Genomic DNA, 144,179 nt, shown 5'->3' with positions numbered 1-144,179 from the left:
TCAGTTGCGAACTTTTTGTTTGTTTTCCGTCCAGTGGCAAATATTTCATAAATGATCAGGATGAGAACTTATTGTTTGTTTTCGTCCAGTGGAAAACATTTCCTAAGTAGACAGGATGAGGACCAAATGTTTGCTTTTCGTCCAGTGGCAAAAAAAATCATAAATGTTCAGGAAGAAAACTAATTGTTTGCTTTTCGTCCAGTGGCAAATATTTCATAATGTTCAGGATAAGAAATCATTGTTTGCTTTTCGTCCAGTGGCAAATATTTCATAAATGTTTAGAATGATAACTAATTGTTTGCTTTTCGAAAAGTGGCAATTTTTTAAAAGTTAAGGATGAGAAATATTGTTTACTTTTTTGTCCAGTGGGAAATATTTCATGGATGTTCAGGATGAGAACTGATTAACAATTACAACAATAGATCATACCTTTATCATAGGGTGACTGGTATGTACTTGTGAAGGTTAGAAAATATTTAATGCCATTTGAAAATGAGAATATATTAGATCGAAAAAGAAATCTAGCATTACTACAGGTCACCCAATAACTCCTATTAGGTCAAGCTCAGATTATTAAATATTCTGAATAAAGACACAAAAGTATATTCATATTTGAACGTAATTAATATGCACAATGCCAAAAAAAATCGTGAAATTTCGAATTCAGGTCTGGACTGAAATTTAAAAAAACACGAAATCACTACGTTCAGAGAACACTGCCAGCTATTCTTACATGCTTAATATTTTATATGTATTTAACAAACGTATAATTATTATAGGTGATTTTCACTTCAAAACAATTCTGACGGCAAATGCTCTAATACGTTATCATTAGTTCTAACAATCCTGATAGTATTCACTTAAAATCCAAATGATCAGGATATCGTTTATACAACTTTAATATGGATATTTCGAATTTATTTTCTTTTTAAGTTTTCGATTTTTAAATTAAGAACAGTGCAGATACAGTCATAATACATTTTAAAAAAATGGATAAAAATAAGTTTCTTTCATTTTAGATAAAGTCTTTTCAGTGTTGACCGTTTCGGAGAGTATAATGCGGTCTGATTTTTTTTTACGACGATAGACTGCTTATCACCTGAAGGGTAATTTGGAGATAAAATTATGTACACGTTTGGTCTTTTTCGACAGTAAAACCCTTGCCAAAATGGGCGTCCGTTTTTTGTGTATGATGAATAAATACGTAGCCACGTCCGATGAGACGTTTAAGTCGCTACCTTTTGAAAAGAGGGTGTCACGATCCCAGTCTCTAAACGTTTAGAATTCTTGCTCTTTCTGTCCTCTCCAATAAACCCTCATTTGTCAGTGGCAGTCCATATTTTCCAACTTTCATCCCCTGGTCTATTTCGTTTGAAAGGACCTACCTATTGCAAACTTGTTAGTTGATTGTTTTTCCTAATATGAATGAAATATTGGTCACTGTACGTTAAACAATCTATCAATCATATTACTTTTTTAGCGGAGCGTTTTAAGGAAAAACAAGATCACACTTTAAAAATGTAAATCACAAAAATATTGTACTTTAAGGAAAATTCAAAACCTAATTAAATGGCAAAATCGAAAGCTCAAACACATAAAACGAATGGATATCAACTGTCATATCCTGGACTTTATACAGGCCCTTTCTCATTTAGAAAATTGTGGATTAAATGTATGAGCTAGTTTAACAACCTTATATCTAAAGTATCATGGCATTTCTTACACACGTCATAGCAGATGGGATGTGCTGTCTTCTCCTTTTCTTTAAACTAAGTAGACACTAGTTCAATAATTCAATATACCACGCTAATTTAATCTCTCAATCAGATTTTTAATTTCATCTTGTGTCGGACTTATGGGATGTCAGATTATTGGGCTGTCGGGCAAATAGGGTGTCGAACTATTGGGTTACGGACATATGCATGGGTTGTCGGACTATTGGGATATCGGACAAAATGGATGTCGAACCAATGGGGTGTTAGAATTATGTGGTGTCGGACTTACGGCATGTCGGACTGTTGGATTGTTGGACACATGGCTTCGCGAAACAATGGGGTTTCAAACTAAAGGGGTTTCAGAATATCGGGGCGACCCCACTTCTTTGGGACAGTATCCGAATAGCACAAAATAAAACTGCATGATTGCGGACGTGTGGGCTGTCATTCTATTAGGTTGTCAGAGTAATGGAATGTCAAACCAATTGGGTCTCGCACTAATAGGGTGTGGGACTAAAATGGTGTCAAAATAGCGGGGCGACTCAACTTCGACGAGGACAGTATCGAAACAATAAAAAATAAAACCATATAGTTATATAGATTATCCTAGTAATGTTTAAAATTGAGAATGGAAATGGGGAATGTGTCAAAGAGACAACAACCCAACCAAATAAAAAAACAACAGCAGAGGGTCACCAACAGGTCTTCAATGTAGCGAGAAATTCCCGCACCCGGAGGCGTCCTTCAGCTGGCCCCTAAACAAATATATACTAGTCCAGTGATAATGAACGCCATACTAATTTCCAAATTGTACACAAGAAACTAAAATTAAAATAATACAAGACTAACAAAGGCCAGAGGCTCCTGACTTGGGACAGGCATGTATCCGAATAGCACAAAATAAAACTGCATGATTGCGGACGTGTGGGCTGTCATTCTATTAGGTTGTTAGAGTAATGGAATGTCAAACCGGCGGGGTTAAACATGTTTGTGAGATCTCAACCCTCCCCCTATACCTCTAACCAATGTAGTAAAGTAAACGCATAACAATAGGCACATTAAAATTCAGTTCAAGAGAAATCCGAGTCTGGTGTCAGAAGATGTAACCAAAGAAAATAAACAAAATGACAATAATACATAAATAACAACAGACTACTAGCAGTTAACTGACATGCCATATGTATATATGAAGTTTTTTGACGTATGTATCTTCAGAAAGTTTGGTATTGATATTTAAAAGAACACTTTGAATTTTAAGGAAGACCATAACATTACCGTAGGGCAACTGCAGAACGGTAGCAAAAGTTAGCGTGCAACAACATATCATATTGCGCTACGGCAAATAAAGCTTTTAATTTATGACGTCATCAGGGACAGAACTATGATTAAATATATTATCATGCTTGGCAACAAACTGCAACCCCTGACAGAATAACCAAAGGACAACTAGAGCGAAAAACCCAGTCTTCATCTTCTGTTTCAACAATAGACAGTTGACCTTATAATTTACAAATCATTTCAAGTCTATAACAGTTTCAAAACAGTAAAAGAGATGCTACATGTATCAATACAGCATTCTCAAAATAAAGAAAAAAAAATATTAAACACGACTGCTACTGAATAGGTTCCTGATTAAGGATATAGTGTCCAAGTATACAATTCTTTTGCTAACTGACCATTTATAATTTTTGTTATATATTATTTAAGTGTTTGTAATTGTCGAGTCTCTAACTTCTATTCGTGATACCAGTCTTCGTTTGACAGTTGGAATATACCATATTTAAAGAAAGAAAGAAGCAGTCAATTTAAGTACATGTGCTGCGTTTATTTGGGTGGAAAGTATACACGAATTACGTTTTTGCGAACGTTATACATCCGGGTTGGTTTAGTGACCCTGTGCGTTTTGATAGTGATCTTTAATGATGAAATACTCATTTTAAGGTAAATAACCTACATTTATTTAATATATCTACAAATCAATGTCATGGCGAAAGACCTATATTGGGAAAACGCACAGGTAAGCAAAAGTACTTTCGAATTCATTGTTATGACCTTCTACATGTTTTATAGAAACACCAGGAAATACACATATCAATCTGCATTTCAGTTGTTCATAATTATGTTATAGAGACACAATTGAACGAGGAACCCGATGAGACATAAAAGGTAAATGTGACAATAAAAGGGTTCCAGCTACCAAAACTGTGTAATCATACATAGCAGACATACAAAACATCTTACAGTAAAAACAAACAAACACACACACACACACAATGTTACAAACAGAGACGCCTACGAAAGATTGTTGCAGTAGATAATAAATTTGACAAAGACGCCGACCGAAAAGGCTCCTGTAGTTGATATCAATTACCGCGCAAAGTACACACTTCCTTCGCAAAACACAAACCATGTAAATAAACTCATCATAGATATCAGGACTGAAACTTTATATTTAGGTCAGACGCGCGTTTCGTCTACAAATACCACACCTCAAAAATCTCTCGCGTCTTAATTGTACCCAGGACCCCCCCCCCCCCCCCCCCCACACACACACACATACACAAACACACACATACGCAAATACACAGAGACGTCCAACTTCATAGACCCGACATCGGGATGCACAAACACCATGTCATACCCAAAATCAGACATTCAAAACGCAACATAAATGCAGCAAAATAAATTAACTGCCAAGAAAATTAGTGTATAACACAACGTAACTCAAGACCATCTTGTACAATTTATGAAGCAGACACTGCATATTTATCAAGTGAAATTTGTTTTCAGATAAGAATGGCTTCAGCAAGTGAAACATGTTGTGGTGTTTGTGAAACCCAGCACGTGGTGACAGAGGCCACCTTCTGGTGCCCTGAATGCGATGAAGGGCTATGCGCATTATGCCAAAAACACCACCAAGCTTCCAGGGCCACAAGAAATCATGAAGTTACTTCAGTGGATAATTATAAACGAATACCATCCACAATAGCTAGTATAAATCATTTCTGCTCAGATCATGAGAAAAAGTATCAGCTCTACTGTTCCGAACATGAAAAACTCTGTTGCCCACTTTGCATTACGACAAATCATAAGAAATGCGACTTGTTAGCAGTGGATGAAATTGTCAAAACGTCGAAGACTTCCGCATTATTTGAAATGATGGAACGAAGTTTGAAAGATATGAAAAGCAACATGGAAAAAATCGTGAAAGACCGGAAGCAGAATTTGGAGATAATACAACAACAGCGACAGAAATTTAAGGCAGACATAAAAACGATTCGTACTAAAATCAACAAACATCTAGACAAACTTGAACAAGAAATACAACAGGATATTCAAGCTGCAGAACAGAAAATCAAATCACAAATAGAAAGACTACTTTCAAAACTCTCAGACCATGGGAAAACCATAGATAAGATACAAAATGATATATCTTCGACAAAAAGTTTTGCAACTGACATTCAGACATTTTTTGGTGGTAAAATGTTTGAGGCCGATATCCAAAAGGAAGAGAAGTTTATGCAGTCTTTAATAGAAGATGGAAGCATCCAACAAATAAATATAATATGCAGAATCGATAACAAGATGTCTGACATAATTTCTATGAAGAAAATTGGAGAGATATCAGTTAAAGTCGACCCGCCTACCATTACCATAACGACGGAAAGAGAAAAACAAGCTCAACAAATGGTACCGAAGATTTCAAACACAATCAATGACATAAATCTTACCCTATTAAAAAGATTTGAGATATCGAATAGGGGGGGTTATTCTGAAATCTCAGGCTGCACTATCATGCCTACTAGGGAAATTGTATTCGTAGATAAAACCAATGATCGTCTAACAATCCACAGCGAAAATGGACCATTTGTTTGTGAAATACCTGTATCACATAGTCCTGTAAATATTACATGTATTGATGAAAATTCGGTCGCTGTCACTCATTATCAAAAGCCTTTTCATATAGAAATTATCAACATCGCCAAAAGAAAGATTGTTAAAAGTATAAAAACATCTTACGAATGCTACGGCATTACACATCAAAGGGGAAGATTAATTTATTATGAAACAGGAAGGGGTATTCAAACAGCAGACATCGCTGATGAAAGTTCTACCACCACAGTAGTAACAATCGATGGTAAACAGTACTGGAACTATGTTACATCATCTAAAGATAAGATATATCATACATGTAATGAATCAAATACCGTTACATGCTACACAGTCACAGGACAGAAGATTTGGGAATTCAAAGATGACTCAATGTTGACATCGATTCGGGGAGTAACAGTTGACAACGATTCCAATGTGTATTTGGTATCAATAAACAATGACAATGTTGTCGTACTTTCACCAGATGGAAAGAACGCCCGCCGATTATTAGAAGGGAGTGGAATAAAAATGCCTTATGGTATCCATTTCGACCAGGTGAAAAACATTCTTCTCATTAATACCATAAATGGAACAGTCTTTTTGTATAACATTCAATGATTGTTTTTCAGTTTATATAAGCTAAAACTGCAGCTAATTGAAGAAGCTGAATTGCATAATCAAGTATCACTTATTTTATCATTTTTACAGCGAATGACCGTGAGGGCATTCCGATGTATTGATTTCGCCTAGATTTTCATTACGTAATATTCGTTTTGGGTTTTTAACCGATCTATTAACATGATGAACACATCAAGTGCAAAATAACATTCCTTATCGCTTGTTATAAATTAATTTCTACAATGAATACTTAAAGATGAATTAATAATTTTAAAATGTTTTGTTATATGAATATACATTTAAGTAAAAATATCATTAATATCTATTCACATGCATGCGCAAGAATATCTCAAGAACTTTTGCAATCCCAAAGAACGTTAACTATGCATGAATTATTGAAAAATGTTTTGCGGGAAAATACGACTGCCGACTCAAATCCATTTATTAGAAAAAATCGAATTATTACAGAAGGGTGACGTGTCCACCATGCACTTGCACTGCACTATAATTGATATAGTATAATAGAAAGATATAGAAATGCATGAAAATTAGATATACATGTAGCTGTAATATACAAGTAGTAATATAGTATATAACAATAAACTGATTGGTATCACTACGCTATAAGTCATTACTTTATCATCCATGCACGAAATTGTTCAAGAAACAAATTATATCGTACATTAACCTCCGTTTTAGGTATAGAGATGTGATTTTGTTCTGAAGTAAGTGCTTGTCGGACCATCTAAAATGTCTTGCCAATGTTCAGTACTTCAGTACTTTGATGAATTTAGTTATGAAATACAAGAATTATTCAGGAGTTATGCCTCTTTATCGATAATTATGAGTGTATTTGCAATTTTTATTGTACATTCAAGTTATAACCAAGAGAAAATATAAAATAGATATATTTGATATGGTTGCCAATGAACTATCCAAGTGGATGTCCAAATGAAGTGGATTTAAGCAGTTTTAGGTCACCGTACAGCATTTAACATTAAGCAAAACCCCTACCGCATAGTCAGTTATAAAAAGCTCCTGTATAAAACTGTGAAACAATTCTCATGAAAAAACCAAAAACGAGATGTATGACAGATTAATAAAAGAAAAACAAATATGACAGATTAATAAAAGAAAAACAAATATGACAGATTAATAAAAGAAAAACAAATATGACAGATTAATAAAAGAAAAACAAATATGACAGATTAATAAAAGAAAAACAAATATGACAGACAGCAAACCAACAATAACCGCTACATAACAGGTTAGTGGTATCTAATAAAGGCAAATATCGAATGTGACGAGGATAATTTTTTTGTGAAAACTCAACTTTCTCTTTGACCTGGGACAGTAGAGTTACAGCAAAACATAAAAACCATTGCAAAATGGCTTCGCTCATTTGATCAACAATAAGCACAACAAAATAACAATCAAACCGATTTTTGAAAGTTTGTACACTAATTCATCTCCTACAAGACCGTTAATTAATGTTTGTATAATAAATTCCTTAGCCCCGTTGAATTGTCACTCCTATCCAAAGTCAGGAATCTCTAGACTGTTAGTCTTGTGTGTTTTGGTGATCGTTTAGGTCTATTGTGTGTTTTGGAGTTAGCTCAGTCGCTGTGGCGTCCATTTCGATGAAACAGTATACATCATTGTTTAGGGGAGGCCCGATTGCAGATGCGTTATTTTCTCGCTCCGTTGAAGACCCATTGAAGGTCTTGGGCTGTTTTCTGCTCTTTGTTTGTTTTTTGTCTCTTTGACACATTCCACGTTTAAATGTTCTAATAATTTCGTTCTTAACAATTGGTCAGCTTCTTTAGCATTGCTATAGGGTCAAACGTGTATCTTAAAGACAATATTTGTTTTCACACCCATTCAGATCACTCAATCTCGCGATCATATTTAGGAGTATGATTATGTTAAAAAAAAGTATTATTTACCAATTTAGATGTCTGTAACCTTTATGTGTGTATAAAGTTATCCATATTTCATGTAACTCTATCCTTTTGATGGCTTTTAATTGTGCCTCTTTACATAACATATAAGTCATTATTATTTTAAGGAGTATATTTTAAATATACGACGTTATCGAGTTAACAAACTATGGAGGTTGATTAATTGATTGCTTCAAGTTCAGTGGCAGATAGTTCATGTATGTTCAGGACGAGATAAACGATTAACGATAAAAAGAAAAGAGTAAGACCAATTCTGTAATAGTGTTTCGTCCAATGGCAAATATTTCATAATGTTCATGATGAGAACCAATTGTTTGCTTTTCGTCCAGTGGCAAATATTTCCTAAGTAGACAGAATAAGAAATAATTGTTTGCATTTCGTCCAGTGGCAAATATTTTATAATGTTTAGAATGATAAATAATTGTTTGCTTTTCAAAAAGTGGCAATTTTTGCTTTTTGTCCATTAACAAATATTTCATGGATGTTCAGGATGAGAACTGATTAACAATAGCAACAATAGACCATTATACCTTTATCATAGGGTGACTAGTATGAACTTATAAAGGTTAGAAAATATTTAATGCCATTGGAAAATGAGAATATATTAGATCGAAAAAGAAATCTAGCATTACTACAGGTCACCCAATAACTTCTATTATACTTTTTGTTTACGTTTTAATGTGCAAAGAGTGTGGCACTATTTTAACACCATGCATCGGATTTTGACCGGACGTGCCTCGAATTTAAACATCAGTCACAGTCAAACGGATGCCTAACTTTGGTTAGGGTTATATACTATTGATCAGAGAATCTTAATTATATTGGGGTAAAAAAACTAATAAGATAATCAATTGAGGTCAAGCAAAGATTATTAAATATTCTGAATAAAGAAACAAAAGTATATTCATATTTCAACGTTATATTAATATGCACAATGCCAAAAAAATCGAAAATTTCGAATTCAGGTCTGGACTGACTTTCTTGCCACGTATATTAATAATTCTACAGAATGGCCCGATCACTTACTTGGCACAACATTAATGAAATTACACAATGTAAAAATCAAAGGTTATGCATTAGTAATAATCAAAAGACATACATTTCTTATGGCGATATACCCACATCTCAAATTATATAATTAACTATCAAAGGTACCAGGCTTATACTTTAATACGCCAGACGCGCGTTTCGTCTACATAAGACTCATCAGTGACGCTCAGATAAAAAAAAAGGTAAAAAGCCAAACAAGTACAAAGTTGAAGATCATCAAGGAACCAAAATTAGAAAAACAATTGTGCCAAAACAAATATACACCAAAAGATAAAAAAAAGGTTCTGAAAGCATACATCAAAACGTTTAATCACGCTGCAATTGTTTGCACCTGTACTAAGTTAGGAATCTGATGTTCAGTTGTTATTGATTGTTTATGTGGATCATAAGTGTTTCTCGTTTTTTATGTAGATTAGATCGTTGGTTTTCCCGTTGAAATGGTTTTACACTTTTTTTTTTTAGCCCTTTATATCTTGCTGTTCGATGTGAGCCTAGACTCCGTGTTGAAGACCGTACCTTGACCTATAATGGTTTACTTGGATAAGTTGTGACTTGGATGGAGAGTTGTCTCATTGGCACTCATACCACATCTCCCTATATCTATAACTTTCTCATCAATGAAAATACTTTTTTCTTTCATGTCTTTGCATCTTTGCAATGCAAACGACATTTAGAAGCAAGAGCAAAGATTTGTCGACTCGGAGAATAATGTGCCAGTTTTTAGCAGCAAAATGTATTAAAAGTACATGTATGGTGTTTATGACATTTCTGTACGCGTACCATTTCATTTTATTTCTGTTTTATTGTTCAGCATGTTCAGGTCGTGTGTTATAAGCTATAATCACACGTTGTGTTTGCTTATGTGTTCAATGACCGATACTCAATTATTTGCTAAGCTGGCGAGAACAAAATAACAATAAATTTTATTTTGTTTTTATTTCAATGAATATTTTTCTAAATTTAAAAAACACGAAATCACTACGTTCAGAGAACACTGCCAGCTATTCTTACATGCTTAATATTTTATATGTATTTAACAAACGTATAATTATTATAGGTGATTTTCACTTCAAAACAATTCTGACGGCAAATGCTCTAATACGTTATCATTAGTTCTAACAATCCTTTAAGTTTTCACTTAAAATCCAAATGATCAGGATATCGTTTATACAACTTTAATATGGATATTTCGAATTTATTTTCTTTTTAAGTTTTCGATTTTTAAATTAAGAACAGTGCAGATACAGTCATAATAAATTTACAAAAATGGATAAAAATAAGTTTCTTTCATTTTAGATATATAGGCTTTTCAGTGTTGACTGTTTCGGAGAGTATAATGCGGTCTGAATGTTTTTACGACGATAGACTGTTTATCACCTGAAGGGTAATTTAGAGATAAAATTATGTACACGTTTGGTCTTTTTCGACAGTAAAACCCTTGCCGAAATGGGCGTCCGTTTTAATGTGTATGATGAATAAATACGTAGCCACGTCCGATCAGACGTTTAAGTCGCTACTGTTTGAAAAGAGAGTGTCACGATCCCAGTCTCTGAACGTTTAGAATTCTTGCTCTTTCTGTCCTCTCCAATAAACCCTCATTTGTCAGTGGCAGTCCAGATTTTCCAACTTTCATCCCCTGGTCTATTTCGTTTGAAAGGACCTATCTATTGCATACTTGTTAGTTGATTGTTTTTCTCAATATGAATGAAATATTGGTCACTGTACGTTAAACAAACTATCAATCATATTACTTTTTTAGCGGAGTATTTTTATGAAAAACAAGATCACACTTTAAAAATGTAAATCACAAAAATATTGAACTCCAAGGAAAATTCAAAACCTAATTAAATGGCAAAATCGAAAGGTCAAGCACATAAAACGAATGGATAACAACTGTCATATTCCGGACTTTATACAGGCCTTTTCTCATGTAGAAAATTGGTGATTAAATGTATGAGCTAGTTTAACAACCTTATATCTAAAGTATCATGGCATTTCTTACACACGTCATAGCAGATGGGATGTGCTGTCTTCTCCTTTTCTTTAAACTAAGTAGACACTAGTTCAATAATTCGATATACCACGCTAATTTAATCTCTGAATCAGATTTTTAATTTCAAATTGTGTCGGATTTATGGGATGTCGGATTATTGGGTTGTCGGGCAAATAGGGTGTCGAACTATTGGGTTACGGACATATGCATGGGTTGTCAGACTATTGGGATATCGGACAAAATGGATGTCGAACCAATGGGGTGTTAGAATTATGTGGTGTCGGACTTATGGCATGTCGGACTATTGAATTGTTGGACACACGGCTTCCCGAAACAATGGGGTTTCAAACTAAAGGGGTTTCAGAATATCGGGGCGACCCCACTTCTTTGGGACAGTATCCAAATAGCACAAAATAAAACTGCATGAATGTCGGACGTGTGGGGTGTCATTCTATTAGGATGTCAGAGTAATGGAATGTCAAACCAATTGGGTCTCGGACTAATGGGGTGTGGGACTAAAATGGTGTCAAAATAGCGGGAAGACATAACTTCGACGAGTACAGTATCCAAACAATAAAAAATAAAACCATAGAGTGGAGGGCCAATATTCGCCGTGGACACTTTTCCGCCGTTTTACTATTTTTTCTGTAAAATATTTGTGCCGGTACCCAGTACTTGACTAATAGATGGTAAAGGCTGTTTGAAATTGTCGAACCTTTTGGATATTCCTCTTTACCCCATTTTAATGGTTATTCGCACATATAAAGAAATATGCAGGTATTTTCAAACAACTTTTGGCTTTGATGTTAGATGAAAATCATGCGCAGTCTAAATGTAAGTATTTGTGAGAAAAATCGTAAAGAAATGATCTCTCACGCTAATTCGTGTAATCACAAACATTCGTTTTTATAATATACCAAGATAATGTGGATGGTCATATCATACATTGCGGCGAAAATGTATTCCCCATGGTAAACGAACAACTTGATTTCCTCTTGAGTTTGCGTTCATTTTTAACATAATTATCCAATGTTTTGAAGTGAATTTCTCTATAAATTTTTTTTCCATATAGTCAAATTTCTGAAACCTATATAAAAAGTTCTAAATATTCGAATGTATGTCCGATGTAAGTGGAAATGAACTAATTATGCGGCGAATATGGGTCACTCACTCTATAGGTATAGATTATCCTTGTAACGTTTGTATATATGAAGTTTTTGACGTCAAAATCTTTGTATCTTCAGAAAGTTTGGAATTGATATTTAAAAGAACACTTTGAATTTTAAGGAAGACCATAACATTACCGTAGGGCAACAGCATATTTTCTGCAGAACGGTAGCAGAAGTTAGCGTACAACAAAATATCATATTTCGCTACGGCAAATAAAGATTTTAATTAATGACGTCATCAGGGACAGAACTATAATTAAATATATTATCATGCTTGGCAACAAACTGCAACCCCTGACAGAATAACCAAAGGACAACTAGAGCAAAAACCCCATTCTTCATCTTCTTTGTCAATAATAGACAGTTGTCCTTATAATTTACAAATCATTTCAAGTCTATAACAGTTTCAAAACAGTCAAATAGGTGCTACATGTATCAATACAGAATTCTGAAAATAAAGAAAAAAAATATTATTAAACACGACTGCGAAAAACCAGGTCTTCATCTTCTTTTTCAACAACAGAAAGTTGTCCTTATAATTTACAAATCATTTCAAGTCTATAACAGTTTCAAAACAGTCAAATTCTGAAAATAAAGAAAAAAATATAATATTAAACACGACTGCTACTGATTAAGGATACAATTCTTTTGCTAACTGACCATTTATAACTTTTGTTATATATTATTTAAGTGTTTGTAATTGTCGAGTCTCTTACTTTTATTTGTGATACCAGTCTTCGTTTGACAGCTGGAATATACCATATTTAGAGAAAGAAAGCAGCAGTCAAGTTTGGTACATGTGCTGCGTTTATTTTGATGGAAAGTATATTACATGCATTACGTATTTGTGGACTTGATACAGTTTTGTTGATTTAGTGACCCTGTACCTTATGATAGTGATTTGCTATGATGAAATACTCATTTGAAGGTAAAATTACTAATATTATTTGATGATTTGGCAAAAGATATGTTTTTGGGGAATCGCCAACCAAAAGTATTTTTCGAATTCATTGTTATGACCTTCTATGGAAACACCATGATACCCACTTATTAATCTGCTTGAGATTGGTTTGCATATTTAAAGGTATTATTCATGAATTATATTTGGGTATATGATTAGTTATATTTAGTTCAAGAAAATAAAAGGGGGACTTCCTCTATTGTTTATTATGGTTAATCATAAGACACGAATTTAATGTTAATAACAAACGTTTCGAAAATACTACTGTGCTGATGGTGTTTACTCCTATGAGCAGAAAAAAAACCTGTGATCCAGGGGAAAAAATTAAAGATGGAACTAGTAAATGTATAAAAGATATATATTCATTTTATTTCTCTTTCTATCCGCTCATTTAATTTCAAAGGCGGGTTTAGATGGGATCCATGGTGCCCGTGTCTCTTTCGTGGGAAAATGTGGTTGATTATATGTAATCATTAAGACATGACTTGAGCGGCCCCCCTCTTACATGTAAAGGTAGTCAGTGCCCACCCTATATGCAAACTTCTGGATCCGCAACTGAACTTACATTCTCACTTTTGCCATCACTTGGTGTCTGTCGTCGTCGTAAATATTTTTTGAGATGTGAGATATGAAATAAAAATATGTGCTTTGCAACATCACCATCCTTTGTTCATGGGCTTTACATTTTTTTTCCAATTTAAACTAGCTTAATTTAATCAGTAATATTCAGATAAGGTCTGTACATTTAAAATTTTACTCTATTGTTTCAAATAGAAAGCAATAAGAGTAAAACTCTTAGTTACAAGTTACCAAAAGGTTAAGAATATCTCTACTGAATTTTCAGAAAATTGGCCAACCAATCGTTTTATCCCTGAGAGGACTTATTGGCCTAGGATAAGGATTTTTACAGTATAACGAAAAGTTTTTGCAGCAGATAGTAAATTTGACAAGGACGCCGACAAAAAAGCTTCTGTAGTTAGAGGACATACAAATTTCTCCGCAAAACAGAAACCAATTGAAATATAATCACAAGGGCAACACCACACAAAAATCTCTCGCGTCTGAATAGTACACAGGACCCCCAACCCCAACATCGGATGCACAAACACCATGTCAATCCCAAAAGCACATAACAAAAAGCAACATGAAAGTACTAAGACAAATAAACTACTAAAAATGTATTTGTGAAGCAGACACTGTATATTTATCTATTGAAATTTGTTTTAGAATGGCTTCAACCAGTGGAACATGTTGTGGTGTATGTGAAACCCAGCACGTGGTGATAGAGGCCGCCTTTTGGTGTCCTGAATGCGATGAAGGGCTATGTGCATTATGTGAAAAACACCACCAAGCTTCAAAGGGCACAAGAAATCATAAAGTTACTTCAGTGAATGATTATAAACAAATACCGCCCTCAATAGCTAGTATAAACCAATACTGCTCAGACCATGAGAAAAAATATCACCATTACTGTGCTGAACATGAAAAACTTTGTTGTCCACTTTGCATTACTACAAATCATAAGAAATGTGACTTATTAGCGCTTGATGAAATTGTCAAAACGTCGAAGACTTCCGCGTTTTTTTACATTATGGAACAAAGTTTAATAGATATGAAGAGCAACATGGAAAAAATTATGGAAGACCGGAAGCAGAATCTGGAGATAATACAACATCAGCGACATCAATTTAAGGCAGACATAAAAACGATTCGTTCTAAATTCAACAAACATCTAGATAAACTTGAACAAGATATACAACAGGATATCCGAGCTGCGGAGCATAAAGTCAAATCACAAATAAAGAGACTTCTTTCAAAACTCTCAGACCATGGGAAAACAATAGATAGGATACAGAATGATATTTCTTCGACGAAAAGTTTTGGAACTGACCTTCAGACATTTTTCGGAGGTAAAATCTTTGAGGCCGAAATCCAAAAGGAAGAGAAGTTTATGCAGTCTTTAAAAGAAGATGGTGGCATACAACAAATAAACCTAATATGGAGAATTGACGACAAAATTTCTGGCATACTTTCCATGAAAACAATGGGAGAGATATCTGTTAAATTCGACCCGCCTACCATCAACATGACAACGGAAAGAGAAAAACAAGCTCAACAAATGGTACCAGAGATATCGAAAACAATCAATGACATCAGTCTTACCTTATCAAAACGATTTAAAATATAGAAAGGGGGGAAGTCATTCGCAATCACTGGCTGCACTATTATGCCAACTGGCAAAATGGTATTCGTAGATCAAGGCAGTGATCGTCTAATAATCCACAACGAAAATGGATTATTTGTTTATGAAATACCTGTATCACGTAGTCCTATAAATGTTACATGTATTGATGAAATATCGGTCGCTGCCACGTATAACATGTATAATGCAGAGCCTTATCATATAGAAATAGTCAACATTGAAATTAAAAAGATTATTAAAAGGATAAAAACATCTTATATGTGCTATGGTATTACACATAAAAAAGGAAGATTAATATATTATGAATTTGGAAGAGGTATTCAAACAGCAGACATTTCTGATGAAAGTACTGCCACCACAGTAGTTGCGATTGGTGGCACAAGTCACTTGATTTATGTTACAACACCAGAAGGCAAGGTATTTAAAGTCGACCGCAGGCATTACTTGCACTATGTTACAGCATCTAACGATAAGATATACCATACAAGCAATGCATCAAGTACCGTTACATGCTACACAATCACTGGACAGAAGGTTTGGGAATACAAAGACGAATCAATTTTGAAATCGATCATGGGAGTAACAATTGACAACGATTCCAATGTGTATTTGTTATCCCATGAGAATAACAATGTCGTTGTACTTTCACAAGATGGGAAGCACGTCCGTCAATTGTTAGAAGTAAATAGAGCTCGTAACCTCCGTGGTATATATTTTGACAAGGTGAAAAATTTACTACTCGTTAACAGCTTGAGTGGAAAAGCCTTTTTGTATAACATTAAATGAACTTTTTAAAGTTTAAATAGGCTAACTGTGCAGAGATCAAACTATTTGAAGTAGCTGAATTGCGTAATCAAATACCATATATTTAATCATTTATAATTTAACTTGAAATGCAAGAAATATGCAGGAGTTTAGCCTCTTTATCAATAATAATTTGGCGTATTTACAAAACACGGTGTATACACTAAATTTAGAATAAGTGATCACTCCCTCTTGATTGAAAAGGGGAGATATTTTAAAGTCCAAAGAGAGAAACGACTTTGCCATAATGTAAAATACTAGAGGATGAGAAACCTTTTTTTACTCTATTGTGAGTATAATAAAAGTCTAAGAACTGACTTTTTTCATCGCATATGTACTGAAAATAATAACTTTAATAATTTAAATGAAGAAGAAAAATGCATTATTTATTAAATCCATCATCGCCTTTACAAACAAATTAATTAGGATCTTTCTTGAAAAAGTCATCAGAACTGAGGGCAGGGGACTCTTAACAGCTTGTTTGTTGTTATAAATTTTGATGCTGTTGTTATTGTGTATGTTTGATATGTATGTATATATGTTTATTGTGTTTATTGTGTTAATATGTGTTGATCACAAACTGTAAAGTTTATATGACAATAAAATATTTGATTTGATTTGATATATTTTGGTCAAATTATAACCAAGAGAAAATATAAATCTTTATATTTATAGTTTATCGGCAACCATATCAAAGATATTTGGTATGTTTGCCGATAAACTATCCATATCCATGTGCAAAAAAAAAGTAAAATCACAAAAATATTGAACTCAGAGGAAAATCAAATTGGAAAGTCCATAATCCCATGACAAAAAACACATCAAAAACGAATGGACAACAACTGTCATATTCAAATGTCCAATTGAGCTGAATTCAAGCAGTTTTAGGTCATCGATCAGCCTTTAACAATAAGAAAACCCATACGGCATAGTCAACTATAAATGCCCAAATATGAAAATATAAAATATTTCAAATGAAAACGACCAGATGTGTAACAGGATTATAAAAGAAAAATAGTAATACATACAGCAAACCAACAATAACCGCCAAATTACAGGCTCGTGACCTAATAAAGGCAAATATCGAAAGTGGCGAGGATAAACATTATGCGAAAGCTAAACTTTCCTTTAACCTTGGACAATAGGGTTACGGCAAATCATAAGAACTGTTGCAAAATGGCTTTACTCATTAAATTAACAATAAGCACAACAACAACAACAACAAAAACAATTAAACTTATTTTGAAAGCTCGTACACCAATTCATCTCCTGCAAGACTGTTAATTAATGTTTGTATGATAAATTCCTTAACCCGACGAATTGTCACTCCTTTCCAAAGTCAGGAACCTCTAACCTTAGTTAGTCTTGTGTGTTTTGGGGATCGTTTATGTCATTTGAATGTTTGGAGATAAGTGTGGCGTCCATTTCGATGAAACAGTATACATCATTGTTTAGGGGAGGCATGATTGCGGATGCGGGATTTCCTCGTTCGATCCGTTGAAGACCCATTGAAGGCCTTTGGCTGTTTTATGGTTTTGTCTCTTTGACACATTCCCCATTTAAATTCTATATTAATTTCATCCTTAACAATATGTCAGCATTTTTAGCATTGCTGTATGGTCTTAAAAACTATATGTGTTTTCACGTCCATTAAGATCAATCAATTTCGCAATGATATTTAGGAGTTTGATTATGTTAAAAAAAGGTCTTATTTACCAATTTAGATTCTGTAATCCTGCTCGTGTGTATTTGTTTTGATCCATATTTTATGTAATTCTATACTTTTTATGGTTTTTAATTGTGTCACAGTTTTTCAAGGAGATTATTTCAAATATATACGACGTTATCGAGTTAACAAACTACAGATATTGATTGATTACTTCCTCAAGTGGCAAGTATTTCATGCATGTTCAGAACGAGAACAAATAAACAATAAATAGAAAGGGTAAGTCCTGTTATGGGCTTGACTCGGATGAAAGACGGGAATTTTGAACTGCCACTGGAAAATTATGGTCTATTAGCAGGTTCTATTAGCTAGAAACAGAAGTTGAGCCGAGTTCATCACATAACCTTTGAATCGCTCAAATAATTGGAGCAAGGGTTCTCAAAGTGCAGACAGTTTGACACTCTTAAAGAAACATCGGATTTAACGGTCTTCATTCTAACAAGTTGCAAATTATTACATGCCACTATGGCAACCGAACGTCTTAGTCAGAAGATGACTTAAAAATACCACATTTGTACACCTACATTTTATATATTTTATAGATACTGAAAAGTAGAATAACGTTCTAAGATTGTACATGTAATTCTCTAAAGTAAATATAACTAGACTAAGTGTTGTGTTGAATAATATAAACAAATTTTGCTCAATATTTTGTAATCTTTAATTATAAAATTCATATACATATAACATAATATACATATGATGCAACTGAACCAGCAGTTAAACATCTTTTAAATGTACCATTACAGAATCTAACGGACTAGGGGTCATTTCAATATATGTACATTCAAAAATGTATGCTTTGCTTTTTGAATTTTTGAAATACTAAGGCTTTTCTACCTCAGGAATAGATTACCTAAGCTGTATTTGGCAAAAATTTTAGGAATTTTTGGTCCTCAATGCTCTTAAACTTCGTACTTTATTTTTTGCCTTTTTAACATTTTTTTATTCGAGCGTCACTGATCGAGTCTTTTGAAGACGAAACGCGCGTCTGGCGTTAATATAAAATTTTAATACTGGTATTTATGATAAGTTTATTTACACAGGTCCAAAAAGAATTCCTGCCATGACTGCAAAAACATTTTTTTTATAATATAAATTTCCCTGAAAAGTATAAGTTAGTGAGATCTTTGAATGTTTATCATTTTCTATATAATTTTTGTTTTTTACAAGAATGCAAACAAAGTACATTTTAATATGTAAAACATGAACAAAGCGATCCTCAAAAATTCTGCAATGGCGAATTTCAAATCAAATTATTTATTTGTAAATAAATGTATTATTTATTATTTTGACTTAGTTTATTAAAAAGTCTTAGGCATGACAAATATACGTCTTCAAAGTCGTTTTTAATCTAATACACAATATGGACATCTTAAACAAAAATTGTCGAATGTCGTGCAGATTTTTACGACAACTATAATTTATTACAATATGTAGACTAGAATTATGCACTAGCCCAGTACACGGATAGCGCACTATCATTTTCTATGTTCAGTGGACCGTGAAATAGGGGTAAAAACTCTAATTTGTCATTAAAATAAGAAAGATCATATCATAGGGAGCATGTGTAATAAGTTTCATCATCATCAAAAACTACATTGACCAAAAACTTTAACCTGAAGTGGGACAGACGGACGAAGGGACACACAGACCAGAAAACATAATGTCCCTCTGCTATCGTAGATGGGGCATAATAATCATCTGATAATTTCAAAAATGAAATGATTCAAAAATCAATGATGTCTTACAGAGAATCAGAATTTTTTGGTTCTTTTACATAATAATATTCGTTACCAGAAAACCAACCCTTTGCAAAACAAAATACACATAAAGTTGCATGACCGACATTTCTTAAAAATTCCAAACATATACAAAAGCCCTGCTACGACATTTTTTTTCTAAAATACTAACATTTCTACCCAATACAAACTATCACTTCTCTTAATATATAATACCGATAATGATGATCTTGAAATAGAAATTATTAAGTTTACATTAATTTCAAAAGGGAATTTTATAAATTTACGTCTATGTTTGTAAATAAGTCTGTTGACATTCTGTTGAAAGGAACATGACATTTACAAAACATTCTTTTCTTTTCTTACATGCACAAATCGATTTTACAAATCTGTATATTGCATTTATTAGAACAGGTAGACAATGTTTGCTGTCGAATGAATGAACTAAACACGTTTAAATGATCAGATTTGAGGTCTAATCATTTTGTGATCTGAGAATGAAGAGGTTTAATTTTGTGTCTGTCATGATCAGATTGTGGGAAAGTTGAAAGTTTTGATAATATTGCGTGAAGTCATGTATTCTACAAAAAAACTTCGGGAATGCAACAGTGTTTTTTCTAATAATTTATTTATTAAATTCGTTGTTTTGCCGAATGTTCGATTTATATATCATGATAATACTTTAATAAATGAACAGTCCCTTGTCCATTCTTTACTCAGAAGTAATGGGATATTTTTACTATTTTATCTCAATTTCGAAATGACCGAAAATATCACATTTACAATAAATCAAACAAGAATGTGTCCTAAGTACACGGATGCCCCATCCGCACTATCATTTTCTATGTTCAGTGGACCGTGAAAATTGGCATTAAAATTAGAAAGATCATATCATAATAGGGAACATGTGTTCTAAGTTTCAAGTTGATTGGACTTCAACTTCATCGAAAACTACCTCGACCAAATATTTTTACCTGAAGCGGGACAGACGGACGGACGAACGAACGGACGGACGGACGCACAGACCAGAAAACATAATGCCCATAAATTGGGCATAAACAAAATTACAAATTCATATAAGTATTGTGTAGAACTTCATTGGTATTCTGGGATGTTGTAGCTATATGAACTCTCAGTCGACTCGTGTCCTGCACGGCCATTGCCAGTTGTTTGTGGAATATATTCTTTAACCAACGTTGATGCATCTTCTCTTTGAATACATGATAAAATATCCTATAAAAAGAAAAAAAAACATAAAAACAAAACCAGCATATACATGACTGTGCTAAGTTTCTTTTGTTACTTAATGTGACATCGGACTTGAACTTCTTTTAAACTGAGCTTTACTGTGCAGTGTCGGATCCAGAAATTTTCATTCATGACTGCCTAAGAGGGGGCCCACTCCGGTCATGCTTCAGTGATTCCCTATATAAGCAGCCAGAAAAGGGGGGTCCGGGCCCCCTGCCTCCCTCTAAATCCCCTCTGCTGTGTGTATACCATGGTTTTTTTTAAATTTTAGTTCATTTGTGTGTTTTGGAGTTTAGTATGACGTCCATGTTTACTGAATTAGTACATATTTTATTTAAGGGCTAGCTGAGGCCCAGTTTTCGGGGTTTGTTCGCTACAGTGAAGGCCAGTATGGGGCCTTCGGCTGTTATCTGCTCTTAGATCGGGTTGCTGTCCCTTTGACATATTCCCCATTTCCATTGTATTCAATTTTATAAAAGTGGTCAAAATACATGTTAAATAGTGCCAAACAATGCAAAAGGTAATCTTTTGTTTAAAAATCACACGTTCGAAATCCTGAAGTATTCTACTTGAAGAATAAAAATATACATACAAAAGAAAGCACACCACGAATTTACAAAAAAAAAAACAATCTGAAGTGTGTTATAAATTTTAGAATGAATTTATACATTTTTGTATTTGATGTCAGATTTGTCGAATTTAAAACAGGGTCCAGTAATGGTACATAACGATTGTTTGTTAGACTATGTTAAATTCGTTATCATAGGTTGATTTAGTGCGTAAGATCATAAACATGTGTAAGTGATTAAACTTGTCTCGATAACACATTCAAGTAAATTTGAAGTGCATTATTTAGGACAATAAATGCATTTTATAAAATACCACCTGCATTTTCAATAACATGTTTACAATATAGTGCATGTTCTACTTTTCGGATAAGTTTAAACAAAATTATTATCATGAAGCTCTTACCCAAACTTTGGACTATTATATGTTAAGGAAGTTTTAATATTCAGTTTAATAGCCTCAGATGAAAGCATGATTGTTCAAAAGTGTACCAAATTATTACCTTATTTTAAATATCATCATTTATAACCATCTTTTAGTAACTGTAACTGCAATCCCCCCTCCCCAGCCCCGCATTCCTTTCTTTCTCTTTTTATCAATAAAACATAAAAACAAATAGGATTGCGAATGAAAAATAATTGCAAGCAATACAATGTCTACACTAGGGATAATGTATGTAGAATACGAATATCACAGACCAATTATCATTTTTTTAAAGAGAGAGGTCAGGTGAAAAATATTAAAGGAGTATTCAAGCTCATAAATCGAAAACAAAGTTTAGGAAACGAGGGCATTAAATGTTACCGCTGCTTAAAGTTTGTCCGTCCCATTTTCGTTTCTACACTTTACTTTGATTTTAAGTTTGCCTTTCGATAATTTCATGAAACTCGTATACAATGCTACATGAACGAACTAACACTTGCAAACAGATATAGAATTTTAGAAGTGAATGACTTACTTTTATAGAGTTATGCCTCTTTAACACTTGGACAATTGCAATTTAGCAGATTGTATTATATGGGGACGGTCCCCATTTACGGTAGAAAAATCAATAAAAAAAAAAAAAAAAAAAAAAAATTTCGGGAAAAATTTCCCGAATTTTTCATTCTACTATGAACTCAAAATCGTTAACTTTTTTTTCAGATCTACTTCCGTTTCCGGTCTTCTTCCGTTTCCGGTCTTGTTTGCATGAGACTGAATAAAATGTATATTTATCAACATATCAACAAATATAGGAAGGAATTCAATACCCAATCATTTTTAATAATTGTTTGATGTGAAAAAAAACGTTACCTGGGTTGAGTTTAATATCGTAGAAGCTACGTAGTGGCTACGTAGCTGCTATCAATATCATTGTAACAACTAGTCTATAGCTACAGGTTCAATAGTCAAAATCTACGTAGCACTACGTAGCTGCTACGATATTGAACTCAACCCTGGATAACAGCGTTTCTTTGTTTACATTGATTATGACGTCATAACTTAAATAACGTCACAACTAAATCCCTAACAACAGAACCAATATCGGAAACGTTACGGTATTTCCATTTCTCTTATCAACATGTTTAAATTTAAAAAAATATAATACAGACTTCTTCCCCATTCACAGGTAATGCATGCCTCATATTATGGGGACGAAGTCCCCTATTACAGTAGAAAATTCAATAAAAAAAAAAAAAAAAAAAAATCGGGAAAATTTCCCGAATTTTCTTTGTACTAATGAACATGATGAACTCAAAATCGTTCAATTTTTTTTTTTTTTTTTGTCGCGATTTTTAATTTCCGGATCTGCGCAGAACACATAACTCTACTTCCTTCTTCCGGTCTTGTTGTCGTGAGACTTTGATTAGTCTAGTAAAATATAGGAACTCAAGGAACACAATACCAATATTTCATTTTTAATCACTCTTTGTCTTTGGTATGAATAAACGTTAGGCCTACCTGATGCATTGCGTTTCTTTGTTTACATTGAACATGACGTCATAACTTAAATAACGTCACAAGTAAAATCCCTAACAAAAGAACCAAAATCGGAAACGTTACGGTATTTCCGTATCTTTTTTTTAACAAATATTTAAATTACAAAAAAAATAATTTAACAAACTTCGTCCCCATTCACAGGTAATGCCTGCCTCATATTAGGGTTATTGCATGAATATTGGGGAGTATTGTTCCGAGTAGAATTTTATATTGCACGAGCTTGCGAGTGCAATATATGTTCTACAAGGGATAATATTCCCCAATATTCATGCACTAACCCTTTTATTGTATAGCAATATAATATTTGAAAGTAAAAATTGGTTAAAACTAAGATTTTGTCGTTGATGACGTCATAAATTTTGATGATTTATTGCACTAGTGCAATAAAGGAATTTATTGCACGATTACTTTTGGTTACTTTTTGTAGGAAATATTATATTGCTATTCAATAATATATCATTATTGCACACATTGTTTGCTTAGATAAACTCTTCATATTTGTAGGGGGGAATACTCGGTTCCCTATCTTACAGGCGAAATCCCAAATAATTGTTTTCTTGAAATATTAACATAATGTGAATTCAACTGAATTGGATCGAATGGTTAATAATTCCTCACTGGTTTATAATGGGACAAAGAAGTACCACTTGTTTTACAAATTCAAAGGAATAGGAGAATGCACCTACCGCTAAGGTTTCCAAAGACAACTTCATGGATTCAGCATAAGAAAGGAGGTTTTCGGTTGGACTATTCATTGTTTCTAAATATCGAATACATTTATCCTTTCCAAGCGCTGATGCAAGCGCTTTCCAGTTTCTATCAAATGCACTATTTGGATCTAAAAGAACTTTTAGCTTGACTTTGAGATCATGTGGATAGTAATCCTTTGTCGCCTGTTCAACTTTTTCAAGCCGAACGTCTGGTGTTGTAAAATGGAGGTGAACCTGCGGTTCGGAGTAAGGACGGTTTTCATCTTTGTCTTGTTTCAAATCATTACGCATACTCGGAAGTGTCACTACTATTTCCTGTTTCCCATTGTCTTTTCCACTTCCGGAATGAAGATCTCGTTTATTCTCTTCTGTAACGTGAGCTATAAAATTTCCACCTTCATTTTCAAGTGTATATTGATAGAGAAACAATTTAAATGTTAATTCTCGAGGTCGACAATTTTTTTTAAAACACATTGTAATATGCGGACATTTACCATGCCAAATGTTAATATAAGGAACATGTTCTTCCACTTCTTTGTCTACGTTATTCCAACCATCAGACAAGTATCTGTAAATATAACATAAGAAACTTCAATTTTTATTTAATATATATACAACCTAATATAAATATCCACGCAGACGTATTTTATTCATGTTTGTCTGAATAAAATATTTTTTTCGAAAAAACAACATGGAAGCCAGTGGCGGTGTCAGGAGTTCCTTAAAATCAGCAACCCGTATCTTCGAAGAGATAGAAACAATTTACATTATGTGTATTAAAACATTTCATTCGGTCACAAAACTAGCCGGGTACACACAGTCGAAAACAACATATTAAATCTATACCATTCAAACTTTAATCATGCTAACTTATAAATATGTACTTTCTAGTATCTGGATCAATATCCTACCTCAAAATGAAGAAATCAAAAGCTGTGCGTAGGCAAAATATAACTGTGTAGTGATATTGGACATCTTCTATTTCTTTTAAAAGTGACTGCGCTTAACCATTTGTGTTGATTTGGAAAGTAGAGGAACAAAGAATAAATGTATAAAGACTATGGAGCTATCAAATGTGTTCAAAGTTATTAACAAAAAATCAAATAACTTTTTTACCACAAGGAGCCGCATCACGAAAGGATTTTCAGGGTATGCTACATTGTAATTTACGGGAAAAGGTAATATCACTTCGTACCCTGAAAATTTAACCACGCATGTGAAAATGTCTCAGCTTCGAAACAAGCTATCATACATATCAAAGTTTACGATAAGCACCAAGCTACAGGAAAACACGTTACAAAAACCGCATATGGAAAATCACCTATATAATTAATTGTAATAGATACATTTGTATTTAAAAATAACGACAATGATCTTTTTGCAATGAAATTGTAATGCCCATGATAGAAACATGTGTTGTAGCAATAATGTATTATAGACAGATACTTGGATTTGTCCTTATATTACAGTTGCAACTAATACAGCTTTATCAGAACAAGATCATGTTGTGATATACATGTAGATATGAACCCTGCATTGTATGTTCCAAAGGAAGACATAGTATTTGCCTAACTGGACATTTATTCTGACCAGGAGGACTAGCTGACTTGCCGTTAATCTGTCTCGGAAATGCCGTATGCTTAAAACGCTTTTCTTTAATAAGTTTGTCCATAATAATTATTCTCTATTCTTTTATCATTTAACAGTAAAGAAATTCTCTATTCTGAATTTTCACCCCTTTACTCTGCACTTTCTGCCAATTATTCTCTTAGACTATTCTTTTTTTTCCTTAAGGATGTACTTGGGTGAGGTTTTGGAAATTGGTGTCAAATGTTCGGACTCCTTGGTATTTTTCCATCAGTACTGGGTTAAAAAAAATTTCCCCATAACACCCATTTTTCTTTTTATAAAATACTTCAATAGCTCATAGAAGGCCATTTTCCAAAATTTGAGCAATTTCTTAATTTTTTTTCTTTCAAATTAATTATACTAATGCAAATGTAAGGTAAAAGTACGAGTCAGCCTTTCTCACTATATTTTAAATCTCAAATATCTCGAAAACGAGGTCCATGACCTATCAATATTTTTAGCTAATTTTGTTCCTTAACCGGTGCTCTTTCAAAATGTAGTATCAATTTTAATTTCTTGATTTTTAAAATTTCACCTAAGTACATCCTTAACTCTGCACTTTTTGTCCATTATTTTCTATTCTTTTTTTCCTTAACTCTCCACTTTTTGTCCATCATTTTCTATTCTGTAAACCCTCCGGAATTGGCTGAGAGAAAGAATTATTTTTCTAATGTATTGTCATTAGATGATGTCTGACCTGTATTTTATGCACATGAATATTGGAGAAGCTAATGTTCTAGATGAAGAAGAGACGGCTATTTTTTTTTGCTTATTTAATAAATATTATTGACGACATGTACATTGTATAAACTGTAAGTTTTATTTTTAAAGTTGCACCTCGTGTACATAAAAAAATTGCCTCCATAAGAATGACATTTGAAATTAACTGTTTATTCTAATTTTGAAAGACACAATACGTATTGATTATAATAATATTGTTCAATTTTATTCTAATATTCTATTCAAATACGGAGTAAGTAAACAAACACACATCTGCTTTAAAAAAAATACCCTTTAAAAAAAATACCCTTAAGGTCTTCCCATTTTTGAGCGACACAAGATAATAGACAATAATCATTTGTATTTGCAAGTTCAACAGTCTAATATCTTGTTCAACAATGTTGTATGAAACTCCTTCAATCTTGTGCAATTTAACAAAAAATAATCAAACTTTAAACTAAAAAATACTTGACAATGTATCTGCATGTATTGCAAACAAAATAACGTTTACTTTAGAATATGCAGGGTCACATTTTAAACTGTTCAAATATTTAACTTAAACTTTATATATCCTCAAAAGAAATTTCAAGATAGTGTAATCATTAATATAACTGACTGACATTAAGTTGGACTAAAGGAAGAATATTATTACACAATATCTAAGCAACGGACCGGTAGGTGGTAGTCCGCGACCTCGTCTTTTGTTTGTCAATATGGGTCAACAGTCTAGTAATTCCCCTATTAAGTACTGCTCCGACAGGAAGAAAATGTCTATAGATTAAATTGAAGTGCTTATCAGAAAACTTGTGGATGATAACTGTTGATATGAAATGCATTAGAAAACTAACGTGGACTAATAGTCTATCCGACCGTGCGAGGGGTTTATAGCAGTTCAATGTTGTTGTAAAAACAACATAAGGACTAATTGAATATATGCACATAAAATCTAACATATCTATACAGCACCAAACTACAAATGAAATGCATTACGAGTTGTACATTGTACTACCACCCTTTAATATAAGCATGTGACTATTTTATTCATTTACATCCATAATTTAAAAGGCAACATGTGTGTATTTGAATATTTACTTACCTAAGAGCAATAAACATATCTTGAGCATTTCCATAAAACAGATAAACCTTCTCTGGTCCCATCAACTGTCCACCAAACTTAGCCTCGTTCTGGATTGCCCATTGTAATGCACATGGTGTCTTGTTTAGAAAATAAACACGCACCTAAATTAAAAAATAAACATTAAGATTACAAACACATCAAGAAGTCTTCACTCTTTCGGTTTTCGGCTTCTGATTCATCGGATTGCTGTCTCATTTACAATAACCCCACATCAGCTTGAAATATTTCCGACTGGACTTTTAGCAAACAAATTCTTCTATTTCTTTGGTACTTTTCACTGTGCGTTATGTATAAATTAATACACAGACACGTCAAATCGAAATGGTTATAAATTACTTTTATACAATGCCCGTGTACGAAGCATGCTACGGACATTGCACGTTTAAAAAATCGGTTGCAACAACTCAGTTGGTAGTTGTACTGTTGCAAGATAAAACGTTCTACCTTTTTCCAACATAGAGCATTTTAAAGAGCCATCCAACTTTTCCTACCTTTATTCTGGTCGATTAACCTAGAAAACCTAATTGTTTTGGTCCCGAGTATGTAAGAAATACTTGCCACTAGATTTTAGGAAAGCAAAATTCAATAAATGGTATTTTACATTCATGTATATGGTGTGTACATTTGAGAATATACTACGATTATAATATTTTCTTTAAAACAACAATCACATCATCATTTACAAGTAGAAGAAAACCATGTTACTTTGTGGTAATTGTTGTAAATATGTTTATTGAACTCTTTCGCAAAAAAAACCCAACAAGACTTAATAAAATATTATTTGGTCCGTAAAAAAAACTATATATACTATGCTGTATAATACCTGTTGGTGATTAATGCTGTTTTGTAAAGGACTTGAAAATGCAGCCACCTGCAGCCATTTTTTACAATCATCTGAACCTGTCGGCGATTGTAAACACGTGTATAAGGTAAACGAGTCAATTTGAAGCTGACATTCGTCTGGTGTCACCACACAAGCACCACTATTCTCAGTTAAAGAGCAATGTTCGACCCAATCTTTAGACTCGATCAATTCAGTCTCGCTCTTCATTACCTGGATATGTCTCGGATCAAAAGAACAATGTTTGAAACTAAGTGTACATGGTTTGTCTAATTTAAGGTCATGGGGACCAACATACACCACTGGTGATACTAATGCTTGTTTGTCTGACATATATGGGTTGTCACTTAAATCCCAATTTAAAACCAGGACGATTATTTTTGTTTCGTTCTTTTTAACAGCTTCAGGAGGAACAAACAATGATATACCCATGCCATCTAATACTAAGTTATCTCCCTTATCCGTCACTCTTCTTGAAATGAACACAACTTCTTTATTGTGTACATGTATTGTTTTACTTCGTTCGCACACTTGTAAAAGTTGAGGAGGAATATTAGTAAATAACTCTTGATTAGGAATTGAAATTGGGTGTGTTTCTTCTTCGTCGTCTTCGTTTTCGCTATTTGAATAATCAGCTACCGTTTCGCCAACTGAAGGGCTCGCGTGACTTTGTACAATTTGCTCACATTCATTTTGAATTGGACTTGGTGCTTGTCTTATAGTCCCTTGAAAACCTGATACTGCAGTATTTGTTCTTTCATCATAATGACTAGGTCTAAAGTTGGTATTTGGAATATTTTGGAATTGTCCATGATTATGGTTCGAAATGAATCCATTATGATTATTAATTGGATATCTGTTTTGCATACATTCCGCTAAACGGGGTTGCTGACAGGAACAGTTCTGTGATGAAACACCTTGTTCTAATTGAAAACCTCTGTTGAGAAAACAATGGCATCGGGTATGATTTGCATTACTTGACTCTTTTTGTCTACGGAAACGCCCTTTTCTGCACATTATGACAAGTATGACTACTGCAACTATTACTAAAATTATTAGCAAAAATATAACGATCAAGATTCCGTGTCCCTCTAATAAGTCTGAACTTTCGTGAAACTCTGCGTGTTTTTCATCATCTCGTTTGAATCTGTGGAACGTAGTTGTCTTAATGGTTTGAGTTACCGCCATTTAGATGTGTGTGAAATTGTACAAATCATGTCTCTTTGTTCAACCTGGAAGATATAAATATTTTGTATATTTGTTTTCGGATATCAGAAAATAAAAAGACAATATACAATTTAAAAAAAAACAGGGAAAAAGGGGGGTCAATATTCAAATCTACATGCAGCCGCAAATAAAAGAATATAGTTAACGATTGACTGAATATAGAGCGATTTACTTGGGTTGAATGATTCTCTATGGTTACTAAATTTGCAATTGTGTATAAAATAATGCTATATTTTAAATTGCTTGTATTTTAATATTATAGCACTGTGTTTATTCTTGCGACTTTAGTATATAAGGCGATCAGCAAAAGGGCACATTTTCTGTGCGGGAGGATTCTTATTAATACAACAGATTTCTTCTTTTCCATCAATTAACCTATACTAAGTCCGTCCGATGAACCAGTATGGATCTAAGGGAATTTCAATTATAATCAGCCAGGCTGAACCAAACGAATTTAAAGTAAACTACTTTAAAAAAAAAATAATATTGAAAACATACAAAATAGGACCTAGATAAGGAAAACAAAGAAAAGAGAAAACTGTGGGAAATAAAGAATAGAGATTAAAGAAAGGGGAGGGGGATGAATGATAATAAATAAAGGAATACATGAGTGTGTTAAATAAATAACGGATTTAGTAGATGTATGAAAATAAATTAATACAAAATGAATAAATGACCCCCGTCGTCTGACTCGCATGCATATATATTTTTTTGAAAAGACATAATTATTTGTATAAAGCATCAACTTTAATACACGAACGTGTTGAAAGTTGTTTTAGAATAGCTTATGAATATAGTTTTTCCGTACATCAATGTAAACTCACGTAAATCGGATTTAGATTTGCATATTAAACTTTACAACGTTATGATTATCTTCTTCTTATCAGTAAATACATTTTAAAAGGATACATATGTACACCGAAAACATGTATGTGCTACGACTCAACTTTTAATCAAATAAAAATCTACGCAACCGCTTGCATTGAAAGATTACGGAAATAAAAGTTTTCGTGACAGACGACACCATGCACGGAGAAAGTAAATGTTAACAACATCAATTTAATGAAAATGATATTATACTTAAGTTTACAGATATGTACAGGTCAGGATTTGGGACACAATATAATTCGAAGTATCTAGGGAACTCCCCTAGTTTCAAATAAGATTATAAGATATTTTGTATGAATTGAAAATAATTTTTAAAAAAATCACGATTGCAGATAATGCAACTTTAGACAGACATGCGCAATACAATCTTACAGTCACGGCTTATCCTCATCTCAATAAAATGACACATGTATATTTGTAAGATGTCTATCAAACATGACGAAAATTTTGTAATGTTGTATGCACGCACCAGAAGATAATGCAATTAAATTGGGAGAGGAGGTATGATTGAGGACTGACTCAGAGGCGGATTAGGGGTAGGGGAATTAAGTGGCCCCTTATTAAAAAGCCTGGATCTGAATCTAGACCAGGAAATAGCAAAATATTGAATTTCTTAAATCCTTTCAAATTTATATTCTTTCTGTTCCTTCTTCAGTGGGAGTGTATAATTAGGGGATATTAATTTAACTTAGTATCTTAGTGTAAGATTCTATTGGCTTATGGGTAAAATCATATCTATACCCGGAATCAGAAAAAGAATATTAAAGGTCAATTGCCTTTTGACACTGTTTAGGACTTTGTTACCCAATCACAACATTTTTGTGCAAATAACAACCTTTTCAATTGGTGTACGCTTTTGAAAATATTATCCAGAGTACGTTAGATTGAGAAACGTCGAATTAAGATAAAATGTCAGTTTTGTGACAAAAGTTTCTATGAATTATGCGACTTTTTTTTTTGCGTCATTGATTAATCATCAACATTTTCAAAAGTTTCATAAAAATTATAAATCAAAGGAGTACACATTTTGTTTTATCCGATTGCATTATGGGTAGACATCATACAAGGATTTAACCAGTTAACATTTAAATGAGGCGCATATGGACAGTGTAAAAAAAAACCTACTGAATTCGATTGATTTATACACAAGTGGGTTGACAAATACCCCCCTAAGAAAAACAAATGTATGAATTACATTTTTATCAATTTTAACATACTGTATAATACATTTACATGTATCGGTTTTCCCATCAATGGACTTTAACTTTAGAAAGGCGTTTAACAAAATGTGTAAGCAGGATATTAATCACCGTGGACATCTTCACCTATATTTTAATATTGACTGGTACGCACAAGTGGGTTGGCAAATACCTCCTTTAGAAACAAAAATGTATTAATTTACACTTTCTCCAATTTTAACCTACACTTTATGTACTTTTATGGGGTTTTCCATCCATGAGTGGACATTAGAAAGACCTGGTTTTTCAATCTTGAGTGGACACACTTAAATCTCTGATGGTTTTCTAATACTCTGTGTAAAATCTTCTGTATAGGTTGCATTTCTGTAAATATCTACAATGCAATTTCCCATAAGAAATCCTTTTACGGTTAAAACTGGACCACTTTTATTATGAAGCTTTGAAAAATATTTTATTATATTATTATTCTAGAATTGATCTCCCCAAAAGGGGCGTGGTCTGAGAAACAGCTGTATTTACATTGTGCAATGTAAATTGCACAATGTAAAAATGCAACCTATAAGTTTTTAGTTGTGCGTTATTCTTTTTTATATTCAATTCAATTCAAATATTTATTGTCATATAAACTCTAAACAATAAGCTTGTGACAAATAATATAAACATACACAAAATACATTTAACAAACAAAAACAAAAAAAATCAAGAAAGCAAAATAATCTATCTATATGATATATAAATATATTTTATAAATAAATCAAGACTCCCCTGTCCTTAATTAGTTCTAATGCCTGTTTAAAATAGGACCCTAAGCTTTCTACTTCTTTTGAGGTTGATGGACAAAGAAGATATTTATTTTTTTCATTTTCTTGCCAGGACATAAAATCTGACATATGTTTAATTACATTTCCTATAAAGTTATCTCTTAGTTTATACGTGCTATACATGTATATTGCCTGTGCGGCATTTTGTTGTCCAGTACGACCGATATTATACGCAAATCGCAATATTTGTTAAGCGCTCATTATTCTTTTATGCTGTATTGTGTATTTGTTTATTTTTTGTGGGTACGAATTTTCGTGGATTGAGGAATCTATTTTTCTAAATTGTATTTTCATGGATAGTTGATTTCGTAGTTTTGCAGGTGTGTAACACACAGGCAAATAGGGAATTGGCACTTTGTTTACATAAATTTGTAGTTTACCCATATGAAATTCTCGAAATTTGGTACTCCACGAATAATTATGAATTCATAGTATTTTTTCTTGTTTGCTCTTTCATCTAGCACCAATGTGTTTCTGATTAATATCGTTATAAATTATATATGCCATTTTGTCTGGAATGACGTGAGATGTGTACAGTAAAACCTCGTTTATCCAAAGTAAAAGGGACTCGACAAGACTGTTCGATTCATCCGAGATTCTAGCCATCCCTGGTAGCGAGTTACACCATGTTGTCTCATTTCAATAATTAAAGTGGGCTCATCAAACTGGTATGGTTCCACATTACTCTTTAACTGGGTAATTTATTGGCCTGTTTAACTGTTTGCAATCGAGCATCACATGTGAGTCTTTTGTAGTCTTAGAAGAAACGCACTTCTCGGTGTCTCAAACTCGATTGACTCGAAATTTCGGAAGAGTCGAATTTTTCTCGTGGTCCCGAACTTTGTTCCAAATAAATATATTGACTCCCGAAAACATTTTGATGGCTGGAATTAAATTGAGGGTCCCAATATTATTAAGGTGGTACCTAACACTACAGGGAGATAACTCTGTAAAATCAGCCAAACGTTTTAATAACGTTGTATTGTAAAGGGAGTATTAAGCTTCTCAATGATCAAAATTGGTGTTTGTCAATCTGCTATATAACCAGTGTAATTTTTCTGATAAAATGGTTGGTTCAAAATTTTTGATATTTATATATTTTGGTTAAAGGGTCAAAGTAAATACTTTGTCAAAATTTTATGAAAATTAAACGAGCCAAATTAATTTTAGTGAAAGTGTTGGGTACCACCTTAAAAGCATCTAAAATGCTTTCTTTATGTCGAACCCAAAACACAAGTGTCAAAACATGACCTCTGGGATTTAAATTGATTGCATTTTATCTACCTTTATGAAAGTGACAAGAAATTTACTCACCATTTATTTCGTTCATTTGTTGAAACCATTCTTCATAAAACTTAAATGCTACCTTTAATTTTATTCCTTCTGCAAGTATTAGAAAAGGTACGAACACAAAATGTGAACATTTCAAAATAAGGTCTCGGCGTCTATTGTTACCGTTGTAAATTCCCAAATCTACGAATATATAAGAGTTCGGTGTTATCTATATCGTTTGTCCAATGATAATCTGTAACAGTGAACCCGGAAGATTACGGTTATTCGTCACACTTTTACAGGTGGGAATATTGAAAATGTATAAATAAAACACATATATAAATAGAGAATGAAAACACGAGTTGTTATTCATTTTGACAGAGTCCAGCGTCTTACAGGTGGGAATATTTAAAACGCATAAATAAAATACATATTTATAGAGAGAATGAAAACTAGAGTGTAATTCATTTTAACTGGGTCCATCGTCTTGCAGGTGGAAATATCAAATACAATGCATAAATAAAATACATATTTATAGAGAGAGAATGAAAACTAGGGTGTAATTCATTTTAACTTGGTCCATCGTCTTGCAGGTGGAAATATCAAATAAAATGCATAAATAAAACACGTAAACATAGAGAGAAGAAAAACATGGTTTGAGGTATAATTTTGACAGAGTCCAGAGAGAGATACATACATAACCTATAGTCTGACGGTTACATTATGGATTTTCAACATAATATATATATATATATAAATAAACATTATTGCAAAATATATGTAATCAAATACTTGAACGTAATCAACGACGATATTCTTTTTAAGTGAAATTGAACTTTTAATTCTAAAAATATAATGAAATATTTATGAAAGTACGAGTTCGCCGACTCAAATCCTCCTAAACATGCATGAATTATTTGCCACTGGACGTAAAGAAACAAGCAATCGGTTAATAATGGATTAAGACCATTAGGTCAATTAATGATTTTTTTTTTTACAATATGTACAAAGTGTTTATCATAAAAATGACGTGTTTGTCAATTTAAATGACTTTTTGTCTGAACCAAAGTCGAGAACTTGAACAAGTCCAAGTCATTCAACACTTCTTTTTTTTTTTGTTAGCTATTAACGTTGTATATGAACAACATCAAATTGTGATAACATGTTTATCGTCATTCAAACTTAACAAAATATAAACCAATTTTTGACAAATACAAACAAAACAAAAATAATAGATACATGTATGCCACTTAGTAAATATGTAAAAGGGTTGGGATGAGGGGTCATTCATTTCTGCATTCTTTAATTTCAGGTATTTTTGTCTCTTTTTTATTTTCCCCCCATTATTCTCTATCTATTCTGTAAACTTTATCAAGACTCATATTTTAAACAAAGTCCAAGTTACTATACCAGCAGTACCCTAGGGTAATCAGTTTTTATCAGGATCTGAGATATTTCAAATTACATTAAATAGTTCAAGATGAAATATTTTCATTTTCACTTTATGAAACATACATCATGATACATGTACATTGTAAATGATAAATGGTAATTTGAAGTGTTAAGCATATAGCATTTTTCTATTATATTAAAAAATAACGCTTATTCTTTAAAATTCGAATGTACAAGATTCTTACCATACATTTTTCTTTAAATAAGATGATTTCTTTATTCTGTGCATCTTTCGATTCTGTAAACAGTATTCCATCACTAAAGTCATTTATATTCCACAACTATTCTTTATACTTTTGCACCCCATTATTCTCGTTTTTATGTTTTTTGCTCATTTCATTTTTATTATTTTTTGCCATTATTCTTTTTTCTGTAACCCTACCCAGACCCTATTCTGTAACCCCATTCAGACACTATTGTGTATCCCCATCCAGACTCATAATGCACAAAATAATTAAAAGGTAACTACGATTTAACTTAAAAGGAAGGTTATGTTTTTTTGAGAGAGAAAGGTATTCTGATTCCCAATTTTACCCTTACTTTATTGTTTAACAATTTGAAAAATAATTTAAGTTGTCACATTTGGGAATCAAACCCTATTTCTTATCTATATTTCTCGGCGGTGATGCGAATTTTGTTCAATTTAAAAAAAAAAAAAAGAACGATAAAGGTACAAAATAGATCACAATTTTTCAACAAAACAAAAACAAAAAAAACAAAGTTTAAGTTTTCAATAACACCTTCATGACTATTACCGATGACAGAAGGGGAACATGGTGGTTAATAACGATCAGACAACAACCTTTCAATCATATATTTGGATAAGCGGGTAATCACACAACATATTATATTTTACACTTCTACATATGTGCATACGTATATACCGTCATAACTTAACATTGATAATTACAGTCGGGGACATTTGATAACTTTGAACAATTCATAAACTATCAGTACGAATGAATCTCTGAAATAATGTCCAGTGGCAAATATTTCAGGCAAATCAATCGGATGCATTTGATAAATTTGAAGGTAATGTTTATGAAAAGTCTCAGCTATGTAGAAGAAATATTATTTCCAGTGGCACATATTACAGGTAAATCATGTCAGTAAAGTGAATAATGTAATGTCAAGTGACAAATATAACACAAGATAAACAGACCCAGATCTACATGTTACTCATTATTTAAACTCAACAAAATATAGACCAAAGTATGACAAATACACATAAAAAAATATGTCACTCAGTAAATTGATAAAAGCTTCAAAATGTGGGGTCGTTCATTTTCGTATTGTTTCCTTTTTTATGTCATTTTTCTCTTGTTGCATTATTCTTTATTCTCACAATTCAAATATTAGATTAGCATATTTCAGCATTAACATAGAAGATCATTTATTTGCTAATCTCACTGACAATGACAAAGTTATATACATTGTATATACTTAATCCATCAACACCAACACAAGTGAATATACTAGGACCTTTAATATTTACCTGAATTTGTATATATATATTGAGTTACTTAGTGAATGTCTTCGTTTGTTTTTGTAGTTGTTATATGTCACAAACTGTAAAGTTTATATGGCAATAAAACTTTAAATTGAATTGAATTAAATAGTAAACTCTGTATCACTTATACAGGTCGGGACCACTACCTTATATGGAAATGCATAAATTAGCATACTTATGTTATTGCACATGTTATTGTTTATTTACATGTGACGCAATTTATTTTTACCTAGGTTTTTGACCAATCCACTAAATGAGTCACAATGCATGATGGACTACTACGTGTTTACAATCAACCAAGAACACGTTTTATTTAATGAAATACAACACATTTTTTCGTGCAATGCGGGATTCACAATTTCGCTTAGTTTTTCATTTTGTGTATCCTCATTTATAGTTCGTGATATAAAGTATTACTTCCATGCTCAGATCAACGAAGAGTTGTTTCTATGTGAAGAAAAAAGGGTTTGAATTACCCGATATATAGCCATTAACATGTTTGATGATGGCACAGATATTTCATGTATTTTTCCACCACACAGCAACGAAACAACAGCGAAAAAACACAATTACCCATGAGACAAACTTACTGGTGTAAAGTAAGCCGTCGATAACAGCCGGTGCTGATATTCACGAGTACAGCAATTTTCGTATAGATAATGAAAGGCAAATGTGTGATCCTTGAATTTTGTGTTCGTAAAAAAGGCGACGAAATATTTACATACATAGCAGTGTTAATAAAATCTAAAAGTATTTATTTTTGTCTCATTTCAGTATATTGGACTTCCAAACTGTTCCCTTTGTATTGAACGTAGTGAAGTCAGCAACTGTAGTTTCATTTTGTTCGTTTTTTAACGGGCTCGGACATTTGCCAAACTGAATAAAATCATTACAGCTGATTTCTTATACCTGCAAAGTAAATTTTGGTTGGCTTGCTTGCTTTGTTTGTATAGTTGTTTATACATGTTATACAAGCCTTGAAAATAAGATTGACGTCTTTAAACAATATATATATATATGCATAGTTTAACTTGTATATTTTATATTTTGTACAATATAGAAACAAATCAAGCAAGCTAACCAAAGTTTTGCTCTACATGCATTAGGAAATAATCTGTAATGATGTTATCCATATGTATGTGCGACAAGGTGGAAAATTTTATATGTTTTGTGAAAATTGCAGCGTTGGATCTATAATAAAAAAGAAGATGTGATATGATTGCCAATGAGACAGCTGGACATCCACAAGAGACCAAAATGTCATAGAAATTAACATTTATAGATCACCGTGCGGCCTTCAACAATGAGCAAAGCCCATACCGCATAGTCAGCTATAAAAGGCGGGATACTACAATGTAAAACAATTCAAACGAGAAAACTAACGGCCTTAATTATATAAAACAATGAACAAAAAACAAATATGTAGCAAATAAACAAACGACAACCACTGAAATTTTATTGTTTTACACAAGTAATGTTTGGGTCATTTATTATAGCTTACTTTTCAGCATTGAACCTATGACTGCTTACTTTACTAAATTATGTCTTTGTAGAAAAGATTTCTCATTTGGCACTCATACCGCATCTTCTTATTTATATATACAAAGCACGTTTTAGAAGAAAAATAAAATAGGTAACATGGCACCCTCTATGATCCAGAGACTTTTAATATTGGAGATATTTAATAAATATCAACAGGACAGCAGCCGAACGATAAAAATCCTCTGAGGTATATTTTGTAATAAAATTAGCAACAAACGGATATTATCGATGGATGAAACTATAAAAAAAAATGTATTGAGCTATATACCGTACCCGCTCAGTGACGGATCCAGGAGGGGGCCGGGGTTCCGGGGGATGGACCCCTTTTTAAATTGGCTGGATCCGCCCCTTCCGCTTTCATAACACTTATTTTTAGCATACTGAATATTATGATGTACTTACTTTTAGTTCAGGTCCTGATAAAAAAATTTACACATTCAGTACAGAAGAGTTTCAATGAAAGTATTCGTGTTTTTCTAGGCAAAAATGATTTTGGAATGACATTATACCGGTTTAAAAGAGCTCAAATGATTTTCTTATTGGACAGTGGTCATTTTATTGGATATTTCACTGTTTCATGCCGTGAAATTAATGCAGGTTAACAATGCACAAAACCGGTTCAACTACTATTGCAAGGCAAAAAAAAAGTCAAATCGTGAAGCCAGTAAACAATATTTTTTTTAATCTGAGCATGCAAATTGAAGATTACGTTATATATTTTACATCAAATATATTTGCAGAATAAAAATTAGAGTCCCAGACAATATATTAGTTGACTGTTTTCCCACTAATTCCACGTGTTTTTAGTAGTTTACTCGTAGTAGCCCACAATGCATTGTAGTTCATTGAGTCGATTGGTCAGTTTTTCAAGGCCATATTGGCCTTGTGTTTTGGAAATTACTATGCAAATATATTCTGACGTCAGAAAATCTAGAGTTCTCGACCTGTTATAGATGTTGAACCAAAATAGATAAGAGTCAGTGGAATTCTTAAAGTAAAATGAATGATAAAAAATCCCTTAAAATGAGTTTTGCTTACTGTTGAAGGTCGTACAGTTTCCTATCATTTTAACATCCTCGACCTTCGTCATTGTTATTTCCAAAATATTAACTACTGCGCATGTTATTGAGGACGTGGTGGTAAAAACGATCAGACAGCAACCTTGCAATATTAGAAAGAAAACAAACTTTGAAATAAATACAGATTTTAATAGAAGTTCTGTCTGTCTTCGTTAATTTTTGCTTAACGTCCAGTGGCAAATACTTCATGTGAATTTAAATCGATAACAAAAATGGATTGAATAATGAAAGTTATTCCGAATCCCCAATTACATGAAATTTTCAAATAAGGCTGATATCAAGAGCAGTGGATATCACCCTGACCCGCAAACCATAACGGTTGGTAAGGATTCTAATGAAAAACACGAATAGATAATTTTTAATAAATTCATTGCACTTTTTCTAAACATATATAAATGTATTTAGACTTTTCCGGAAATCACACAGCATACATTCTACACGTCTACAGGTAGACAAAATGATTATATATGTATATAATGTACCTGTACTTCTAACGTAAATTGAAGATAGATAAATCTGTCTATATCAAATAATCGGTACACAGTCCACTATTATGTAAACAAATGTACACACATATACCCCATTACACTAACAATTAAAACTGAAAATGGACAGTTTCTTCTCATGGATAAGTCTAACCGAACATATTGTATTTACGTTAGTAGTTGTAATTCTTATAAACATTTATCTTAAAAATGGCAAAGAGGAATTTTTCCGTGTCCTTGTCGTGGGATTAAAAGCTCTTCCTGGAGTTAAATCATTAATTGGAAAGGTTTTACATAATGAAGTAGCAAGTTTTGTTAATACTACTGCTTTAGCTAAGAAAAATGGAGGAAAGGAATCTGTTCAGAGAGTGCAACTACCCAAAGAAGGTAATTAATCCAGTTTACAATAACAATTTCTTTCTTTCAATGTCCAGTTATTTCCCTTTCACTATAAACTTTTTAATATAATGCCCGCGAAATGCGGGCATTTAGAGCTTGGTTGAAAGTATGTAAACTATTGTAGGATGAATTTTTGTAAAAGATTATACATGCAGAGGAGGATTTAGAGGGGTTTTCAGGGGCTCGGACCCCCCAAATCCCTTTTTTTGGGAAAAATTTGTTGATTATATAGGGAATAAATGATGCATGACTGGAGCGGGCCCCTCTTAGGCAGTCAGTGCTCCCCCTTTTATGAAAATTTCTGGATCCGACACTGTTGTGTCGTGAGAATTAGAGAAAGGTATCAAAAGTCATAGGTACTTGAGTCAGGACAATAATTTTAAGCACTCTCTCTTTCCAAAGTTCGTTTTTTTTTCTGTTGAATTCAATTATTTTCACGTTTCTGTATACTATGGACATACGTATATTATAAAAAAAAGTGTATGTGCTGTAAACTATCAACTCCAAGTTTCCTCTCCATGGCGATCCCTGCTATAATTTATAGAAAGTCTCTATATATAATAGTAGGATAATCACAGTATATATGCAGATAAACGCCAGAATTATTGTCCTGTCCCCGAGGAATTCAATTATTTGTAAGTTTTAAACCGGAAATATTTTCTATGACATAAAAGTCGGTCTGATGACGAAAGCAATATCCGGACGTCTTTATTTTCGTTTTTCTCCCAAAATAACCCGAACTGAATAATCATAAGAATAGATGACAAATGCGACTATGCAAGGTACCTAAAGGACACAGCGGGATGATGATTTATATATTGTGGAAGGAAGAGAAGCGACACACAAAATGAGGACTTCTCGTTTAATAGTATACATATAGATAGGCTGTTATTTAATTTCGAGAAATATATTCATTAATTTCAGTATCTTCTGTAAAATGTACCTAACAATAGTTTTGTAGGCATAATTTTGTTTGATTTATTTTAGTTTATTTTATGTCCAGATGCAAGTATTACATGCATATTCAAGATTATGATAACTTGTCGGTAGTTTATAAAGGTGTCCCTTTTCCCTTTCACTGGGATGTGATGAATTTAGACTGAACGCTAGCAGGAGAGTGAAAGAATGATCAAGATTTCTTCCTATGCAACAGTCCAGCTATGAAGGACTCGTAAATGATTTACAAGGTTTCTTTAATGCACAGACTTCGTTATCATCTCCCACCACATGTCGTCAGAATGGACAACATATTCCGACCGGACATAACCCAAAACAAACTATAAATGCCATTATCAATTCATAGTACTGTTTGCATGACGGGAAGTCCGAGTAAACTTCTTTTTGTTTTTTATAATAGTCATCAAATGGACATTCGGGTGCCATGCATTTTAAGAATATTAAAACAACTTATAAAACATTTACATTTTTTTTCTTTTGGGAAGAGGAGAGTTGAGGAGGTTCGCTGTTCTTTCTGTCATTGTAACAAACATATTCTGTACATATTTTAGGAATTTCACCTGAAGAACTTCGAAATCAAATGAACATTTTACAGTCTGCTGAAGCCGAGTCAGCAAAAGAAGGGAAAATATTCGCATACGTATATACCGTCATAGATCAACATTGGAAATTACAGTCAGAGGCATTTGATAAATTTGAAGGTACTTTTTAAGAAAATGGCATGTATGTCTAATTTAAATCCAGTGGCAAATATTACATGTATTACAGTCTAAAAAGTTGTTTATTTGAAGGTAAATTTTATAAATAACGTCATTATTTGATCAAGATATTAAGATAATGGTTAGTGGATATAACATGCATATCAGTCTGGCGAATTTATTATAGTCCAGTCAATCTAGCATACATTTGACCCTAACCTGAAAAAAAGTTAAAACACAAAAATACTGAACTCCGAGGAAAATTCAAAAAGGAAAATCAAAAATCAAAAGGCAAAATCAAAAGTCCAAACACAGCAAACGAAAGTTATTGCAACAGAAGATTTTTAAGTTTTAATCTTTTAAATTAACATTATACCCCAAATATACACAGACAAAAGTCCCATAAAATCTTACTTGAGGAAGACTAAAAAATCACCATTTAAGATTTCTATGGAGATTTGCATTGAAAAGGGAGATAACTCTTGCAAAAAAGGCAGAAATATCAATAAGTATTGATACAAAATTATAACTCTTCCGCTTCTATTCATCAGAATGTATTGATTCTTGTTTTTTTTTCGGTCTTTAGAGTATAACAAACAACTATAATGGTGTTTTCATATCTTTTATCAAGCTATAAATTAAATCTAGATTTCGTAATTCATTTGTTGACCATTTATTGAATTTTTCAACATGTCAAGGTAAAAAATCTCAAATTTGATAAAAATAATTAAGCATGTATTCTTCTTTTTGTGGTTTAAAGTGTCTTTAGACAAGTAAGATGCTGAAAAAACATAATATACATATATAAACAATACCAAGTTTTAACATTGTTTTTTTTCTTCAAAATGGTCACAAAGCTTCAAATTTGCAATTTCTTTAATGAAAAAAGCACCAAAAAAATAAAACTACCCATAACACTTCGGTTTTGTACATTTCATGAGCAGAACATTATATAATTTTGTCAAATATCAACTTATAACCCCATCAAGAAAATCAACCAAAAAAAAGACCAAAAAAAGACTCATTTTTGCAGAGTTATCTCCCCTTCCAATGTTAATCTCCATAGGAAATTAAAAATGCTGATTTTGAGTTTTATTCATGTTAGATTTTATAAATATGATGTCAGTTATATGTGAAATACGTCCAGAGACAAATATTGCATGCATATCAGTTTGAGAATTTTTATAGATATTACAGTTAATATTTTAATAATGTCCGCTGCCAGTGTATAATATACGTCCAGTTGCAAATGTCGCATGCACAACATTCGGTGGAATTCGATTGATAAATTTCTAATTTAATTACAGAAAAGATCGGTCACTCTGTCGAACATGATACTATTGTTAGTGAATTCCTGCATGCGTTTCTACACGAGAATGCACTGAATCCTATGGTGTTTCCTAGTCTCAGGTAAGCAAGTATCGATGGCATAATTTTGTTCAGTAACTTAAGAGGAAACAACAAAAGTCAGATAAACTCAAATAGAGTCAAATTTGAAGATCCTACGACATCGCCATCACAAAACAGGATCATATTATTTACATCGAATAAGTGTTTCCATGTAATTATGTAATTGTACTCGAAATGACAGCAATATTCTCACAGGACACATATACTTGTGGTTTCGAGTCACAGTATATAAACGTTGTTTTTTTCAATCTGAAAGTGTCCAGAGCTTTCTCAATGAGTCACCTGTTGCAGGAACTTAGCTTGCATTGCTACTTTATATTAAAGCAAAAAATACATTTTTACATACTACATAAACGTATATACATGTAAAATTAAGTTATGTAATTAACAATCACATTAAAAGTTAAAGCTATAAGCTAAAATTGATAATTATGCATCGTACTAAACTGATGTAACAAAGTTATGTTTTCATTCTGTATGATAGAAAAATGGAAACAGAAATTGTGAGCATGACAGCAGCCATGTTAAATGGAGATCAGGATGTTGTTGGATTTGTTACTTCCGGCGGAACAGAAAGCAACTTAATGGCTGTTAAAACTTACCGCGACATGGCAAAAAAAAGCAGACCAAATATTAGAGTACCAGAAATAGTAAGTTATCCGTCACTTAAAAAGTATGTTCATTACTACATTTGTATCTATCTTTAACCACGCTTTGACAATGATCTACAAACATAGTTAGATACAGCTTTGTGAATTATTCGTCTCCCGCTCAACGTGTTGCAGGGGACATAGAGATATCGTCCGGTCTTGTAAGCGGTCTCACGTGTACAATTTTAGCCAGACTTTTATGTACAAGTATCTTAGGTTTATATCGGTAATGTCTTTGACGATTTCAAAATTCAGTGCCGATATTTTTTTTAAATGAGTTATACTACTTTAAAACATTAATCATATTACAAACAGTGGATTTTCGTAATTGGTCTTTGTACCTTTGATAGATAAGCTATGTGTAAGTGGGAGACATTAGTACTCTTTTTATGCTGTATTTTTTTCTCACATTGCCGGGTGGATTAATCATTTGGCAAAGGACAAAATATAAGTTCTAGATTGTTTTATCAGTCGTGAAAAAGTTAAATGTTGCGAAATATGAAGTAAGTAATTTTCCCACTAAGAATACACAAAAGTTGCAAGATGTCTTCGTGTCCTTAAACTGAGATCATTTGTCGACATCACCAACTTCAGTTCATGATAGCTTTGATTTCCTTTGTAGCTATCGGTAAGCTATACATGTGTTCCCTGTTCGTGTTTTATCGATATAAGATAAAGGGAGACTCATATAGAGCAATTTAACTCATATCGCGTGTGAACCTAAATAACTATTCTATTATACTAGATTGCTGTGGTTTCAATACACATACAATTTCCATTCTGGAGTTCAGATGGAATATTGGCTCAAAATTGTTCTTCGGAAATTATCTGAAACAATGAATTTGTCAAATCCATTTTGCATATAATAAAATGAAACATGATAGTATATAATTATAGATAGCACCAATAACCGTCCACCCGACGATTGATAAAGCAGCCCATTATTTTGGTTTGAAAGTAATCCATACACCAGTCGGAGAGGATTTCCGTGCTGATGTACAAGCCATGAAAGAGGTCAGGAATAAAAGTCAGATTTTTTTATTTAAAGAAAAAAATATTTGAGTTATCATAATTAAAATAATTTTCTATAAATACACAAATCAATCATTTATTGACACTTAGTGGATTTTAATGAATACATAAATACTAGTATTACTTTTACACAAAGATATAAGTATATCCCTTACACAATCTATTACATGAATTGCGTTTTATGATTGACAAATTAACCACACATATGGAATGTATAAAATTATCTGGTTAAATAGGTATCACTAGGTAAATTCGAGCATTGTAGCATTGAACCCTATGAACTTGTTGACAGTTTGTAAATTCACATGTACAAGCATAATTATGCTTACTTCCAAAGAGGAAAATAACGGTTGGTGTATGTGTGTTTTAGGGTGGGGTGGTGGTAATCTAAAACTTCTTATTGCATTTAATTCCTGTTTTTTATTAGGTCGCTAAATTGAATAAAAGACGTAACAATCATATGAAAAAAAATTATTTGCGTAATAACATTTGTAAAGTACGTCAGGGTTAGTATAAGATGATATGCAGTATGTAGAATAAAGATTTTTTTAAAAACATTTTGTTTGAATCCAATCTTAATTGACAAGAATTGCAAGGATTCCTGCTAACCAACCGTTAAACGGCTAGTTTTTCTTTCTGCAGAATCTGACTTCCTTGAACAATAAAAACCATGCAACCTTTATAAAGATAAAGCAACGGTCGTTAAAAGTGATACTACACAAGGTGGCACTAAACACCATCAAACAAACAAACTACACATAAACACTTATTGTGTAATAAGACTACAAACGAGAACAAGTGAGAATATGTTAATTTTATACCATTCCGATAAGTGAACACCATCAGTTGTCTAGGTTCCGACGATGGGGAGGGGGACGTATAGAAAGGGAAGAAAAATAAAATGTGGCGTTTAACACAAACAAACAATTGATGTTTTATCAGGCTATAAACGAGAATACAGTGATGTTAGTTGCTTCAGCACCCCAGTTCTGTCATGGTGTTATTGATCCTATCAAAGAGTTATCGGACTTAGCTGTAGCAAAAGGTCTGCCATTACATGTAGATGCTTGCTTTGGTGGATTCATGCTTCCATGGTGTGTATAAATTGTGGAAATATGTATTGAAAGCTATTTTCAAATTGTTTTAATATGCTGAAACAAGGTATATCCATAAAAAAAAACTTCACAAACAATATATTTACTACGAATCCGTTTTTATTCAAGGATTACCAATTTTCGTGGAATACGTGTGCCTATGTTCTAAAAGCTATTATGCATACTTTGGAAAAAAGACTCAAAATCCAAAATTTACGAAAAAACAATGTGTCTTTAATCCATGAAATTTTGTATGCATGAAATAATGCTCCCACAGAAACATAAATATCAAGTTATCAAGGGAATATATGAAATAGAAAACAACAATAACAGTTAAAAAATGGAAAACAAAGACAATGTTGTATTGTAATTTGGAAGGTATGAACAGGTGTTTATAGGTTTTTTTTGTCACGATTTAAAACCGCTTTTTTATAGCTAAAGTTTCACATTAATACGGTTTCAAAATTAATGTTCATTAGGTTTGCAAAGATTACGGTGCACTTTGTATCACCTCCGGTATTTTGTTGGGATTCATGTTGCTCATTTTTTATTTGGTACATTGTGTTTCTTAGACTTATTATCTTGTGGTCGTTTTTTGTTTGTTTTGGGGGTTTTTTTGCCATTGCGTTGTCAGGTTGACGTCTTTGAATAATGGGTCACCATTAGTCTGTTTCCCGGCCGTTATTGAAATTCTTGACAATATTTGTATATTCCGAAGGCATACTGAAAGTTTTACTGAGGGGACCAACCTAGGTCACCATATTCCCTAGGTATCTTAATTCCGCCTTTCTCTGACACGAAATACCACACTATTCTTGAATATGGCGTTAAATACCATTCAATCGATCATTTACGGAATGTAAAGCAATAAAGTAATTAAAGCTTGACATAAAGTAGATGTGGTACCGGAGCCTGTAATTCAGTGGTTGTCGTTTGTTTATGTGTTACATATTTGTTTTTCGTTCATTTTCTTTTATATAAATAAGGCCGTTAGTTTTCTCGTTTGAATTGTTTACATTGTCTTATCGGGGCCTTTTATAGCTGACTATGCGGTATGGGCTTTGCTCATTGTTGAAGGCCGTACGGTGACCTATAGTTGTTAATGTCTGTGTCATTTTGGTCTCTTGTGGACAGTTGTCTCATTGGCAATCATACCAGATCTTCTTTTTTATATTGCCAATGAGAATTTACCCAGAGTTTGGCTGACATAAGTTGCAACATATGACGCAGGATATGCTGATCCTTCCGGAGCACCTGATATATTTAGTTTTATATGTTGTGTTTTGAGTAGAGTTGTGTTGTTTGTTTGTTTTATATTTTTCTTTTTTAGTCATGGCGTTGTCATTTTCCCCTTATTAGATTGGATGTTCTTTTTGCTTCTCTTTTGGAACAATGGTGTTACAGCATAACATAAGAACAAACTGTAAAAACAGTTTGAAATGGCTTGAAAGTTCATTATTATAATAGATAAATATTAATATTCAGTATAGAATCATATTCAAAACAGTGTGGCTGTGGCCATTGATTGACGACCTAAATTATCCTATTGACTGGGACAGATTAGGTGAATGTTTGTCTGTAAAAACCACTGCTCACTACTTACTTTTTATAAAATTTAAAATGTGGGGTCACTAAAGGTTCTTAAAGCTTTTAATACTAAAATAATTAAAAAAATTAATCAGGAATAACCTTTATGTTTTGATTTATATTATTGATATAAATCAAAACATTGTGTTAATCCTGATTAGTTTTTCTAATTACTTTATTTATGCGTTGAGAACCTTTGGTGACACCACAGTTTAAGTGTCTTTAACAAGTACATAGTGAGCAGTGGTCGTTACAGACAAACGTTCACCTAATCTGTCCCAGTCAATAGGACACTGTTTTGAATATGATTCTATTATAAAGCAAAGTATCAAACTGTTGTATAGTAACGTTAACTGTGAACATAATGAGTTATTTCTTTATTTCAGTTGGTGAAATACTTGACGTGTTTATTGTATTTTAACAGGGTAGAGAAACTAGGATACAGAATACCACCATTTGACTTCCGGTTACCCGGGGTAACTTCAATATCAGCTGATGTTCATAAATACGGTTATTCAGTAAAGGTACTAGTATATAGACTAAATTTTATTCTAAATACTGTTATTGTCATGTATTTCATGCCTAGTGACATATATTCGTCCATTATTGTTCGACTGAAAACTAATTAACTAAACATCGACTATAGAAAACATCCCAAGCTCGTTATTCCAAAAATCTGCATTTTCTTTTCCCGCCAAGGGAGTAGAAGTTAAAAAATAAAATATATTCATTTTAATTTAACCGACGTTATTTGTTTTTTTAAACGCCGTATTTTGACAATGCACATCTTTTTTACCCCGGCAGTGAATGATCTCCTTTTGAAATAAATTCAGTAGAGAAACAATTCCATGGTAGTTGTTCCTATGGATTTTATTTCTGAAAAAAAAAAAACCAAAGGCATTAGTGGCCAGAAAGACTTACATACTTATACCGCAGAATATCTACACATCAGAATGAATAGGGGACATTTAGGGGTGTAGTAGGCGTTTGATCTTATAGTGTTTTGCTTTAATACGTACAACAATATACTCGTTTCATTTCGCTCGTCAGTAAGGGAGCTGCCATTTGATTTTTATGGGGGGGGGGCTAGGATGAAATTTGAAAAAAAAATAGGCAGGACAGGAGTTTTGAGTAAAAAAAAAAGGCAGGATGAGACTCTTGCAAAAAAAAAAGTCAGGACGACAATTTAGGTAAAAACAGTCAGGATAAACTAAAAAAAAAAAAGGCAGGACCGAACAGAGTAAAAAATAAAAAGGCAGGACAGAGATTACAGCTAAAAAAAAATGCAGGACAACATTTTTCATCCTAGCCCCCCCCCGTAAAAATCAAATGGTAGCTCCCTAAGTTTATATTTTTTAAATGTCTACATCTTTTTCTTGGACCTTGGATGTATCCATAGCTAGCAGTAGCAGTGCCATTATAAATAAATTAGATACTTGATTACACGTAGTTCTATCCTTAAAGAAATTTCAGAGCTAGTGCAACTTATGGTTGATTTTTCACTATGAAATAATCATTCGTTTTGCCTTCGATGAACCGTTTTTGTTTCAAATCAGACAAAATCATCTTCCAAAAATATTCAATTATGTAGTATTCATTTTTTATCGGCTATTTCGTCGTGATGATTATTTGTAAAATATTCACTTCGCAACACATACACTGTGATAGTTATTGTAAATATACCGATTATATGAATTTTAAAGGGATCAAGCGTTATAGTTTACCGAAATGCTGAGATTAGAAAACATCAGATTTATACGTACCCTGAATGGCCAGGCGGACTTTATGGTTCTCCTTCAATGGCGGGAACACGAGGAGGTATGTTTGCTAAATCAATAAAACAGACGTTTAATACCGGTACACAGATCTAAACAACGCGGGAATTAGAATTAAAAATGTGGATATTGAAATACTTCAGGTTGAGAAGTTGAATTAACTGTTTGTATGCTCGGAAATAAATTTCATGGTTATTTTTCTCTAACATATTGGGGATAATTGTCTGATGTTCTTTGTAACATATACGGGATTTGTAAACATAATTCCTTATCTTTGAAATAATTCTAGGATTTCCTATGTATTAAGGTAGTTAGTGAAAGTACTTTCACCATTAAAGTTACATAACATCGTTTTTTGACTGGTCGTATTTGTCAACTGCTATTATTGGCGCTGTCTGGCCTAACCATCCGCGAAAATCTGTGTAAAATAAATTTTGTTTTCAGAACGTTTTTTTAAACATAAATTTTCCATTGAGTTACGTATTATTTCAAACATTATTTTAAAATTGAAAAAGAGTTGCGTCTTTGCAGGTGGTACTATAGCATCAGCTTGGGTTTCCCTGAAAGCTTTAGGTGTGAATGGATTTATGGATAAAGCTAAGGAACTCATGGATACAACAGAAAAAATGATGAAAGGCGTTAATGAAATAGAGGTTTGTATGACATATTGAATTGTTTATAGTGTATAAACCAATAGAAATAAATGATTTACTAGAACACAAATTAAAATCAACAATATTTGATTTTTCATTTTGCATTTGGTCTATAGCAAAAATGTGATTTTGGTCTTTATCTTTTTTTTGCCTTTTTCTCTCCTTAAGTTCCTATGTCATGTATGTGTAATCTTGTAATTATTTATAAATATATTAGTCAAATATACGTCTTTAGTTTTTATATGTTTTGTTTTGTGTACTATTGTTTTAGACATAATGTTGTCAATTTATTTAACTAACAACGCCATGAAAAAATTGAAACATACAAAAAGACAAACAACAGTTCACAAATCACTTAGTCTACATCAAAAGATGAACACTGAGCATCACAAACCACATGTGTGTAAATCGACAAAATAAGTGCATGTTTGACAGATACATTTATGATATTATTTTCCTTAAATACACAATACATCAAAAACAGCACACACGTTGACCTTTCATAACTGTTTTAAATTTCTAAACTGCTTTCAGGGTTTAAAGATTATGGGTGAACCGCATATGACCGCTTTTGCTATAGGACCATGTGTTAAAGATTTGGATATATATGCAGTCGCTGATGCGATAGAGAAGAAAGGTTATATTTTTATCTGGTCCCTACATATTATGATTTTAAATTAAAACTAATGCAGTAAAACGTTGGACCAGTTCATATATTTTTGTGTATGTGGAAAGTTTAACAGCAAAAACATACAGATTGCAAAATAAATTAAAAAATCCGAAAAGCACTGACAGGATCATGACTAAAAACGAAGACTTCTTTTTTTTTCGGATGTGTGTACTGATTATTAAGTTCAAGTTATTAATAAATGTCCATCAAATGAATGCATTTCCTTATTCATAGAAAGTCAAATGTTTTATATTTTAATAATCATAAACAGCCTCGGAGGTAAGTGTTTGTTTTGATCGCGTGAAGTCGTGGTTTCAAACCGCGGTCGGGTCAAACTAAATTGTTGTTTGTTACTTTTTCGATTAGCTGTAGCTAGTGGATCTAAGGAATGGCAGCAAAACAGGTAGCTCAGAGTCAGAATAATGTGTCCGGGTATGGTGACAGGTCTTCCTGTTAACCTGCACGTTGAAAATACGAGCCAGCGCGTCGGTCTAGTACAATACAGGATCATTGTTCATATTACATTAACATATTCTCGTTTTGAATATGCATTTAATCTGACGCTGGATGTTAAGCAGCCTCAGTGTTAACAGACTAGGGATGTAGTAGTTAAACTACTGAGACAACTCGGTCACCGAAGCCGCGTGTTTTGCATGTATTAATCATTATCATAATAATTACGAAACACTAGTATGTTGTTTTATAAGTAAACATTTTTGTATATAGATATATCATTCCAGACCAATACAATTTAAAATGATCTATCATCTGTGACAAACTTCAATTTAAAAACAATCGTAAGGAACACCTCTGCAAAGCCATGCGATACATTCGTTAAAGAAACAATTCCTTTCACTGCATATATTATTATTTTTACTATTTTGTGTATTGCATAACACAAATAATCGTCTCCGTGTACCCAGGCTTCCTGCACCACAAAAAAACATACCGTCACGATATGGTAGCTTTGTAACAGTTCTGAAAATGGCATTTAACACCTACAATAAACCAATCATTTTACAATATCTTTTTATACAGGATGGACGATAGAAAGGAACCAGAAACCGAGTTGTATTCATTGTTCTATCTTGCCACGCCATACTGCTATAGCTGATGACTTCATCCGGGATCTAAAAGACAGCACTGCTGAAGTCAAGGTTTGTTACTTAACTTCTTGTAGATGTCATTGTAGATGTGGTAAAAGGTTTATCAATTCATATTGAAAAAAATCTCATCCATGTTTTATAATTTCGGACTGGAAAATGATATTGAATGATCTGATTTATGCATATCAAAAAGAAAGAAATTAATTATACACAAGAAAATGCTTCATCATCCATTCATTATCTTATACGTCAGTCAGGTTGTTCACCTCTGTCTGAGATGACAGTCATTATAACAAAGTTATAATGTCACACCAATATGATATTTATTGCTTTATAAGGCGTTATAATTATTGAATCTTTAATTTCATACAGATTTATATCTGACTAAATTAAATGCTAAAATTCAGGATTATTTAAAAATTGAATGCTTCTTTTTGTAACTTCATTGGGGTGTAAAAGCGTTGACCGAAGTACATTTTTTCCGCGCTTCATTCTAAACATGTGCGCACGGTCAACGCTTTTACAACCCTATGAAGTTACAAAAAGAAGCATTCAATACTTATAATTACATTTTTTTAGCTAGGATAATGAAAACACGAATTTTTTATTTTTTTAATTTAATTCTCCTGTGCTCTTTATTGTGGGACCTCGTGTTATCATGGATGAGAAGTTTTATTGAGTGATACAATTGCTTAAGGAATAACACGTGATGTGCAGTTAGCCAATCAGAATAACGTATTGTAATGAAACATACATCTAATGTAATTATTATTATATAACAATTTTTTTTAATTATTTCAAATGTTTTCTCGAAATAACTCTAGCAACCTGAGCTTTGTACTTAGATGAGTGTTTCATGTTCTATTTTCTTAATTTATTAAACGGTTGGCTCTGTTTTTTGAAATTATATAAACTAAGTGAAATGTAAAGGAATAAGTGACTATATTCACTTGATGTTATTTATACATTTACTGTGGCTATGCAAGCTGTTGGCAGAACTTAAATTTTGTTTTTAAACTTTCATTCTTAGACAAGTCCTGATTATGTTTACAAAATAAAAATAATAATAATTAAAAAAAAATGCAGAATTTGAGGCATGAAATTACGAATAAAAAAAAGCGAATATTGTGAAAACTAATTAAAAGAAAAACAACAAAAATACCGAGTTCCAAGGAAAATTCAATACAGAAAGTCCCTAATCAAATGGCTAAATCAAAAGATCAAAAACATCAAAGGTACGCAATGTAAAGGGGAAAATGGTTTAAAAGATAAAAGAATACGGACATTAATAACCCTTATTCAGACCCTCATATAAAAATCATTGCAAAATTGTGTATTATACCGAAATATTGTTATTATGTTTTGTAATGAAGTTAAAGAATAACCGTTTGTTTAAGGGAAGAGATGAATTTTTTTCTCCGTACGAATGAATGCTTAAACAAAATACGATTGGTCTAATAAATGCATTTTTCTTCGTACATATGAATGGTTATACAAAAAAATAAGTGTTCGAATAGATGTAATTTTCCGTCGTGCAATTGAATGGTTATATTTTAAATATTTGGTTGATCGTCACCATGTCTGGGATTCTCGGCTGACAAATGACACGTCATAATTTGTTCATTCCTATCAATTATTTGACGATCATAACAATGTCTCAGTTTCCCATCTGACACGACATAAATATCTTCGTCATAGGTCAACATGTCTTGTGATGTCAATCAGACAAATTGTTGTTAGTTTGTTCCTGGTACTGACATGTACTGTTGTAAATGCATCTGCAATTGTCGAACTGGTTATGCATTTACTTCAATGCTAGCTGTTTTAACTATGATATATTATTCATTTGAACGAATTTAAGTCTGAAACGGTAATTTTTATCGTAACATCACCTTAAAAGACTGCACAAAAAAATAATTAAGTCATGTTCTGTCTTTCAGTCACTTGTCAGATTAATTGACTGCAGTGAATTCAGTACTGTACAAATAATTCGCTTGCAGTCGATTAAGTACTGACAATTCTGATTCAGTACTGTGTAGGTCTGTACAATATTATATAGCCTCGTTCGTACGTCCAAAAATTAGTTTCCATTCTTAAAATTTAGTTTTCTACAACCAAATCATATTCAACGTATACACACTGCTTATAACCACAAAACACACATCATATCGAATTTATAACGCTCGTCTTGAGTCATGTCCATTTATAACGTAATGCACAAGCAGGGCCACCATCTGTGTCGTATGGACACATTCTCCATTTACATATCGACAATGTCCCACTCAGGCCGTTGTGTATATAAAGAGTAAACCACATATGAACTAAAACGGGATGTTTCAATGAACAGCCTTTTAAAGACTAGATAAACAATTACTAGGTCTTGAATTGTCTGGAAATATTTACACAGTACTTGAATGACTGTAAGATAATATTTGAAAAAAAATGACGTTGTTAGATTTAAACTTGTCAAATGATGTAAAGATTGAAATGGACGCGTCAGACTGAAATTATTTACTGTATGAATATAGCTACTATTCGATAGTAATGTCAATGTGAAATATGCAGTAAATAGGTCCATAGCTACTGGGAATTGGTTAAATGAAAAAAGGTAGTGAAATTAACTTCCCCTCGATGTAATTATAGGTTTCATAACGAGTGAGAATTAGATATCGATTGATATCAACTTGAGTTTTTTAATTTCAATAATAATAAACGAGCCTATGGCGAGTTTATTATTATTGAAATTAAATAACGAGAGTTGATATCAAGCGATATCTAATTCTCACAAGTTGTTAAACCTATTTCTCTTATGGCAAAAAGTTGTATGTGCGTGGCCTATTTGTTGTGAGTTGTGTTGATACGGCCGATTTTCTTTGCAACGCGTACTGATCTGTATACTTTTTGAACTAATATGGTTTTATTTTATTCGCTCAAGGCTGATTTTATATATTTAAAAATAAGATGACTCAGTTTAATTCAAACGATATTGAATTATCACAAGCTGTAAAACGTATGGTAAAAAACAAATGTTTTTATGATTATTTTCGTGGCGAGAGTTGTTGCTACGGGCGTCATCTGTGCAAAACCGGAAGTAAACAATCAGTTGTCAAGAAAAAAAGCAGTCCCGGCATGACCTTTTCCAGTGAATAATGACCTGATCAACGACCAATGAAAATATTGGAAATTTACGAGATAACCAATCAAATTACCGTAATTTTGATATCACTTTTTCATATCACACTCCGTACGGTGTGATACGAAAAATATCTATTCACGTGGGAGTTAGATAACAGGCCCCAACCATAAGAGAATACCTAATATTTACTTTTTATTTCTTGTAGGAGAACAAGACTCTTGCTAAAAAGGGTACTGCTGCAATGTATGGAATGATTGGGACGATCCCTGACAAAACAATTGTTTCGGATTTCCTTGTTGAGTTCTTTAGTGAAGTTTATAAATGAATTCAAACTAGTAGCTATAGATCAGAACAAGTATTTGAAGAAATGACTAAAAGTACTAAGAAAGTGATGCAGATTTGATTGAAGTTTTATTGTTTCATCTGTACCTAATATATGAACTAATGCATAAATTTGTTCTAATTACCCGTTTCAGAATCGAAAGGACTATGGGTAATTTCATTGTTCGTACCCCAAAATGAAAAAAACGTCACGTCATTGGTTGAATTTCCATTGTTAAGGACGATTTTAACCAATCACGACGTTTTGGTGTACACTTTTGAAAATATTACCCAGAATGCATTAGATTCTGAAACGTCGAATTGCGTATGAGTAATTATGAATATTTACAATATTTCAACATGTTCAATGTGTAGCTGTGTCATTCTTATTAAAAATAACATTACTAACGATGTCGATTTCATTTCACCAGATGCGCATGTTTCTTTAATATGCCTAAACTAAAAAAGAAACGTTGAATATGTCACTACTGAAAAACTCAAAAAGGACAAGAAATCGGATCAATGTATGATGGAGATACATCACTTAATATTAAAAGATGTCAAAATTACTGATACTGTCAAAATAGGCAAAAGATAACATAGGTACCATAAGTTGGACTTAAACTGACAACACCATTGTTAAAAAAGGGAAAAAAGACTGAGAAACATGATTCCCACATAAAAAGTTTGGGTGATCTCATCTGCTCGATTTAATCTTTTGCATCAACACGTATATAAATGTGTTTAAAAGAGGTTACATTTTGTATGTTTAAAAGTGTTAAAATAATTAAATAATTTGTCGTGATATATTAGAAGAACCAGTTCATGTATACTATGTCTCCTATATACGTGATATACGCGTTTGGTGTTTTTTTAAAACCAATAAGATTTCTTTATTCCCATCTAGAAATATTCTCTTGCGAAATTGCATTATTTTTATTTCTTTTTTGTTTTCAAGTTATAAACTGTATGTTGTATGTGTAAATTGATCTAGATACCAGTTGTGTGAATAAGATTCAAAGGGAGCGCTGGAATCTAATCCGTTGGAAGTCTCGTCTCTTAAATCAATTACGAAGTTGAGAAGCATTGCAAACCGAACATGCCAAATCTTGTTAAAACTCTTTATGCTGGGGTGGAAAAAACATACTGTGTATACATAGATAATGTCCCTTATAGTGCAACCGACAATTGCAATCACTAAATCAATTGCAAAGTTAACGAACCTCAAGCACCAAAAAGTACAAATTGGTATGCCAAGGACTAATATTCTTTGCGGTAGAAAAATCCTTAGTGTAATTTAGTCATTATAAAATATTTACATGATTTAACTCCCTTGTATTGTATTGCAAAAAAAAAAATACAAAACACTAGACTTTTTAATTACCCGAAAATGACAATGTCACTGAATAAATATTAATTATTATGAAAGCTTTTGTTCTAATGATGGTTTATTGTCCTCATGACATTTTTATATATAACAAAATGGCATACCATAAATTATTTGATTGACAAATTTGTGTATTAGTAAAATTGATTGCTATAATTTTTAAATAGAGATGACGTTTGGTTATAAGGGACCTTTCTTTAATGAATATATTTTTTTGGGTATAAATTATTTTGAACTGACGTTTAAAAAAAACCTGTGGAGGTGTGACATCTTTAATAGTTTATTGCAAGTGCATTATTCGTTTAACAACAACACCATTTAAACAAACATGTCTATTTCACTCAATCAACAAAGTTAACTTGAACGCAGAACGATTTTGTCCGAACACCCCTCTGTAACCTCACTCATGTCAGCTAGTCAATACACTTATCAATGATTCAGGAACAACAAATTATAAACTATTTTTAATTAATATTTAAAAATTACGGTTTTGTAAAAAACAACTTTGATATGCTAAGAAGTGGATATTTCATTGCTTGGAATTTTTGTAAGAGATGTTGCTTACAATATTACTTTGGAATATAGTTGTTTGTAATGCATATTTGGAAAATATTCGTATCACACCTAGAAAGTTATCTTGGTTGAATGCTCATAATGCTGCTGAAAGCATAGACCAACAAACAGCAGAATATCGAAGTAAAAAAGTAAGTTTATATTTTATAATATTTGTCAAAACCAGTATTATTTAGATTTTATGCAACCTACATACTTTCTATTGAGATTTTCATATTGTTTTGCATTAAACCAGTATGCTAGTTAGTCTATTTCATAACATTATGAAGATGTGGTATGATCGCCAATTTTTTTTTTATGTAAACTTAACAGACTTTTATACAAATGCAAGTTTGAAGAAATTTTCTTCTTTTTTATTTGATAATCATGTTTTATTGAATTATTTTTCATAAAGATGTATAACTCTATTTATTTTCATAAATAATAACAAACAACAAACATCTGGATTACAATCGATGTCTTGTGTTTAAAAAAATTTCATTACCTACCAAAAATCATCTAAGAAAAAGCCGTTTACTAATAATCAGTTAGTTTACTGTTGGAACGCAAATAGAGTATTTTCTCCTTTTCTTCTGATTTGTCTTAAAACCCGTTACAATTTTTCTGAAACAAATTTCTGTATATGGAGCCCTACAGAATATCGCCTGGTGTCAACGATGTGTTTGTTGAAAGAGTCAATTTTTCTTGTTATCAATTCATTAATAAAACATTCCCCTATTCAGGTTTTCGTCAATTCTGATTCTTAGATAGAAACAAAATTACTCAATATTCTAAATTACTGATTATTGTTATAGTCTTTAAAATGTTTATTCTTGAGAAAAACTGATTCCTTAACATAAAGCACTTTTCCTTCTATCCTGGGTATCCTACTTTGCAGCAACTACTTTAATTTTTGGTATATTTTGTTTATTGGTCCGCAAAGTTCGTAAATATTTGCCTCTGGAGGTCAAGTAAATATTAATCAATCTGTTTGCGTTTGCTCTTACATATTACCACCTAATTAAAAAGACTTATATAGACGTTCTATGAGTGTAAATCATAATTCTATTTCGACAAATTATAATAAAACATACTCCGTGTAGTTAAAACAATTGAACATTTTATGGACATACATTCCAAATCGTTGATAATTAAACATAGGATGAAAATGTGGCCATATCGTTCTATAATTATTCTTTAATGAATGTGTGCCATTATTGATTGCGCGATATTGCACAAATAAGGGAATACGTCAGAAGTTATGCGTAAACATAAAAATATATTTTAGCCATTCATATTAGACATACAAGAACCTTTTGAAAAACGAATATTATATTGATTCCGTTCCACAAGAATGCTGTGAAAACATCACTGAGTATGACCATTGCAAACGCATTACTGATTAAAAAATGTTATCTTCATTCCATCATATCTACTACATGTATCTGCCTTATATTTTACTTCCTTTCGACATGTTGTGTATCACACAATGCAAACATAAATACCCCAGAAGTATTACAAAAAATACTGAATTTAAAGACAAATTTAAATAGGTTCCCTTGTCATCATCTTACGGTGTTTATATATCTCAACTTGTACGATTCGCTCGTGTATGTAACAATGTTTTAGATTTTAACGAGAGAAATTTATGTATTACTGAAAAATTATTACACCAGGGTTTTCGATATCACAAACTAGTCAAAACATTTACTAAATTTTATCATCGGTATAAAGACATTATTCGTAAATATAGCTCAACATGCAGACTTTTAATACGTTCAGGTATTTCACATCCAATTTTTTATGGTAATATTCTTTATAAAGCACAAAGGTGTCAGTATTCACCTCAGAAACTTACAAAACCTTTGAATAGACTTATTAAGAAGGGATATAATTACGATACTGTTGTCAAGTCATTAAAGATTGCATATTTTGGCGTTAATATTGAGTCACTGATAAGGTCTTTGCATCGGAACTAAACACATTTATTCTAAAAACAGTTGTTGGCATGACACGGGTTATGTTCTTCTCATATATGTTATGATGGTATGATACTAAACCCCTAACGGGAAGGATTGTGCCTGATGTTCATATGATGAAATCATAATCTTTCAGTCAGTTTAGTTGAAGTCTGGAGCTGGCATGTCAGTTAACTGCTAGTAGTCTGTTGTTATTTATGTATTATTGTCATTTTGTTTATTTTCTTTGGTTACATCTTCTGACATCAGACTCGGATTTCTCTTGAACTGAATTTTAATGTGCGTATTGTTATGCGTTTACTTTACTACATTGGTTAGAGGTATAGGGGGAGGGTTGAGATCTCACAAACATGTTTAACCCAGCCGCATTTTTGCGCCTGTCCCAAGTCAGGAGCCTCTGGCCTTTGTTAGTCTTGTATTATTTGAATTTTAGTTTCTTGTGTACAATTTGGAAATTAGTATGGCGTTCATTATCACTGGACTAGTATATATTTGTTATGGGGCCAGCTGAAGGACGCCTCCGGGTGCGGGAATTTCTCGCTACATTGAAGACCTGTTGGTGACCCTCTGCTGTTGTTTTTTATTTGGGCGGGTTGTTGTCTCTTTGACACATTCCCCATTTCCATTCTCAATTTTATTCCATAAAAAAACTGACAAAATATAACGCTTGCAACAACAGAACACAGTGAAAAATAACCGCTTTATTCCTGACTTGGTACAAACATTTTTGCAAAAATTGACTCTTTACTAAAAAGCATAATTGTCATATATGAATGTCAGTAAAGGCATAATTTTGTTATACATATTATAATATCAGATTTTTCATGCTTTGTTACTATAATTTATATGCTTTAATGTATATAAATATGTCCACGATAATGGAATAAAGTATAACAAAATGTTATTTCACTTGCCTAAATATATTTTTAGTTTCTTTTGTCTTTATGATTCTTCATTTCTGAAAAATAAAATATATATTTGAAATTGAAACAATCTTATTTCTTGATAATTTAAACTGTGCTTTAAATCAAATTTATACATTGTATAATCTATGAAGAAGGTTTCAATTATTCTGTTACCATGGTTATCACAGTAAACGCAAATATCAGCAACACAAATCAGAATTATAAAGATGGAATTGAAAAGTAAATAATATGGAATACATTTTAAGGAGTAAAATTTACAGCATCCTCATTTTTATACTGATTCGTTTAAGTACATAATGCATGTCAATAAATATTTTTTTTTCTCGTCAAATAGTTATAAGAAGATGTGGTATGAATGCCAATAAGACAACTCTCAATCCAAGTCAGAATTTGTTAAAGTAAACCATTATAGGTCAAAGTATGAATAAAAGTCCATTGTTGGTGCACTGAGTGGTATCAGTTACAGAAAGAGACAGTTTTAAATAACTGACAGTGCATTTCAATTTATTAATTGCTTCCGCACCAATTATACTCTTTCAAAAACATATTAATAATGACTAAGTGGATATTATGAAAGAGTGCAATCGAATTTAAAATGGAGGACTTCTTGGTCTTGCTGCTGTGAGTCATATGTTTAACCACTATCCGAATTGAGTCTATAAAAACGAAAGACATAACGTGAGCATCTGTAGCTATTCATAAAGTCATTTGAAATGAAATTCTAAAGTCGTGATCAGTGGCGGCAAGTGTTAAGACCTGATCTGTCACCCTTAGCTCACACCGAACAAGCTATGCACATGATAAAGGGCCCTCAAAATGGCTAGTTCACATTTATTCAAACATGAAAACCAGCAGTATAATCTATATAGAAATGAGCCACGAGAAACACGCATGAACCACAACAATAAACGACAAAAACTGGACATTGGGGTATTTATTTATGCCAACTTTTCGGCAAAATCGTCGGTATATATATATATAGAGAGAGAGAAATTTCGTTCTCTGTGGTATTCTATCTGTCTTTAACATTTAAATCGTATAGTTCGTTCGATGGTAGATTATGATAATAAAGAATATATGTACATTTTTTTAAGATTTTTAAACAAACAGAACTTCAGAAGTACTACATTGTGTAAATGATACGGTCTTGTGTTAACACTGTCTCACCTCACCCAGATTCCCTTAATATTTTATATGAAACTCAATTTATTCAAACAAATTTGAAATCTGGTTTTGACAATTCAGAATTATATACAGTTTTTTATTGTTATTATGAAATACATTTGTTACTTGTAATTACTGCTAAAAAAAATTTGTATTCAGTAATCGATAAAAAATAGTTTTAATAAAACAGAAGGGAAATTCCGACACTTATGACTAGTAAATGTTGACAACAATATACTTCCTCAATATACTGTTAAGGATAACAGGACTTAAAAAACATTTAGCAAGTACAAGTAAAATAACAAAAATACCGAACCCCAAGAAAAAAACCCAGAAAGTCCTTAATCAAATGGCACATTCAAAAGCTAAAACAAATTATGCGAACGGATTACAACTGGCATATTCCTGACTTGGTACAGGTATTTTCTTTAGGTTTTTTAGCTAGCATAACCTGTCACTTGTATGACAGTCGCAAAAAAATCCATAATATTAACAACCAAGTGTGAACAAAACAAACAGACATAATGGGGTAAAAATGCCAAAAACACAAAAGAAGCAAACAGGCATATAGTTCATAGTATAATATCGATATAGCAATGACAGTATGAAAACCAATTGCCACCAGCCAACTTCTAGATAAATATGTATGTTAAATAACTATATATTGTCTGATATCAGTAACTATAATAATATCACTTCCTGTAAATCATATTTTAAAATGTGATTTTTTTTTTAATTTAGGTTTTTCAAAATATTTACAGTAAATGTAGATCTTGTCATTATACCGCACGAGGCGCCGACAATGGAGGAAAATACAACAGTTTGCAAGGTCTAGATAGAAGAGTTCTAAATACATTTCATAAACAGAGAAATGACGAATTTAGAAAACTACCATTGCCGTTATCAAAGTCCAGACAAAGGCCTGTTAACGAAAAGCATTCCCAAGGTGGTGACAGAAAATACACGCCAAAGGTTACGCAAAATCCTGTATACTTATCGATGAAATTAAAAACGCCAATGAGAAACCCTCTGGACGTACATCCCTCATATACTTACAATGCCTTATCAAATCATGAAGAGCAAGACGACGATGATAAATTTGATGTTTTAAAAAGGAGACTTTATTTATTAGATGACAAACGTCATAAATATATAGAGACTCCACTGTTAGGGGAAAGCAATGATGATTATATTAAAACAGCAAAGATTAATCGTGGTAATGATGACGATGAAATAAGACCCTTTAGACAGAAACAACTTCCACCTATCGTATTTAATAGTTTTGAATCAAGATGGTATCAGCAAAATAAGCAAACCCATGCAGATAGATTTGCCAAAAAGGCGAACTTAAAGAGAAATGATTATTTATCTGTTACACGACAGGCTTATCCAGATTATAACAAATTTCAGAATGATCGAACTACCAGTAAAAGAAATAAAACCGTCAATAATCAATCATTGCAGACAGAAATTGTTTATAGTCAAGGAACAAAACTAAAATTTCCTAATTCACAAGCGATTTCAAAAGATGAGAAATATTTGTTGAAAAATACGAATCACGTGACGGAAAGATCTACAAATATACCCGATAAAACAAATAAAGCATTGAACAATTACAAAATGAGGTCACATGACTCTGATAATGTCAATTCACAAACCACTGACAAACTGAACAGGCAGACAATGAAAAATAACATAGATTCCAGATATCCGATTAGGCTTGATTTAATTGGACACCATTTAATGTCTAATAAATTGTACACTGAGACATATGCGGATAAGATGCGAAATGAATTAATTGGAACCCTTGTTAATAGAAAGGCACCGAATTCTTTCAGTGGACTGATAAAACCAAATAATATGATCATCTCTTCTTTTAGATCGCCAGATTTCAAATCAGTGTTTAAGACATCTTCTACAACTCTTCCAAGTACAACATGGAAACCTGTTGTGCATTGGAAACTCTCAGTGAATGACAAAAGCAAAATAAAGGGTGCTAGAACGCCTATCAGATCTATGCCTTTCAGTTTTGTTGGTGATTCACAACAAACACACTTCGTTCCAATTAAACATGGGATTCCAGTTAATCCGTTAGAAAGAAAACATAATTCGTTTTGGTCACAACCATCAAAATCTCCGACAATAAACATTGCAAAAGGGATAGATGGCGAACTATTTTTTCAAAATGATAACAATTTGAATTATAAAATTCTGTCTTCTTTTCCTATTCATGATATTAAACAAAAGGATCAAAGAATGAAACAATTAAATACTATTACTGATCCTATCAATGGTCGTACATTAGGAAGTGCTGATATTGTGAAGAGCAATTTTATGAACGGGGAAACCCATGATAATGACAATATTTCTCGAATAAAATACACTGGAACTGATGGTAAACAGTCTGATGTAATCCAAAGTCGGATGTTTTCAAGATTCACAACACCGTCAACTTCCGCTGATAATATAGAACCCATTTCTATTTTTAACAAACATAGTGATGAGGAGGCTTATTTCTATGACTCAGGATCTCCCATCGAGAAAAAGATTTTTATGCCAAAAAATCAATATGATTCGAAGAAAGTAATTAATAAACATTCATCAAATAATCCCAAAATGAACAGTGGGTTGTTTGGCTTTTTATCTAAAGGTTTACCTGAAAGTTCATTGGATTTAAAGAAAGACAGAAATTTTCACGACGATCTCGATGAGCGTAAAAAGTTTTTAAAATCAACCAAAAAGAACGGACTACTTTCAACAGATTCAAAAAATGAAGGATCTTCTCATATACAAAAAGTCAATCGTTTTCAAGGAAATACAGCTCCGCTGGAAAAAACACCAAGCCTGAACACAAATATAAAGAACAACAATGGTTTAAACATATTTCAAGAGGTCAAAAAACAAACTAAGCATTTGAGACGGATATATGATGATGATGACAATGTGATTTTAAAACAAAATAATTTCTTTAACGATATAAGGATAAATGGTCGGACGAAATCGACTTTAGGGGCTTCTTCAAATCAAAACCGTCAAAGAATTCCAATCAAATTTCCGGTTATGTTAAGAAAAGGACGCGGACGTTTGAAGAAAGACAAGTTATCATTGTTATTAACAGATCAGCGACGAAGACTAACTGATTCTAAAAATAGACTTGAATTGATCAAATCAATGCGTAGAGCTGCAAAAATCCTGCATGAACATTTTTTACGGAGAAAAGTTTCAAACGTTGCAAAGAGGCGTCCAGAAAATACAAGGCACTTCAGTAAATCTTTGCAACAAAACAATTTTCCTTTGGTAGTTGACAGGTCACGCCTTTACCTTCACAGAAAACGATTTCCTTATCTGTTTATGGTAAATAAACGTTTGTTGGTAAATAAAAAATAACAATTTCAGTAAAATACTTTTTTTGTTAGGAGGTAGCAGTTTAGATCTGAACATAAAGATTGCAGTTAGATGTATGATGTAAATTCAAGTAACGAATAATTGGAAAGATCAAAATTTAAATTGAAACCATATAACTGAAACTTAAGTATTACTCGTGGGGTTCAAGTTTTCGTAGTTATCTTTGCTATAAACCATTTTTTTAAATGTTAAATGAAGTATACTTTTCTGGTAGCTCTATATGGCGACTTTTCTTGTCTTTTATTTTTGATAATACATTGTATATGTTTTGTCTATATCCCGTTTTGTGTTTTGTTTTATACATATTTTGTTTTTTTCATAGTGATTTAGATTATAAAATGAATAACACAATGCTTACTGCTGCACTGCTATATTTGACATTTGTATCTATTATGTATGTTGTTTTTTGTTCACACATCGTTATCAATGCAAGCTATAAAACTATGGTTAATCCACTACATATTAAGAAAATATCTTTACAAAAGTAAGGGAGATGACAGTTGTTATCCATTCGTTTGATGTGTTTGAGCTCATCATTTTGCAATGTAAGTAGGGACTTTCCGTTTTGAATTTTCCTCGTAGTTCGTTTTTTTAATTTATTTTTTGTGATTCTACTTTGTATTAACCTCGAAATCAGACACCCAAAACAATAACATTTGTCCTCAATTTACGAAATTTGATAACAACAACACTTAATGCACCAACGGTACTTCGAAAAATACTACATATATATATATATACATCGAAACAAATGAACTGTGACCACTGATGACCACTGGCGTGATTCCGATAAATGTATAGAGTCATTATCCGTATACATATATAAAACACTGAAGTTAATAAATTCAATCGAAGTACTAATTTATCGTGATATATGTAGAATTTGTCCGTTTGGAACAAATCTTAACTTAAGTAGTTTTATGCATACGGATCCTGGTTGTTAAATGAAGGTATTAAATGTCTGTAGTTGGATTGTTGTCTTATTGGTGTAATTTACACACATTTTCATTTGAATCAATTCCAGTACAGTTAGTTTGTCAAATTCTTGGTCACGATAAGGCTATAAAATAGTATATCACAATGATTGATTGATTGATCATTGCCATTGAAGCATTTTTCTTATGTAATGTGTTTAAACTTAGTCACGACATTAAGCGATTAAAAATACGTCAAATGCATTTTCAAAGAGACTTGACTTTCAACTTTCATATTTTGTTTAGGTATTCTTGTCTTAAAAGATTCTACAATATTCTTTGAAATGCATAACATCGAGGTGGCCTTTCTAAAAACAATGTATATTCAATAAAATCAAAGTTATGCAGAGAATAAATCAAGATTTTAAAAACATGAGACACATATAACCCTACTCGCAGCTTGTGATATGAACATATACTCAATTAGAAAACAACGGGAATAAGTATGATTACTTCTTATCTATTCTTGAATTTAAAAAAATGTATATGTTAATTGTATTATCCTTTGTTCACTATATAATACATGGAATTTATTCAATTAAGCAAATTGTGTTGTTTTGATTTATTTACCTTTAAATGATTGGTGGAAAAGCGAAATCCTTTACTGTTTAAACAAATGAGACATTGATAGTATGCAATAATTACCTTTACATATATAACATGTTATGAAAAGGATTGAAAATTTAAAGATAGTTAAACAGTTACAGGAAATCAGATATATACATTAGACTGAGAGGAACCATTGCGAAAAAAATTCTGTATGGCATATGCTCGACCAACTTTAGCTTTTAGCGTTCAACTGTACATTTGAAAATCTACATTTTGAAAACAGTTTACTATATTCTAATTTTTTTACAGTAATTGATTAAGCATCTTTGTCGTGTTCAATTTGACGGAACAACTCAACTGTGTTCTTTGTAATTCCATTCGTACTTTATATACATGTCATTTTCGATATGATAGTAAGGTTCAACCATTTCCCTTTGACACCAATACACTTAGTAAAGACATATGTTATAGTCTTTTACTACAATGTATTCATATGAGTCAACTCAACGAATGTTCTAGATTTTCAAGTGTACGGTCTTGAACTTTCAAAGTTATTTCACAATTTGTCTAGTGCGCTGCTCGGAAATTGTTTTCTCAATGTCTTCTCGTAGAGCTCATTTGTTTGATAGCTTTATCATAACTACTGTAGTTCTGATAATAAATATATTTGATTCTTTGTAACTGTTTGTTGACATCCAAGTTTTTCGTATCTTATTTTATGAGCTTTAAAACGTTTGCATTTAGCATGTTTAGTTTTGGGTTTCCAAGTGAGGTTCAGCAGTTGAATTGATTCCATAATAAAAGCGACTTTTTCTTCTTTTTTTTCTGAATCACGTAACTTGTACTGATCACCAATTTTGCCTTAATCTTGACAAGTTGAATATAAAATGCAGGTATAACATAAGACCGTGAGTTCATTGCATATAGAATTGTGTGTAAACATATTCACGACTGTTTTTATAAGTTTATCTGTTATTTGTACGTTATGGTGGTATCTGTCACTTATTGCATGTTTGTAAATATCAGTCTTTAGTACCATACTTCATAACTGCAACTAATCGGAGGTGTTTTTTTTTTGTTACGTTTTTCAAAATTCTTTTACGAATAATAAGATCATGGTTCCTTGGTTTTGATTTATTTAATATGTTGTTGATTAAAGAAAAGTTATGATACCTATTCATCCACGACCAAAAGCAGGTATACGGACAGAAAACAAAACACACACACATAAATGGAAAATTGTTAGGTATGCAATTATACTAGTTGTTATCTCCTTTAACAATTGAGCGCTGTTGTTGAAATAAAAGAAAAACGATGCAAAATCAAAGCGCCGTGCAGTGTTCAAATCATAGTAAAATTATTCATCTTTCAACAAACAAGGGATGCGACAAACGATTATCCCAAAACCATGCCTTTGTGTAGAAATGAAATCGAGACGTTCACATACTAGATAATCGCTTTAAAAACAGCTCCAGTAGGTAGAGATATAAGTATATCAATAAAATACTGGATAGTGTATACTATCTAGTCCACTTTTTATTGCTTGGTTAACCACAACAAGTTAGTATGACATGTAATATTGTGACACTCGACCTCATTACTGCACAACACATTTGCTGTCTCTAAAAACAAAAACAATTAATGAATAAGTTGCTTAGAAATCGTTACATGTCACATAGAGTCAGACCACATGTCAACATTGACGATTTTTCAACCATCAAATGATGTAGATTTTAAATGGGTCCTTTTCGTTTTTATTCATGCGCAGCAGTTTGATTCTTTTTTTTTTCTTTAAGTGTTGCCAACCAAATTTACTAATGACTCATATTGTTAACCAAAAAAAAATGACGACAAAAACCCTATTGACAGCGAACATCGTTGTCATATACCATGCTATCAAACATGCATCAACAGTTACATTTAAATTTTAAATGTAATTTTAACATTATCTGACATATTTGATATAGGTGAACATGAAAAAGTAATATTTATTAGTGTCAATTTGACCTGAATCATATATTGAATGTCAAATAGATATATAAATCAGCGAATCAATAAAATTTAATTGATGAACCATTGAGACATGCGAAGAAAAAGGACAGTATATGCGACAACAAGGAGCATCAGGTATGTTTTTTTAAATAATAGATCAATTTCGCAATATTGAAGATAATGATGTATAAATATGTTTAAAGATTATCATTGCTGATCTCAACGAGATTGATTTTTCTCGCTTGAGCCAGTACGGCGAAAGTGAGAATAACAATCGAGTTGAGATTACCAATGATAATCTGTTTCGTAAAATAGCGATATAATATGATAACAGTTTGGTTTTACACCATTTAGTATGTAAACTAGATGTACCTACTCTTAAAGGAAAACAAACATGATGAAGTTTTTTTCTGTATTCGAGTTTGTACATTTTGATGATATCGGAATTCGAATATCTTAATTTAGATAATACTTGTCAGGAATTATTTATAAAGTGATAATTTCAAATATCATGGGGGGGACACCTTGTCAAATGTGACACGAGTGTGCGATGCAACTAGTTTCAGTTGTCGGATAAAACAGTTGAAAAGTTGTCTTAACTGTGTCCTTTAATACTTAACTTATTTCGCCACTTTGATTTTTAAATCAACAAGTTATATGAATTCTGAAAATACTGAGGATCAAGAAGTGACACCTGGAAGTTGTTACGTTATCAATACAATGTTCCATCGTGAAGGAAAATCAATGGCCAAAGTGAATTGATAAATGAATAGAATAATTATAATAAAATATTTTTTAAAGCATAATTTTACGTAAAAGTGTTGACCTATTCCTTGCAATGGGATTTAAGATTTCTTCATTTTCACCATTGAAATCAAACTTGTTATCTTATTCTACACATTTTAAGCTTTTTTGTTTTAATGATTGTTAGTTATGATAACGTTTCAATAATCTGTATAGCTTTTGAGTGTAGATTTTTGTCTTCTAGAACGTAGTTTTTATCAATACACATCTCAAAAGGGACTGTGGAAAGATAATTCTTTTATATTGATGTTTTAGAGACCGACTTATTCATGGAGCAACTATCAAGTTTGAAATATTTAACACTACTTGAATTGTTCGATTTATTACTTCGCCCGGATACTTACTTTATACATTATACAAGATCGTGGCTTTTTTTTTTGGGGGGGGGGGGGGGGCTTTTTTTGTAAATAAATATGCTGTGAATCGTTTGTAGTGGTTATTTTAACGGACTGTATGTGTCTGTTCGATTAGCAAGTTTTTATTTTCATTTTTGCAAATTATCTTTTAATCTCTTATAGATAAAGACAAACTCTTTATGTCAAAATTGATCAAAACAAAATATACAAATAAGTCAGATTTGCCTATATCGTTCGACTACTCTTTGTTGGATTTATTGCCCTTTAACAAAGAATATACCAATGTTTGCGTTTAGGCGTTACAACCATAATAGATAGGTATATGATTTTGTCTGTCCCTCTAGTATCTATCGTCCCCTCTTTTAAATACAAGTTCTGCGCATAAAAGAGGGGACGATAGATACTAGAGGGACAGACAGACTCATAGATTGAAAATAAACTGACAACGGGAAAATCGTAAGTCGACTGCTTATTGGAGTAATTGCTCCTTAATGACGATTTATACCAATTTCTAGTGTTTTGCTCAATGCCTCGAAACAATAACATAAATAAATACCCACCTAATATATCAAAAAGTATAAACAACCAAGATGTACGAAAAAATTAACATGACCCAAATCATCAGTCGACTCATTATTGGAGTTATTGCTCTTTAACATGGTAATGTACCATCTCATTGTCTTCTTGTCTTTTATCATGAAAACTGCAAGAAACCAAAAACAAAGAAGACCCTTTGAATAGTAATATTGGTATTAAGACAAATATTTTACACTTCAATTTGAATGTGTCCAAATTCAAAAACATATTGAAATTTATTCACACGTCGTATGTATGGAATACACAAACTACGGTTATATGTTCTATTCATTTTTTTCCTGAAGATACAGTTTCAATTTAAAGTCACATATTTTTAATTGTTATCTTTGGTTGAAATATGTAATATTGTTAGTAAATCAATATCAATAAATACAAAAAATATAGAATACAACAGAATAAAGGTAAGTGTTTTATTAAAAAATGATTAATTGACTATAACCTAATATTTTCACACTATATCTATAAACAACATTGTAATTAACTACTTTCAAGTGTAGACAATAACTTTATTGTTATTGTTAGAATGTCAAACAAGTTAGTCGTAGTTTCATTATGATCGTCAAACTATTTATCAAAGGATATAATAATAATATTTAATTTTCATTTTACTTTTTATGTTAGAATGTTGATTTCTTTGTGACTCTTAATTGTCCTCTATTAACCCCCATAATATACTATTGAAATGTAAATAGCAATTAATACTTATAAAAAACTTTAACTGTTTGTAAGTCATGTAAACCAAGGATTTCAAATTATTATAACGGTAAATCTTAAAATTCATTTTATTCTATTTGATCTTAAGACTGACAGTGTTATAAAAATGTACTCATAAAATTTTGACAATCAATGTTTAACAAAGTATTTTTGACAGTATATAAATGTCAGTAACATTTTCGATGGTAAAACGTTTCCTTTGACTAACGGTTTCGTTGATGTGACTGTATAATTGAATAACGATTTTTCATGCATGTACATAAGGAATTGTGATATATATAATTAGCAAAGTGATAACTATCTACATGTATTATCGCTATTTTACGTAATTTTCCTTTTATCTTACTGACTTATAATTTCCTTTCTCAGCACAGTAGAGTGATAGGAAAAAAATCTAGGTGCGCACGTACCCGTAGTCAATGAAATTAACAACGTCGTCACAGGTAAATTAGCGGTAAAAATATTATCATGGGTCATCTCAACTCGATTGCTTTTCTCACTTTTGCCATTTTGGCTCAGGCCTGAAAATCATTTTTGTTGAGACGTATCAACGATAGTCTAGAACTATAGACAAACTGACCTAGATGATATGTCACCAAATACATTTTCTATCAATTTACATTTGTTCATTATAGTGGAATTTCTTTCATTTTGGAATGGTGAAGGAAAGCTGTATTTGTATCAACATTTAATAGTTCATGTGTTTCTTAACTTGTCACTAGTTTCGAATGTTATTGCTGATTATAGAAATGTTCATCATAAACATAACCGAACCCACAACAGTAACTAAGGATAGATTAGAAGGTTAAAATTCTCCTCTGTAATTTTCAGTGTGATTAGACTAATTATGTTTTTATTAAATTTTACCCCAGTTTCACGGTCCATTGAACATAGAAAATGATAATGGGACTGGGGCATCCGTGTACTTGGGACACATTCTTGTCTGTTCTAAATCTGAAAGTATGATATTGAGGAATACTTTTGTTCATTAATTGATTACATGAAAGTTTTTTCCGGGCACTTTTGATTTTCCAAATGCACAGATAGTGCTTCAAATTAAATTAAAGTTAGGTATCATGCAAATTTGGGTAATCTCTAGTTAAATATATTCACTAACTATTTTACTGATTGTTATTTTACGGTTTGTTTACTTTTATACAATGTGGTGAAAGTTAATGTTCTTGTTGTCTCTTTCTTGATCCATACGACGATTTATACAGCTTTATATGAAAAATACAGATTGCAGTTCAATGCCCAGATATAATCCATCATTTTATTATGCATAAGAAAATGCCTGTACAAAGTCTGGAATATGACACTTGTTATCCATTTAATGGATGTGTTTGAGCTTTTGATTTTGCCATTTGCTTAGTAAGTTTTTGTTTCCAATTTTCGTCAGTGTTCGGTATTTTTGTTATTTGACTTACTTTTTAAATTGAATGTTTCATTTTAGAATGGATGCCAAGGTGTGTGATTAGCAATGTAGGAACCAGGAAGAACCCAAATAGATGAACGTAAGGTTCCTTGTTCAATGTTCATAAAATCAAAATATCATCTTTGTCTTTGTTGATTGACAGTTCTCTTTCATACGTCACAAGGAAAGTATTTAAAATGTCGTAACGTTATACAAAGCCAAATTAAATGAAGTATAGATTTATTGCTACAAGAAAACAAGACATAATGGGCATCACTATTTAAGTTTTATTTATTTACAATTTTATGTATTCCAAATCTGTCTGGTTTTGTCTGGAAATTGTCTAGTACATGTATATAAATGCACGTGGAATTAATTAGGGAAACTACCAAGAAAGTAAAAAATACACAAATTGCAAATTCAATGCAGGGGAATATGTCTATTGCATAATATATTTCTCGTATATGTATATATATAGCACATGTATATATGTTAACTTCATTTTACACATACATTTCCTTATCAATAAAACGTGTGCTTGTTGTTTGTATATAGGTTTTGAAACTAAGGTACACTCAAGTCTTTTATAGATGAAAAAATTAAATCAATTTAATATTTTTATGTATGCAGACTTACAATTATAATAATTCAAATTATTATGTTATCTTTTATTTTAATTTTAAATTAAAGCGAATTTGTCAACCGAAGATATAAAATTAAGAACAATATCGGATTTGCTTTTCTCTTCATAAAGTATAACATTGACTTGAAACAATAAGGCTTGCATGGGAATATTTAGTCATGATTAAAATTAGACTTTGAAATATTATTGATAAATGAAAGGTGCATTATATTGCATTTCTAAAAATAACTATACATCGTTCGAGTATGGCATACTACGTGATTTCAAGTATTTGGTTATGCAAACTTATGCGTTTTAGTCGATTGTCATTTTATTTTGTTGAGCAACGAATAAAGACATCAATACTTGTTCACATATTGATTGACAACTTTCCATTTAATAAAAAATTGTTAATAGTAAAAATAAATATACAAAGATGACATAATGAGGTAATATCTCAGAGATATTAAAAGTATACTTGAATACACGGAAACGTAAGTTAAAGTAAAAAAGGGTACCAGGGTTTTTCATCGGGTTGTTAAATTTTTTTTTAAAGTTTGTATACGATGTGTTTATATATTTTCATACCTATATAGTGTGTAACCATTTTATCTTAGTCAATACAAGTATCGTATTAAATGTTTAATTCAATTGTAGGTAGTATGATTCAACAGAACCTACAATATATCAAACAAAATCTTGATTATCTCATAGAATTGAATTCTTGTTCATTTTAAAATTTTCATAACGCTGTATTAATGTAAATGGTACATATTTTACTGCACGAGATGCGCATTTGACCAGTAATGTATCTTCAAAAACTGTTAATCCAGGTCAAAATATTTGTAATCAAAAACCTGTAAAGATGGTAAAACAAAAAATAACCTAAAGTATGACAAGATCTAGATTGTATATTAATGTATATTATAGGTAGTATGATTCAACAGAACCTACAATATATCAAACAAAATCTAGATTGTATATTAATTGTATATTATAGGTAGTATGATTCAACAGAACCTACAATATATCAAACAAAATCTAGATTGTATATTTATTGTATATTATAGGTAGTATGATTCAACAGAACCTACAATATATCAAACAAAAACTAGATTGTATATTAATTGTATATTATAGGTAGCATGATTCAACAGAACCTACAATACATCAAACAAAATCTAGATTGTATATTAATTGTATATTATAGGTAGTATGATTCAACTGTTGCTATTGTTCAGTTCTCTAGTACCAACACTACAGCACGGATATTTACTGTGGCCTCCGAACAGGAGTTCCCTGTGGAGATATGGTTATAATACTACCATAAATTACAATGACAACGCCTTATACTGTGGTGGAAGAAATGTATGTACTTCTACCAAAATAGGTTCATTAATAAATAAAATGGTTCTTAAAACGATTTTCGGCAAAAATAGTGTATGCATCGATTATCCGATTTTCTGCATATAGATATTTTGATTGACAGTTGATACATATGATAGTCACAATATGAGGGTTTGTCGAATACTACTACAACATTAACAAAACAAATATCCAGATAATACAAAAAAAATCCTTCTATTTGCTTTTATTCCATTTCAAAAGCGATTTCATGCTTTGAAATACTACATGATATTACTATAGTGCCTAACAAGATTTTGTGAGGTAGACGAAATTGACTTTAAAACGATCGTATTGACTTTTGATGTGCAGAAATAGGCAGATCGGACATATTTTGACTTTAGTTACTTACTTCTTTAGTTTGGGATTAATTGTAATCAACATATTCCAATGAGACTGAAAAATGCTTTTTTTAATTATGATAAATAATAATTTTACCTGCCGTAGTCGTGCGTAAAATATATTTCGGTATTTCTCTTACGAAAATGACCTGTTTAATGGAACAAAACGTATTATTTGTAAACTTTCTCTTTACTCTTCACAATAGGCTTTTAAAAAATAACCTTTCAACTGTATATTACGAAAATTTTGTGAAAATCGAATAAGTGGCAATTTTTACCTTTCATACCTTAACTTTCATTGATAAAACATAATATTGACTCGTCCAGTGTCCAGTTTGAAGGTCATTTTAGTTACCGTACACATTCATGCACGTTCTAATTAATCAATAGTCATGTATGAAAAGCATAAACAAGTTTGAAGGTAAACAAATACCAACTTAATCCAATCAAATTGCCTACGATTCAATAACAATGACCAGTCCACATCATAAAAATGTATAGGGGTAAACTGGGTAGGGAGAAAATGTCAGATATATTAAGTTCATTATTTTGCAATAACGAGTAAAAATTTGTTAACCAAAAGATTTGTTATAATTTCATAAACATGTCGTTATGTATTGGTATAGTTTTTGGATCTTTCATTAGCGTATTTAAGGCTGTAGAAAGTTTGGCCTTCAAAAGTCAACATAATCATTGACTTTATAAAGAAAATTCGCCTTTTTAAAACATTGAATGTTTCACAAATAATACGCGACAACAAAGCAAAATCATTTCTTAAAACACTGCAAAAAAAATAATTCTGATTGATGCAGTGGTAGTGTCATAAATTGCACTGGAGTGAACAGTGGTACATCAAACGTTGAATTCCCTCACACAATGTTATCACACACTATAACTATTGTGGAGACTTTTGTTCAAAGTACAGGCAAAGGGAGGACCGAATTTGTTTTATCTAATTATAAAAATTATATCTTTTTTAATGAGATGGTAAAAAAAATATTGTTTGCATAATTTACTCCCAATGTTGTTTTTTTTACAGTTTCTTGAAGAATCAAACGGTAAATGTGGTGTTTGCGGTGACCCCTACGTAGGTCCAAGAAAACACGAAGCAGGTGGTATTTATGCTTCCGGTATTATAGCAGCAAAATATCCTGCGAACACCAAGACAGTAACAGTTACTGTATTAATAACAGTAAATCATCTAGGATACTTCGACTTCCGGTTATGCCCACACAATGATCCAACTGTTCCGGTCACTCAAAGATGTTTAGATAAGCATCTTCTGCCGATAGAGGAAGGGTCGATTAAACATCGAAAAATGAGGTTTTATCCCAAAGAAGAGTTGGGTCCTACGTACAACCTCTCACTGGAAATTCCTCTCGGAATGATATGTACTCAGTGTGTTTTGCAATGGCGATATCATACAGGTATGTTATATTATTTCTTATAATTTTCGTCCATAATTTCTATCGTAGTTAACTGTCATGTTTTGAGGTCTGACAGACGTTCCTATGTGATTTTATATACTATAAATAAGATGTTATGATATTGTTTGTCAATGATAAATTTAAAGAGTATGCAAAGTATATAACATGAATAAGGCACACGTCTACAAATTACGTAATACAAATAGTAGTAAACAGAAAAACTATAAACTAAACATATGTTATTAACAATCAACGCACACCTCACTTTATAATTCATATCAAATTCTAAAATATCTAAAAATAGAAGAACCTAGACTTTTGTCTTTCTTTTTTGCATAATTGATCAGATTCCTCTGTTTTTGCATTTTCTGAAAAAAAACATCGAAAGAGTATGAACTACAAATATTGTGTTTCACTGAATTTTTTCAATCTCCCATACAGACAGAGTTGTCGTCCTTTCCTCTTGAAGGAAAGGACAACAACTCTGCCTGTATGGGAGATTGGAAATTTGTATTAAAAAATTTTGAAATTATTTTTAATGATAAACGGTATCTCTCTCATGTTACTTTATGTTAGTACTTTCAGATTTTATCATGCAATTTTTTACATTTGAAGTCGATTTTTGTCATTAATATTATATGAAAGCATCGTTAATCACTGAAGATCGACTAAAATTCGACTGCGCATATGATACGTTTCAGTAAAATGATATCGTTAATGTGAACTCCACATCATTTGATTTACTCGAAAGAAACAAAACCACGGATGTCTTAAGCGAAGAAAGAAGTGTCATGATTCACCCAAGATCACCCCTTTTTCTTTTTTTTAACAACATTATATATTTATTCATCAAATATGCTTGTTACATTGTTACATCAAGAAACCAAGCTTTTCTTGATGCAACCTGTTATATTCCACTGATTACCCAGGTTAGCAATCAGCTGATGGTATATATGTATATATTATAATAATATGCATAAATTTCTTAAAATACAATTGTACAACATTTTAATACATTATGTTTTATTATCTCAATCGTCTAAACTTCTTTTTAGTGACTTTAGTAATGGATTAAGTTTCATTGTTCTGTTCTCAATAATTTGTAAAATACGCATCCATTTGCTAACACCAATTGATAGTTCAGTTTTATCTTTACAAATTCACTTAATATAGTTGTTGAAAAGCTTGAAGCCTCAATTTAATTACCTTTCCAGATTAGTTTCTGTCTAGGAATATTTACAATAATTTTTATAGAACTTTCAGACTGTAACATCTGAAACCAGTCTTTTGGGATGGCTTTTTTTTCAAATATTTAGTTCTGCAATCCAATTATTCTTGCAGTCTAATTTTTCCAGAATAAAATGTTAAAATAATAGTTTTATTTTCAAAATTAATCAGTTTGTTCCCCCAAATCACCTGTTTCCTTACTTCTGTGTTGGTAGTTTTTTTTTTTTGTCTTGCTAGCTTCGCGGTGTTTAATTATCAGACCTCTGTAAATGTAACATGTTTTCTGTAACTTCATTTTTCTTCCCGATTTTTTCACTTGGATCCATAGTATTTTTAATCCTTTTTTCTCGTCGCAACCTTAGTGTCATTAGTCCTTTGTAAAGTGTATAGTGTTTTCTAAAACTTTGTTTTTCTGCCAGATTTGTTCTCCTTAGTGACATAGTGTTATTAATCTTGTTTGCTCGCTGCAATCTTAGTGTCATTAGTTTGTTATACTCCTGTAACTTTAGTGACATTTGTCTGTCTTCCTCATTGTAACCTTAATGTGATTTATCTGTGTTCCTCTATGCATGTTAGTGTCATAAATCTGTGTTCCTCCCTACAACCTTAGTGTCATTTGTCTTTGTTCTTCTCTGCAACCTTAGTGTCGTTAATCTGTTTTCCTCGCTGCAAACTTATTGTTATGTATCTTAAGGTGGTACCCAACACTTTAACTAAAATTAATTTGGCTCGTTTAATTTTCTTAACATTTTGACAAAGTATTTACTTTGACCCTTTGACAAAGATATAAAAATTTCAAAAAATTTGAACCAACCGTTTTATCACAAAAATTACACTGGTTATATAGCAGGTTGACAAACACTTATTTTGATCATTGAGAAGCTTAATATTCCCTTAACAACACAACGTAATTAAAACGTTTAGCTGATTTTACAGAGTTATCTCCCTGTAGTGTTAGGTACCACCTTAATTTTTATATAATTTATATGCATAAGTTCTATATTGTAAATGTATTACGTTCTGTTTTTATTAGAAAATAGTTGGGGTATGAATCCGAATGGTACCAGCTGTAAAGGATGTGGTCTGCAAGAGGAGTTTTACAACTGTGCCGATTTAAGCATTGGTGGTGATGAACATGGTAGTATTAACAAATATAAAAGTCCACATACTACAGAGCCTACGCTAAAACATAATAGTATGGATATAACAAACCGTATAATCAAACAGACTACAACGGAATTGAAAGTAGAAAAACTTAATATTAGATACTTGGAGAGAAATCAATCTTCAAAAAATCACCTGCGCAATTATACTAGTCAGTTAACTGAGCCAGCACGAACTTTGATGAAAAAGATAAAAGACATGCTTCTGTCCTTTGGAAATGACGTGCACGGCCAATCATTAGTCTTAAAATCATTAGGAAAAATTGCACTGTCTCAAAATACAGACATATCTTCAAGTAATCCTGAAAGTACATTTATGTCTCCAATTAATCATGTATTGTCTAAAAATACCCTCATAGCTGCAAGAAACCCTGCAAATAAAGTCATATCTTCAAGTAACCCTGAAAGTACAGTCACGTCTACAATTAATCATGCATGGTCTGAAGGTACCGAAATGGCTGAAAGTAACTATGAAAATACAGTCCTATCTGCAAGTAACGTTGAAAATACAGCCATGTCTACAACTAATCAAGCACTGTCTGAAAATACAACTTTATCTTCAAGTAAACCTAAAAATACAGTCAGGTCTTCAATTAACCATGCAGTGTCTGAAAATACCGTCATATCTGCAAATAACATTAAAAATACAGTCATATCTTCAAGTAATCATGAGCTATCTGACAAAAGAGTCAAATCTTCTAGAAACCATCTCGCTGTTCCAAAATTAATCGTTAGTAATAACTCTGATAGAAATATGTTAGATAGAAGTCTGTTATCAAAACAACACGATCAGTCAACTTCATCAGATAAAAAAGAATTTTCTTCACCAGTTCAGTCACGTGTCGACACTATAGAAACACTGACTGCTCATTCAAAATTCAAAGCTGAAATCAGCAAAAGTAATAGAAACAGACCGAATAAACATACAATCAGTACTAATGGACAGACTGATACCTTGAGGGGTAGAATGCCTGTTCCTGTTGGTTTGAACAAACATTCTACAACAAGTTTGTCATTCTCCCGTTCTACGAAACCAGCAATACCGTCAAACTTAGCAATATCACGTGCCAGTGATCATTCAAAATATACAGTCACAGCGCCAACCACGCATCAAAAGTCCAGGCCGACGGTTACAAAGGTCAGACCGACGATTTCATTGATATCACGAACGCGTTCAGTGCAACGTGAAAGAATGGCATCACTTCCAGTATCTCAACCTACACAAACTTTGTTGTCACCGTCGGTTGCAATGCCGATACTAAATAGTCCCTCACATTTGACTGCTTCTTCGTTGATAAGGGCTAGAGCCAAATTGATTAGTTCCTTGGCTATACCTAAACCCAAACACATTTCGTCAAGTTCAACAAGGGTTGAAGAAATAACTCCCAAGCTGCAATCGCATGATTTTCAAACATTTATACCTTTGTCAAAAAATGTCTTACAAAGTCGAACATTTGTTGTCAAAAAAGGTACAGGAAATAAGATTAAAGGTAGAAAGGCACCTGTGCGACGGAAGTATATTATTGTGCGAAGAGTATCGAAAGGCGGAAGACTTCCGAAAGAAATTCAAGAACTATTAAATTCGTCGCAATATATGATAAGAAGAAGAAAAGTAAGCGTTCCGAAAAATTTGATTAGAAACTTAAAATCACAGGATTTGATGAAACAGTTACAAAAACAGTTACCAGGTTTGAAAAACGTCCACGAATTTATAAAGAAATAAATGAAAAATGCTGATATTAATTTTTTGCTGTCTAGCAAACTACAATGATTATGCTATTACTTCTATTTTCATCAGAGGCGAAATGTTCATTCTTTATCTCAAACATGTGGATATTTTATTACAATATTTCATTTATGTTGTACTAGTTGTAGTAAAAGATAACCTTAATTCTGGAGCATTACAAAATAGTACTAGTAATCTGCTTCGAGATACTCCCTTATTTCGCTTATCTAAAACAATCGATATTAAAGACTACATGTCACTGAACTCATTCACGTCTCTATGCAACAAAGACGGGTTTATCGAAACAATGTGTACGACACATGTGATCATATTTATTACACAGTCAGTGACAGTGTGACTGTTGAAACACCATGTTAAATGTAAACACGAAAGAAGAGGAGGTTTCCGAAGTAGAAGACTTATGAAGACTGAGAAAACGCCTTTGACAAAAGCGCAAACGAGCTAATGATAAATTTCATTTAATCCACTACTAAAAGGCTGTTGTCAAAGGCAAAGACATTAAAAGAACTCTTCACAATAAATTCAATGAAATATTCTGGTTTTACTTAATTGGTATAAAGATTTCGAAGGACAATTATCAGTAGAATGCGTATGAAGCACTTTCAAACTTTTACAATTATATATCTCTACAACAAAAATCCCAAATTCCTTTTAGACTTTCGTCAATTCGACTAAATTTTAGAGTTTACAACTTATCAATACACATGGTATTCAACCCGAAATAGAATATACCGACTGCTCAAAAAGAAAAGAGATATAATATCTCGTGAATTTCGTTTGGAGTTTGTATACGCTTATCTTTCGTTTTATGTTTTGCTTTGTGCATATATGTATATTTCGAAAGTGAAATGTTATATGATATATTTGCTTTAGAATTTCTCAGACCTAAAGTGCTTTCGGAACTTTGCATTTTGATTCAACTAAGCTCGTCAAATAAGCGACACATATCATTGATTGAACTATAGGCATTTAGGCTATATTTATTGGTGCGGGAAGTCGGAGTGCCCGGAGAAAACCACCGACCTTGGATAGGAAAACTGACAATTCTAGTCAATTAAGAATGTAGAAGAGTGCACCCGCACTAGCGGGGTTCCAACTAACAACATCAGTGTTGACTGGGTAGTGATTACAGAGGTAACTACTTAGACCACGTTGCCAACGAGGCACCTTCATCGTCAGAACTGACATATCGGTGTGTCATAGGTACAATTATCACACGACAGTACGACAGTAATGTTTCTGCAAGATAATTTCGCCACACAATGTATTACAATTATATTTATAGTGTAAATATCTCAATACTTTGATTTTCTAATATTATCATTTGCAGATATAGTTTTTCTGATTTATCTGTTCAACGGGAGATAACTCAATTTGATTCGTGCACAAAGTCATAGATCTTATCGATGAGAAATACAAAAAACCGGTCAAACACAGAACAAATCGACAATTTATTATTAGGGTAGCTTTATTATAAAATGCATATTCAAGACAAAAGGAGCAACATTAATCAAAGAACACTATTTCTCTTATTTATACTGAGTAGTTACATGCAGTTAGATAATTATATCAAAGTCAATTTAATGATAGAAGTTTATGATAACAAAAACATAAATATGATAAATTATTAAAATGGATATTAGCTCAGTTAGTAAACGTACGGATCATTAATGGCTTCAATGTATCATTTTTTGGCATGAGATACAATATCGCGAAGTAAAGAAGATTGTAAAAATGGAAATTTTATATGTATCTTTTAATAGTAGCCTGTTTTTCGGAGGTTGTTGTTTCATTATTTTGTTCATAAGTGTTCCTCGTTCCTCGTTCTCCACATATATATATAAGAGACCCTTGGTTATCCCGTTTTAACTGTTTTTCGGAGTTTTTTGTTTCATGGTTTTGTTCAGAAGTGTTCCTCGTTCCTCGTTCTCCACATATAAATTAGAGACCGTTGGTTATCCCGTTTAAACTGTTTTTCGGAGACTGTTGTTTCACGGTTTTGTTCAGAAGTGTTCCTCGTTCCTCGTTCTCCACATATATAAGACCGTTGCTTATCCGGTTTAAATTGTTTTAAACTAGTTTTGGACATTTTATATCTTGCTGTACTGTGTGGTGTGAGCCAATTTGAAAGCTACGTGTTGTAGGCTGTACTTTGACCTATCATATAATTGTTTACTTTTTATACATTGTGCCTTTGGTTGAGAGTTGTCTCATTGGAACTGATGCCATATCTTCTTATTTACATATCTATTTTTATAGTTATCTGTAAAAAATGTATATCGAAACTCTTTAAGTTACAATTTTACACAGAAGTCTTTCATCTCCAACTTCAGACATAGAGGGCATAATCGGTTCTCTAATCTATTTTGAAATGACTTAACTTTTCATTCATCAGGTTTATATTACTTCTTATTATTAAAATGTATTTTACACATGTGGAGCAAGATCTGCTAACCCTTCCGGAGCACCTGAGATCACCCCCAGTTTTTGGTCGGGTTCGTGTTGCGTATTATTTAGTTTTATACGTTGTGTCATGTGTACTATTGTTTGTCTGTTTGTCTTTTTCATATTAGCCATGGCGTTGTCAGTTTATTTTCGATTTATAAGTTTGACTGTCCCTCTGATACTTGCTTCAATATAAAAAATAGAAGATTTGATATGATTGCAAATGAGACACATCAGCTTTAGTTCAATTGGAGTAGTTAAGCTGGTTCAAAGCATATTACAACTAATAAATAAATCATATCTCCCGAACAAGGAATCAATCATCCAACCGTTATCTTAGCTCTCTTTCTTGTTATAATTTTATGGCTTATGACGGGTTCAGGTATTTATGCATCCAACGCAATGCATATCGTTTAATGTTTCTGGTTTGGAGAATTGCATGTGAAGGTAAATCCTGAAAAGCGTAGGTCACATCATATTTATCAAGTGATAAGCTCATTCATTTACCAGGAACTTATTGTATATTTTATACATGTTTTGACCTGCCAAATAATGTAAAAATAAAACTTTTAGTTCGGTGAAATGTAAACACATAGGTATAGGAAGATGTGGTATGAGTGCCAATGAGACAACTCTCCATCCAAATAACAGTTTATAAAAGTAAACAATTATAGGTCAAGGTACGGCCTTCAAGACGGAGTCTTGGCTCACATCGAACAACAAGCTATAAAGGGTCCCATAATTACAAGTGTAAAACCATTCAAACGGAAAATCTAAAGGTCTAATCTATATGAAAAAAACGAGAAACGAGAAACATGTATAATAAATAACATAAACAAACGATAACTACTGTACATCAGATTCCTGACTTAGGACAGGTGCAAACATTTGCAGCGGGATTAAACATTGTAATGGTACCAAACCTTCTCCCTTTTACTGAGACAATAGTATAACATCTCAATATAGAAAACACACGATAAAATATCAATTGGAAGGCTTAACTCAATTCAAAAACGTAGATTAACACACTATGAACGAATAAATTTGAGATGCGATACCCGAATGCATATTTTTTTATACATAGTTAATAAAGATATTAGGGGTAAATATTTAAGGTCAAAAGTAAATAAACAAGTTTAAACAAAGCTATGGTAAGATATCACAGTGGAATATTTTACAATTTATACAATATCTTCACTTTTGAAAAAAAAAACGGTTTTCAAATTCTACACACTCAGGTAAATAAAAATAATTTTGTCGTGAAGTATACTAAATCTTTCTATTATGAATACCAAGAAAGTTCTATAATACAAATCAACATGCATGTTTTATTGTTGCGTTCATTAAAACAATTTGATCTCTGGTGGATAGTTTTCTGTTTGACAAGTGGGCCATGTCTTCATAAGACATACAAAATAGAATGAAATTCAAAACAGTGTGGCTGTGGCCATTGATCGACACATTAAATTCATCCATTGACTGGGACAATTTAGATGAACGTTTGTATGTAACGACCACTGCTCACTATGTACTTTTTAAAGACACTTAAACTATGGGGTCACCAAAGGTTCTCAACACATTAATAATTAATTCGAAAAATTAATCAGAAATAACACGATGTTTTGATTTATATCAGTTATATAAATCACAACATAAAGGTTATTCCTGATTAATTTTTCGAATTATTTTATAATTAAAGGCGTTAAGAAACCTTTGGTGACCCCACAGTTATAATGTCTATCGTAGGTACGTCGTGAACAGTGGTCGTTACAGACAAACGTTCACGTAAATTGTCCCAGTCAATGGATGAATTTAGTGTGTCAATCAATGGCCACAGCCACACTGTTTTGAATTTCATTCTAGTTGTTGCATTTGGGTGTTCCGGTTGTTCCTTTGATTTTCTTTTATAATTGAATGACGTGTTTCCCTCTGTTTTTTAGTTTGTAACCCGGATTTATTTTTTCTCAATCAATTTTTGACTTTTGAACCGATAAACTATTGTTGCCTTTATTGTAAACATCACAATGCGTACATCATGTACTTCAAATTTAAATTGATTTCTTATCAAAGTATATCTTGCACCTGGTAAAATTATCTGTACAAAGCTTGAACTATAATCAAACTGGAAAGTTATAGTTGCCTCAGTTTAGAAAAGATTTAAATATTCGGAATGGTTATGATCAACTTTTTTGTATTATTCGGTTTCACACAAATTATTTCAGGAATTTTAAGTGCATCTATAGGAACTACTTATATAAATGAGGCATATACTGCAGTAAATACAAGTGTTGGGACTATAAACGGTTTTATTGAAATAACAAGATCTACCAATGGTCAACCGAGAGGTGCATTAAAGTTTTTAGGAATACCCTATGCAGTTCCTCCTGTTGGGGATTTACGTTTTAGGAAACCCAGACCAGCTACAAATTTTAAACAACCTTTTAATGCTACGAAGTTTGGACCTGGATGTTTACAAAATAAATTCCTTATGTCACTATGGTTACCGGGTAGAGATTTTCTTTCTGAGGATTGTTTGACCTTGAACATATTTGCTCCTATTCATTCGAATGGTCCTAGATTACCAGTAATGTTATGGATTCATGGAGGAGCCTACCAGATTGGACAATCTAGTATTTATTCTGCCGAAAATTTGGCTAGTGACGGTCAGGTTATTGTGGTAAGTAAATACATCATCGATTTGATTATAAATAGCTATATAATATAATTTTGAATGCAACGCGTCTTCTGATTGGCTGACAATGTTTTGTCTAACATAGGTTGGTTCCATCTGAGACTACTGTGTTATAGTAGTCTCAGGTTCCATCCGTAAAACATTCAGGTTGCCTTCGGAATATACAAATATTAACGGTATGAGCTGATGATGGCCTTGAACTTGAACGTGTCGGTTCCCGGTTTGTCGAACGTCCTCATACGGTACCAGTTAAAAATTGTCAAGAATTTCAATAACGGCCGGAAAACAGACTGTCTACATGTAGTAGCTCTTAGACATAATTTTATCATGTGACCATTACGTGTTCAACGTTTTGTCATGATTTACTCCGGCTTTAATTGGAATTTATGATTAAATTATAAGGAATGACTGTAATATGATTTTTCTGTCTATTCGAAATGTGTTGTTTCTTCATAGACAGAAAAAAAACATTACAGACATTCTTTAAATTTTATATCTTCGACTAAAAAATGTTATTTTATGTAGCACACAGCAGTAAACTTGTACCTGATATTGACTGCCAGGATATGAAATTTTGTTAGCGTGACATCCTTTTCTTGTGAAGCAATTGCAAATTTCAACAAAATCGCAAACATATACTAGTCTATTATATCAAAGCCACTAGATTTGTTTTTTGTTTTTGTTTTTTTAATGTCGTTTGTTTTCTGTTTCGTCGAATTAAAGCCCCCATCCTCAATACAAAAAAAAGAGATGTGGTATGATTGACATTGAGACAACTATCTGCAAGCGTTCAAATGAAATTGATGTAAGCAATTATAGGCCTTCAACAATGAGAAAAACCAACACCACATACTTGACTATGAAAGGCTTGTCATGAGCATTACGAGACATTCAATTGAGAAAACTATCGGCCTAATTTATAACAAAACAATTTATGAAAATCTAAATAACAGACATGAACAAACAACAACCTATGAACTACCGGTTCCTGATTTTTTGGACAGACACAAACAGTATGTTGAGGGGTTAACATGTTTGAAGGCTCAATCCCTCCACTAACCTTTGACAGTGGTATAACGGCACAATTCAAGAACTAACTAATATTAACGACTTAGTCACTTTTATATGCCACTAGTTTAAATTCCACATATCAAGATAGTCGGTAAGATAACTTCATTACACATTGTGTTAGTGAATTGTACTACTAATTAGTCAGGAATATGACAGTTCTTGTCCATTCGTGTTTGATGCGTTTTGTTGTTTGATTTTGCCATGTGATTATGGACTTTCCGAATTGATTTTCCTCTAAGTTCAGTATTTTTTGTGATTTTACTTTTTTTTTATATGGCGAGTATCATACATGTACTCGAAAACATTTTGAAGTGCGTTATAAAACCATTCATTCTTTACTTGAAAACAGTATTTCTAATAATTTGTTTCAGGTAACGATTAACTATCGACTTGGTCCATTTGGATTTTTAGCCACAAAGGACCCTGACTCGCTGGGAAACTTAGGTTTATGGGATCAACAACTTGCCATTAAGTGGATACACGAAAATATTGAATATTTCCATGGTGATTCGAGTAGAATAACACTGTTTGGCGAATCTGCTGGAGGCGGAAGTACCGTTTATCAAGCAATGTATTCTGGTAACAAGGGTCTATTTGCACGAACAATTTCCGAGAGTGGAGTAGCCATGTCTGCATGGGGTTATAATACACGCGACAAGATGCTTGATTTCACGAAAAGAATGGCACAGAACTTAAAATGTCCTACGGCTAACGATCGTGACATGTTAACCTGCATGCGAAACGTTCCAGCTCAGGACATTGTTGATAAATCCAGAGTAGGGACGGAATCCGAAAATCTATTTCGACCTGAGTTTGTTCCTGCCCCTGATGGTGAATTTATTAAACAATACGCTCCTGATATTTTTACGAAGTCTTGTTTGATCAGTGACCAAACCGGAAGTGTTTTCGACAATATTGACATGGCATTCGTTGCATTGACCGGTGATGGGACTGCAGTGACTGGTTCAACGATGTTGCCATTTGTTAAAAAGCGCATGTCAAAGACTAATATGTCTTCCGATGACATCATCGAGAAATCGGTTATTCCGAATATTCTATCGGATAGATTTAATATTACTTCCCCGGAACTTGCTAAAATAATGAATTTCTTGTACAGTGACTGGAACAAAACATTAGGAAATAATTCATATCAAACAAAACTTTTAAATTTGGATACAGATTACAGCTTTTACATCCCAATAATAAATACCGCTACTGCGCATGCACAAAGAGAAAAGAAGAAGAAGAAGACATATTTGTTAGGGTTTGAAAAACACTCTTCATTCACTCTTCCATTAGAGTATAAACCACCTAACCTTCATGCAGATGAAATTCCGTACTTCTTTGGTTTTCCTGATAGTATGATGAAGCCATTCGCAATGTCAAGGACAAATATAACAGCTGAAGAAATTCAACTGTCTGAAAAACTCATGTTATATATTTCGAATTTTGCTTATTCTGGGTGAGTATTTCTGATTTAAGTCTACAGACCTGTATATTTCCGATTTAAGCCAACAGAACTGTATATTTCTGTTTTAAACCTTCATGCCGAATTGTATATTTCTTATTTTAAGCATACATAACTGTATACTGTTGATTTAAGCATACATAACTGTATATTTTTGATTTAAGCCTACAGAACTTTATATTTCTTATTTAAGCCTGCATAACTGTATATTTCTGATTTAAGCTTACAGAAATGTATATTTCTGATTTAAGCCTACATAACTGTATATTTCTGATTTAAGCCTACATAACTGTATATTTAATTCTTATTTAGGCCTACAGAACTGTATATTTCTGATTTAAGCATACAGAACTTTATATTTCTGATTTAAGCCTACATAACTTTATATTTATTGTTTAAGCCTACAGAACTGTATATTTCTTATTTAAGCCTACAGAACTGTATATTTCTGAGTTAAGTCTACAAAACTGTATACTTGATTCTAACTGTAATGACTCCATCGGCGTATTTTTATTTGTCAGAGTATCGTGTGTATTTAAACTTTTTTATTTATTAATGCTCTTTTTTCCAATTTTCAGCTTTAAAATTCCCAATCGTATACAGACATTGTCACGACATTTTGTTAGTGTTGTATCGTTGTCTGTTTGTTTACAAATCTCTTGAATCAGCAGTTCATGCAATTATTCCTTCTCAGAATGCCGAATTTTTTTTACCTAATTTTCTCAAAATTTTCCGGGGGGAAGGCATGTCCCCAAACCCCCTAGTAAGTTTCGAACGACTTATGCTGTGTGGCCTCCGTATAAAAAGACTAATATATTTTCACCAAAGCCAACATTTCACGAACATTTATTCCCAATAACATGGGCCCTTGGTCCATTCCCCAAATCACTAACATATTTTTTTTCAAAGCAAAGGATTAAAAGATAAATATAAATGACATGCCATTGTATGATAAATTATTTATGATGAAGATATAATTGAAAGTATAAGTCTTGACTTTATATTTCAGTGATCCTAATCTACCAGTTTCACCAGATGTGAAGTGGTTACCCTACAACGTCGACAATGAACACTATCTACGTGTCGGTGAAACGATTGAAACCGATTCACACATGCTTCCTACACGGACTGCTTTCTGGACAAAATACATACCGGACTATCTAAACATGACAAAAACTTGTACTTTTAGCCAAGGTGTATTACCCAACTTTGGACCGTCAAACGTAATTGGTTAACAAACATTCAAGAATAGTAGACGTATAGTTTTATTAATCAATACCGTTTTGGCTTGACAAAACATTAATGTTTAACATAGATGTGTTACTTTCTTACTGGAATAAAATGTGAAATATTTATTTAAAATGATTTCAGTTAAATCATTTGAAGGTTCGTGTAAATGTAGCCGTGTCAATTTGAAAACATCATCAGTTGTTGTTGATGGTTAATTTTGAATTAATCGACATCATTCTGTACCTTAGTAACCTAAAGCTTTTTGTATGTTTTACTGTATGTCCTGGAAACCCAAAGAAACAAATAGACAAACAACAGTCCACAAAACAGAAACAACACCTTAAAATTTAAAACAAATATATCGAAAACGATTAACAATCAAAGGTTTAGGGGTAATTTCAGTTGCTTCGGAACATGGGCAAATTTTGGTCCGTATTGAAACCCGTCGTGTTGCTCCTGGTAAGTACACATTCAGCGTTTAGGCTCATTCTGTGATGTCATCGTCCAAGAAAAGCGAAGAATACGACAATTGTAACATATTAGTGGTCATTTGTGACACGGATATTTCATAACGATCAACTACCACATATTGAGGTATGTGCTGTTAAACGTTCAGTTGTAAATATTACAATAGTATCAATATTAGGTAGACAGCATGACAATGTCATACATATAAACCCTGCTTTGTTTAGACGTGTCCGAAATTGCTATGACATCTGCTGGTTGTTTTGGGGGATTATCTGCGTCCATGACAGAGAACTCCATATAAAAACCATGCCAATCCAAGCCCTCTCTTGTGCTAAAGTGCATACATACTTCGTATAAAACATACAATTCTTGCCACAAGTCTGGGCGGGTGATTTCCTTGTTATCTTTATGGAGTGCGCTCTGACGACCTCAAGTCTTTTAAAAAATGCGGTCAGGCGTCAGAGTAATCGTGGAAAACACAAGACTTACACCCTGGCTTGTAATTGTAAAATCATAGCTTCATAGGACAGTTCATTATATCTAACAAATAACCCATACCCCAATCAGATATACGCCCGAGTTGAACTCTTTAGTACAAGCTACAATAAAATGCAAACTCTTTCAAAATAACGGATTTATTTATGAGTAAAAATAAAATATTCTAAAAAGATACATAAAACAAGTATTGCAGATATCAATAGTTCATATACAATGATATAATTTGATAATATCTGTTATCACAGTTGCATATTTTGCACATTTATCACATCATCGCTTTTAACAAAATTTTCAAAAAGACTTAATAACGTCAATGGAACTTTGTTGAAAAATAACATAATACATAACCGTTGCCCTATCAACATATTTACAACAATGAAGAAGAAGAAGCAGCATGTACGATTCTATATGGTATAAATGCATGGGTTCTTTTTCACATAAAGGATTTGATGTATAATTACACCTTATGTAAGAATCCGGGGTTTTGATTGGTTAATAGCCAGTGTATTTTTCCCCAATTTACTGTTATCAAATGAATATCGTTCATTTTTAACGCCGCCGGGGTATTTGCTAAAAGGATATGCCTTTTTTACCCTCTCTGCCGTGGTATTTGCCAAAAAATACTCTATCCGACTGGACGCTTGTAACGTCACGATCATCAATGCGTTTTAGTACATTAACATTCGGTGTAATTAAACAGATATATCATGTTATTGAGGGGTATTTGCGAAAAATACCAGTCTTGAGAATGAATTTCCCTCGCCTTACGGCTCGTGAAATTTAACATTCTCTCGACTGGTATTTTTCGCAAATACCCCTCCTTAACATGATATATCTGTTCAAAATGTCATGAGGTAAAAAGCGAATCATCGTAAAAGAGAATAATATCAATCAGTGTCAATAGCATCGAAAGTTTTAACTATGTTTTTAAACTCAAAAAGTCCGCAATGGTAAATGAATCAGCCATCAAAATATTATAAAACCGTCTATAAAAGTTATTTGGTATAAAACACATTGCCTTGATCCACACAAGTGTTTTAACTGATAGAATTTAACTGTGTACATCTTTATTAAACGACTGAATGCTGTTTCTGGTAATGAGGACGAAAATGAACATATTTTGAACGTCAATGGCTCGATTACTTTGCTTTCTCCGTTTCGGTCCAAATTTTTACAAATTCTGAAAAAATGAAAAATATATCGTATAACCTGCAATGACATTAATATAAGGAAACTACTGACTGTTTTGACCAAACTGCCACAATCTACATTTATCATTGAAAATATTGCTCCTTTTGAAAAAAACGAATATGATTGTATGCTGCTAAATAATGTGGGCTACAAATAAACATTGCCAATACTTTTGCAAAATCCTAGCTATAGTTACTATCAAATCCCAAGAGTGTACTGATAAAGTTATATTATCTTTAAAAAAAAATCTTAAACAAAGGTAACACGAACCGGTTAACACGACGGGTGAAAATAGTGAGACAGGAACTGACGGCACGTCAACCAGGAATACTTGAGTTTATACTGATGGCACGTCAACCAGGAATACCTGAGTTCACATGTATGCGGTTTATTTGGGGATGGGGGCATATTTTTTTGTTTTTTTTATCGATTGTGTTTTAATTGAACCCCCCTCCCCCTTTTCCCCTTTGGCAGCCGCATCTTGTTTCTTTTGCCAAAAGTATATAAATTAATACTAACCGTTATAATCTATTTTACCATCTCCGTTAGCATCAGCATCTCGCATCATTTCTCCAAGCTCTTTGTCTGTTAAGGCTTCTCCTAATTTTGTCATGGCTACTTTTAATTCTTTACCATCTATATATCCATTCCCGTCTCTGTCAAAGACTTTAAATGCTGCTCTTATCGATTCCTCCTGAGTCAAGACTTCCGGGTTTTCCTTTAAATAGTTTTTCAAAAATTTGCGGAATTCGTCCTTTTGTATTTTGTTATCGTCTGCAAAGGAAAATTGAATTAGATTGCAATCAATTTCTGTAAGTTATCTGCTCATACATATATTATCCCGCTAAGTGTGTGTTTTTTTTTAGATATGAACTTTACTTTAGAAGTTGGTTAAATTATATCTCAGTTTAAAATGTTAACATTTCTTTGAATCGTTCATATTCTTTTTTGTCTTTTTAATGAGATATACTGTTTTCCTTTTTTAAAATTATGCTTCCCAGTAGAGGCGCCCAAATAAAAAAAACACTGTGGTTGGAGAGGCATTCTAGCTAGGATATGAATGTGAGAGTCATATATAAATCAGCCGTTAGTTTTCTCATTTCACTTTTTGTTCTTTGTCATTTTGAAGCCTTGTATTACTGACTATGAATATGATTTTAACTCATTATCGAAGGCAATGAATGAACTATAGTCATTTGGTCTCTGGTGGACAGTTGTATATGGTGTGTGTCATGTAATTTTTGGTGTAGACGTGTAGTTGAAAATTTTGTTTGTGTCATTTTTTTTTATATAGTTTATCAGATAATTGTATTTTCTGTACATATAATGTAATTGCGCACAGTTGCATTTTGTATGTGTCATGTTTTTGTTGTTGCTATAACTTACACTTGTGTTTTTGTTGTTTACTATCTTTGGAACCTTAGTGTGTCATGTTTTGTTGGTGTTTACGCACAGGTGTATTTTTTTGTTGGTTATAATATAATTGTCAGTGTTGACGCACAGATGTTATGTTTTAATGTGTGTAATCTTATTTGTTGCATTGAAGTACAGTAGTATGGTTTTTGTATGTCATCTTTTTTGTTGCGTTTGTTAACACGCGAACTATAAACTTACTATTGACATCAAGTAACTTCATAGTGTCTGCAATTTCTTTTTTAGTTGGATTTAAATTTAAAAATCTCATAGCAGCTCCTAATTCTGAAGCTGTTATACTTTTGTCACCATTTTTATCAAATACTTTAAAAAGCTCGTCAATTTCTGAAATAAAAAAAAAAAAAACAATATAGAAAAACATTCACAAAATAATTTGTGATGGCCATACAAAGCTCTAGAATTTTTTTTTCTTCATTTAATTGTTTTTCCCTTTCTTCCGTACTGTTCACCAATAATTCTTTTTTCTGTAAACCCCATCCAGACCTTCACAATTGGTCGTATAGGCTTTGCTCATTGTTGAAGGCCGTATGGTGACCTATAGTTGTTAATTTCTGTTTCATTTGGTCTCTTGTGGAGAGTTGTCTCATTGGCAATCATACCACGTCTTCTTCTTTTTTTATATACCGAAAAACTGAGAAATGAACATACCTTTGTCTAAATCAGTTGTTTTCCGACTCTGAAAGAGAAAAAAATATATTTAATGTTGTGCTAAAATTCTACGAAAAATACACTTTCATGTTTAAACAAGGTTCAAAGAATAATTTTGATTGTCCCAAATTTGTTAGTCGAGTTGGTCTTAGGTTTTATTTGTCTTTTCGTCTTTTTTTATGTTATTGTGAGTGTTCCTTTGACTTGTGGTTTAAAATGTATACAGTCCTTCGGTTTCTCCTTGCCATACTCATGAAGGATAAAAGACAGAAGTTAAAAATAATCGGGTGGCAAAATAAAGAAAAACAACGAGCAAAAAAAACATCAGTCTACAAAACACTATAGACTGTGCAATACGAACCCCATAACAAATTGAGGTGATATCAGATGTTCCGGAAGGGTAATCGAATCTTGCTCCACATGTAGCATGCGTCGTATCGTTCAAGTAAGTACAAATCATATGGTGACAAACTCGAGGAAATGAGGATGGGACAATTTAGACGTATTTGCGGTCATCTGTATCAGATATGTTTTTAATTAAGTTGAGGTATAAATGATCGTCATTGTCAATTTCTAGGTGTGCGCTTATAGATATGAGGCAGACTTGATAGATACGTATTGTGGTATCTTTCATTTCACGTTCGATTTGATATATGCGCTCACCATAGCCACCAAACTCGTAATTTAATTATTTATAGTGAAGACAACATTTAAACAGCGGAAATTGCTTCTGTTCATTCTTCCGAATTAAGAAGCTACACTATAAAATCTGTCTTTTACAAACAAAATATACAAGGTAGCAAGAGGAATACCATATGTAAATTTTAACAAATACGCACGTTTTATGTTTTAAGGTGGTATGGGAGTCTAAATTAAAAATGATAGAATTTGTTCATACTTTGCCAAAACGTTGTATCTATTGATACATGTTGAAAAATATAATAAAAATGATAGGTCACCGCGCATTTTCTCAAGCTACAGGACGGGACAAAATGACACATTTTGTATGGATTATACAGGAAAAAACACCATTTTGTGATTAGAAACTAAACAAAATGATAGAATTGTTAAATACTTCAGGAAAAGATAGCTTTCAGACACTGCTTTGAGAATATCAAAAGAAAAGATAGGGTCACCGTACGTTTTTTCCGGCTAAAATACAAAATAGGAAAATTCCATACAGAATCCTTCAGAAAATGCACTTTTTTAGAGTTACCTCCCCTTAAAATGCCAATTTAAAAAAACAAAAAAAAACAACCATAAATAATAAACATTTGCAAAAATATCAATATTTAGAAGTTTATTTATACACTGTGCTCATTGTTGAAGGTGACATAAAATTGTGTGGTGTCAATATAAATGTTTTAATCCCAGTTGACTCATATTTCTCTTTCACGTTTTGAATACTTCAGATGATTAAATTTAAGACCATTTAAGGATAATTTTAGCATGTCCTACGATTGACATAAAAGGTAAGGACTTTCGCTGATGATTTACAAAATAATTCTCAAATTAGATAACATAAATAACTATTATCCAATTATTATGTCAGATGAAATAAAAAAAAAAAAAAGGATCATAACAAGAAAGGTGTCAAAATTCACAATTATTCTAATGAATCCAAACACTTCAAAACAAATCATAAGCACTGTATATAACTATGATCAACTATTACATGTATCATAATTCGATCTTATATCATATGAATAAAGATTATCACAATTCTTAAGTAAATTGAAATTTTAAAATAAGATTATGACAAGTAAGGTGTCAAATTTGATACTTATACTAATGAGTGCAAACACTTCAAATACTGATTATAATTAGCAATTGTAAACCTTTTTACTTATACTTGTCATAATACGTAATTAAACATGTCCTGAAAATGAAATTGAGTGGTCAGATGATTTTATGGACATTTTATTTACAAGATGGGGTTTTTTCAAGTTATTATTTTAATCTTATAAATATATAACATCAGATGATGTACAAGATACACAAAGTAAGAAGATACATATGTATAGGAGGCCTAGAAGCAGTGGCGGATCCAGGGGGGGGGGGGGGTTCCGGGGGTTGGAACCCCCTTTTTTTGACCGATCAATGCATTTGAATGGGAGCATATAGTTGGAACCCCCCCTTTACTCAGGGTTGGGAACCCCCCCTTTTTAAAATGACTGGATCCGCCACTGGGTCTACAGAATAAAGAATAAGTTCAAAGAGAACAGAAATACATTTGTGGGGGCAAACAATAAAGAACAGAGTAAAATAGGTCAACAAAATAAATAACGGAGAACATTTTAGTTACAATACAATCAAAAACAGCAGAGTATAAATGAGATATAAAAAGTAAGGGAAAGAGAATTAAAGGCAAAATAGATGTAAAAACATTAAAAAAAATGAAGCTTACAAAAATGGTAAGAATACAGAAGAAATGAAGACATCCCCTTCACACAGACCCTCATGTAGCAATAGGCACCCAAATAAACAAATGTCTGTGTTGGGTTGGGTTTTTTTTTTTTGTGTCTCTGCAAAAAGTAATTTCACGTGGTTGAAAATTAAACAACTATTGTGTAGCAAGAGACAGTTGATTGTGCAATATATTATATGCAACCGAGCTCTTGACCAGAGCAATGAAAACACGTCTAATTAACATACGTGTAGATTGGTTTTGAATAACCGCTTACACGTCACAGCATACTTTTTATTTTTGTTTATATTTATTTTAAATTTATTAGTTGGGTTTGAACTTGTAATTAAGAACGATAATCCAGTTTCGTAACCGTTATCTTTTCCTTTTATAGTTTTAAGTCTTTTACTTCTCTGTAGATACTCGTCTGTCCTTATTCTATATGAATTGGCTTTTTCATATTTTAATTGATTTTAACAATGCGTTTTGTACTTATTTTTAAAAGGTGAGGCGGTAATAAAAAACTGTATTGTATTTGTAAATAATCTTTAAACAAACAGTATCAATAACCAAAAATATGAGCTTTTTTTGTATGAACAGCTTACATTACGAAACGTGTCAATCAAATTACTTTGTTACATCATAATTCCCGTAACATATCATATCAAAAACGATTTTCACGCAATTGACTGTAAAAACCGACAACTATTAAATAAATCGGATCAGCGATGAGTATTGTCAATTGCAATTAGGATTATTACATCATATTACATAAATAGCCATAAAGAAAGGTATTCTGAATGCCATATTATCTGAGGACATTTGTAAGTCTATAAAATAAAAACACTGCGAAAAATACCAATCTTGACTTTCTCGGTACTAGAACAAAGCTTTATTTGCAATTTAAATGAGTTGTTTAAATATTCTAAGTATGATTTTTATTGACATATATTGAACAATAACTAATATTCACAATGACTTGACGAGACACATGAGGTTCCTTAACTCTTTACATTTAGTATATATAGACATAAATTGTCTGTCCTTGCTTTATTCATTTTGTTTGCTATTCAAGTGTAACATTGAAGTAAACCTATCTCCCGCTCTATTTTTACTTTCAAATGTTTCATCGAATGCCACACTCGGGCTTTCCATAATTTGGAAGACACTACCAATTATTTGAGCATTCTATTAACAAACTTCTTTGACTAACCTTTGGAAACTATTTCATTGTAATGTTTTATTATCCATGGACGCATTTAGATTTTATCCAAACCATTTTATGGATACAAAACAGTTATCAACCTAGCTGTATTGACTTTTAAAATATCAAAGGCAACTGTGTTGCAGAATTATGATGGTCTGAGTTGGCCTCTTCATTTCTGTATTATTTTTATATTTTTGTGTCATTTTTCACCATGATAATTCTTTATTTTTTAGTCCATTCATCTCTATTAATTTTTAGGGCCTTTTCTTCTATTCTTTAATTAATCTAATAAAAAAATTAGATTTGACACTGATTCTCAATTACGTTTACCCATCCAGACCCGCAATTATATGAATCCAATATTTGTATTTTACTTTTGTATTTTACTTTTGATATCGCTAAAATGAATGAGTTTTGGCTGAATACACAAAATGTTTAATCTAGCAAATAGCCTTTTATTTTAATCGAAGGATTAGTAATAAGGCCTTCCAGTCTATTTCATTTTTGCAGCATTAAAGAACGCAGCACTGGAAATCAATTACGGAAAACTAAAAAAAAGTTTAGTATATAATACAATCAATCATGGATAAATTTAAAGAATAGAATAGCAACCTTATTTTGATTCGGCATAGCGTAAATAATCAAACATGAGATCAAGTGAGCTTTTTACCAAATGTAAACAGCATTTAGATATTCTTAACTTATAAAGTTATAAAGTAAATACGAATAACCTTGAGCTGAAATATTGACCCATGAACGTTCAAGAGCTTGAGCTGTTGTTAAAAATATCATAAGAGTAAAAATACTCGTAAGTCACACACATTTAGCAAAATGACCAGTTTATATCGTAAAAGTCTTTGTAAAAAGATTCGCTGAAGCTTAATATAACTATTGAAATATCTTAATTGGATGTTCATGTAAAACAACATTATACAAAATTTCTATCCGTTTGAAAGTAAGATTTTCGAACAAAAAAATTTCCTTACAGTTTCCGACGTAAAGGATGACGGCTTGTTTCACAAATATGCAAGAGGAATTCTTAAAAAAAAGTAAAATAAAGTAAAAGTAAAGTAATCTTTATTTAAAGTCAGCGGAAATAGCCGGTTTTATGAAGAAATTTTTACTTGAATTCTAGGGTGAGTTCTAAAATGTTAAATAGGAGAATTGGTATATTGGCCCCCTTTCCTACACGTAAATACGTATTTATGGTATAAAAGGTAGGTAAATGTATATTGCATAACTTCTTCCTGTTTGATACTAACCCCCGGGTAGAAATAATGACAAAGAGAGATCAATGAATGTTCATTTTCCCCTACTGTTTTTAATCATTTCCTACATGAAATTGATTTGCAGTTTTCAATAATTCATGCTATTTCAATTTAAACTTCATTGTTTTCTTAATGCATCTGCATGGCTCGTTACATTTTCACCAAAGCACCCATGAATAAACCCAGAAAAATCAATCAATGTATGTTTGAACAATTTTGTAGGCATTTTACATTATTTTCCTGTCCATTTGTAAGTAATTGTTTCCTTATATTATGTTATACTTCAGATAGAATTCCAAAATATTGAATTTCGATATATTTTAACAAATACATATAAGCATTTAAATACAAAGTTTTTCATACGTAGTGAACATTTAAAGTGTGTAAGTGATGCTAGTTAAACAAAAACTGAGGTTGAAATCCACTCAAGTCAAATTCAATATTATTCGATACAAAATTATGATGTGGTATGATTTTCAATGAGACGACCCTCCCTAACAATGTTGCAATGTTAAAACATAAGAAGAATCAGCAGAAAAGTACTTATTACACTCATCAAATAGATACAGAAATACATTTAAAAAAAAACAGACCGGACGTGGCAGGGTACTTGTACATGTACATCCCGAAACCAACAAAAAGACAACTAAACACAGGTCTGAGAGTTCTAGCAGTTACTGGTAGCTAGTTCAATTATAGATTTTAACATGAGAAAAAATTTTCTCTAGAATAACCTACAGAAAAGCCACCATGCATAATGTACATGCATGCACATGGGTGGAAGTTTAAGCACTATACATGTTAAAGTATTATACTGCACTTTTTGACACCAATCATTTGAGATAAAAAAAAAAATCTTCTAATGGGCGATATCTTCTAATCAGATCTTATTAAAATATTTTAATATTGACATTAGGGAGCTACCATTTGATTTTTAGGGGGGGGGGGGGGGGGGGGCTAGGATGAAAAATTGTGTCCTGCCTTTTTTTTTTAGTTGTAATCTCTGTCCTGCCTTTTTATTTTTCACTCTATTCGGTCCTGCCTTTTTTTTTATTAATTTATCCTGACTTTTTTTACCTAAATTGCAAAGTGTCTCATCCTGCCTTTTTTTTTATTCAAAACTCCTGTCCTGCCTATTTTTTCAAATTTCATCCTAGCAAACAAATAAAATGGTAGCTCCCTTAGAAAATTGTATCGGGTATATACGGATTGACGACCCGAATGTTAAATTGTTTACATTTAGTAACCTAGTAACCTAAATACACATAAATGTTTAGAAAAATCCTGAGAATTAATACACAAAATAACGTATTATAAATTCTTTATTAACAGTGGCTTTCAAATCGAAATTGAAAATGTCTTTTTAATTTATCACGGCATATATTTACACATTCAACTCAAAAGGTCAAAAAAGAAATTGATACTTTGAGATTGATTCAATCATGTTATTTGAATGAAATTTACTTTTCATGTAGCCTAAACATGAAAAGTTTACTTATACTTTAAATTCAAATATAGTGATGTTAGAAAATGTCACGGGGTCGATTGGTAGAAAAAAGTCAAGTGCACTTTTTAACAATTTTGTTCCATTTTAAAAGTAAAGGAATAAGCCTGTTTATTGCAAGAATTTTAATAACCCATACAGAACAAAAATAATTTTATGATATATATTTTTATCATATACTTAGACTAAATAACATATAAATTTTACCGTATGATAATAGCATTAAATTGACGTAAATTCCATATTTTTCGAATTGGTGCTTAGCGGGCTGATATGAAAAGTTTATCACATGCTTCGATTGTTATCACATGCCTTTCCGTAACGTTATCACATGGCATTCCGGTAATACTCGGCCAATTCCGGAAAATACACCTTAATGTTACGTTTTCAGTGAAAAACATTACAAAGTAGTGTACAAAACAATTTCTTGAATACTGGAAAGTATATTATTTAAAATGATAAAAAAAAAAACAAAAAAAAAACAAAAAAATTAATAAATGCATTGTTTAAGTTTTTCTGAAACATAATTTAGAAAGTTTCTTTAAAAAGTTGACTTTTCCAAACAATGATCATTATGTATATTGTTGACTTTTTTTTTGTCGATTCGTCCATATTAATATGTTTTTTTTTTCTTTCTCTCTTTCTGTTGAGGCATATGCTAGAAAGATTTCAGATTGAATGTATCAAATTTGGGGTCCGACGGCCGTGAACTTTTTTACTCTTTAAACTTCGGGAACCACGTAAAAGGATAAATATATGAATTTGCTTGGGCTGATATTGAACCTAGGGCTGATAATACATGCGATATGAAAAATGTCATGTAATAATATCAGATTATTACATGGCATTTTTCATATCGCATGTATTATCAGCCCTAGGTTCAATATCAGCCCAAGAGCCCCTTGGCTCGAGGGCTGATATTGACCGAGGGCTGATAATACATGCGATATGAAATATGACATGTTATGATCTTTTTATCATATGCTTCAACAATGGAGAAAAATAACAGATTCATATATTGATCCTTTTACGTGGTTCCCAAATAGAAGTTCAAAGAGTGAAAAGTTCACGGACATCGGACCCCAAATTTAGTACATTTGAAATGAAATTTTTCTATCATATGCCTCAACAGAGAAGAAACACATTTTAATATGGACGAATCGACAAAAATATACATAATGATCATTGTTTGGAAAAGTCAACTTTTTAAAGTAACTTTCTAAATTATGTTTGAAACTTTTTGAAATACATTTATTTAATAATTTGTTTGTTAGTTTGTTTTCTTTTTTTTTTTTCTTTTTTTTTTTTTTTTTTTTTTTTTATTATTTTACATAATCTACTTTCCAGTATCCAAATAATTGTTTTGTACACACAGAAAACGTAGCATTGAGGCGTGTTTTCCGAAATTTTCCGAGTATCACCGGAATGCCATGCGATAACGTTACGGAAAGGCATGTGATAACAATCGAAGCATGTGATAAACTTTTCATATCAGCCCGCTAAGCACCATTTCGGAAAAATATGGAAATTACGTTAATTTAATGCTATTATCATACAGTAAAAATCATATGTTATTTAGTCTAAGTATATGATAATCTGATAATAATACATGGTAGGATTGCTAAAAAGACTAGTTATAACACAGTGCATAATGTACGTATTGGCATGAAGATGGAATTGATTGCAGATTAGCTTAATTGTTTATCGTTACATAAGGGTAATAACTTTATAATACTAATATCAGCATAACCATGTGAAATCTGTTAAACCCTCACCGAGATTCGAACACATACAATTGAGATATCGAGACAACCTCGCTGCAATGTATCCAGGTTCTTTATGCATTACCGTGAAGAAGCAGATTATAAGATTTATAAATTTCCCAATTCCATCATTCTCTTGGAAATCAGTTTGCATTTTTGTTTCATTAATACATAAAAGGTTGAGTGGGTTATAAATGTATGGTCATCTCCTATTCGATAATAAAGCCAAAGTTATAAAGAGCTCCCAAAAATTCAAAGGTGGATTTAAGGGGGGGGTGGGGGGGCAAAGTTCCCCTTTTGTGGGAAAAATTTAGTTGATTATATAGAGAATCACTGAGGCATGACTGGAGCGGGTTCCCTCTTAGGCAGTCAGCGGGTCCTTCTTTAGAACATTTCTGAAGATAAGCCTCTTTTTGAATGTCTGGAATGTATAAGTACATGTACGTAGACACGTCAAATTGGTAGTCAATGTCGATATAAACCACCGCCGTCATGGTCTCGATTAGTGAGCATCCTACTCTCTCCTAACGTGTAGGAACCCTTACAAGTACGCATGTGTGGTCCATGATTGGTTTTCTGCAAGGCATAACATATGCACAATCTAACAAAGTACTCAGGGTCTTTCTACCAAAATACTTTTTTAAGTTTACTTTTGTTCATATCCTTTAATTTTTACCTTAAATCAAATAATTAATCTGGTTAATCCTATAACTTATACATTTAATTACTTTTGACTTTTAGAATGAGAGTTTTTATTGACCCGAATTGTACGCTATATGAGGTCTTTAAGTGCAAAGTTCATTTTTGTAAATTCCGAATCTTTGATACCAAATATTAAAGCCATCCTTAATTCATTTATAACTTTGCATTATCTATAGATAATTTATTATATACATATTTTTTGTCTTTTCGTGTTTGCGGTGTATCTCATATTATTTCTGTTCCTTAATCCTTCATGTTTTTAACTATTTTTCTTAAAATGTATAAAACAGGATTAAGTCCCATTAAATTTCAAGGTCACGAAACGTGTTTAAATCCCGATCATTCAATCATGTTTACTTTAAAAATTGATTCAATAACGTTGATAAAAATCTTTACTATATACACCTTTCTAACCAAAAGAAACACCTTTCTATCCAAAAGAAAAATAAAGTAAAATTCTCCCGGCCTCCCTCCCCCTTTATTTTGGTTTTTATAGAAGAATGATATGACATGCAGCGACTGGATACGTTTTCCGCTCGGCAGACAAAATTTACATTACATGAATGAAAATATTAATAAAAAAAAAACGGTTGCTTGTAATTTCTCATAATCAGTTGAACATGGGGTAAACGAATTACATCTGATGCACTGACTATTCATTTATTTTGTGAGGCTGTGTGTCAGAAAAGGGGGGGGGGTAATAACAATGATTACAACTTCTTTAAAATATAGCTGGTTGTAGATTGAAAATGAAAATGATAGATTGTTTTCATTAAAATTTAGACCCCCCCCCCCTCCCAAGAAAAATACAACATTGAGTTTAAACAAAGTTTTTCCAGGTTATTGAGAAAAAGCCCTCTCTTGCTACTTGAAACGATGTAACGGTGTTCCAAGTATCCATTGGCGGATCCGGGGGGGGTCGGGGTTTGGACCCCCCTTTTTTTGGACGATCAATGCATTTGAATGGGAGCATATAGTTGAAACCCCCCTTTACTCTGGGTTGGGACCCCCCCCCTTTTTTTAAATGCTGGATCCGCCCCTGGTATCTATGACTGGATACATAGTCAAAATTTTACAGCATTGAAACTATACTTAAATCTTCTAGTGTCTTAGTGGCATAGAAATCAATTTAAAGCTATATTTTGAAACTCGATAAATGTAAGAAATACGACAACTTAATGAATTCTTACCATTATAATGATTGATAGTAATTCCGTTCTCTTATTATTGATAGCTTAAATCTTAATGTATAGTATATAGTAAATATTATAGATCGGGTTCGTCACCGATCGGCGGATTTACTAATTGATCGGTAAAGCCTATTGCAAATATTTTTGTTGTTGTAATAAAGTAATTTAAAAGTTAACCGGTTCATGACTACCGGCCGAATCGTAGAATATCTATATAAAGATGTAGTTTTATAAAACTTTTTTGAAATTTCGAAAAATAGCGTCTTAAGCAAAATGAATTACACAACCTTGCACATGGATATGTTTTCAATCGAACATAAAGGATTTTTTTTTATATTAATCAAATTGTCAATATAAAAATTTTAATATGGTTCTTTTTCTTTTTTATTATTATAAAGGTCCTAAAGAGCAACGAAACACCGAATACAAATGAAAGAAAAAAGTGAATTCATGACCTTTTGTCGAACCATTTTATTACATTACTACCGATAAGACACAAAACAAGTCTCTCAATCGGTTTGTCCTTATCGAATTTAAATAGCCCTTTAAGTTAGCTCGAAAGGAAACGTATATAAATACGCTAATAACAACATTTAAATTTTTTCACAAATCAAATATATTGTTCTATACTTCTCTATTGTGTTTGTTTTCTTATCCCTTTCTAAATTCTTTTAAGTTTTATTCTTTGTTGTCCTCAAAATAGGAAACTTACTTACATTAAGATAAATAAAATCCAAATAGCTTAACTTTTGAGTTAATATATAGGTTAAAAAAGATGAAATACTGCATGAATGATGAATATTGTTGTTAGCTTTCCGTCCAGTGACAAATAGTTCATGCACACAATTCTGTTGTCGTAAACTTTTGTATAGCTAAGAGTTTCGGAAATGACCTCAATCAGACATGCATGTCACTTAATGACCTTGACCCCTTAAATATCAAAATGCATGATGGGAATCCAAAGCAAGAACATAGTAATAGGAATGTTACAATTAAAACAGTCAGCTTATGTTTTGTTATAACAGTATTGTCCCGGAAGGTAAGTGTGACAATATGATGGCTTAAAATGTATATATAAATATATATTATATATATTTATATTTATATTTAGGATTATATATTCTCAAAAATGTTTATTAAATTAAATAAAATTCAGGGGAATATCTATTAAGAAAAACATGACCTTGTAAAAGGTTGTTCAATTGACCTCTAGGTTATATATATATATATAACATGTTTACATTCAGACCAAGTAGGGACATGTAGCAATTAGTTAAAACAATGGACATACGTGCATTCTTTGACCATCAATCTCCAGGTTGGTCAAAGCATGTCAAAACATGTCAATTAGAGACAACTTAATAGATATTCATCCCTGTATCTTTTGATTTAAGACTATAATGGTCAAATTAATAGAAACATTGACACCGTTCTTTTCTGTATATATACTTGTGTATTTTACTGTATAGAGGAGACCGTCCGTTATGGACACTGGTCCAGACGGGCTTGAATAAACTACTATTCCAAATGACCATGTGTTGTGTTACATGTGGTTATTTTTGGTTAACCGTGACCAAAGGATATTAAGGTAAAGTGACTTTTTATTTGATACTCTTTATTTTAATTTCTCAAAATGGCTGATAAAGAATTTAATTTTAGGTCTGTTTTTCAAAATTTAGAAACACAAGTTCAAAGTTTCACTCAAAAGGTATTTTAAAAAGGCATTAATTCGATTGAAAGCTTTCATGGTTCAAAATCAGACAAATTAGGAATAGGTGTATCAGATGTGAGCACAATTGTTCATGTTCAAGATAATGACGTGGATTAGTTCATTAAAAAAAAAACACGTTTTATTAAATAAGGTTTTTTCTAAGCGAAAATGTAGATATTTATTTTTTTTATGAATCAATGGTGAAGGTTTAATTTTTGTATTGATATTTTTTTTATGTAATCATTATCATAAGGGTGAAGGTACTTATAATAGGTATTTGATTGTTTTAGTCAATATAAAAGACTGGCAACTTTGTCAGGTATTTATTTGATAGTATAAGTCAATATATAAGATTTGCGTACATATTGTAATGATATAATGAGAAGTTTTTATATGCTGTTTTTTAAAAGACAAAATAGATATTTAAATAAGAAAAAAACAACACTTGAATATTAATATTTAAGAATTAAATAACAATAGAAATATTTTAAAGATGTTGGTTATATTTTAAAGTATTTAACTGCGTGAATAATGATAATATTAAAACATTTAAGATATTTTGATTTCGAATATAATAATTTCATTTTTGATTCTTATTTTGAGCTGTTTTCTGGAGAGACAATCTGTAATTCTAGAATATACGCGCCTATATACATTGGTATAAGAAAGTTTCATAAGAACACTTTTGGCGACGGATTTAAGGGTATTTCTGCGATGTTATAATCATATAGTTGTTTAAATATGGTTGATGCAGTTGGGTAAGTGCGTAAGCACATTTGTTTAGAGAAACAAAATATTCTATGGTATTTAGAATCCAAACCTTTATTTTCGCACAGTTATTGTGGTAATTTTAAAGAATGGCAGACCTATCTTCAGAAGATAGCACACGAATGATAAAAAAAAATGATTTAATTGTTCAAGTCCACTCTTAGGGAAATGTAGGATTTAATTTATAAGTTTTAAAAGTATTGACAGTATTTAGCGATAGATGAAATATAGGATTATTTATAGAGTACATAAATCTGTACTAAGGGTTAAAAATGAAAATGTTTTCATAAGAAAACAATTTAGGATTTAAAATATGGAAATAAGTATCATATGATTAATCGTTGTAAACAATGCGCGATACATCTTCCGCAAATATTTTAATGTGATGCTGATTGAATTAAAAGCAAATTAGCAAACCAAGAAAAAAACGAGATAAAGGGTCATAAGGTCATCTCTAACTTCCGGTTAAAATGAGATGACAAATGATTTTAGTTCTGATAGATAAAGTGTAGAAAGTAGTCAAAATATATATGTTGATGAAATTATAACACCAAAGAAATCATAAGTCTGAAAGAAAGACAAATTAATGTTAAATTTGCTCTCAAACATTTCTTGTTATCTTAATAAAATGAACGACTAACATGTCGTAAAAGTAGGCTTCGTGATGATTGTTTTTAAATGAATATATGTGTATATAAAATAATTTTGTTTTGATTAATCATTCTTATTCTCGCTTCAGATTGATCGCTGAAAAATTGTTGATTGTTTAGAAATCCTATAAATATCAGTAATCTCTGAATCACAGCTTTGTTTATGAAAAAGGAAGGAAAGTGTTGGTTGAATGTCAAACCTTATTTAAATAATTTTTCAATCCTAATACTAGAGACAAGTTTATTATATCAGTTTATTTTTTATTTGGGTTTAATTTTTTTTGTTCTTATTTTTAATAGATAACATATCGATAATTTATTTTTTTAAATTTAATGCGTTAGAATTGAGTATGACTTTGAACTGTCGAATTTAGTAAATGCTTTAATTCATTTTGTTGCTATATTTATAGGTATTTTGTTATTAATCTATTCTTAAGTTTAATAAAAGGTGTTTAGCCAAGAGAATTTAGTAAAAGAGAGATTCAAATAGTCACACGATACCTTGGTGGCGATCAAATGGTGTCAACTAATGTTGAGGGCGATGGTACTGCCTCCAGAGATGTTAAAATAGCTTCTGCACCATTACAAGAACCAGCCACTAAGAACCATTATCCAGTATTGGATATTGGCTTTGATCATTGGACACAACGCAGACGATTAGATGTACATAAAACTATACGATCACATAACTTATATTGGTAGAGGGAATTGTTCTACAGCATCACAGGTAGATTTGCCTGTAATGTTTCAGCCGGTGATAACTGAGCAACCTAGTCAGGGACTCTGAATTAACAGAGTAGGTAAGCTAGGTCAGTTAGGAGTAAATCAACGACAGATGGTGGATCATATGCAGGTTGGATTTTCGCCGATGGATGGTGGATCACATGCAGGTTGGATTTTCGCCGATGGATGGTGGATCACATGCTGGTTGGATTTTCGCCGATGGATGGTGGATCACATGCAAGTTGGATCTTCGACGATGAATGGTGGATCATATGCAGGTTGGATTTTCGCCGATGGATGGTGGATCACATGCAGGTTGGATTTTCGCCGATGGATGGTGGATCACATGCAAGTTGGATCTTCGACGATGAATGGTGGATCACATGCAAGTTGGATTTTCGACGATGGATGGTGGATCACATGCAGGTCGGAGTAATTGCAGTACTTCTAAATGATGGGAATTGGCGTTGCAGATAAACAAAGGGATTGTTGGAGTTGACAACGACGATCAGAGGAGCAGTTCACTGGAGTCGGGGTTATGAAGACGGTCCGCAGTTAATGGTTGCGCCTTTTTCTGGAAATAAGAAGTTCCGATATTTGATGTTACGAACTTAGTTATTCACACAAGAATTGTATGAACTATACATTGCTGAACATTTAGATGTTGTTGAACTTTTGAAATGATTTTGTTTATGAATACTTTTTGTTGTTTTTAGGGAAATTGCGAGCATTCATATTGTCACCGATTTTAACTAAAATATAAAATTATATTTCTTAAGAAAGGGAGGAATGTGACAATATGATGGCTTAAAATGTATATATAAATATATATTATATATATTTATATTTATATTTAGGATTATATATTCTCAAAAATGTTTATTAAATTAAATAAAATTCAGGGGAATATCTATTAAGAAAAACATGACCTTGTAAAAGGTTGTTCAATTGACCTCTAGGTTATATATATATATATAACATGTTTACATTCAGACCAAGTAGGGACATGTAGCAATTAGTTAAAACAATGGACATACGTGCATTCTTTGACCATCAATCTCCAGGTTGGTCAAAGCATGTCAAAACATGTCAATTAGAGACAACTTAATAGATATTCATCCCTGTATCTTTTGATTTAAGACTATAATGGTCAAATTAATAGAAACATTGACACCGTTCTTTTCTGTATATATACTTGTGTATTTTATTGTATGATTAGATCGGCTGAGACCGTCCGTTATGGACACTGGTCCAGACCGGCTTTAATAAATGCTATTCCAAATAACCATGTGTTGTGTTACATAAGAAGAGGGTAAGCGATCCCGCATACATGTTTCAGTGGAGGATCCAGGGGGGGGGGGGGGGGGTTCCGGGGGTGCGCACCCCCCCTTTATTTTTGCCGATCAATGCATTTGTATCGGGACATATGTTTTGCACCCCCTGCACCCCCCCCCCCTTTGCCCTGGGTAAGCACCCCCCCTTTCGAAAATTCCTGCATCCGCCCCTGTGTTTAACCTTGCCACATTCTATGTGTGCCTGTCCCAAGTAGGGAGTCTGTTATTCAATGTCAGGCCGTAAGTGTATTCGTTTAAATTGTTTTTACATTAATTTTCTCATTTCAGGGCCTTATATTATAACTTACGCTGCAAACGATATGAGGTTTGCTAATTGTTGATGCTGTAAGGTACTTGCTAACATCTAGTCTTTGGAGGATAGTTGTCTTATTGGTTATTCTTCCACAACTTCTAATTTTAAATTAAATTATGACCTGTTGAGGCAATTGCAACCTATATTTTGTATCTGGAAGATTGAAAGTCTTAATTTAATGAATCAGGTGAAGACAAATATACATGGCCTACCGTTGCATATTTCACCAAAACTGAGTATGGAAACAGGGAATGTGTTTAAAAGTCAACAACCCTAACACATAGCATAAAGCAGTCCAAGGCCACCAATTTATCTTTAACACACCGAAAAAAATCCTGCATCAGTTTGCGGGCTTTAGCTGACCCTAAAAATGTGTTCTAGATCAGCGAAACTATGTAGACGTCACACTAAACCCCGAAATATATAAATGAATCAAGATTTAAAAAAAACACGGGATAAAACGTGTCTTGTGATATGTCAGCCCCACGCTATGCCTCAAGCCAATGTAGAAGCAAGTTTATTTCTGATAGGAATTCAAATTTGCATCTGTAAAGTTGCGTAAGATGATGAAATATTACGACGATAAAAGTACTCTACGCTCTATTTTTACGAAAAGTTTTAATTTTAACGTGCGTTTTGTATTGTGTAATATAACACTGATATATTGACTAAAATAATATAGAATGATAAACAAAAAGAAATGGGGGATTTGCCAAGCATTTATATTCTAATTGACCTGAGAACAAATGCAATTTATGTTTTGTGACTTTGCATGATTGTTTTATTTATACGACAACCTTTACAATTGTTTTAAAAAAAATGATTTGAGTTAATTCAGAATCATGCAACACTAATGAATGTTTGTATCAGATGACGTAAAATTCCAAGAACCTGTATGCTTTTCATGGGTACATACACATGAAATAATAAATAAAAGATATTCGCGATTTCGCCTTTTCACCTATAGAATATGAAAGTCGAAAACGCGATTGGCCTTTTGTGGACAGTTGTCTCATTGGCAATCATACCACATCTTCTTTTTTTATATTAACTGGCCACCACATGTATTATTTCCAATGAGACAACTCTTCACAAGATACCTGATGACACAGAAATTAACAAGTATAAGTAACCGTACGGCTTTCATAAATTGGCAAAGCCCATACCTTAATTAGTTAGCTACAAAGGGTATCGAAATGAGCCTTTATAAGACTAGCCATTGTATAAAACCAAATTGTATATTCTCAATGCATTGTTACAGCGTGTAAAACACAGTTGCATAATAAATTAGCGATACATGTATCATTGTGTGTTTAATATCATAAAATTTCTGTAAAAGAATTTAGAAATATCTTAATTCAATTGGTTTTTAAATCATCAATTATTTGAAGTTCATGGTTGAAAATAATAGTCTACCCTCTCGTGTAATTCAGAATAGGGTTATTAGATTTAAGTATTTTGAAGTGTTTTGTGCCATTTGTATAAAACCTTTCTAAAACACTTAAACATGAAATATGACTTAAATAATATATTTTATATTCATAGATATAAAAAAAATCTGTTTGTTTGCACACTTTAACAGTTAAATATAAGAGGCTCCCACAGGGTACCCCCCTCAGGTCGCAAGGTCGCTTTTAAATTCGTCGAGAGGTCGTTATCAAGGTAAATGTACAGGTCGCAGGTCGTTATTCCCAACACAGAGGACGGAAGTCGGTCAGAGGTCGTTTTTTCCAAATTTTACAGGTCGCAGGTCGTTTTTAGAAGGCCCTCAGGTCGGAAGTCGCCTCTAAAAAGCCCAGAGGTCGCAGGTCGCTTTTGACCCTGCGGGAGCCTCATATATCAAAACAAACATTTCGTTTATTTTAGTCATCAATTAATTTTCAAATTTTAGTTGTCCGTCCTGTCTGTGAAGGAGCACAGAAATTAGTAGAATATACCCCATCAGAAAAGATAATTAACATAAAGTTTTAAACAATGAAGGCATTTTCCAAGAACATGTTACTTCGTCCATTAATTATTTGTTGAAAATTATTTTTCCAGTATTTCAGTGAAGAAGCACATATATTGTTCGAAGGTTTCCCATGAAATTGGTAGAGAAAATAAATGTACGTGGATAAAAGAAAATAAAGGTATTTTCGGATCCATCTAGCCTTTCCATTTACAGTAATCCAAAAATCAAATATCTATTAAGAAAGACCCATAGTATTATACAGATAATGGGTTCTTGATTTAAATCAATTTATCGAAATGATACGGTTATAGTGTATAAAACAAATATTGTTCTTTGAGATTTAAATACCAATTTAGTTTTAAATATCAAAATAAAATGATGGACCTCGTCATAAAATTTTGATCCAAAATTTGGACGGTGATTGTCTTATGTATTCTATTTTGTTTAAATAAATGTTGGGAATTTCCGAATGCAGCGCGGTGCATGTAAAAAAAAACGGAGAGAAAACAACCAGCGGCTATCAAGTCGAAGAAGTGGGAAATGCAAACACTTCACAAAACACATTAAGATTGAGCAACATACAAGCCAGCGACATTCCAGGAGGTTACTCCACATATTCAATGATTTTGGGGTTTTTTTTTCAGCAAATACATGTAGTGTATTGAAGGATCTCTGAGAGTATATAAATCATTTTACAGACCAAATGAAGAAAAACACATTTTTAGATTAGATTTTTCTATGTAAACCAATATTTTCGTGTAAGTCTTTTATTGTTATAACTACTTGGTAGCAAGTTAAATGTAATAAGCAAAAAAATGTTACAAGACTTCCTTTTGAATTCCTATCTATTGACGAACTAAGCATAAACATATACATGTATGTTGGGTTTTCAAAAATAAATCGTGCCTTAAAATAATTTATATGAAATATTCTTTTACTTATTCCTATTTTCATTATCATTTTTTTTTTTATATTTATCCATTTTTTCAAAATGCAATTTCATTTTTGATGCCTACAACTCGGTATTAAGTATAATATGTCACAATATAAACAATTGATTGGCTGTTTACGCTCTGCCATAACTATCTTTAACTTTTCCTGGCTCTAAATTTATTTCAAGTCAAACGGAAATAAAAGTAAAAACAGTTTACGTTTCATGTGTCCTTATTATTTTATATCTTATCTTTATTTATGTAATTTTTGCCTTACCTGTTTGGTTTTGGTTGATTTTGTTGTTTTTGAACTCATTGTGTTTTCCTATGTAAACTTTAATGATATCACATATATAATATTTCACAATAACTGTGAACCTGGTCCCCTTTATATGTGACTGGTTCCCCGTCGCTAACGACGCTAAAGAGCTTTAAACAATTTATTGACACTTTAATCAATTTTGTACATGTTTTTCACAAATTCAATATGTTTGAACAATCAACAATTATATAATAATTATAACTATAGTTGAAAGGCCATGTTATTAAACAAAGTGACGAATAATAATGTTAAATGCAAAATTTCAAAGCCAGTTGTTACAAATGTATTTATTTAATTATTTGTTTTTGTTATAAGACAATGGAAATGTATTCTATACTTCGATGATAATTTGAACGCTGCAAAGTCATTTGACAAATGAATAAAATAAACATTTGTGTTTTTAAATGAAATTATGGTGCCAGGAAAGATTTATCTCGGTGAAATTTAAAAAATCCTAAATGCATGTGCATTTTTAATTAAATTTGTTTAATTGAACTTTCAATGCCGATCATTATTTAAACGATTGTTATATATTGTTATACTTCATGGCAACTTGATGGAAAAACTGATAACGAATTTCAACAATAGAGAAAAAAATATGTATTGAGATTAAAAAACACAATAACGAAAATCGGGCATTGCATTGTTTCACAATTTTATGTCGAACCTGTTTATAGCAGGCTATACAATATGAGTTTTTTCATTACTGAAGGCCATATGTTTGCCTATAATTGACTTACATCCCCTTCATTTAATCTTTGGTGGATGTTTTTTAATTTAAAAATCAAACCACATTTCCTTATTTTATATAATATCGCAACAATCTAAATATCGTTCTCCAATGTTGAACAGAATATATAACAAAATCTTTTTTTATATACGATTGATCAAGTGTTGAGCAACCAGTAAATATACAGTCAGATACGTGATCATGATATTAACAACACGAGGTTGACAAAGTCTGGAACAGATAAGACTCAATGGTAGACCGTGTATGCTATACAACGCCAAGACAGTTTATAGCTATCTCAATTTACAGTAATATATATACATAAGGCATTTAATGTCATGCAGAACGAAAAGCCAACACCGTCTTTTCTATGAAAGATCAAACAAGAAGATATTCATAAACGTCTTCTTTCTAAGAAAAGTCAGAGACTTGAATCTGCTTCCAGCCAGGAGAGTTGCTCCAGCCACAAGGGAGGAGTGTGGGTTAATCTTGGAGCCGAACCTGTTACTAGACAGGAATCCCATGTATACGGTTTTAATTGTTTGACCAACATAATGTTTAGACGGCAAAAGGCAGGAGTGGGACCAACAGAAATTAAAGTCGACAATGACTCTTGTTTTTTTTACTCTAAAGAAGAAGAAAAAGAAGAGTTGAACGCTAATTCTTTTTTATAAGGTTTGTGCACATTGAATATTTTGTGTATTATACTGATTTATCCTGTAACTTAGGTAAGAATACGAGGATTTTTAAACTATAAAGCATAAAATCGCGAGAACCAAGATATTTTTGTTTGGCGATCAAATAATGTTGAGGCGTACGCCCTCAAAGCTATAGCAAGCGAAACCAGAGGTTTTTTTTATGTTTTCGTTGATCAAAAAGGGGGCATACGCCCTCTACGCTCAATTCTGAATATACCATTTTCTATGACCAAAACCCACCTAGACCACAGGACTACCGAAATTCCAGTGAGTGCAATTTTCGGTCGATTTACGTGTTTCTAGAAAGTCAACATTTCAGTTGTCTTTTTTGTATGTATTAAGAATTAGCCGAGGCGAAACATACCGAGGGGATATCCAAACTGATGAGTCGGAAACTACTTTGTAAGGCGCGTTGTCAATTTAAAGACAAAAAATGATAGAAGGCAAACAACAGTGCACAACACACTACATAAAAAACTTAAAACTGAGCAACTAGAATCCAAATACAAAAGCAATGTCGAAAATTTTCGTGTAGTATGTTTCAAAATTGAAATACGAAGGAGATTTTAAACATTTTCTACCAACCGGTAAAATTGAGATTATATGTCTTTACACTACCAAGGAGTTTATATGAGTCGTTTTACACATCCTTCTTGATACAACCAAGTATCTTGAAATCTATACCCTATCGTATCTATAGGATACCTTGACACATATCGTATTAGATATTATGTTTTAAAAAGCATTTTATTTTAATATTTTATTTTATTTCTAAAAATATGTTTTCGAGGCCAGAAAAATTAAAACTCGGATCATCAATCACGTGGTTGAGAACCTGCAAAATGATTGCCTGATGTAATATATTTTACACGCAACTCCCCCAGGCTTATGGAAGTATCATGACAACAGACTTTTTCTTTCAATGTGAACACTACATGATAGCACAATCTTATAAATGGACTTAGTCTTAAATAAAAAATACATAAAAAAAATGTAAAACAAAAACTAAAATATTCTTTTATATTTTTATTTAGATTAACCAATAACACTGCTCCGTCGTAGCAAAATCCACTTTTTCGTCAAACCTGCAAAAGACAGAAACAAATCATTTACACAAACATTTAATTATACATGAAATTCAAAAATTTATTTTCTAAATTCGTTTTTCCTTTCACTTTTATGCATGGAACGAAAACATATAGTCAGCCTTATTGTTTGAAGTTATCCCGCTCCCGTTAAATTTCAGAATTCCTTACTAGTTTCTGTCATATTTTCTGTACAATTGCAAAGAAAAAATTATAATAACAAATGTAAACTGGTCAAAATACTACTACAGAGATATTTAACGACATTGACTGGCTATGGCCAAAATATTATGACCAAATACAATGTAAAAAATTTCTTCCTCCTACGTTGATTATACCTTGAACATCGTTGTCATTAATTTTTAAAATATATTTACAAAACTATCACATACACAATTGCTTAACTTACATATTATCCGACTCTGTTTCCTGTGGCATTGGTGAACTGGAGAAGAAGCAAGAATCCGAACACTGAAATGAGAAATATATGCATAAATAGATATAATGAGATGTGATTTGAGTGTTAATGAGACAACTCTCCATGTTGAAGTAAACCAATATAGGTCAAAGTACGGTCTTCAACACGGAACCTTGGCTCACATTGAACAGCAAGCAATAAAGGGCACAGTGAATGACTAGTGTAAACCCCTTCAAATTTTTTATTTTCTAGTGTATCAAACTAGTGGTAAACCAATTAATATTTAGCCTTAGAAACATATACAAATCAATAAGGTTATTAATAGAGGAAGAGAATTCTTTATAGATATCGAAACTCGGATCGAAGAGTTTATAAAAACGGGAACGGTTCAAATTTTAATGAACCCGAAACGAATTTTGGACAATAAAGGCTCCAGGTCTAAATATTTAAATATCAAAACATAATGCAAACTGTTATTGTTTTACAAGTTATTTTTTCAGTTGTTGTTCTATAAAAAAAAAGCAGCAAAGAAATGATATGTTTGTTGGTTTTCCTCATCTTTAATTAAGCCTTCGTCATGGAAGAAAAGCATATTTATAACATAAATGAGGGGGAGGACAGGGGTAAGGGAGACAGGGAGAAAGGGGGTAGGAGAAAGGAGAAAGGGGGTAGGAGAAAGGAGAAAGGGGGTGGGAGAAAGGAGAAAGGGGGTAGGAGAAAGGAGAGGAAGGCTGGGAGAAAGGAGAAAAAGTTGGAGAAAGGAGAAAAAATAAAATATCTCTCCTTTTAAAAAATGATCTAATATTTCAAGAAAAAATATCTCAAAAGGAGATTTTTATTCTAATGGGAGAAAGGAGAACGGGGGTAGGAGAAAGGAGAAGAGGGGTGGGAGAAGGGAGAAGGGTACCCCCCTGTCCTCCCCCTCATAAATGCAAATTCAAGATTTTCCTTTAGATTCTAACACCGGTCACCGGGTTTCAACAGAATTCTTTTCTAAATGAACGTGAAGATAACACTACCTATGTACATTGATAAACACATGTGTAACACGGTTATATCAAAACTATTCAAACTAAACAAAATATGCAGAAATTAATACTTACAGTAGTTAAGAAGTTTTGCATTCTGGGCCTGTGCTGTGAGAGCATTTCCGGTGTTGTATAACCCGGTCTGTTGCTGGTATGCACCCAGTTGGTTTGCGTAGTAATATGGGTAAGCACCTGTCATCTGGTATCCTTGTTGCATCTGGGATTGAACCACAACAAAGGCGACGAGACAGGGAATGAGTACCAACAAAATTGACTTATTCATCTTGATTTTTTTTGGACTCAACCTATAAAATAAATAAATGTTAATTATTTGTGTATTTATTGATTTATTTATTTACATTATGAATACCAATAAAAATTAACACATTTACACATATATAAATATACAATTATTCAATGTAGCTCTATAATTCCTATGACTCTTATTACTTATCATATTCAATTAAAAAGAAGCTTTAAAAAGAAAAAGAAAAAAATAGTTATTTTATATCAAATATCTTATGCCGTAATATTTTCACTTTTTACTAAGAATATTCTTGGACCTTTTCTAATCTTTTATAGATAGACTTACTCACCTACTAAGTTAGCAGAACTGTGATAGATCCTCTCACTCGTTTCAGTTTTATATCTTGCGCCAGCCGTTGTTGACTTCCGCCGAGCGGAAATGCCACACGTAGCTGGTTACTTCCTTTTATTACGTTATAGCACACATTTTACAGACTTGTACCTTGTTTTCATGTAATGGACATGTAAATTGAATTATATTATGTCACTTGTATTCATTTTGAGGTTTATTTCCAAAACAGAATACAAGTGTGCATGTACAAATTATCGATAATTAGGACCACTGCATGTTGCAAATGTATTTAAAACATCAAACCTTTAGTTTGTATTAAATCTTTTAGACTGGGGTATGATTATAGAAATTACATACATTTTATTCATGCAAAGTGTTCTTAATGCCCTAAAAAAGCATTGTAAAATCTTAGAAACTGATTATTTAAGAGTCTATCTAATATACTTGAAAAGCGGGTTTTTTTTAAATCTCACACAATTATATACATGTAATATTGTATTTACTTTCCATTCAGCATTATATACAATATTCATCAGAAAAAAATTTGATAAAAATATTGCAAATTTTCAAAATGTTTTTTTAAAAATAAATTTAGCATTTAAAGAACATCCAAAAACCATAATATATATTTTCAAGTTCACATACTAGTATAACATTGTACTCTAATTGAAATGTCCTTATTGTGTTTTGAATGAATACTGAAAAATGTCAAAATAAAAAAATCAGATTTGATATTTCGTCTTGTATTATAGTAAATTATATCTTTACAGATATCTTAAATATCCGGAATATGTTTTGAGACCAAAGCTGTCACACCTTGATATTTTCGTAAGATTTGAAGACCTTTCGAAAACAGTTCCTGTGACAAATAAAAAATGTATGTACATTCAAGGAAACGTTAATCGTACAAATACAATGTATAAAAATAACATTTTGCTTTCTCCTGTTACTCGGCTTCCATCTTGAGCAAACGGTAATGTGAATATTTTTTTTATAGCAGTTCATTCTGGGGTAGCATCTCGTCGCAGTCCGCCATGTCAAACTTTGTCAATTTCTTTGAAAATCAGACAGATATTTAAGAGCATTTTATTTTTTATTTATTCATATTCATTTTTTTTTAAATTTGTATTTGATATATGCATTTGTTTTTTATTGATTGTTGGTTGCTTAACGTCCAGGGGTAGCTGTACTGTTCTGGTAAAGCAAATCCCTCATTCAAAGGAGCACCTCGCACAATGACGAATAAAAATGTTTATAAACCTATAAAGACATACTAGGTACGCCTCGTGGGATGAGTGTTGGTTACTATCAAAGACCCTTACGCTATAGGCGTAATTTCACAGTAGTACATACATGATATGATCATGAATTTTTTCTATGTAGCATTTTTTATTTTTTTTATTTTCTTAGATCAGCTGTTTTGCATGTAAGCCTATGGAGCAGTCAATTACAAGACTGCAACCTCTATGTACTGACGCCAGGTTACATTTAAATCAATCAAAGTTTTTACAGAAATTCAAACTAGAAAGCCTACCCTTTCAAATGAATCTACATTCAGTTACAGAACTAGTGTAATAATGGGATAACGTCGATAGTCCGACACTCATTGGTCCGACATTCATAAGTCCGACATTCAATGGTCCGACACTCAATAGTCCGACACTCATTAGTCCGACACTCAATAGTCCGACACACAATAGTCCGACACTCAATAGTCCGACACTCATTTGTCCGACACTCGATCATTTTCCTTGTTCAATGAACCATAAAATAAGGTCAGAACACTATAATTTTGCATACAATTCAGAAAGATCACATCGATTTTAATAAACATGTGAACAGAGTTTCAAGTTGGTCTTCAATATCATTATACCTTGAAAAACAAGAGTGGACACACTGAAATGTCTTGTCTGTAAAACGTTAAATTCAAATTTAAATAATCAATGTCAGGGGCGGATCCAGCCATTTACAAAAGGGGGTGTGGTGTTCCCAACCCAGGATAAAAAGTGGGTGGTCCAAATACAAATCCCGATACAAATGCATTGATCGGCCATAAAAGGGGGTTCCAACCACAACCCCCAACCCCACCCCCTGGACCCGCCACTGTATGTACATGAGGTCAAGTTGAGATAAACCCTTTCAGACAAACGTACACTCATCGTTAGTCCGACACTGACGATTTCCAACTATCGTTTTTCGAGTGAAACTGTGAATATAGAACATCGGGATTTTAATTGAACATTCAATTTGCCTCTACAAACTTCTTAGCTTATATTCTTATACATTTCACCAATAAAAATATCAGAATTTGTATGAAATGAAAACCTACATGTACTGTAAATATAACCAAATATGTTGGATCGAAATAAAAAAACTAAAATACCGCGTTATAACTCAAAGATAGCAAGTCTTATGCACACACAATCAAGACATGGACAATATCACGATTTTCATACGGTGTGATAATTTCTTACATTATTTTCTCAAGTTGTAGATAGAATTGTTCATGGACGTAAGAAGAGCATTACACATTCTTATAGACTTACGCATGTTATTCCGTTTTTGGACGAACTTACACCGTTTTTTAAACACATATTTTTTGCGGGTCATTTAATGCGTCCCTATTTAATCATTTCACTAATGAATCTTTGAAAAATAGGATATTAAAAAACTGGAATTTATATAGAAATATATAGTAAATGAAGAACTAAGAATCAGTAAAATGTCATTGTAGCAAAATTGACATCGTTTTTAGTTTTATATTAATATGCACACGCCTTCAACCCATGTTTTCTGATCTGTTAATTTAATTAAAAGCTAACTGATTTTACTCCGGTTTTTTTTTTAAATGGCATGATGTAGATAAACTCGACGTCGTGCAAAACGTCTAAAACAACGTAATTAGCGCAACGGTGTATACTTTGGTGACTATAACGCATACAAACTACTAAATATGATATTTAATTTGTGTGAGTGCAGTTTTAGTATGCTTTAATGACACTCCGTTACGGTATGTATCCCCAATCTATGTAGTATTAATAATTTGATTTATCAGTATTAATGGCCCCAATAAAAAAAAATGGAAAGCTATTCTGTCGCTTATGATCAGCCGTTGTTTTTCATAAAAGCTTCCGTGTAACAATCATACCCGAAATTCAGAAAGCAAAAATGCTTAAATTCAGTATCTCATGATTATAAGAGTTTTACTTTTGTATTTCACTGAATATAAAAATGAAATGTGTTATTTAATCAACTTGAAACTTAGTACACATGTTCCTTTGATGAGATTTTCATTAATTGTATGATAAATTGGGTTTTATCTCAGTCTTATTGTTCACTTAACATAGAATTGGCATAATTTTTAAAAAGTACATTGCAAGTTTAAGTTAGTTAAGGCCTTAAGGTTGCCTATAGTTGTTAATTACTGTGTTATTTGGTCTCCTGTGAAGAGTTGTCTCATTGGAAATTACATCACATCTTTTTGTATTTAGTGTCTCGCTTGCGACTTCTGTAACAGAAAGAGAGACTGGGATAGTTCAGATTTTTTCAATGTTAATTTCACTTTTATTATAAGTAATATGTTAACTATATTTAGAGTATGGAATGATTGTATATCTGGCCTTTGTCTTTCATTTATTTGTACATTAATTTGGCCGTTAGTTTTCTCGTTTGAATTTTTTTACATTTGTTATTTCGGGGCCTTTTATAGCTGACTATGCTTCATAGGCTTTGCTCATTGTTGAAGGCCGTACGGTGACCTATAGTGTTTTAATTTCTGTGTCATTTGGTCTCTTGTTTAGAGTTGTCTCATTGGCAAGTACACCAAATCTCCTTTTTTATATATACACGTTTGTCTGAAAGGGTATATCTCACCTCGACCTCATGTGTGTGTGTGTGGGGGGGGGGGGGTCGTGGGTTGGACCCCCTTTTTTGGCCGGTCAATGTATTTGTATCGGGACATGTACCTTGGGTTGGGAACACAGACACCCCCCTTTTTTAAAATGGCTGGATCCGCCCCTGACATTGATCATTTAAATTTAACGTCATACAGGCAAGACATTTCAGTGTGTCTACACTTGTTTTTCAAGGTAGTGGAAAATGATCGAGTGTCGGACTATCGAGTGTCGGACCAATGAGTGTCGGACTATCGGGACGACCCCGTAATAATAACACTGCACAATTTTAAACGTTGTATATTTTTTTAAGCACTACATTCGTACTGGTTGCCCTAACTAGGATCCTATTCCAGATGCAGAACGTACAGATAAGGTAATAGGTAACAGGTGAATATACTATTGGTATCGGTATCGTATTCGCACCGGAACTTGTTTATTATTTGCAAAATTAATGACGTGGAAAACAAAAGGGATTTGTTTCCAATGATCTATTACAAAGCCTTCTTTCTATTCACCAACTTGTAGTTTGACAAAAGAACGGGGAGCAATACTTTTTATTATATCAAAAAAGCATGGTAAAATCTACATTTTGAGAAAGGATTCATTTCCCTATAATTGGATGAAATTAGTACATGCATTTAGAAATTTATAAAATTTTTGTATACACAAATTTATTGTTGAAGGTTTGATTTCCGTTTCTATTCAGTAACTAGAAACAACAATTTTTACATACATTTTGTACATTAAGTGAAAATAAAATAATCTTGTGTGCTTTTGTTTATTCTGTTAACCGTTTTTACTTGAATTTACGACGACATCGTGAGTGCTCATAAAAAAGTGAGTAAAATTATATAGTATACAAATATCGAGCAACAAATTGCATGAACACCGCCAATTGTCAAATCTCGGGGTGAATCCGCAACTCTCCAGTGAAGGTACGGAATCGCCCGAGTTGTGACGAATGGAACACATTCATTAAATATAAGTAAATTCGTGTTGTGATTACTAAAACATATTTAATTGGTGTAAATATATATCATTTGTTAAGGGCATACGATACAGTTACAGGGGAGGTAATGACGTTGCTAACGTAAATTGTTATTTCGCGACGTCAAACTATGACTTATCGGGAAACAATTATGTTTTCGACTGACTATTATGATCTATTATCATTCAAACGTATTTAACTTGAAAACGAGTTCATGGACCCCTCTTTTTTTAAAATGCCATTTGATTTGCACTTATATTCAGTGGCAGATCCAGCCATCTTAAAAAAGGGGGTTCCCAACCCAGGACAAAGGGGGGTTCCAACTATATGTCCCCATTCAAATGCATTGATCGACCAACAAAAAAGGGGGGTTCCAACCCCCGGAACCCCCCCTCCCCCCTTTGGATCCGCCAATGATTTGATTACGCAAGTGATTGTGCCAATTCAAATCTGCTTCATGTTTAGACCTTCTTCTCGAAATACCAAAATTTATGACAAACGCGAAGATTTTAATTTTCCTATAATCAACTTTCCATTTCTGTGTAGCAACATCCCAGCAGCACCACCATATGAAGTATATGTGTCTCAACTGATACGTTACTCTAGAGCTAGCCTAAAGAACGTTAATTTTGTTGAACGATGAATACTCCTGAAATAAATCTCAAAAGTTGATAAGACAGGGCTATGAATCAATCAAATTAAGGTCATCACTCAAGAAATTTTACGATCGCCATCATGAGCTGATTGGCCATTGTGACAAAAATGTGTCAGAAATCATATCTGATATTCTTCCTCAGTCATAATATTAACCTCCCATCCTTACCGAACTGAACAAAGAAATAACAAGACGGGTGCAGGAAATGCTTACCCTTCCGGAGCACCTGATTTCACTTCCGGTTTTTAGTGGAGTTCGTGTTGTTTCTTATTTATTTTTTACAACTGTTGACGTAAATATCTTTTTGATTTTATGAGTCTTTGTTTGCTCATTGGTTTTGATTGTTATTGTCTTTCATGAAAACGTAAATAGTGCAATTTTTTAGATTTCATAAATATACAGCAAAAATGATTTTTTTTTTCTACATTCATGAACATTTGATTAATATGAGTTATTTCTGAATAAAAGATAAATAAATTTTTAGGATAGTTATAAAATACAGAAATTACAAATTATTTAACAATAAACAATTTGTGTTTATCTTTTAACACAAAAAAGTTATGTCTTTCTTTCGAAAGTGAAAATACGACAACAAATCCAAATTTTGAGTAAATAAACAAAATTTCGACCTCATTCTACTCAAAAAGTAGCACATGAAGGTATATTTTTTTATTACATATTTGATTTAATCAGGTAAAACATAGTCTATATGAAATTTTTTATCAAAATGTAAATACTGGATCAAAATGTTAGATCCGAAAAGCGTACCAAATTTATACTTAAGTATTGGGACGACAACGTTGCTGGTTGAATGTTAGTCGTTGGAGGTTTCAGCTCAATCATGAAGCACTTGTATCGATAGTGGCATGATTTACTTCATAGCCTTGATCAAGATAGAATTACAAAAACAAACTATTATAGGGTTTCAACGTCCTCAGTAAAAGTTAACCATTAATGTATTTGGTTATTCTTTAAGGCTCCTTTATAGTCAGGTAGCTCGTAAATTATACAAGTTTGTTTTATAACCGTGGCTTTCAAAGTTTTTTGTCTTTTTGTTTTAGCGTTCCCAGTGAAGGGAAACTAAGACAAGAACTTCGGACGCATCAAATATGTAAAGTTAATTGAGTACATTTTGAATTTCATTTTTCTAAACTGAAGGCGATACTGCGGCTGTTTGACTTCATAGTCTCCAAAATATTAAAGGTATTAGCCTCAGTAGTTATTGTTACGGTTGTGACATGATTTATAGCATATCATTCAGGAATTTTCCGTTTACTTAAACTTTAATAGATGGATTTTGGTATTTAATTTTAGGTTCTAGACCTTTTGGTTATTTCGTTTCTATATATATGCCAGGCTTTATTAAAATAAATCTAGAAAACCAAGTCGGACTTTTGCTGTTGAGTTGCTTGCACCTTGAAGTGTGTTCAACCTTATTTTTTTTATAATTGTAATGACAACTATGAAATCCAGCATTACTGGTGAAAATGTGTCTTATTTAACTGCCATTAAATTCTGCACTCGGAAAACTGTTTTACCGTTTCCGACTTCTACACTTATAGTTTATAGATTATAATTAATTGATCATTTCTGTTTTGGTGATTGCTTAACGTCTAGTAGCAAATATATATTTTATGGATATTAAGGAAATGTGTTTTACTGCAAAATGTGTATTCAATAGTTTAACACGATGGATTCAAAATGTGGAACATAATCTGCTTACCCTTCCAGAGCACATAATATTACTCCTGGTTTTGATGGGGTTCTTAAAAAAGACAAATAGCTAAAGTCTACAAAACACATCATAAAAAACTGAAGACAAAGCAATATGAACCCCTGCAAAACCGAGATTGATCTCAGGTACTCCGGAAGGGTAAGCAGATCCTGCTCAACATTTGTCACCCGTCGTGTTGCTTATTTAAGTACAAATTCGAGGATGAGTATATTTTAAAAGGTCAGATCCAAGAAAAAACATAACTCGAACAATTCTGCGCCCTCTAGCGGCCTATAGCCTATCGAGGCTAAAGTAGCAATCGGAGATTAGACTGAGATAAGCGGAATATAACGACTGACAATATTCGGGTTAAGGAAAACAGGAAGGGATTGTGGACATATCCAGTCTATGGAAGAAGCGAATCGATATAAACTTTTCTTATATCAACGAGCGATATTGTCTTATATCAACGAGTTGCATTGCGGGAAATTTCAGACGAATGTTAGCATTTGTACGAAGAAAGGCAGATTTCTTGGTATAAAGTAATGACTCTTTTCTTAAAACAGGGTGACATTTAACACGACATACGTCTGCTGTATGATTTTCATGAATTATTTTATGTAATAACAAGCAAGGTGTATTTAACCGAACGAGAACATTGAATTGTTGAATGAATGAAACATAAATGCACGATTTATTATTTGTAGATGTACACATTCAATAAATATCATGTAGCAAATTCAGTGGAATGTAATTGAGATGAATTCAATTGTTTGCTATGCCAAAATTACCTATAAGTCAAAGATTCTGCTATATTCTATTATATCAATGCGATGTTTGTCTTATATCATAGCGATGTGTTTTTAATATCAAACATTTATGAATGCGATACGTTTCTAATATAACTGCTATAGTTTTCTAATATAAAATGAATACGATGACACGTCATAATGTATGTCAAGAAAACCGCAAACATAATTCACAAACTTAGTTCATGACCGGTTTAATCTTTTAGGATCAATATCACTAAAATTTCTTATATATTGTTTTCAAGTGATGATGCAATGGCGCAATTTAAATGCGGTTGTAAATATTCTACCGACCTATTAGATTCTAATATAGGTCCAGTGGCGGATCCAGGAAGGGGGGTTCCGGTGGTTGGAAACCCCCCTTTTTAGGCCGATCAATGCATTTGAATGGGGTTATATGTGTGGTACCACCCCCCCCCCCTTTTATCCTGGGTTTGGAACCACCCTTTTGAAAACGGCTGGAGGTCACACGGCTATAGCCTATCCACATGTGTAATATCAAAATAGACAAAAAATATCATTACTTAAAAGAAAAAAAAAACATTCATTCAAACAATCCAATCCAATACAGCTCCAAATTACACTGAATATTCAAATGGTAAAATAAATATTCCAAACAAATTAAAATGTACAAACGCTGATGACCTGAACTTTGAAGATACCAACTGAGTAGCCTCAGACTATAAATTGAACAACTTCAGATACAACGAAGATCAAAAATCTTGTCAAACAGAAAATGTAATTATTATTAACATAGAAAAAAATATTGAGAAGGAAAACAGTTCTTTTTGGATATCAAAGACTTTTCCCGTTGGTAAATCGATATCTCTATGAACACAATCAGCTCCCCGAGTGGACGCTCTTTTACATCAAGATGACCGTGAGGGCATTCCGATGTATTGTTGTCACAGAGATTTGACTTTCGTTTTTGACTAGTAACCGATCGTATAAATACGCGTACATTTCTTAGTGCAAAATAAAAATCCGTATCACTTGTTATTAATTCATTTTTTTAATGAATACTAAAAAAATATGTTTAGAAAACAAATAAATAAGATGTAAATGTCTGTTGACGTTAGAAATGTGTATATATCTTTTCTATATTTATACATTTAGATCGTCCAGTGCTGTTAATTTGTTATTTTTATTGACATAATCGTTCGTGTACCATCATTACTGTCGTTACCGTTAAAGCTTTAGAAGCGTCCTAGTTCATATTGCACTTAACAAAAGATTGAGCACCCATCAGTACTGGCATTTTCAAATTTTGAAAATGTTGGATTGAACGCGGTTTTATAGCGCTAAACCTCTCACGTGTATGACAGTTTCATAAAATTCCGTCATATTTACAACGATGCGTGAACAAAACAGACATAATAGGTAAAATTGTCAAAATATGGGTACAACAGTCAAATATTAATACTAATAAGTATACTGACCGGCTTTAGAAACGCAACACTAGATTATTCTTTTCAATTTTCATTTTTAATTACTAGTATGCATTTTTTTGTAAACAAACTTATGAATAGAAAGTTCTGTCATTACTTAAATGTTTGAAAAAAAATGCAGTTCGAAAGTTGAATTGATTACGTCATTTTCGATGTTCAAATATTGTGGTATACACTGAAACCCTGGTTTTCCCCTTACCAATGAACGTGTCACCGTTAAAAGCAATGACGGCCTGTAACAAATGCCAAAATGATTGTCAGAAAGGTCAACCATTTCTGTTCGGCACGTTTTGGTTTCTGTTTTGCAACTTCTGATTTTGCCGTTGTTCCACCCATTACAATGTGTTTTGTCAATTATGCGGTTTAAACTTTAAGGCTCTAAATGTTTTTCTGCAGTCGATTCTTTGCCAGTTCAGTTAATGGGAAACATTTATGGCATTAATCTGTGCAAAATTTCATTGATCAATTTGGTTAACAGTTGACGTTGCGGCCGTAGATCTGTCTCACAAATGACGTTGTCTAATCAACTTCTATTGACGCTGCATTGTCACTACATGTTGATCTAGTCTTTGATGGTCTTCAACAAATCCGGTCTACCGGTATCTCCGTTGTCGGAAGGACAGTAAGACGAGTTTCTGACGTCAATATTTTGTGTTGGAGCACGTTCACGTTTTCCTGTTTGCAGAATTCTAATGAGTTGATTCAGCTTTTCATTCCTGAGTTTTGGCAATATGGAGATGCAACACTTTTTAAATGATTAAAGTGTGTCCAAGGATTGAACGAACTGTTTCACAATGAAAAAAAACGGAAAAAATCTTTTATTGGCTCGAAATTTCTCTTTCTGAAATTTCGTGCGATCTAAAAAAAATCTGGTATGTTCAATAACCACAGGTAAGTCAGATGTTTATTTTTCGAAAGGGAAAGACATATGATGAGCATGAATAGTAGTTTTTCGAGGAGCAAACATTATTTGGTGAAAAAAATCTACAAAATGAGTGTTGCGTTTTTAAAGCCAGTCAGTATACTAGTATTGATGTAACAAAAACACCGCTATGACATTTTAAAAGTATCGCATTGATATTAGAATTACATAGCATTTGTATATTGATGTATATAAGAAAACACAACACTTTAAATTTTACACGGACATGAACGTTTGCTTCTAACTAACTTATATTTTATATATACTTATATTTAGACTCAATTGTTGTTTATATTTGAACAATAAGTTTTCAAGAAAGTATTTTCTTAATTTTTCGTTGTCGAAAACAACATTTTCCGCATGGAATGTCTGCATATTTACAATTGTTATTAGACAATATCGCTATGTGATATAAGAAAAGTTTTTATCGATTCGCTTCTTCCATAGACTGATATCTGTCGTCATCTGTGAAACAGATATTCCATAAAGGTCAACTAACTCTTGATGGAGTCCGAAAAATGTACGAAGGCCCGCCCGGATGATTTCAACTTTACAACATGGAACTCTTTTTTAACAGATTCCTTGTTAGTAGCAACTCTTTATTAGTATCTCGTTAAATGGCCTATGTGTTTTGCTATTATAAGATGTCTTCAACTATTTTTTAGTCTTTGAAATATACCAGGTTTTTTTTCATTTTTAATAAAATATAAATAAATACTAAAATAAAGTATCATAATTTTTTTTTATTTCAACAATGTGATTTGATGCAGTGACCGCTATTTGAAATGTCACACTCCAGGAGTACAATGATACATCACAGCCGTATTTCTAGTATTCTGTAAATAGAAGAGAATAAGTATAAAATATATATAAAAAGAATACTTCAACGTTTTTTTGAATGACAACTTATATATTTGACTGATGGGTTAAAGTGAGTGCTTAACGATCAGTAGAATATTCAATGTATAATAAGGATGAATATGTATCCTGCTCCATACAAGATCAACACGCGTCTTCAGTTGAGAAGTGCCAGCCTCTCCGGTGACAGTTTGGAAGAATACCTGTCAACTGAGTATGTATAAAGGGATTTAGTGTCTGCTAATGCGTATCGAGTACTTGCTGCGATATTAGCCAAGTTGAAAAGAAGCCATGCAATATAAAGTTGTAAATTTTCCGTTTAATTCCGATTGGTTAGTATACCACTGCAATAAGCGAACCGATAAAAGAATAAAACTGATCGAAGTTATGTAAATTCTGTAAATTAAGAGAACGGACGTGGTTACTTGAAGATGACAAACATGTTTACAGTTAACCACATACAGTGGCGGATCCAGAAATTTTCATAAGTGGGGGCCCACTGACTGACCTAAGATGGGGCCCGCTCAAGTCACACTTCAATGATTCCCTATATAAGCAACCAATTATTTCCCAAAAAGGGGGGCCGGGCCCCATGCCCCCCCCCCCTTAAATCCGCCGCTGACATATACTGTTATCGCAGCTTTATGATGGTGATGATCATAAAATTAATGACTATTAGTTTACGTCCAGTTGCAAATATCACAATCTTATTACAAGATCATGTTAATATGATAAACATATTAACCCTGTTGTGTTACTGAAAGACACGATAAGTGAGGGTTTTAAAGTGCTAGTTCACAAAGTAACGGTCCATTCTCGCGACATTTTCATACAACGAAAACAAATATAGTAGAATATGATATAAACATGATATTTTGAAAGTCAAAATGTTCCTCGTGTGTCAATAAAATTTTACATTATTTGATAAAATAAAATGTTGCAAGATTGAGTTTCAGTATCTTACCTTTAACCAAATAGTGTTGTTTGTCCGTTAGTATTTCCGGTGGCGTTGGTGATGTCAAGAAGAAGAAGGAAACCAAATACTGTAAAGAAAAAAAAAACAGAATATCTGAATGATTTGAATTTTTAATTTTTAATTTAATGTTATATGTGTTTTTGTTATTATACTGGTTATGTAGTAAACCTAAGTCAGGAATCAGATATTCAGTAGTTATCGTTCGTTGATGTGGTTCACAAGTGTTTCTCGTTTCTCGTTTTTTATATAGATTAGACCGTTGGTTTTCCCGTTTAAATGGGTTTACACTAGTCATTGTTTGGAGCTGTTTATGAATGAATGAATGAATGAATTCTTTATTTGCAAAGCAGTAGTTACATGCTATAGCAACACAAACATATTTACATTGTGACACACAATAAACAACAGAGAACAATATAATAAGATATTACAATAGAAAAATTATCAACTTATTAGATGTGATCTAATCTGCCAGGCAGATTTCAAATAATTACAAGCCAAGGCTCCGTGTTAAAGACCGTAATTTGACCTATAATGGTTTACTTTTATAAATTGTGACTTGAATGGCGAGTTGTCTCTGAAACTCATACCACATGTTACTAAACAGGTTCCTTTATAAAACAGTCTTTAGAGCTGAGGACAGGGGACTCTTAGTTACTTTTACTTGTATATATATAGATATGTGTGTGTTTAACTCAGTTATTTTATTGTTGCTGTTACTTTTGTTTATGTCACAAGTATAATGTTACTTATATGACAAATAAAGATTATATATAATAAGTTTTTGCCAAAAAATATAATAAAAAACAAGGCCGTACGGTGACCTATAGTTGTTAATTTGGTCATTTTGTTCTCTTGTGGATAGTTGTCTCATTGGCAATCATACCACATCTTCTTTTATATATATAATATAGCAAAGAAATAACAAGTTATTAAAAAGAACGCATGGAAGAAAATTCATAAGTTCTAATGAATGTTTCACAAAAGGGCCAATATTTTTAACATGATCCATTACAGACGGATTAAGCATAAAATTAGTTTTACAATTTGTATTTTTCGGGAAGAGACATAAAATTATAAATATATATATATATATATATACTAGTCTATACAAATATATTAAACTAAACATACAGCCGAATGTACCAGTAAATGCAATCTTGTGAAAACATGCATAGATTATTGTATGGCACTTAAGCAAAATGTCTCGATAGCGTAAATAATTTGATGCACCAAAAGTGTAATTAGAAAATTTATTTCTCATCAGCAGTGCTCGCTAAGACAAATGTGGAAGATCGAAATGCATTTAAAGTTGAAAAGCATCCTTTATATCTGGATACCTTGATCGGTGAGGTTGTTTGAAAACTGTACGTTTCCGCGAAGAAGTGACTAGTTTTAAATATAATACTTTTTTTCATATGGAAATGATATTAAAAAACAATGATTGAATTAAAATCTTACGGTAGTTGAGGAGTTTTGCACTTTGCAATTGTGCAGTTGCTTGGTTTCCGTAAGTATACAGTCTGTTCTGTGCATTATATGCTCCGAACTGTTGTTGATAGTACTGGTTATAACCTGCTCCTGCTCCTCCCCACTGGGCACTGACAGTTACCAAGGCAACCAAACATGGCAAAACAATCAACAGTACAGACTTATTCATCTTGAAAAAATGACAATTCTTTGCTGAAAAGATAAATTAAATGTCTTTATGATATACACTTAGAACGTTGCTGAGGAATGATAGAGACTTGTAATTAATAGGTTAATATGTTGAAAAGAAAATTATTGACATCGATCATTCGTCTCAACTCGGCCGAGAGTAGTGAGGCCCCTCATGGGGGGGGGGTCCTAGTAATCACATAATCACCACTTTTTTGCCAATATAATCACATAATCATTAAATATTTGCTTATCTTTAGTAATCAAATAATCATAAACTAAAAATACAGTCCTAGGTAATCAAATAATCATGAAATATTTGGCTTAATAATCAAATAATCATTAAAAAAACGGCCAAGTAATCACATAATCAAAAACCCCATGAGGGCCCTCAGTAGTGGATTCCCGAATGTGACATCGATGTTACTTCTAGTTTTTGCAGGCTCATTTTTTCCTTTGAATCAAAAGAATTAAAATGAAAATGATGAATATGATATCCGATGTGAAAAAAAATTTAATTTGCTACGTTTACTTTTTATGAACAACTAGAACAGTTATGTTTTCAAAACCTTAGATTTATTAGATTTATTAAAGTGTTTTAATACATGTACCCTACCTGATCGGACAGAGAAGTGTGCGAATATCATGTACATACGGGTATTTATACCATTGTACCGCCGCCATTTTTGAAGAACTTCCGTGTCGTCTGTCACTCATGTTACAACAAGTCGTCTGCAAAACGTACAACATTACATTACACCGTCTACCATTTTATTACACCGTCTGCTATTTAGTTGATGAACTTCCGTTTTCTTTGAAATACTTTTAAATATCGCGGCATTTTAAAGACATTTTTAATTTTATTTATTACACTTTTTCACTTTTAAATTTATTTTATAGAGTAATAAAACAAAAAAAGTAACTTTTTTTCTCTTTAAGGTGGTACCCAACACTTACACTAAAATCAATTTGGCTCGTTTAATTTTCATAAAATTTTGACAAAGTATTAACTGTGACCCTTTTACAAAAATATAAAAAATTCAAAAATTTTGAACCAAGCGTTTTATCAGAAAAATTACACTGGTTATATAGCAGTTTGACAAACACTAATTTTGATCATTCAGAAGCTTTATATTGCCTTCAAAACGCAACGTAATTAAAACATTTAGCTGATATTACAGAGTTATCTCCCTGTAGTGTTAGGTACCACCTTAAATCATAAAATATTGTTTTGTGATTACTTACTGTATGTAAAGTTTAAGAACTTTTTTTTCAATATCAATAATACATCGCATAATGACATTTCAAAACTTAAGCAAATATGATAAACAGTTTTTATATATACTTTTTGTCGAGCCTTCGAATTTAGTCGATAAAGCGAGACATAGCGATCCTACATTCCGTCGGCGTCGGCGTCGTCGTCGGCGGCGTCCACAAATGTTCACTCTGAGGTTAAAGTTTTTGAAATTTTAATAACTTTTTTAAGCTATCCTTGAATTGTACGAAACTTGGACAGAAGCTTGTTTATAGTCATCAGATAGTATCCAGAAGTAAATTTTGTAAAAAATAAAATTCCATTTTTTCCGTATTTTACTTATAAATGGACTTAGTTTTTTTGCCAGGAAACATTACATTCACTCTGTGGTTAAAAGTTTTAAAAATGTTAATAACTTTCTTAAACTATCCTGGAAATGTACAAAACTTGGCCAGAAGCTTGTTTATGATCAGGAGATAGTATCCAGAAGTAAATTTTGTAAAAATAAAATTCCATTTTTTCCGTATTTTACTTATAAATGGACTTAGTTTTGTCTGCCAGGAAATATTACATTCACTCTGTGGTTAAGGTTTTTTAACTTTTTAATTTTTCTTCCAGTTAACATTACATACAGTCTGCAGTTAAAGTATTTTAAAACATTTTTAAGATTCTTAAACTAGCCTGGATTTTAACCAAACTTGGACAGAAGCTTCTGACAATCAAAAGATAGTATCGAGAGGAATAATTTTATTGATTTTTTTCATCATTTTTGATGAATGTGTGATTAACAGCAAAAGTAGGTGAGACACTGGGTTCCGCGGAACCCTTGCAAATTTTTTAATATAGCTTACATGCACATACAATTTAAGCTCTCTTAAATATTAATTAATTGGTGCTTGTTAAACATAGAGTGGGAAATATCTAATGCATTTTCAGGTTGAGTATATATACATATCTGCAGGACTAACTAAGTGCTCGGAAGTCAGGTCTGCATTTTCTAACTTTGTAATTTTTTTCAATACGTTTATTAAAACTACAACTGGCGAAGTTTAAAGTAATTTGATACAATTTTATTTAACAGCAAAATGACAATTCTGGTGAAACATTATGTAACGATTTTGATGATACAATAGGTCATGATCACTGACTTTAACCTTGATACAGATAATTGTAAATCCTGATTATATCTCACGATTTCTTGTTGTTAACTTAAGGTTTATGACCCGTTCTGTAGCCATTAGTGAGGCCCCTCATGGGGGGGGGGGGGGGGTCCTAGTAATCACATAATCACCATTTTTTTGCCAATATAATCACATAATCATTAAATATTTGCTTATCTTTACTAATCAAATAATCATAAACTAAAAATACAGTCCTAGGTAATCAAATAATCATGAAATATTTGGCTTAATAATCAAATAATCATTAAAAAAACGGCCAAGTAATCACATAATCAAAAACCCCATGAGGGCCCTCATTATTGTACAAACTTTTCAAACTTCAATTGTATCAAAACTACAGATATAACGAATTAATAGAGATAGGCCATTTTGTACATATACCAATGGGAAACTTGATGTAAAGCATCATTTTTTACTGTTTCATTGCATTTAATAGAAAAAGAGTACTTTGTGGCAAATAAATCAAGATTTTTATAGAAAATCCACAGCCTTTAATACAGACTGAGAGATTTTTGTTATAAAATTTGAAACATAGATTACTTACTTGCTTTTCTATGATGTGCTAATGTTTATTTTTTACAAAAAGTTCTAACCAACCTGTAAATTCCAAAATACTTCGTGCTGAGTCACTAAAGTCGAGCGCACCATAAAAAGTGTACTTGATTTGGTTCAAATTTTTATTTGTTTTAACCATTAACTGCATAAATAAACTTTTTTTAAGGAAATCAATGCTAGAACTGCATGCAATAATCCTAAATCTATCAGTCATTAAATTGCAAAATATGAAAGTACAAGGAAAAAGGCTCTAGATTTTCTATAAAATTTCCAGATGTTTAGCATTGAATCAACACAAGGGTACATAATCCTTATGATGATAAGCTACATTTGAAAATTTAGGTGTAATATAATTCCCAAATTATAAAAAAATGTTACAGTTTTCTATTCTAAACTTTGTCTTCATGGGAAATTAAAAATTAATTGTCCGTCTGAGGAATATTGAAATTTGCTAAATTTTTATACACAGGAAGTTACTCCCAAAATTTAGAAATAATGATCGCTCTCTACAGAATTTGAATTGGGTAGATACAGACGCATTTCTAAACTTCACCCGTGAACTTGTTTATCATAATGAAGTCTTCGTTTTAAGTAATTGTAAGAAGTGAAGGGGTCAGATCCATATCAGACAAGTTTATGATAATTTGTTTACATAAATTTGTAAACCAACCTCTTCCGGAAATATGTTCTATTGTATTTAATTGTCATTCGTCTCAACTCGGCCGATTCCGAAGGACAGTAGCGGATTCTACCGAGAATTGCCGAATGATTTAATTGTATCACTGTTTGTTTGTATTGCTAGACCCTTATTGGTGTAATTTTTTTTTTGCAATAAAGATTTATGTAACACATGTATTCTTTTCTATTCTTTTCCATCGGTTGTATGTAAACAAAATATATTATGGATCTGCCAGTTGTTTCTATTACCCCTCTCTCTCTTTTGAGCTCAATCGCAGTTGACCTATGATATACTATAATTTTATGTGCAATGTCGCAAGCTTATGCCCAATATCAAATATTTTTTTATCAACCAAACATGTGTTATTGTGCTCACCTTTCTAAGAGACAAGACAGGCTTGAAACTTGAACCTTAAAGTAAATGCACACGTTGCAATTGGCAGTCAGTCATAGAGATAAAGACCGGTGAACATCACAGAAATAGAGCTGACTATGCGGCATGGGCTTTGTTCATTGTTGAAGGCCGTACGGTGACCTATATTTGGTTTCTGTGTTATTTGGTCTCTTGTGAAGAGTTGTCTCATTGGAAATCATACCTCATGTTCTTATTTATATGTATATTCTCATGAAAGGGCGGGAAATTTAGACTGCACAGGCCTCTACAATAACTTGTTTTTCCAACTTGTCCAGTAGGTAGGACAAGTACATACCAAAACTTACTTGTCCGAATGAAACTGTAACTTGTCCAAAAAAATTCTTAATAATAACCTTTTCTGCATTTTAAGTTGATTCAAGGAACAAAATGAATTAAAACAATGAAACAAAATTTGATTTAATCTTTTGAAAGACTTTTCCAAAAAATGATTTGAGAACAACTGAATCTAGTCATGTCACAGGACTTAGGTTCTAGTTTTCACCATAGCTAAAGTCTCATTAGACTCTGCACATGAGGCACCATCTGATAGGCCTGTCAATGTACACTCATTGGATTTGTATCCTGCTTTTTTTAGTTGAAAAAAGTTTATTAAAATACAATCAATAAAAAAAGAAGATGAAGTATGCCAATGAGACAACTCTCTGAGAGAGACCAACTGACACAGAAATTAACAACTATAGATCACCGTATTGCAAGTATTGTTTTTTCTACATATGATTAAATATGATTTTGTGGTAAGTTTTATTTGAAAAATATTTTTGTTAAAAAAATTACTGGTATGGTATTTATTTTAAAGCAACAGAATAAGGTAGGAAAACAAGGTACTGATTTGTCTTGGTCCCGAAATGTCTCCTGCGTTGCCAAATGTCTATTAATCATGTTTATTAAAATATTGATCCTACGGTGCCAAACTGTCTATTAAACCAACAGTGCTGGGAGCCGAATGTTTCCAGCTGGTGACGAACTGTCTTGTAAAGTTACCTTATCTACAAAGCGCATCGCTGATTCGGTTCAGTAAGACTGGTTTCTGAGAATAGTATGCATTTTACCTGTTAAAAAGTACCTGACAAAAAACCAGTTTTAAATTATTGATTGCAAGTGATGGCGTGTTGAGAAATAAAATGTTTCAAAGTTTCAAAGTAAACAGTCAAATTGTCACTTGTTTTTAACTTCTTTCCTTGTTTTTTGTTTATAATTACTTTGTTCATCAAAGTTGAATGAAATTTATTTTCTGCAGAATAATTTTACTTGTCCCGTCGGACAAGCTTTATATAGCTTTTAATTGTCCGACCTTTTTTCCCTCTGGTACCGGACAATCGGACAAGCGTTATTGTCGAGGCCTGCCTGCAACTGTCCGGGGCATGTTGGAGAAGGACAATATATTGTGCGTGTAACACCATCCAAGTAGTTGTCCAAAGTATACTTTAATATTCAGATTTAAAGTCCAAAATAGAACGGATGTGACAGCGTATTTATACATCCATATAATTCAAACGTCAACCTTTCATTGTAGTATCAAATGGTTTTGCCTATACACAGAACTACGATATATAATTGGTAATACATTCACGTATGATTGTATAAGAGTATTAAAATCATCACTTGTGACCGAAATGGAATCGAGCATGTTGTGAAAGTCTTTACGAAGAATTCGGTCCAATTTTGAAAGGTCATCGTTAATATTAGGATATTTTGATAAGGACGTGATGACTATGTCACCTAACTCAAGGTCAACAACGCTAGTATTTATTCTACTGTAAGTCAGTACTAACAGTGAAAATATTGATATTGACGTTTTAAGATATGTATTATTATTTGATCATAATTCTAGGTATTGTGAAATGCGATGCAGGTAAATATAATATAACAAGTATAAGTTCCTATGATGTAAATTCCAAATGGAATAAATATTCTGGAAGATTATTCCCACTGGAAAAAAAATGTTACAGAAATTGTTCCTAGCGAGCATTTTTTATTCATCATTTGCATTTCTGTAGATTCACTATTTTCCATTTAATACCAATTTTCGTAGAATTCGTAGTTGCAGGAAAATCACGAATGACAAATTTTCCACAGGAATATATTCAGACGTTTGTAAAACCACGAAATCAAAAACCTACGAAAATTGGTTTCCACAAACATAATGAATGGACAGTATTTTAAACAAAATTTCCAGAAAACTTTTCTTTCGAGAAAAACATAACTTTAAAAAGTTTGCTTGTATTTTAAATATGGTTTTTTATTAACATGATGCATAATAATTTTTCAAGGAAGTTTTTTAAGCAGTTTTGACCATCAGGACAACTTTTCCATGGTTGCTATTATGAGTTTCCCTTTCCTCGATGTGAGCATCTTATTGAGTATACATTTCGTACATGTTCACGTGCTTGCTCTCAATTGATTTATCATTTTTTTGTTAATATGAACGTGCAATTGTTATAAGACAACAAGATACAATAATGATTAATAATCATATTTTTTCTAAACTCTTTTCTAAAATATAGTAAATTATATGCGAAAATATAATTTTACTTGCAAATATTTAGAAAACGTCATAAACAACTGAAATTCAACCAATGACATGACGGTTTTTTTTTCATTTTGAAGCACAAACAATGAAAACTACCCTAGTATAGTTTTTTAGATTCCGAAACAGTCAAATTGTAACAAATCCGATGCCATCTGTGATACAGCCATTCAATAAACCTCTGTGGCACCGTTAAAGTCCACAATTCCTCTAAAGTCCACAACACCGCTAAAGTCCACAACAAATTTCCGCTAAAGTCCACATCGCCGCTAAAGTCCACAAACTTTCCGCTAAAGTCCACAAAATTACCTCCGCTAAAGTCCACAAGAAAACGCCGTTAAAGTCCTCAATAACAAGTTCCGCTAAAGTCCACAAAAAAGCACCGTTAAAGTCCACACCAATTTTTTTATTGTTAAAAACATATTATTCGTTATTTTTATCCCGTTAGTACAATACAAAGCATTGGCCTTTCTTCTCGGTAGTATTTTTTTTATCAGTTTGATACATGAAAAAGTACAGTATCGGTATATGATTTTGTTCTATCAATTTTGATCTTGATGGCCAATTTGGACATCATTTCTAAAAAGTTTGTAAATTCGTTATTTATTATTACTGCATTCAACAAGTAATTTTTTTCTCTTATTCTTTGCATATAATCACTTTTTGACATAATTAATGTACAAAGCAAATGTGTCTCCTAATCTATAACATTTGAATGGCATGCAACAATCTTGATTATATCATTAAACAAAAAAAATACTAAGTTTATGAATTCCCAAAGGTCTCCTGTCGCAAAACTTTTAACCAACGTTTAACGTTATTAATTTCTGTTATGATTTTCAGAACGGAAAAATGAAGCCAGTATGATAAATTCCAAATAAAAAAGAAAATATTCTATGCTTTAAGTTATATTTTTATCGATTAGTATCAGATATCGATTCGTTGAATGGGTTTCTACCAAAATGTCACAACAAAACCTGATTTGATCGATATAGGAAGATGTGGTATGAGTCACAGTGCCAATAAGACAACTCTTTTTCCAAGTTAAAATTTATAAAAGACCATTATAGGTCAAGGTACGGCCTTCAACACGGAACTTTGGCTCACACGGAACAGCCAGCTATAAAAGTCCCCAACAATTACAAGTGTAAAACCATTCAAAAGGAAAAACCAATGCCCATAAATGGGGCTTAAGAAAATATACATACACTAGTTGTTTATCTTGGTAAAGTGTTTTAATCACATGTAAAATTACTCACAAGATTAATTTCTATAAACTCACAAAACGCTAAATCTGTTCTACAGTATTAAACCAATAAAATTGTATTGAAAGGAACAGAAACATTCTTTGATATTATATAATTCGTAAAAGTTTCAGCTTAAAACTTCATACTAGTCTTCCATTTAGCCTTTTCAAAATACTCAAAAAAAAGTATCTTTAAAAGAGAATAAAGAAACGAAATTAACTCTGAAAGCGATACCGTGAACCTTGATGTGACGTACATTTTATGAATCAATATGACTATAGGATAGTTCAACAATTGTCAATGCAAGATGAACGTTCCTATCGCCTTTATTCTATATCCACATCCTGTCTTTATCCTTTATCCACACCCTCCTTTGCTCATAGACACTTATTTTTATTAGTTCTTGATTTCTCAACACACTAATACGTCGGCAAGTTTTTTTTATTTGGTCATACTTTTCTTCGGTTAGTTTTGTTTGTCATTTTTGGTGTAAATCAAATTTTTGGATAAGATATAAACTTTGTGTTATATCATCAGAAATTGAGAATTAACGCTTCAAAATAGATAAATTAACAAATAAACAAATAAACCTATGAGAGGTCTGCTTCTATTGGTACTAATTTTGATTAAAATCTTACATGAAATAGTTCCTAAATATTTGTTATGAAAAATATCCGTAGATTTCATGATATATATAACAACTAATTATAGCTGACAAATACTTCTGACCATTTTACTTTACTGGCTTATCGGTTTTTGAAGTACAACGTTCCTAAATGTTCTAAAAACTTATCTTCCAAAATATATATGTATGTACTTCCATAACTTCAATTGCAATTTGAGCATTTGAACTTAATTTCATACTAAAAAATGAAGCGTCACTTTTTAGCTCACCTGGCCCGAAGGGCCAAGTGAGCTTTTCTTATCACTTAGCGTTCGACGTCGTCCGGCGTCGTCGTCGTCGTCGTCGTTAACTTTTACAAAAAATCTTCTCCTCTGAAATTACTTAAACAAAGTGTAACTAAACTTATCCACAATCATCATAAGAGTATATAGTTTTAAAAAATGTGTCCGATGACCCTGCCCGCGAACGAAGATGGCAGACATGACTAAAAAAGTACAAAGGGTAAAATCAGTTTTTGGTTTATATCTCTGAAACTGAAGCATTTAGAGCAAATCTGACGATGGCAAAAATGTTCATCAGATTTAGATATATCTGCCCTGAAATTTTCAGACAACCAGTTGTTGGGTTGCTGTCCCTGAGTTCTTTGCTATTATCTTAGATATTATTATAGTATCTAATGATATCTTATACTATAAATTATGATTTTAACCTTATTTTACATGATTTCCAAAGGATCAGTAAATACAGGTGAGCGACACAGGCTCTTTAGAGACTCTAGTTTATTTGGTTAAAAGTTTTTATTTCATTTTCTGACTCTTGATAAATTTGACAAATGCACATGTATGGTCGACCTCATACTAAACCATACGAGTATACTCATACGGTACGAGTATATGTTCAGGTATACTTATATGGTCCACATTGTACGCGTAAGGATTCAAATCAGATATACTCATATTGTCTGGAACATATATATATATATATATATATCTATACATGTAGCATTGTTGAAAAAAAAACTTATACTTGTACTCATCATGGATAATACACAATACAGAACCACATCCGCGTATAATTTATTCAATTCATCTTTCATTCTGAAACACATTCATTTTACCTTTTTGAAAACAAAACAAACAGTTGTTTATAATGTCTGTGTCATTTTGGTCTCGTGTGGACAGTTGTCTCATTGGCAATCATACCATATCTTCTTTTTTATATGCAAACCAAAGAGTGATGGAAATCTGCTGAGCACCACAAAATGCATGAATGTGTGGTATTCTTTCTCATTATTTTGATTTCAAAAAAGAACATGGTGGATCCAAGTCTATTTTTGAGATTTACGGACCGTTTTGGCTGCTGTGGAACCTAACAGACACTGAATGGAAATCTTACTTATGTTTTATAGATATTGCAAAGGAAATTTAAATATCAAATATAGGCTCCAAATTATGTCTCCAGCATATACATAAAGAGAACGCTATGTTGGAGTTTCTTGTGGATGAACAAATATTTACTAAAGAATAAAAAGAGTATAATAGTTAGATAACTTTTCAGAAATGTTGTGTTTGATTGATAGAAAATCGCATAAAAATCGATAAAGCAAATACTATATTTTTTTCATTCATCAAAATATAATTTATGCTGACAAGAAATACTTTCTAAGAACAAAAGTCCGTGCTTTTAATTAGATCTATAATATCGGGTGTAAAAAACAGAAAATTGTCTTTTGATAATGAAAAAAAAATGTTTGGACTTTAACGGTGCTTTTTTGTGGACTTTAGCGGAACTTGTTGTTGTGGACTTTAACGGTGTTTTCTTGTGGACTTTAGCGGAGGTCATTTTGTGGACTTTAGCGGAAAGTTTGTGGACTTTAGCGGCGTTGTGGACTTTAGCGGAAAATTGTTGTGGACTTTAGCGGTGTTGTGGACTTTAGAGGAATTGTGGACTTTAACGGTGCCACAGAGGTTTATTGAATGGCTGTATCACAGATGGCATCGGATTTGTTACAATTTGACTGTTTCGGAATCTAAAAAACTATACTAGGGTAGTTTTCATTGTTTGTGCTTCAAAATGAAAAAAAAAACCGTCATGTCATTGGTTGAATTTCAGTTGTTTATGACGTTTTTAACCAATTACGACACTTTGGTGTACACTTTTGTCCAACAAAATATTTCCCAGAATACAATAGCTTCTGAAACGGCGAATTGTCATTCCCTTTCGCGTTTTCATAGATTGGGATATCACAGAACTAGAAGTTAATCAACGATTTGTATTTGCCATGCACACATCGAAATATTCCACATTAGCAGCAAAAATTACTTACTCTTTCGGTGCACCTCCCGTTGTTTTGATAGGGTTCATAATGCTCCGTTTTAAGGTTGCTACTCGTACGTAGTGTGTTTTTGACTTTTATTGTCTTTCTGTAACTTAGCCTTAAGTTTCCTCTTTTTTTCATTAATGTTCTTTTAAAAATGAGAAAATATTTGTTGGATCACTATTGATTCTAAGTATGGTCTTTTTTCAGCTTTTTCTCAAGGTCAAGTCGTAGCCACAGTGACCTCACATCATATAGATGAGGCTTCTGGCATAGCTGCCAGTAGAACACATCCAGGAGTTTTATATACTCATAACGACCACGGAGATGGGCCTAATATTTACGTCATAGACAGTGTGACTGGACACCGGATATCCACAATTACAGTAAATGGCGCCCACAATTCTGACTGGGAAGATATTGCGTATGGCCCATGTGATGCCGGATACTGTTTATACGTTGGTAATATCTCAAGTTCCGTTTGTCAGTTAAGTTATGAATAGAAAGTTAACTTCTCTTTTTCTATGCATTACTTAAAAATTGTATTCATGTCTTGATTCTATATAATGATAGATTTACATATTAAAATAAAAAGCAAAAAAAAAAAAAAAAGCAATCAAGGTATTTCCTGCAAGTAACGAAATACTGAAATAGATTGATGGGTTATTTGCGTATTTTTTTTATGTTTTTCCAAAAAAAAATATTCTGATCATCATTTTGATTAAAATAAATATTGTGATCAAACAGATGACAAAAAAAAAACCCGGAGTATTTATTTACAGTTTAAAGGTTAACCAAATGAATAATTAATTAATCATTAATTATAATAATTATTTTATGAAACAGGTGATACGGGTGATTCTGGCGCCAAGAACATTATTTATATGATTCGGGAACCAGCTTCTGTACAAAGCGACCAGCATGTGGACGTCTACAAACAATTACATTTCTCGTAAGTATCTGTTGTCCATTATAGTGTGTACATTTCTCGTAAGTACAGGTATCTCGTATGAATTCATAGATGTCCTTCATACTGTTCCCCGGAAAAGTTCGTCAAGTAACCGCGCCTTAATTTTATGCGCCATTTTCTACATAGAAGTGCCAGCTTCTATTAGGGTATAACTGGTTTGTTCATATTTTTAGACAATTTTTCACTTTTTATTTATTTTTCCATTATTTATTCTCTATTATTTATTAGAAGATAAAAACACCCAATTATTCTCTTTTCTTTAATTTCTGACCTATTTTCTTTATATTTTGTTCCATTTTCAGAAGCATTTGCCCTTACTCGACTTTTATTTAAACCCCGTCCTGCTTCTCCTTTATCCCTTCACTATTTCATTAAGCGTGGTGCAAGACAAAATAGAAATACATTTTATTTTGTTTTAACGTTTACGTATAATATTTCCCCTGAAGACTACAGTACTGTCGGATAATTTTATTAATAGAATAAAATTTGTCGAATATTTCGAGCAATACAGTCGCTTAAATTGAGAGAAAGTGATGATATCTTTAAAGTCACGAATGACTTTCACTTAAACCATGCAAAGTGTTTGATTGATATATCAACGAACTAAAAAAATCCCGTATTTTAAAAAAACATGTTTGCGTCCTGAATTTGCATATTATTTTACCGCTGGACGTTAAGTAGCCATACATCCTCATCATTGTATCTATTTATATGATGGCTAATAAATTATTATAGGCACACGATATTTATAGATTATCGCTATTTTGTGCATTTTTCCTTTGATCTTTTTTTGTGATAATTTTCATATCATGCTTCTCGCTTGAGATGGAAAAATTATCGCTAGAAACTAAGGAGGCCACGTGGCGTTGCTTAACGAAATTGACATGAAATTGTCGTCATAGGTAAAATAGCGATAAACAGATTATCATTGGTCATCTCAACTCGATTGCTTTTCTCACTTTCGCTGTACCAGCTCAAGCGAGAATATTAATCTCGTTGAGATGATCAACGATGATCTATAATTATCGGTGATCATCTCAACGAGATTGATTTTCTCGCTTGAGCCGGGACGGCGAAAGCGAGAAAGGCAATCGAGTTGAGATGAACAATGATAATCTTTTTATCGCTATTTTACCTATGAAGACGTTGTCAATTTCATGTTAATTTCATGTCAATTTCGTTAGCAACGCCACGTGCATGCTTAGTTTCTAGCGATAATTTTCCATCTCAAGCGAGTAGCATGATATGAAAATTATCGTAAAAAAAGATCAAAGGAAAAATGCACAAAATAGCGAAAATTAACCATATCTATATTTTTGATAGATATTATTTAGGGAGCAACCAGGGGGGGATACATGACAGTGGCGAAATGAAACAATAATTCCAAGATCACTTCGAATTAAAGAGATTCTGAAACTTACATACGGTACAAAGGTCCATTTTGAAAATCGGCAAATTTAACAAGATCCACTTGCGCATGTTTAATTTTCTCTGTGTTTTAATAAATCCACTTTGTTTTGTAAATCTATTTCTTTCTGTTGTCCTATAAAGGAAAGAATTATAAAAAAAAATGAATGAATGGATAGATAGATACATGTAGTTGAGATTAAATGCAGACGTTATAGGCGAATTTGATTTTCTTACAACTGATAATTGCTCCT

At 32.3% G+C, this 144,179-nt stretch overlaps 9 protein-coding genes and 1 long non-coding RNA gene across 13 annotated transcripts in view; 7 read left to right on the top strand and 3 right to left on the bottom strand.

Annotated features, from left to right (window-relative positions):
* The first annotated feature begins 3,559 nt into the window (after positions 1 to 3,559).
* Positions 3,560 to 6,810, top strand: LOC139498421 (E3 ubiquitin-protein ligase TRIM71-like). Its single transcript, XM_071286803.1, has 2 exons — positions 3,560 to 3,656; positions 4,506 to 6,810. The coding sequence occupies exon 2, from the start codon at positions 4,512 to 4,514 to the stop codon at positions 6,204 to 6,206; it is 1,695 nt and encodes a 564-aa protein (XP_071142904.1). The 5' UTR covers positions 3,560 to 3,656; positions 4,506 to 4,511; the 3' UTR covers positions 6,207 to 6,810.
* Positions 6,811 to 13,226: 6,416 nt separating this feature from the next.
* Positions 13,227 to 15,670, top strand: LOC139498420 (E3 ubiquitin-protein ligase TRIM33-like). The gene is made up of 2 exons (XM_071286802.1): positions 13,227 to 13,307; positions 14,568 to 15,670. The coding sequence occupies exon 2, from the start codon at positions 14,569 to 14,571 to the stop codon at positions 15,526 to 15,528; it is 960 nt and encodes a 319-aa protein (XP_071142903.1). The 5' UTR covers positions 13,227 to 13,307; position 14,568; the 3' UTR covers positions 15,529 to 15,670.
* Positions 15,671 to 18,710: 3,040 nt separating this feature from the next.
* Positions 18,711 to 34,314, bottom strand: LOC139498419 (UNC5C-like protein). 3 transcript variants are annotated; one of them, XR_011657933.1, is made up of 8 exons: positions 34,098 to 34,314; positions 28,631 to 29,880; positions 27,766 to 27,908; positions 24,297 to 24,888; positions 20,884 to 21,048; positions 19,767 to 20,621; positions 19,118 to 19,527; positions 18,711 to 18,898 (listed from the first exon to the last, which is right to left on the bottom strand). XR_011657933.1 is itself a non-coding variant. In XM_071286800.1 (5 exons), the coding sequence occupies exons 2-5, from the start codon at positions 29,834 to 29,836 to the stop codon at positions 20,911 to 20,913; spliced, it is 2,079 nt and encodes a 692-aa protein (XP_071142901.1). In that variant the 5' UTR covers positions 29,837 to 29,880; positions 34,098 to 34,257; the 3' UTR covers positions 20,327 to 20,910. The 3 variants fall into 3 exon arrangements, 1 of the variants encoding a protein (XP_071142901.1); XR_011657932.1 differs by having other exon boundaries at positions 18,711 to 19,177; XM_071286800.1 differs by lacking the exons at positions 18,711 to 18,898; positions 19,118 to 19,527 and having other exon boundaries at positions 20,327 to 21,048; positions 34,098 to 34,257.
* Positions 34,315 to 40,160: 5,846 nt separating this feature from the next.
* Positions 40,161 to 56,028, top strand: LOC139498418 (sphingosine-1-phosphate lyase-like). Its single transcript, XM_071286799.1, has 12 exons — positions 40,161 to 40,510; positions 42,031 to 42,180; positions 43,485 to 43,587; positions 44,072 to 44,237; positions 45,135 to 45,251; positions 46,212 to 46,363; positions 48,375 to 48,474; positions 49,654 to 49,768; positions 50,257 to 50,378; positions 50,913 to 51,015; positions 52,087 to 52,205; positions 55,496 to 56,028. The coding sequence occupies exons 1-12, from the start codon at positions 40,246 to 40,248 to the stop codon at positions 55,613 to 55,615; spliced, it is 1,632 nt and encodes a 543-aa protein (XP_071142900.1). The 5' UTR covers positions 40,161 to 40,245; the 3' UTR covers positions 55,616 to 56,028.
* A 1,299-nt stretch (positions 56,029 to 57,327) lies between these two features.
* Positions 57,328 to 66,484, top strand: LOC139498417 (uncharacterized). The gene is made up of 2 exons (XM_071286798.1): positions 57,328 to 57,702; positions 62,361 to 66,484. Exons 1-2 carry the CDS (start codon positions 57,553 to 57,555, stop codon positions 65,004 to 65,006), a joined length of 2,796 nt encoding a protein of 931 aa, XP_071142899.1. The 5' UTR covers positions 57,328 to 57,552; the 3' UTR covers positions 65,007 to 66,484.
* A 1,949-nt stretch (positions 66,485 to 68,433) lies between these two features.
* Positions 68,434 to 80,807, top strand: LOC139498416 (serine-rich adhesin for platelets-like). Its single transcript, XM_071286797.1, has 5 exons — positions 68,434 to 68,674; positions 72,464 to 72,524; positions 74,257 to 74,414; positions 75,831 to 76,218; positions 78,479 to 80,807. The coding sequence occupies exons 3-5, from the start codon at positions 74,262 to 74,264 to the stop codon at positions 80,329 to 80,331; spliced, it is 2,394 nt and encodes a 797-aa protein (XP_071142898.1). The 5' UTR covers positions 68,434 to 68,674; positions 72,464 to 72,524; positions 74,257 to 74,261; the 3' UTR covers positions 80,332 to 80,807.
* A 4,110-nt stretch (positions 80,808 to 84,917) lies between these two features.
* On the top strand, positions 84,918 to 89,318 carry LOC139498415 (neuroligin-4, Y-linked-like). The gene is made up of 3 exons (XM_071286796.1): positions 84,918 to 85,477; positions 86,935 to 88,025; positions 89,041 to 89,318. Exons 1-3 carry the CDS (start codon positions 84,971 to 84,973, stop codon positions 89,264 to 89,266), a joined length of 1,824 nt encoding a protein of 607 aa, XP_071142897.1. The 5' UTR covers positions 84,918 to 84,970; the 3' UTR covers positions 89,267 to 89,318.
* Positions 89,319 to 91,060: 1,742 nt separating this feature from the next.
* LOC139498414 (uncharacterized) lies at positions 91,061 to 112,336 on the bottom strand. 2 transcript variants are annotated; one of them, XM_071286793.1, is made up of 5 exons: positions 112,201 to 112,336; positions 93,501 to 93,528; positions 93,033 to 93,176; positions 91,938 to 92,192; positions 91,061 to 91,407 (listed from the first exon to the last, which is right to left on the bottom strand). In XM_071286793.1, exons 1-5 carry the CDS (start codon positions 112,237 to 112,239, stop codon positions 91,367 to 91,369), a joined length of 507 nt encoding a protein of 168 aa, XP_071142894.1. In that variant the 5' UTR covers positions 112,240 to 112,336; the 3' UTR covers positions 91,061 to 91,366. The 2 variants fall into 2 exon arrangements, with proteins under 2 accessions (XP_071142894.1, XP_071142896.1); XM_071286795.1 differs by lacking the exon at positions 112,201 to 112,336 and adding an exon at positions 103,542 to 103,636.
* Positions 112,337 to 127,957: 15,621 nt separating this feature from the next.
* Positions 127,958 to 131,454, bottom strand: LOC139498413 (uncharacterized). Its single transcript, XR_011657931.1, has 4 exons — positions 131,344 to 131,454; positions 130,530 to 130,751; positions 129,057 to 129,135; positions 127,958 to 128,070 (listed from the first exon to the last, which is right to left on the bottom strand). It is a non-coding gene; the product is annotated as an uncharacterized lncRNA (long non-coding RNA).
* Positions 131,455 to 136,558: 5,104 nt separating this feature from the next.
* Positions 136,559 to 144,179, top strand: part of LOC139498412 (uncharacterized) — an 8,451-nt gene continuing 830 nt past the window's right edge. The window contains exons 1-3 of the mRNA XM_071286792.1: positions 136,559 to 136,684; positions 141,759 to 142,010; positions 142,395 to 142,500. Of these exons, the coding sequence (XP_071142893.1) occupies positions 136,636 to 136,684; positions 141,759 to 142,010; positions 142,395 to 142,500 (407 nt within the window). The 5' untranslated portion in view covers positions 136,559 to 136,635. The remainder of the gene's footprint in view (positions 136,685 to 141,758; positions 142,011 to 142,394; positions 142,501 to 144,179) is intronic.

Source organism: Mytilus edulis, chromosome 12 (assembly GCF_963676685.1).
Source record: "Mytilus edulis chromosome 12, xbMytEdul2.2, whole genome shotgun sequence".
NCBI classification, from domain to species: Eukaryota; Metazoa; Mollusca; class Bivalvia; order Mytilida; family Mytilidae; genus Mytilus; species Mytilus edulis.
This window is presented reverse-complemented; position numbering and strand designations above follow the sequence as displayed.

Excerpts from the sequence above, each read along its gene's own strand:
- LOC139498421 (XM_071286803.1), top strand. The coding sequence starts at position 4,512 with ATGGCTTCAGCAAGTGAAACATGTTGTGGTGTTTGTGAAACCCAGCAC.
- LOC139498420 (XM_071286802.1), top strand. The coding sequence starts at position 14,569 with ATGGCTTCAACCAGTGGAACATGTTGTGGTGTATGTGAAACCCAGCAC.
- LOC139498419 (XM_071286800.1), bottom strand. The coding sequence starts at position 29,836 with ATGGCGGTAACTCAAACCATTAAGACAACTACGTTCCACAGATTCAAA. Across the intron at positions 24,889-27,765 it reads GATATGTTTATTGCTCTTAG|ATACTTGTCTGATGGTTGGA; the intron begins GTAAGTAAATAT and ends TTATATTTACAG. Across the intron at positions 21,049-24,296 it reads TGTCTTTGGAAACCTTAGCG|GATATTTTATCATGTATTCA; the intron begins GTAGGTGCATTC and ends TTCTTTTTATAG.
- LOC139498418 (XM_071286799.1), top strand. The coding sequence starts at position 40,246 with ATGGACAGTTTCTTCTCATGGATAAGTCTAACCGAACATATTGTATTT. Across the intron at positions 46,364-48,374 it reads GGTGGATTCATGCTTCCATG|GGTAGAGAAACTAGGATACA; the intron begins GTGTGTATAAAT and ends GTATTTTAACAG. Across the intron at positions 51,016-52,086 it reads TGATGCGATAGAGAAGAAAG|GATGGACGATAGAAAGGAAC; the intron begins GTTATATTTTTA and ends CTTTTTATACAG.
- LOC139498417 (XM_071286798.1), top strand. The coding sequence starts at position 57,553 with ATGTTGCTTACAATATTACTTTGGAATATAGTTGTTTGTAATGCATAT. Across the intron at positions 57,703-62,360 it reads CAGAATATCGAAGTAAAAAA|GTTTTTCAAAATATTTACAG; the intron begins GTAAGTTTATAT and ends TTTTTAATTTAG.
- LOC139498416 (XM_071286797.1), top strand. The coding sequence starts at position 74,262 with ATGATTCAACTGTTGCTATTGTTCAGTTCTCTAGTACCAACACTACAG. Across the intron at positions 74,415-75,830 it reads TATACTGTGGTGGAAGAAAT|TTTCTTGAAGAATCAAACGG; the intron begins GTATGTACTTCT and ends TTTTTTTTACAG. Across the intron at positions 76,219-78,478 it reads GCAATGGCGATATCATACAG|AAAATAGTTGGGGTATGAAT; the intron begins GTATGTTATATT and ends TGTTTTTATTAG.
- LOC139498415 (XM_071286796.1), top strand. The coding sequence starts at position 84,971 with ATGGTTATGATCAACTTTTTTGTATTATTCGGTTTCACACAAATTATT. Across the intron at positions 85,478-86,934 it reads GTGACGGTCAGGTTATTGTG|GTAACGATTAACTATCGACT; the intron begins GTAAGTAAATAC and ends AATTTGTTTCAG. Across the intron at positions 88,026-89,040 it reads TCGAATTTTGCTTATTCTGG|TGATCCTAATCTACCAGTTT; the intron begins GTGAGTATTTCT and ends TTTATATTTCAG.
- LOC139498414 (XM_071286793.1), bottom strand. The coding sequence starts at position 112,239 with ATGAGTTCAAAAACAACAAAATCAACCAAAACCAAACAG. Across the intron at positions 93,529-112,200 it reads AATCAACCAAAACCAAACAG|AGTCGGAAAACAACTGATTT; the intron begins GTAAGGCAAAAA and ends TTTCTCTTTCAG. Across the intron at positions 93,177-93,500 it reads AACAACTGATTTAGACAAAG|AAATTGACGAGCTTTTTAAA; the intron begins GTATGTTCATTT and ends TTTTTATTTCAG.